The 144179-nt window shown below is 38.5% G+C and overlaps 1 protein-coding gene across 1 annotated transcript; it reads left to right on the top strand.

The window, feature by feature from the left end:
- The first annotated feature begins 46743 nt into the window (after nucleotides 1–46743).
- Nucleotides 46744–129283, top strand: MYBPC1 (myosin binding protein C1). The gene is made up of 31 exons (XM_046011783.1): nucleotides 46744–46845; nucleotides 47297–47405; nucleotides 49143–49385; nucleotides 55190–55231; nucleotides 63136–63174; nucleotides 63691–63726; nucleotides 65336–65446; nucleotides 67175–67323; nucleotides 67657–67774; nucleotides 69242–69293; nucleotides 71345–71401; nucleotides 76793–76959; nucleotides 79046–79178; nucleotides 80906–81030; nucleotides 81946–82051; nucleotides 83286–83452; nucleotides 85113–85275; nucleotides 86212–86318; nucleotides 86648–86781; nucleotides 102464–102623; nucleotides 103973–104077; nucleotides 104867–105055; nucleotides 106113–106247; nucleotides 110432–110599; nucleotides 114433–114521; nucleotides 116304–116499; nucleotides 118653–118792; nucleotides 121359–121518; nucleotides 122485–122621; nucleotides 124255–124441; nucleotides 129004–129283. The coding sequence occupies exons 1-31, from the start codon at nucleotides 46744–46746 to the stop codon at nucleotides 129102–129104; spliced, it is 3927 nt and encodes a 1308-aa protein (XP_045867739.1). The 3' UTR covers nucleotides 129105–129283.
- The last annotated feature ends 14896 nt before the right edge of the window (nucleotides 129284–144179 follow it).

Genomic DNA, 144179 nt, shown 5'->3' with positions numbered 1-144179 from the left:
GAGAGAGGTCACAAGTAGGCAGAGAGGCAGGCAGAGAGAGAGGGAGAAACAGGCTCCCCACTGAGCAGAGAGCCCGACGCGGGGCTTGATCCCAGGACCCTGAGATCATGACCGGAGCCGAAGGCAGAGGCTCAAACCACTGAGCCACCCAGGCACCCCATTTCTTTGTCATTATTATCAATACTATTATACGACAGCTGGGTGGCTGGTAGGAGACATTTCTGGTCTAGCGTTCTCTTGAGATTGTATCAGAAAGAGAGAGTGAATTAGTCTTTGAGAGTTCCTGATCTGTCTGGACTGAATGAATGTGCTACAGTGTCTTTTTTGTACCCACCAGAGACTCATGTGGACCTTAAACACAGCTCTTGAGACTTTTCCAAGGTACACAGAGTTACCGAGCAGACTGAAGATTCCTTGAGATTCAAACTACCAGGCATTTAAACCTATCAATCCAAAAGTTATGGGGCACCTGGGTGGCTCAGTGGGTTAAAGCCTCTGCCTTCAGCTCAGGTCATGATCTCAGGGTCCAGGGATCACATCGGGCTCTCTGCTCAGCAGGGAGCCTGCTTCCCCCGCCTCTCTCTCTGCCTGCCTGTCTGCCTACTTGTGATCTCTTTCTGTCAAATAAATAAATAAAATCTAAAAAAAAAAAAATCCAAAAGATAATACCCTCCACCCTTAAAAGGAGCCCAAAGTAGAAGGATTTATCCATCCCTGCATCATAATACCAAGAAGACAAACCGAAGCAAAGGTGACACGACCGTGATAGGGTGAGTGCCATGGCTGATGCAGCAAAGCACAATTTCACAAAAAAAGCCCTGATCAAGTTTTTATTTAGAGAATGTTAGGCCTTGCTATTCCTGGAGCTAATCCATTTGCTCAGCAACCCTTGTCCCTTGCCCCTCACCCAGGGTGTGATTTATGCATGACTGAAAGCACACCAGCTAATTCTCTTTGAGCCTGAACTTCTCCCCAGCTTGCATTTGAAGATGGTTTATGGGCGCAGAGCTCATTTCTGGAATGCTGGAAGAGCTAAATATTTGCCCAGTGGGCACTGCACCAAAGGCAGCCGCAGCTTTTTAGCTTTGATGGTTGCTTCAAGGTAGGATTTTACAAATCTGTTTCGGGGCACGCTTAACCATAGAGACAGAACTCTTGGTTTGGGGAAGGCAAACCCATACACAAATTCCCTTACCCAAACTGAATCAATTCTCCTAGACTGCCCCAGCTTTCTGATTCCAAGTGTGATCTTTTCACATTACTCCTGTTAATTAACTGCGACTAGAGAGGTGTCAAAGAGCTTCAGATAAAATCTGAATTAACTGTGAAGTGAGGGATTCTCTTCACTGAGTTTGAGAAGGTCCATTCCCTTCAGCAGCAGGTGGTGTCTTTTCATATGTATATAAAAGCATTCTCTGGAAATGTCAATCCTACAGATCTGGGGGCAGGACGTAAGGTAGATTTAACCAATCGGGAGATATTTTTCATGCCATCTCAAAGTAACTCACAGATGCCTGACAGCTGCAGCTGTCCTGGCCCCTTGCGATGGCATTGCTCTATGACTCAGAGGGATGTTTATGCCAGAGAATGCTGCCACTGCAACACTACCCCAGAGATGCCCCAGGAGAAAATAATTTGAAAATAAGTGAGAGAGGAAGGTCCTTGGGCAGATTTAGTCAAACCCAGCTCCATATGTAAGTGCAAATAGTAGTATATGGGAAGGTGGAAAATGCATAGGTTTTGGGGTCAGACAGACCCGCCCATAATTCTGAGCTCTAGAATTTTATATTCAGCCAGTTATTAATGCATTCACCCTCTCATTCAACTAATATTTATTGAGGATCTACTATGCGCCAGACACTGTGTTCAGTCTGAGATAAAAGGTGAGCAGGACTAGCTACATACTTTGTGAGGCCAGTGAAAAAGGAAAATGCAGGTCCCTTGTTCAAAAAGCATTAAGAATTTCAAGTGGTGACCACAGAGCATTAAACCAAGCATGGGGCCCTTCTGAGCATAGGGACTGTGTGACTACATTACATGAAGCCAGTTCTTATGATAAGCCTTAAGAAATGAGCATTTGTACTCATGGAGCTAAATTCTGGAAAGACTCCATTAATCACACCAATTAACTGAAAATCAAGGGCATCTGAAGGACAGGAGCATGCTGCCATGCCTGGAAGGGAGCATGTCTCAGTCTGCTCAGGCTGCCACCACGAAATACCACAGACTAGGCAGCTTTAACAACAGAGATCTATTATAGTTCTGGAGACCGGAAGTCCATGATCAGAGTGCCAGCATGGTCAGGTTCTGGTGAAAGCTCTCTTCCTGGCTTGCACATGGCCACATTTTCTGTGTCCTCACATGGCAGAGAGAGAGAGAGAGAGCGCTCTGGTCTCTTCCTCTTCTTAAAAAGACTAATCCCGCCATGGGGTCCCAACTCTCATGACCTCATCCAAACTTAATTATGTCCCTAAACCCTGACTCCAAATACCATCACATTGGAGGTTAAAATTTCAATATATGAATTTTAGAGGGACACAAACATTCCGTCCACATGGGGGTTTGATTAGTCAAGGAGACCAGGAAAGCCCTTCACCAAGGAACTGATGCTTAAAATGAGATTTGCGTGATAAATAGGCACTAACCAGCAAAAATGAGAGCTGACCTGTGAAGGACACCCATCATTCCAGAGCCAGTGATGAGCTTGCAAAGGAGAAAAAGAAGCAAATGTCAACACAGGAGGAAACGAGGAGAGGCATGAGTCATGGGAGCTAAGGGAAGGAAGTGTTTCAGGAAGCACAGAAATCCTACGTGGGTGACCCTGGCAAGTGGTCTCATGTATCAACACAGGGATATGCTCCCAAAGGTTTAGTGGGATTATTGGCACACATCATTTTTTATTCCTTCCTGGTAATTGTGTCTCTCCAAAAGCAGGTTCATCTTTTCCCAAATAGGTAGTCCAGTTATCAGTCTTGGTGCATATTTCAGATAGGGAATTGAGGCAAAGAAAATCCCAGTTTAAGAGATTCCAGGAGTGAAATAATGATCTAGGGACAGACATGTGAATACACATGGTATGAAGCCACCAGGCTCCACCTCCAACTCCAACCCCATCTTCCCCACTCTTCATCTCATTCATTAGACTCTACCTTCCCTGTGCTTTCAATCCCAGAATGTAGCACCATATTCCCCACTCCTAAACCTTTGCAACGCTGTTGCTCTGCCTCCATTTCCATCCTCAGACATGGCTCAGCACCACCACTCATTCTTCTGATCGTAGTTTGCTAGTGTTTCCTTAGAAAGCTTCCCTTCCCCAAACTTCTCTCTGTTTTCCCCTTGTATGCTACCACAAATAGGATATGGAAATAAATAACAAATATAAAATAGAATTCTCCGTATAGCCCCTGTTCTTTGCTTGGTGCCATGTATCCTACTTATGCTTCTACTTGCTAATGACGTTGTCTTATTTCACCATTGACCCCTGGCAGGCAGGTATCTGTTTACCATAGTAGATCAATTACTTATCATATTGAAGTTATTAAGTGAATGAACATAAGAATGTGTTCATCACAAGCTAAGGGAGCCCAAAGTGATGCTCTTGCTCAAGCCTGACTTTGAGAGGAAAACGTTCTTGAAGATTACTTAAGCTTCATTTATAATCACTTCCACAGGCTCCTCCAATTCTGCCACTCTCCCATCACCATAGCAACTCACATATTAAAAGAGAAATTTTCTGAAGTGTGTACTCTGACTCTTCACTTATGTACTCTGTGTGTGTGTGTGTGTGTGTGTGTGTGTGTAGGGGAGTCTTTCTATCCATTGAACAGGACGTGGAGTCAAGATGAACACTGTGCTCTGAGATCTCCTGTGACTGAGAATTTACTTATCAGTCAGGTTGTGTTTCTAACTGGGAGATGGCACCAGGGTAGGGCTGGGGTGAAGGGTGTAAACACTTGGGATTGATTATGGAAACATGTCTCAAGTTAGACATGTTCATGCCAAATTCCTAGCAAAGAATGGGAAAAAGAGCAGATTCCAAGTTTTCTGCCTCTTTTGTGTTCACTCCAACACCATCTGAATATTAGACCTTCTTAAGAACAATGTTGGGCTCGGCAGCATTTGTTTCCTGCAACTTACACTTGCTGATGCTATTCAACAAGTTCAGAAGCAAAAAAAAAAAAAAAAAAAAAAAAAAAAAAAAAAAATTAAAAAAAATAAGACTAAGTTCACATAGAGAAGAACCTTGGCCACATTCCTCAACAGAGTGTAGCCAGCAGTTCAAAAAAGGCCTGGCTTGAAGTAGTTATTCCTGGAGGAAGCATTAATAAAGAGGCAGAGAAGAGAGACATGAAAGAGAAGGCCAATAATAGTGTGTCACTGACTACCTGACATGATCACATTGGGGAAATCTGGGAGACCATCTCAGAGGCATCTCAAAATTATTTGCCCTCCCCAGAGGGGAAGAAGCTAAGGTATTTATCCTCCAATTCCCAACCATTTAGCCTACTTCCAGGGGACCAAGAACAGGCCCTTAAGGGAAGATGACTCCTACAGGCATGACTGGAATGTTTAGTGCCCAGGGGTCATGGAAAGGGCACCCACAGGATCTGTTATGGAGAAAGAGAAAAGTGGAGTGAAAAGCAAAATGAAGAGAACACAAAAACAACTGTCTGTGTGCACACAGAGTAATATCTATAAAAAATTTTTAACTAGTAAATAGAAACACCTCAAATTCAACCGATCTGTATAACTCCTCTCTCTACCTTAAATAAGCTCTTTTACATTTATCAATTTATAAAGATTTATAAAGACTGTTGTTTCTCATTCATGGATTTTCAATTAGAGCAACACATTATAAAGAACTTATAAATAAAAATGGATTCATAGAAGAGAAACTTCCCGCAAGGGCTAATAAACATGATAAATACATGAAAAGATACTCTACCTCACTGATAATCATCAAAATGGATATTAAAACAATGAGATACCATTGGGGGGAGTACTTGAGGAAATATTAAAAATATTAGTAATAGCCAGTGTTGACAAGGATATGGGGGAATAGACATTGCCATGCATTGCTATTCAAAATTTAAAGTACTAAAAAAAATTTTGAGTTACTACAACTTTCGGGGAAAGAAATGTAACAGTATATACTAAAATTAAAAACATTCATAAAATTTGGTTCTTTCTGGAGTCTCTCCTAGATAAATAAAAGCACCAGAATATAGGAATATTTATACAAGGATGTTTAGTGTGACATTATTTGAGCAAAAATATTAATTCCATTAATATAAAAAGGAAAATTTGTAGTATATCCATACTAGTAAAAATAATACTGTATGTATTTATTTTAAGTACTATTCATGATACAGTGAGAAAATAAGTTATACTATAATGTATATAGCTCAATCCATTCAAGTTAAAAAAGGTAAGAGGAAAAGCCCTCCGTATGTGTAAATATATTTGCGTATTTACATATGGAATGATATATTTCAACTGTTACTATTAATTACCTTGAGATTTGAGGAAGAATGATTTTGTGGTAGAGGAAATTGTATTGTTGGCTTGTGGCAAAAAGCAGACATTTCTTTTGAGATTTGAAAAGAAAATCAAATAAATGGTGAGGGAAAAAACCCTCATGGTTGGCAGGACTGTTGAGCAGCAGATACTGTTGACAGGTAATTGGGGGCTGTAAGAATCAGTAACATCATTGTTGAAAGGAGCTGAGCCACGTAAATAAATTTCCTAGAATAAATGGCACTCACTTTGGGAATATACCCTGAAGAGATAGCTACCTCTCCCCTCTTTATGACCCCTTTTATTTAAAAAAAAAAAATTGTATAAATTTTTCTTCAACAATGCAATAGAAAACTCACATGACTGAAAACCAGGGCGTAATTAAGCAAACCGTAATGTACTGTACATTGCAATACAATCATTAAGGCCAGAACTAGATATATACTCTGCCTGTGATTGAGTCCTGGGTCTATCGCTTGCTGGCTGTGTGACTTTAAGAATGTGAGTTAATGAGGCACTTGCGTGGCTCAGTTGGTTAAGCCACTGCCTTCGGCTCAGGTCTTGATCCTGGAGTCCCAGGATCGAGTCCCGCATCAGGCTCCCAACTCTGTGGGGAGTCTGCTTTCCCCTCTGACCTTCTGCCCTCTCCTACTCTCTCTCTCAAATAAATAAGTAAAATCTTTTAAAAATATATCAGTTAATTTCTTTGGGCTTTAGTTTCTTCATTTTGAGATGGACATAACAAGAGTATTTAACAAATAGATTTGCTTTGATGATTAGCTAAGATACACATACCCTTATGGTTACTACTACAACTTCATAATTTATGAAATAAATGAGAAAATGAACAGACAAATGGAGAACTCTGTATGGGATACAGCTAAGTGAAAATGTAGAACAGGACATGTGTGCTTTATACTAGTTATATAAAAATGATTTACACGATGATAAAAAGAAAAAAGAAAATTTATAATGCTAGTAGTTGGTATTTTAACATGGAATTATTTGCCTCTTTAATTTTATTGACCTTTTACTTTAAGGTTAATTACATAATAACAAAAAATATATATATATAATATTGAAAGCTGATCTAAGAAACAAAATTTCTTAGATGTTTGTCCTTTGACAATAAAAACAATGTTTTCTGGTGTGCTTGGTACAAATGTTTATTACGTCTCTCCCCATGCCCCTTCATACACACACACACACACACACACACACAATCTCCACAATATCCTCATTGTTTCAGGCTTCTCATCAAGCTGTGGCTGGCAGTTGCAGTCTCACCAAAACAGAGTTTTCTAGGACTTCTTACCAAAAGGACCAAGGTACACGTTGGTGGAAGCACTGAAGCAGGTCCGCTCAGACTAGAGAACAAGAAATGCACAGCTATATGTCTATACAAGAAAACAATATAAACCTGGTTATTTAAAAAAAAAAAAAAAGTGGAGGGGTAGCATCTGGGGGACTCAGTCATTGAGAGTCTGCCCTTGGCTCAGGTCTTGATCCTGGAGTCCTGGGATCGAGCCCCGTGCCAGGCTCCGTGCTAAGCCGAGGACCCTACTTATCTCTCTCCCACTGCCTGCCACTCCCCCTGCTTCCGCTCTCTCTCTGTGTCAAATAAATAAAATGTTTAAATAAATAAATAAACATTTAAAAAAAGAAAGAAAGAGGAAGCCCAAGTTCCTTAGCAGACCAGAGAAGGCCCCTCGGAATCTGGTTCACCCACCTTGTTGTCTCTGCCCCTGGCACCATGCAGGCTCCACCAGACACTTTGCACCAGCCCCACCAGCCTTTCTGCCAGCCCCTGAACACAGCATGACATGTATGCTTCCATGCCCTTGCTTTGGCTGCTTTCTCTATCAGGAATGTCCTTTCTACCCTCCAGGATTCCTCTGCAAATTTTTCCCTGATTATTTTCTTCTTTCTCATAGAAGATGGAACTACTGTTCTCTGTTCCCAGCACTGGACACATTTCTCCACCAGACCACCTACCATCCTGTGCTATAATTATTTGGGTCTACGTTGTGATGCCCCCAATGAGATTATCATTCCTACTCACTTTTTGTTCCTCTTTTACCCTGCACAGTCAGTCACTAGTAAACAACAGGACTCCAAATCTGTTGGTTGGGAAAATCCATGCAGAATGAAAACCCAGAAAGAAAATTGGATATTCAGTGACATCTAAGGACGACTTGATTCAAGAGCTCGCTGTTATGCAACCAACTCTAACACAGAATTAGGCATAAACCAAGGTCATGTTCAGATGTCACCAAGGGGTTCTAGTTAGAAGAAGCACAGAAACAACCATGATAATAATTTCACTTAATTTTGTCGCTGCCTTCCATGAGTTCAAGCACAGTAATAAATACCACTTGCCAGCAATTTCCTTTCTTTTCTCTTAATGAGAAGAAAAAAAAAAAGATTTATTTCTTTATTTCAGAGAGAAAGAGAGCATGAGGGAATGGGCAGTTGGAGAGGGAGAGTCTGCTTAAGACTCCATGCTGAGCATGGAGCCCAGCGTGGTGTTTGATCCCACCACCATGAGATCACGACCTGAGCCAAAACTAAGAGTCAGATGCTTTACTGACGACACCACCCAGATGCCCCGTTTTCTTCTCTCTTTTCCTCTTTTCCTTCCTATCCATTTCATTTACACAACTTTTGACCAAGCATGTAGCCCCATGCTACCATGTTGTGTACAAGCATTAATAAGATGTCATTCCGGCACCATTTAGATTTAGAATCTTGGTGTTATCATTTAACCATAGGATGAACTTTTGGGATAGCAACCTCTATGATTCAGTTTCCTCATCTTTGAATTGACCTAGCTTTTCTTTCACCAAGCAAGAATGCTTCTTTTTTTCGGACTGTGGGGAAAGAGAGAATTCTCTTTGGTGAGTCAGTGAGGAAAGGAAAGTTGTAAATACTCTGACATCACTTTTTTTTTTTTCTTGGTCCCATCACAAGGGACCTTTCACATGCTTTTCCACTGCTAACTTGGTTCTCCTCTTCCATTTGACTCTGTCACATTCCTTCCTGCAGGTTGCCAAAGGAGTAACAACAGCAGGTGGGTTGCCAGGACAGAAAGGAGAAAGGGGTGACTAACCACCTGACTGTAACTTAAAATATCTTTTTTACCCTACTAATATGGCTATTGGATGTTATTAGTATGGTAGAATTTGCGCAACTAGTGAATGAATACTATCCGGAGGGATAAGATAATCTGGTATCTTTGGAGAAGATGTTATTGCTTCAATCTTTAAGTATTATGTGTGAAAGTGAATTATTGAAGAATTGTATTAGCAACAAACACCTCACTGAATTGTGCTCAAAATATATGAACAAGCTGACACTGTGTGGGGAGATAAAATGAAAGACTGAGGGTATTAGTGAGTTTATATTTTCTCCAAGCTTCAAACTACGGGCTTGGAACCTGATAATGCAGAGTCAGATCTCATCTCCACCACTTACTAGCTGTGTAACTTGGGCAAATGGAGTTCCTTCATCTGAAGAATAAAGTTGATAATACTACCTGCCACAAAGGATTGTTGTAGTGATCAATAGTAAGGAGTAATATTACATTAGCCCTCTTGAGATGGGGAGTTGAAAATGGTTTTCTTCTTACAGTACACGTTTGATGAAATAGAACTTGAGCATTATAATTGAATCTGAATGGGTTGAGGATAGAAAGCAAAGGGACTAGGAGAAATTTTCATTTGAATGACTTATAATTAGCTTGGATAATAGAATCACAATATATTACAAGGAAAGAGAGCACTGGCAGATGTTTTGCCAGGTCCTCACTGAAGCTATTAGCACTTCGTATATCAGAAGTTAAACCTAACCCCATGAGCAAGGCAGTTTGAGCCTATATTTATAACTGCCCTGGAAGTCTGTTGCTTAGATGAAAGGTCCTCTTTCATTTGGGATCCAAGTCAAGTTCAGGCCAATGAAGGAAGGGGGAAAAAACTCTAGGTAGCTGGTACTGACCTATAACAGGGCTTGGAATCAACATTTTAACTTGTTACAGAGCTTTTTTCCAGAGCGGATACTGAGTAATATTGAACTTGAAGGGAAGTTAATTTATCCAACTAACCACAGCGTGGTTTGCTTTTTTATCATAAAGTGTTTTTCTCACTCCAGAAAGCAATATTGCACTGTATGTTAATTAACTAAATTTTTTTCTTAAAAAATATTTTTCTCTGTATTGGTATTTAAAAACTTATTCTCCTGTAGGAAAATCTCGAAGGCTTGAATATTCCTGAATTGCTTACCGGCAAAGGAAAATGACTTTGGTCATGTGTTCTTGGTAGAGCTGTTTTTCCTTTTCTAAATTCAACTCCCACCAGTAGCCAAGGCAGTGCTCTGAGGACAAAGTTGGCTATAACCAGGTGTAACCAGAGTTAGTGACATTTCCTTACTGTACCTGTCACCAGCTGTATCAGATGCCCACTCTTTCATCAGTCCTATCAAATGCCCCCTAAGCAGACGATTATAAATGCCATGAGAAAACGGGCCTAACATGCATTTGGGAACGTCACTGGGTTTTAGGAGAAAAGCAGGCCGAAAGAATGGAAAAGACCCCCATCCATTAGCATTTTGGTTGGAGTTTCACAGTTGCTTTAGATTTGGGGCACTTGAAACACTTCACTCCCATCTGCGGGAGGATAAGGGAAGGAGAGGTTCTTTGTTCAGGGTTCAAGTACTCTTGTGACCATCCCAAAATAACTCCCAGTGTAATACAGTGGGGCCTCACATAGCAAAACCCTCCAGCCTCCAGCTCCCTATCATTGTCACCCCAATCGTTCTCTCCTTCTTCCTTAGGTGAGCCAGGCACTTGAATGAAATTTTCCGTCAACACTCAGGGTTGCATAAACCCCTGGTTTTGTTTTCCAAGTCTACTGGGAGCCTCCCTGTTGGTTAAAGAGAAAGTACATAAGCCGGACTTATCAAGTACTTCTTTAAGTAAGTTTTCCTAGTGGCTTACACTGTTCTTCACTCAGATTCGAACCAGAGTAAGTCACTCTTCCCAGCTGGTTTCATTTCACCAAAGGATCTTATTTTCTTAATTGGTCAGATTTTGCAAGAATTGGGATATTTGCAACCAGCCCTTTATTTACAAGGCCCTGTGTGCCACTCTTTAACATGCATTTCTTCCTTCAGCCAAGTTATTATGCTGAGTTGAGCATTAAAGAAATCTGATCGTTTCCTTGGTCTCTATTTTGGAAGATGCTAGAGTTTTTTCCTTAGTGACGGCATGAAAACAATATTTAAACTAGGTTAACAAAGAAAAGGGGCTGAAATGGGAAGGTAAAACTGTGAATGTTTTGTTTGAAATTACCTCAGGATGCAGCATAGGAAATGAAAAGGAGCGTCTTTAAAACTGGGCAGTTTCTAGAGTTATTGTAAAGTGCCGCAGAAAAGCACACATAAACCGTGTGTATAAAGAATAGTGTGGAACTGATACCAAAAGGAAGGAAACAGACCAACAACATTGAATACTTGGGTAGTGGAATTTCAGGGGACTAATTTTTTTCTTTTGTATATCATGTGGGATTTTTCCCCTCTCTATTTCTATAGCTTTTCTATATCTGCATGATTTTACACAATCTTTGCTATTTCATTCAAGTGTTTTTTTGTACAATAAATTTCTAGAAAAGGAAGTGCATATGTAAATCAAAATTTTTTAAAAGGGCACGAACCATTTTTATTTTAGAAATAAAATTTATTTATTTTTTTTTATTTTTTTTTATATTTTTTATATATATTTTTTTATTTATTTTTTTTAAAGATTTTATTTATTTATTTGACAGACAGAGATCACAAGTAGGCAGAGAGGCAGACAGAGAGAGAGAGGAGGAAGCAGGCTATCGGCAGAGCAGAGAGCCGGATGCGGGGCTCGATCCCAGAACCCTGGGATCACGACCCGAGCCGAAGGCAGAGGCTTTAACCCACTGAGCCACCCAGGCGCCCTAGAAATAAAATTAAATAATAAAATATTACATAGCTTAATCTTGCAAACTTCTTACTTTCCTTTAAAAATAATTTGTGTTGGGTTTTTATAATCCTAGTTACAAATGGGACATGGTATAAGAATTGTCACTATTTTATTGAATAATCCTCCATATTATTATTATTTACAAAACAGGTTCACATTAGATATATATTTACATATATTTATATTTCTGTTCTGCTTGCTAATTTTCCCTTGATATATGTCAAACATAGCACTCCATGACAAATGTTTAATTCTACTTCTTTCTTTTTGGTGGCTGCAAGTTCCTTTGCATGTGCCCTCTCATTGTGCCACAGACAAATATAATATATTTAATCAGATTCCTATTACTGGGCCCTTGGCTCATTTTCTTAGTAATGGCAAACAATGCCACAGTAAATACCCTTTTACATAATCTTTACTGTCTTGTGCAGAGTTTTGTGAGTAAATTTTTAGAAATGGAAATGTAAGTTTCCAAAGCAGGCGGGGGAATGTGCTTGACAGCCTTTCCAGCTTATCATGACAACAGGATGATGATTTGTATATCCTGTAACCAGCTCCCCGCACACTGCATTGTCTGGAAAGACGCTTAAGATTTGTTGGAAAAATGGGGAGTGTTCAGTTTCTTCACCAGTAGATGGCACCTAATCTTCCTTTATATTGACTAAAATCCCCCCTAACTTCCACGCATTCCCGAGGTGTCACTGAGCCCGCACTAACAAAGCGATGATCACATCACGTACAAATGCTCCTGTCTCATTCCACTTAGCCCATGTTTGTATTGTTCTGGTTCCAGGACGCTGAGACTTTAAGCCCGAGGCTCTAACTTGAGCAGGAAGAGTTTATTTTGGGATAAAGAATCTTCCCCCATAGGAGGGCCTCTCAACCAGTGTCTCTTAGTTCTCTGTCTTTAGAAACTGGGAAATTCTGGAGGGGAGAACTTTCTTTAAATGCGCAGAGCTGTCCTTTTCTCTCAGAAAATTTCAGACTCCTGTGTTGGTCACTCAGTTTACAGAGGGGAACACAGAGCTGCAAGGACATTGAGAGGTCTCGAAGAACAATTTCAGTCCATTATGCTTGGGAAAAGGACTCTATAAATCTCCTTAAGTATATAGAGTTGGTGGGATAAATATATATACAGAGTATGCATTTCATCAAACCTATAAATATACATACGTGTTTAAAATGGCCAAAGGGGAAGGAAGGAACAGCAAAGTCTAATTGTTAAAAAATGTGATGACACATCATTTTGCTTTGAGCAGGCAGCAGTGTCTTTTAAAATAAATGTATCAGAAAAGCTCAGCGTAAGAGTTTAATATCTTACTTTCTTTTCAAAAAAAAGCTATTTTGATCAGAGTGACTGTAAAGTTTTTCCTACCAAAAAAAAAAAAAAAAAACCCAAAAAAACCACATTAATATGACCTTAAATGTACCTTGAAGAGAAATATAAGAGAGAACTGGAAATGCATGATTTATTTTTTCTGTAAATATGGGAATGTCCCAACAAAGTTCTTTTCTCTCTTAAGGAACAATTCAAGCACATGGGATTTTCTCAGAATAGATAAGAAAGAAAGGCGTTTAGGTTTGGCAGGAAAGGGAAGATAATTTATGACATATTTGAACAATTGCGCCATGTAGCACTGTGAAAATTCCACTTTGGTCCCTCTGGGGCCGATTTTATACTCTGACACACGGGCTTTGCTCATCATCAGCATAACCTGCAAAAGTAAAGTCTTCAAAAAATATCCAGATCTTCTTTCTCTCTTTCCCCCATTTCTCTTTCAAATCAATTAGAAAATGTAAAGTTAGGGTCTTTTCTAACAGACTATTTCATAAACAATCGGGAGATGTGGACCAGTAATAAACCAAAAACACCTTTGTTTCGTTCTGAATTAGCTGAACATATCATCGACCCTAGGGGGTGAATTTTCACACAGCTTTAAACGTTATATAATGCAGAATTATTAGATCATTGCTATTTGACAACGAAGCTGAAAGGTCAGTGAGCAGCCATGAAAGAAAAAATAGGCCTTTTGAAATTATAAAGTTAGTTTATAATTTCAGTGGCCTTTCAGGAATACCCCCACTGTAAAGGGAGCTACACCTGCAGGAATCCTTCCTTTGGACCAATCAACCACACCACTTGGTCCTTAAAAGTCTGACTGTTGAGACCCGTAGTGAACAGACTTGGCCGTGCATTTTAATCACCTGGAAGAACGTGAGTTAAAAAAATTCCTATGCTGGTGCTCTCTCCTACCCACTCCAATTAAATCTGAATGTAGATCCGAAAAAGGCAGTGAAAGGCCTGATATAGGTATTTTTTCAAAGTTCCCCAGGAAATTCTGATGGATAGCAGGGTTGCAAACCCCCTAAATCTGAAAGAAATTTTCTATTTCAAATTCCCTGAGCAACTTGCAAGCATCTGCTTAGAACTTGACATTTTTTCCCTTCCTTCCTCAGAAGAGGGCAATTGGACTTAATAACCAAGACAGTTAAGGGAGAGAAGAGAATCTGACTTGTGTAAAGATACCCATGGAAATTATTTAAGGAAAGTGAACTTGTCTTACTGACGGTGCCTCGCAGCTACTATTTATGACGTTGTGCTTACCAAGGTCCTTTGCATCCTTCAGAACGTTTCCTAAGAAAAGATGAAGCCAGTTGGCTTCCTCTGATGTCTTGCCCTCTCCCCTATTTAGTAAGCCCTCAAAATGTGAGCCTCTGACACTTTCGAGTGGAGGACATTTTTGGTCAAATGGCATTCTCCTACTTTAGGAAATAGGGACATGTCTTAACAATTTCTTCCCAGCTTTTCGTGACTGACTGAACGTGAGAAGCAGAGACCACAGCAGTTAAAGGGTGGGTGTTGGAGACAGACCACATAAGTTGAAATTCTAATGCTTCTACTTCCTAAATATTTATATATTTGGACAAATGACTCAAATTCTCTCAAACTTGTTTTTTTCATCTGTGAAATGGTGATGATAATTTCAGGGATAGTGGAAGAATTAAATGAAATGTGAATGCAGAATCCTTAATACAGGATTAAATGGAATCATCTATGCAAAATGCTCAACATAATGCTTGAGTTAGAGACTCAGTCTAAGTAGTCAAGGAATAATAGATATTATTACCTTTTGAAAAAATATTTTATTTATTTATTTGAGAGAGAGAGAGAGAAAGTGCAAAAAGCAACCCTCAATTTGTTTCCTGAGATTAAGAGTCTCTTATGGTTTGTCTCCCTCCCCAGTCCCATCTTGCTTCATTTTTTTCCCTCCCTGCTCCCACTATACCCCACCCTGCCTCTCAATTTCCCCATAGCAGAGAGATCATATGATAATTGTCTTTCTCTGATTTACATATTTCGCTTAGCATAATACCCTCTAGTTTCATCCATATCATTGCAAATAGCAAGATTTCATTTTTGATGACTGCATAGTATTCCTGTGTATGTGTGTGTGTGTGTGTGTGTGTGTGTGTGTGTGTGTGTGTGGTGCACGTGCGCATGCGTATACCACATCTTCTTTATCCATTCATCTGTTGATGGACATCTAGATTCTTCCCATAGTTTGGCTATTGTGGACATTGCTGCCATAAAACTGAGGTGCCGGTGCCCCTTTGGGTCATTATGTATCTTTAGGGTAAATACCCAGTAGTGCGATTGCTGGGTCATAGGGTAGTTCTATTTTCAACTTTTTGAGGAAGCTCCATGCTGTTTTTCAGAGTGGTTGCACCAGCATGCATTCCCACCAACAGTGTAGAAGTGTTCCCCTTTCTCCCAATCCTCGCCAGCATCTGTCATTCCCTGATTTGTTAGTTTTAGCCATTCTGACTGGTGTGAGGTGGTATCTCATTGTGATTTTGATTTGTATTTCCCTGATGCCAAGTGATGTGGAGCACTTTTTCAAATGTCTGTTGGCCATTTGGATGTCTTCTTTGCAGAAACGTCTGTTCATGTCTTCTGCCCATTTCCTGATTAGATTATCTGTTCTTTAGGTGTTGAGTTTGATAAGTTCTTTATAGATTTTGGATACTAGCCCTTTATCTGATATGTCATTTGCAAATATCTTTTCCCATTTGTCAGTTGTCTCTTGGTTTTGTGGACCATTTCCTTTGCTGGGCAAAAGCTTTCGATCTGGGTGAAATCCCAATAGTTCATTTTTGCCCTTGCTTCCCTTGCCTTTGGTGATGTTTCTAGGAAGAAGTTGCTGCAGCTGAGGTTGAAGAGGTTGCTGCCTGTGTTCTCCTCAAGGATTTTGATGGATTCCTGTCTCACATTGAGGTCTTTCATCCATTTGGAGTCTATTTTTGTGTGTGGTGTAAGGAAATGGTCCACTTTCATTCTTCTGCATGTGGCTGTCCAATTTTCCCAACACCATTTGTTGAAGAGACTGTCTTTTTTCCACTGGATGTTCTTTCCTGCTTTGTTGAAGATTAGTTGACCATAGAGGTGATGGTCCATTTCTGGGCTGTCTATTCTGTTCTGTCGATCTGTGTGTCTGGTTTTGTGCCTGTACCATACTGTCTTGATGATGACAGCTTTATAAGAGAGCTTAAAGTCTGGAATCGTGATGCCGCCAAATTTGGTCTTCTTTTTCAACATTCCTCTAGCCTTTCATGTCTTTTCTGGTTCCATATAAATTTTAGGATTATTTATTCCACTTCTTCGAAAAAAACTGTTGGGATTTTGATAGGGATTGCATTAAATGTGTAGATTGCTTTAGGGAGCATAGACATTTTCACAATATTTGCTCTTCCAATTCATGAGCCTGGAATGTTTTTCCATTTCTTTGTGTCTTCCTCAGTTTATTTCATAAGTGCTTTATAGTTTTCTGAGCACAGGTTCTTTGCCTCTTTGGTTAGGTTTATTCCTAGGTATCTTATGGTTTTGGGTGCATTTGTAAATGGGATCGAGTCCTTAATTTCTCTTTCTTCTGTCTTGCTGTTGGTGTACAGAAATACAACAGATTTCTGTGCACTGATTTTATATCCTCACACTTTACTGAATTCCTGTATGAGTTTTAGCAGTTTTGGAGTGGAGTGTTTTGGGTTTTCCACATAAAGTATCGTATCATCTACAAAGATTGAGAGTTTGACTTCTTCTTTGCCATTTCGGATGCTTTTTTTTTTTTTTTTCTTTTTGTTGCCTGATTGCTGAGGCTAGGACTTCTACTACTATGTTGAATAGCAGTGGTAATAGTGGACAGCCTTGCCATGTTCCTGACCTTAGAGGAAAAGCTCTCAGTTTTTCCCATATTGAGAATGATATTTGCTGTGGGTTTTTCATAGATGGCTGTGGTGATATTGAGGTATGTACCTTCTATCCCTACACTTTGAAGAGTTTTAATCAAGAAAGGATGTTGTACTTTGTCAAATGCTTTTTCAGCATCTATTGAGAGTATCATATGTTTCTTGTTCTTTATTTTATTAATGTATTGTATCACATTGATTGATTTGCAGATGTTGAACCAACCTTGCAGCCCAGGAGTAAATCCCACTAGGTCGTGGTGAATAATCCTCTTAATGTATTGTTGGATTCTGTTGGCTAGTATTTTGGTGAGAATTTTTACATCCATGTCCATTAAGGATATTGTTCTGTAATTCACCTTGTTGACTGGGTCTTTGTCTGGTTTTTGGAATCAAGGTAATGCTGGCCTCATAAAATGAGTTTGGAAGTTTTCCTTCCATTTTTTGAAACAGTTTCAGGAGAACAGGTATTAATTCTTCTTTAAATGTTTGGTAGAATTCCCCTGGGAAACCATCTGGCCCTGAGCTCTTGTTTGTTGGGAGAGTTTTGATGACTGCTTCAATCTCCTTCCTAGTTTTGGGTCTGTTCAGTTTTTCTTTTTCTTCCTGGTTCAGTTTTGGTAGTTTATACACCTCTAGGAATGCATCCATTTCTTCAGATTGTCAAATTTGCTGGCGTATAGTAGCTCATACTATGTTCTTATAATTGTTTCTATTTCTTTGGTGTTGGTTGATCTCTCCTCTTTCATTCATGATTTTATTAATTTTGGTCCTTTCTCTTCTCTTTTTGATAAGTCTGGCCAGGGGTTTATCGATCTTATTAATTATTTCAAAGAACAAGCTTCTAGCTTCATTGATCTGTTCTACTGTTCTTTTGGTTTCTATTTCATTGATTTCTGCTCTGGTCTTTATTATTTCTCCCCTCCTTCTGGGTTCGGGGTTTCTTTGCTGTTCTCCAGTTCCTTTAGGTATAGGGTTAGGTTGTGTTTTTGAGACCTTTCTTGTTTCTTTAGAAAGGCTTGTATGGCTATATACTTTCTCTCAGTACTGCCTTTGCTGTATCCCAATGTGTTTTCATTTTCATTTGTTTCCATGAATTTTTAAAAATTCTTCTTTAATTTCCTGTTTGACCAATTCATTCTTTAGTAGGATGCTCTTTAGCTTCCATGTGTTTGAGTACTTTCCAACTTCCCTCGTGTGGTTGAGTTCTAGTTTCAAAGCATTGTGGTCTGAAAATATGCAGGAAATGATCCCAATTTTTGGTACTGGTTGAGATCTGATTTGTGACCCAGGATGGGATCTATTCTGGAGAATGTTCCATGTGTACTAGAGAAGAATGTGTATTCTGTTGTGTGAGAGGGTATATTTTGAATATATCTGTGATGTGCACCTGGTCCAGTATATCATTTAAAGCCTTTATTTCCTTGTTGATCTTTTACTTAGATGATCTGTCCATTTCAGTGAGCGTGGTGTTAAAGTCCCCTAGTATTATTGTATTATTGTCAATGTGTTTATTTGATTTTGTTATTAATTGGTTTATATAATTGGCTGTTCCCATGTTAGGGGCATAGATAAATTTTTAAATTAAGGTTAAATACAATGAAGGGATAGAATATGACTATAACAATGAAAATTTTAAAAGATTTTTAAAATGGTATTGATAAAATAAAATAGTTAAAAAACATTAAAATAAGAAAAGAAAAATGTTTAAAAATAGAATAAGAAAAATAAAATTAAAAAAATTTAACTTTGAAAGACTAAAGAATCATGGGAAAAAAGCCATGAGTTCTATGTGCTGTATTCTCATAGCACTGAAATTTTGCACTTCTCATCGATCGGTGAACTTGGTTTTTGCAGAGTGTTCTTGTTGATTTTCTGGGGGAGGGGCCTGTTGCAGTGATTCTCAAATGTCTTTGCCTGAGGTGGAATTGTACCACCCTTGCCTGGGGCCAGGCTAAGTAATCTGCTCAGGTTTGCTCTGGGTAGCTTTTGTTCCATTAATGCTTTCTGTACAGTGTTGGAGGATAGGAATGAAAATATTGACCTCCCAATCTCTGGCCCTGTAGGAGCCAAGAGCTTGGGTCCCCACTCCTCAGTGCACCCTCAGGGAAAAGCAGTCAATCCCTCCCTTCTCCCTGGTCTCCAGCCACCCTCTAAGCTCACCCCGCCTGTGATCGAGCATTTCTATCTCTGGTTCATGGCACCATTTGAGTCCCCAAACCCAGCAGAGCTTTGCAGCGTGCTCCTACATCACTCCTCCTGGAAGAGGAAGGAGGAGGTCTCCCCAGATCTGCCACCTGTGGAGTCCCTGCTTGAAAAGCAGTAGCCCGACTGTGCCTTGGATCACAGTTTTAGGTAATCCCAAGATGAAGGCCCACTCCTCATCTCCATCTCCATCTCTGCAGCCAGCTTCTCCCCTCTAATACCTGAGAGCTCTGCCACACTCAGACACCGCTGGTCTTTTTGTACCCCATGGGTCCTGAGACCACACTGTCCCAGTGAGGCATCCATCCCCTCGCTTGGCCTCTGGAGCAATGTCCCTCAGTGGAGCAAACTTCTAAAAGTTCCGATTTTGTGCTCCGCTGCTCTACTGCCTGCTGGGAGCCGGCCCCTCCCCACTGTGCTCTATCTTCCCATGTATTGCCTCAGATTCACTTCTCCGCACATCCTATCTTCCAGAAAGTGGTCACTTTTCTGTTCCTAGAATTGCTACTCTTCTACTCTTCAATCTCCTATTGAGTTTGTAGGTGTTCAGAATGGTTTGATAACTATCTAGCTGAACTCCTGGGACCCAGTGATGTTTAGATCTCCTACTTGTCCACCATCTTGCTTCTCCTTGTGGTCTTTTCTGAATAACAAGCAGCGCTGCCTTAACCTACCATCTTTTCATGTTGAGTAAAGAAGTTTTACTAAATTATTATTTTCCAAGTGTTTTACACTAGGAGAAAATGGAGAAAGGTGATTTCATTTCCTCCAGACAGAGTCTTTCCAGTCACAATTAGCCTGAGAGAGGTAGTCAGCTTTTTTCTCTGGTTTTTGTATTATTACAAAAAATTTCAAACAGAAGAATAAGATCATGAACGTTTATTCTATAGGTATAATGATCCATCACCCACTTTCAACAACTATCAACTCATAGCCAATTTTTTGATTTATGTTCTATCAAGTCCCTTGCTTCCTGTATTATTTTGGAGCAAATCCTATATTCCCAAAGTTTATCTTTTTCATAGCTAAAATACTTATTTTATTGTTTCCATTTAGAAAATGTTATTGAAATTTAATATGCTTATGGAAAAGGGCATAGACCATAATAATATAGCTCAATTAATTTTACAGACACAATGCATTGGTGTAACGAGCATCTAGATTGAGAAACAGAACATTATAACTTCTAACAGCATAGGTTAGCATTGCCTGTTTTGTTCTTCATAGATGGAAGTGTATAGTAGTTCTCTCTGTGTCTTTTGCTTCTGTACAGCTTTTGGTTAGCATTAGGTTTGTGACATTCATCCATATCATTTATTCTCATTGCTAGCTAATATGTCATGACTTATCCATTATAGTGGTGGTGAACAATTGGACCATTTCCAGTATTCTTTATATTATGACAAATGTTATTTATCTTGTCAGGTGCATAAAAAATGCACTTCTCGGGGCACCTGGGTGGCTCAGTGGATTAAGCTGCTGCCTTCGGCTCAGGTCATGATCTCAGGGTCCTGGGATCGAGCCCCGCATAGGGCTCTCTGCTTGGCAGGGAGCCTGCTTCCTCCTCTCTTTCTCTGCCTGCCTCTCTGCCTACTTGTGATCTCTCTCTCTGTCAAATAAATAAATAAAATCTTTTAAAAAAATGCACTTCTCTTGGGTATGTAACTAGGAGTGGAATTGCAAGGTCAGATTTAGCTTTTTATAAATATTGCCAAGTATTTTTCCAAGTTGGTTGTTTTAGTATCAGTTTTTAAGTATTTGTTTTATGGTGTTAGCCTGGGAGATTCAGAACCCATCCACATGGTCCTGAGGAGCTGAAGGGCCTGTGTGAGAAAGTTATTAATCCCTAGAAGGGAAAATCTAAGAGGTTTTAGATACCATATCTGTACCTTCTCCCTCTTTAGTAACTTTCTTTGGAGAAAATGTTTAATTCCCTAATTGAGATTATAGAACAGACCAAACTTCAAGGGAGCTTGCTAACTAAGGTCCTGTGTAGGTGGCCCAGGATCACATACATGCAAACCACAGGATTTTAAAAACGTTATTGGAGGTTTAGACCATTTATGTAATGTAAGTCTGGGATATAACTCTGTAGATCTTCTACTTGGGAATATGTCCCAAGAGACAAATCATACACAAATAGAGACACATGGATGTAACAGGAAACTTGGTCTAGATGTGCAATACCCTTTGTCTATAAAAGGGTAAATGGGGGCACCTGGGTGGCTCAGTGGGTTAAGCCTCTGCCTTCGGCTCAGGTCATGATTTCAGGGTCCTGGGATCAAGCCCCACATCGGGCTCTCTGCTCAACAGGAAGCCTGCTCCCCTCCCTCTCTCTGTCTGCCTCTCTGCCTACTTGTAATCTCTGTCTGTCAAATAAAGAAATGACATCTTTAAAAAAATGAAATAAAAGGGTAAATGACCATGGTGTTATGGTGGAAATAGACTTAGTAGAGCTTGAAGGATAGTGGGGACAATGTGAAATCTAGTACTCTAGCTTGGATGACTGGATTGGTGGTAGAGCTATTAACCTTGGCAAGGAATATGGGAGAAGCAATAGCCATGCTTTGTAATGCAATTTTGACTGTAAGAAGTCCTTCATGCAGGTGGGGATAGATCCTTCTTCAACCAATGAAAGAAATCGTCTCTGGGTTCTTGAGTAGTTTTATGGTGTCACCAACAATCACACTAAATCAACAGTAGCATCAGAAACGGTGAGCTCTAGTCCAGTAGGTGGTATTGAAGAAGTGTCAACCCATCCCTCCACCGTGAGTCTGATAATGCGGTGAACTGCTGTGAGGTGAATTATTAGTGTCTGTCTCCCCAGCAAACTATAGGCTCTTTGAGGGCAGGCACTGGGTCTTTTCATTGTTGAAAACCCAGGCTAACGCTGTGTTAGACCCAAAGGAGATGCTCAATAAATAGACATAGAATTGAATTGGATTGAAGTCCATTATAAGGATTAGTCACAGGAGTCTTGGATATCTTAGGAAACCATAATTGAATCAAATGATAGATAAGAGATGCTTCTTGCCCATGTAAGGTTTAAGGTATGCTAGAGGCTTTTGTATGCAGAAAAGATTATTCTTTTCTAATTTTTTTTTCTAATTCTAGTTTTCTAAAACTAATTTGGAATAAACAATTTATTGTCATTGCACATTATAAATCTAGGGGTTTTTTTTAAGCTTTTAAATTGAACCTACAAATATATTTTTACCTGTGGTAAAGTTTAGCCATCATTTTTAAAGAGATAACATTAGATTGTTCTATTTGTAAATCTAGTGAGCTAAATCATCTTTCTAAAACAGGACATCACTCTAATAGGCTGTTTTATAAATTTATGTATTTGGTTTTCTTTTAAAAGATTTTACTTTTATTAATTAAATAACACCTTAAATATTTAAATAACTTGAGTGTGAATCTAAAATAAAATTTTCTGAGATACGCTGATATTGCCCAAAATCTCAATGAGGTTTCAATTTAAAACAATTACACAGTTTACACTGGAATTATGAGGCTGTCTCCTAAATAGTACAGTACAAATGCCAAAGAGCAATACAAAAATATTCATACCATGATTTTGCTTCTCTGAAACTTTTCTACTCTTAGTTTTAAATATTTCCAGAGTTTAAAGAAACACATTGTCAGTTAATGAAGATGATTACTATGTTAGCTAACTAAGCTTGCCCTTTTCATGATGAAAAAACTATTCTAGAGATTTTTGTCCAGACAGGGGACCTAGAACTCCAGAGGTATTCTGCACTCCATTATCAACCTGGAGGTCCTTCTTGTAGTCAGTATAGTTTGGGCTTTGAAAATTGACGGGAGGCTGTCCTCTATCTTGCAGTACCCAGTTCTCCATTGTCAAGAGTCTGCAGCTCCCCACTAACTCTGAACCGTGCTAATCAGATGGCTGTATTTTGTGTTTCTTCAGCTCTTAAGATGTGTCTCACTTATTCCTGAAGACTTTTAGTCTTGATATAATTTGAAGATACATAATTGTTTTTCTTCTTAACATTAAAGACTTAGAAGTTGAGGCTCCTGGGTGGCTTAGTTAGTTAAGCATCCAACTCTTGATTTCCACTCAGGCCCTGATCTCAGGAATGTGAGATGAAGCCCACACCAGGCTCTGAGCTGGGAGTGGAACCTGCTTGGGATTCTCTCTCTCTGTCTCTCTGTCCCTTTTTTCCCTGCCCTTATCCCAGGTGCTCTCTCTCTTAAAAAAAAAAAAAAAAAAAAAAAAAGATTTAGAACTTGACAAAGTCCTAAGATAGGAAAGTGTTTCTCCATTTTACTTTAGGAAATTAAAGACAATATACCCTTCAAGAATATTAAGATCGTGCTATGACTTTGATTTGTGGTCCTAACTCATGAAATCATTCTATTGATATGTTCCCTCAAAATGAAGAAACAAAGATCCTTTCTTATGGATCTTTCCACTTCATTATCAATAGATAAACATTCTGAAAGTCCATAGCAGAATTTGCTAATGGATCACTCCTTTTTCTTCACTTAGCCCAAATGGTATTCAATGTCCTTAAAGTCCTGTTGCAGGTAACATTACAGAGGTCTATGAAGTAAGCCTACAGAGGGAATCTCTTTGTCACCCTCGTTGTCATGCTAAAGGAACATTAAACAACTGAGGGTTGGAAGAAATATGTTTTCAAAGGAAAGATGTTCACCTAAATTTGAGGAGGTGTAGTTTAATTGTTAAGACTATGGATTTCTGGGGTGCCTGGGTGGCTCAGTAGGTTGAAGCCTCTGCCTTTGGCTCAGGTCATGATCCCAGGGTCCTGGGATTAAGCCCTGCATCAGGCTCTCTGCGCAGCGGGGAGCCTGCTTCCCCCTCTCTCTCTGCCTGCCTCTCTGCCTACTTATGATCTCTCTCTTTCTGTCAAATAAATAAATAAATTCTTAAAAAAAAAAAAAAAAAGACTATGGATTTCTGGGGGCCCCTGGGTGGCTGAGTCAGTTAAGTGTCCGACTCTTGATTTCAGCTCAGGTCATGATCTCAGGGTCCTGGGATCAAGTCCCACATTAGTTCCCTGCTCACTGGGGAGTCTCTCATGCCCTGCCTGCCCTCACTCTCTCTGTTTTACAAAACAAAAAACAAACAACAACAACAAAACCCCATGGATTCTGAGAAACAACTGCTTTCAAATACTTGCTTCACTTCTTATGAGCTTTGGAAAATTTTTAATCTCCTTGTACCTCAATTTCTTCATCTTAAAATGATGATAACAGTGTTACCCATCTCACAGAGTTTTTAAAGAATTTAATGAGATAATACATGTAAAATGCTTAGCAAGATGTCCAGGACACTATAAATGTTTACTAATAAATAGTGACGGTGATTGCCCTGAATTTTCTGGGAGACAACTGAGGGAGGAAACACACCTTCACCCAGGGAGGCAAACTGAGGGCACTGTGGGGCAGCAGCAGCAGTCAGGGCAGCTGAGAACGACCAGAGTCTTTTCAAACAAAGGACAGGGCAGAAAATAAATCCGAGCCCCAGAATCCCATCTCGGAGGCCCCAGGGCTGCAAATAGCAGCTGCAGCTGCAGCCCCAGGACTGGCCATTACATGTCCACAGTGTGAAAGGACTCCCAGCGACAAACCCGTCTTTTCCACCATACTCACACACACAGCATCAGCAATCCCTCATAGGGAGTAAAGTCTGAGTATTAAGGGGCCATTTTTAGTAGAACATAGCCACCTAACTGATAATAGGGACTCGGTGAGAAAGAGGGCTTGGCAAATTTTCTCAAGCGATGAGATGCTCTTGTATCGACCACAGGTGATTCCGAATCATTTCACTGTCAGGAATAACCCATCCCACCTGTAAAACACTTAGCAGGTCCAGCCACGGTGCCACGCACTTCACATGTGTTAGCTCATTTAAGCCTCCCACATCTCTACAGGGCCGATGTTCTTATTGTGCCCATCTAGATCTTGAAAGGGGGCCAGCAAAGGATGGAGGAAACTGAGGCTCAGAGGGCAAATACTTTGTTCGGTATTAGAAGATTCTAAGTACAGGGCCAAGATCTAGACCCAATTCTATCTGGTTCCAGCATCTCATCTGTTTAATACTTCTCTGTGTGACCTTGAAATGGCAGTGATATCTCAGTCACAAATTAGTCCATGTGTATATTTCTTGTTACCTCAAATAGTCCCTTTTGTGATGAGGCAGGGTGCTGCACTTGTTTGTTTTGTATCTCCAAGTTTTCAGCAAATAGTATAAGGTGAGTAGATACTTACTGACAGATTTGGAACAATGTTACGAAGGGATAGGGGAATGGGAGGAATTGGTCAGATCTCAATGGCATACTTCAAAGTTACTCAAAAAAAAAAAAACTTGCCTCTTGGACCAGATGCATTTATTTTTTTTCAGCTGCAAATTACTAAGTGTCTACTGTAAGGCTATAAATATGATTAAGAGAAAATCCTGCCTCAAGAATACTATAGTCTAGACAAAGTATTACAAGTTCAAATGCCCACCTGGACCAGGCATGTAACACAAATGATTGAAGTGGCCCAAGAAACAACTAGGGTGGTCCTGTAAGTTCCACCATATTGTTTCTGTCTGGACCAGATATTTCCAAGGGACGTCATACATTCATATTTTATGTGATATTTATATTTTTTGTATGAAGTATGTGGGCCAAGCAAAATTCACCTGCAAACTGGATTTAGCTTATAGGCTACCAGTCAGAGATCTCTGGCTTAAGCAATAAGACACATAAATAAGGACAATATGAGGTAAACAAGACTGTAATTACCCTGCAAGAATTTTGCATGAAGTATTCAGAGAAGTCAAATATAATTTGCAATTAGAACATTAGAGAAGACTCTGGAAGAAGTCACCTTCGAGTTTATCCTTCCAAAATGGGTCAGCTTTGGAGCCACTGTGATGGGTAGAAATGCTGCTTCAGCTGCTGGAAACAGTAGGAATGAAGATCTGCAGATGGGAAGCGATGGGTCAAGGTCAGGGAACTCGAGTTCCATTACACTCTACTTTGTTTTTTGTTTTGCTTTGTTTTTAGTTTCTTACTGAAAAAAAAAACACGTATTTTACACACCATCTACAGTCACCAAAGTTAGGAAAAATTTTGTGTGTTTTCAGTAAGCACTGCAAGCACAGAGAAGGAGATACAGAGGCTGGAAATTGTTGGGGTCCATAAATCAATAGAGATTTTTGAGGCAGAGGAACTCTCACTGCTTGTAGTCTACTGCATGGTGTGTGGTAGGACATGAAGCTTAAAAGAACATCTGAGTCTTGGAAGGGGTCCAGCAAAGGCACCAGGACTAATTTGGGAGATGAAGGGTATGTCTTATGAGAGGAGGCTTAGAGAGCTTAACATGCTTCTGCTTTAAAATAAGGCGGGTGAGCAGAGTTCTATTGATAGCCTGCAAGGCTTCCAGCATGAACTTGTACTTGGTGTGAGATGAAATTCAAAGTCACACTAAGGAATGTCAAGAAGGCAGGTTTCTTTCTTTCTCGTTTCAAGAATGAGGAATCCAGGAGCATTTTGCGCAAGAAAGTTTTTAAAAATGGAATAGATTCCCCTTGAGTATGGGGGGGGGGCGTCTTCCATTTATCACCATCTGTTCATTAGTGGGCTAAATTTAAAGACTGGTTATCCATAATATCAATTTATAATACCGTGAGTAAAACATCACTGTCCTGGTAGTTGTAAGGGCACATAGAACAAACTTCATACACACACACATGGAAAGAAAGAGAAATAAAATTCACTTTAGTCATTGCTTTGCAAAACTCTACTAAAATTTTGCAAATTCGCCAAGCCTTCACCATTTTTGCCTCTTCTTCCTTGTTTCACATACAATGAGGCAGTTTATGATTGGGAAAATTGATGGACATGAGGATATCAGTAAGAATTCTGTGGGGTCAGGTTTCACATTTTAAATTACTAGATAACCTGCTTTCTGTTGTATTTTGATTCGTCTTATTTTGGATCCTGGACCTGTGCTTTTCATAACTTAGTTAAAACTCAAAACCCTCCATAATATATGTATGGGAAGAAAATATAACAAATATAATAAATAGGGCACCTGGGTGGCTCCATGGGTTAAGCCTGTGCCTTTGGCTCAGGTCATGATCTCAGGGTCCTGGGATCGAGCCCCACATCGGGCTTTCTGCTCAGCAGGGAGTCTGCTTCCTCCTCTCTCTGCCTGCCTCTCTGCCTACTTGTGATCTCTCTCTCTCTGTCAAATAAATAAATAAAATCTTCTTAAAAATTTTTAAAAACGCAGAAAACCCCAATATAACAAATAAATATAACAAATATAAAATATGTATGGGAAGAAAATGGAAGGAAATATAACAATTATAACATCTCTAATGGATTAAATTTTTAATATCCAATTCACGTGGTAGGTTCAGAAGTAGAACGTGGGAATGAGATCAGAGATGGGTTCTGGGAGTCATTCACACAGTAATAGCTGAGAATGCGAGAGGGGATTAACTCACCAAGGGAGAGAATGTACATAGGGAGCAGAGGGCCCGCAGCAGAATCTTGGGGAAAGCTCCCCACCCCCAAAACCCCAAGGGCCCAGGCAAAGAGAGAGAGGAAAATCAGGGGAGAGGCAGAGTCTGTTTCCTGCCACTTAGATATACAGACCCCTTCTTCCTGACCACTGTCCTCTTCCGAAATGGGTTACTTAAACAAAACCTTGAAGCTATTTTGTTCACATACCTTTTGCTATGAACTGAACTGTGTGCCTCCAAAATTCATATGCTAAGTCCTAAGCCTAAATTGATGGTATTTGGAGATTGGGCCTTTGGAAGGTAACTAGGCTTAGATGAGGTCTTGAGGATGAGATCATCATGATGGGATTAGTGCCCTTATAAGAAGAGACACCAGAGGGGCACATGGGTGGCTCAGTCAGTTAAGTGTCTGACCCTTGATTTTGGTTCAGGTCATGATCTCAGGATTGTGAGACGGAGCCCCATGTCTGCTCTGCACTCAGTGGGGAGTCTGAGGATTCTCTCTCCTTCTCTGCCCCTCCCCACTCTAAAATAAATAAATCTTTTTTTTACCTTTGTTTTTTAAGATTTTATTTATTTGTCAGAGAGAGAGAGAGCACAAGCAGGGGGAACAGCAGATAGAAGGAGAAGCAGGCTCCCTGGTGAGCAAGAAGCCTGATATGGGATTCAATCCCAGGACCCTGAGATCATGACCTGAGCCAAAGGCAGATCCTTAACCAACTGAGCCACCCAGGTGTCCCTAAAATAAATAAATCTTAATTAAAAAAAAAAAAGAAAGTGGCATCAGAGAGTTTGACCTCTGTGTCTCCCTGCCACATGAAGACACAATGAGAATGCACCGGTCTGAAGACGGGGAAGAAGGCCAGAACCTGACCATGCTGGTACTCTGATCTATTACAGCCTCCAGACTTGTGAGAAATAAATGTCTGCTGTTTAAGATATCCAATCTATGGTATTTTGTTATGGAAGCCTGAGGAGACTATCGCACCTTCAAAGAAAATTTTGGACAATCTTTACAGATTTTCAAAGTGCTTCTTTTTTTTCAGTAGGTCCATACCCAGTGTGGAATCCAACACTGGACTTGAACCCTGAGGTCAAGACCTGAGCTGAGATCAAGAGTCAAACACTTAGAGGCACCTGGGTGGTTCAGTCCAGTAAGTGTCTGACTCTTGATTTTGGCTCAGGTCATGATCTCAGGGTTGTGAGATCAAGCCCTTTGTTGGACCCCACACTGGGTGTGGAACCTGCTTAAGATTCTTTTTCTTTCCCTCTCCCTCTGTACATATGTACACACTCTCTCTTAAAAAAAAAAAAAAAAAAAAAAAGGTGCTTAACTAACTAAGCCATCCAGGCACCTCTTTCCAATTGCTATTTAAAATTTTCTGTCATAGGCTTAAAGTTGCAAAGAATGACATTTCCAACCTTCTATAAAAGTTGGCATCAAAAATAAAAATAAAACTGTAACCTCACTGTTTTAAATATCTCCATGTCAAAGTGATACTACTAGCTATCATAATATATTCTAAACATATAAATAAGTTCTTTAATCCCTGGAAAGTTAACATTATTTCCCTTCTCCCTGAGTAAATGTTTTAATTCTATAGGATTCTACTCCATTTAACATAATTTCTTGACTTAGGTTTTGTGGTTTGTTTTTTTTTAAGATTATTTATTTTGAGAGGGAGGAGGAGAGAGAGAGTATGAGCAGGAAGGGCAGAAGGAGAGGGAGAGAGAATCTCACGTAGACTCTGCACTGAGCGCTGAGCACGCAGCTTGATGTGAGACTTGGTGGGGGGCGTCGATCTCATGACCCTGAGAGCCAAAATCAGGAGTCTCATGCTTAACTGATGGCCCCATCCAGGCTCTCTGCCTTAAGTTTAAAAAAAACTTTTATCTTATATTTCTCTGCCTCAAAAGTTATATAATTAGAAATTTTTAGAAACCTTTTTTTTTCTGTGACCGCAGAGCTTTTGAGTGTTAGCAGTGTATTAAGAATTGTTATTTTTATAAATATTGTTTATACACAATTGATGAAAGCAACATAAAGGATACTACTAGATAAGTAATTATTAAGCACAAAATAATATTTTATTGGAAATAAAATACTTTTCTCCCAATTAATATATTTATTCATACTTGGATATTATCTATTATCAGAAAGGGATAGAGGTTGGCATCAATATCAGAGAGAATATTCCAGCCATAAAAGGTCACATACTGTATGATCATTTATATAAAATAATCACAGGATAGGTAAATCCACAGAGACAGAAAACATATTGTTGGTTGCCGGGGCTGGGCAGGAGGGTGAATGAGGAGAAATGGCTTAACGGATTTAAAGAGAAAGCACACCAACCAGTGAAAAATATACACTGCATCTATGAATAGATTCAAGTTTATGTGGGAACTCAACATAAAATCGAGGTAATATTTCAGGTCAGTGGTAAAGGTGCTGGCATGAGTCCCTGTTAAGTTGGGGGATGGGAACAAAACCAAGTTTATAGCCCCTAATTCACACAATAAAAAATTTTAATATTTGGGGCGCCTGGGTGGCTCAGTGGGTTAAGCCGCTGCCTTCGGCTCAGGTCATGATATCAGGGTTCTGGGATCAAGTCCCGCATCGGGCTCTCTGCTCAGCAGGGGGCCTTCTTCCCTCTCTCTCTCTCTGCCTGCCTCTCTGCCTACTTGTGACCTCTTTCTGTCAAGTAAATAAATAAAATCTAAAAAAAAAAAAAAAAAAATTTTAATATTTAAAAGGACTTGAAGAAAATTTATAAGAGTCTTTGAATAATCCTGGTTGGAGAGACTTTTTTTTTAAAGTAGGATTTCTTTGGGCGCCTGGGTGGCTCAGTGGGTTAGGCCGCTGCCTTCGGCTCAGGTCATGATCTCAGGGTCCTGGGATCGAGCCCTGCATCGGGCTCTCTGCTCCGCAGGGAGCCTGCTTCCTCCTCTCTCTCTGCCTGCCTCTCTATCTACTTGTGATCTCTCTCTGTCAAATAAATAAATAAAATCTTTAAAAAAAATAAATAAAGTAAGATTTCTTTTTAAGTAAGATTTTTTTTAAAGTAAGATTTAAGTAAGATTTCCTGGATTAAGTAAGATTTCCTGGATTCAGGAAATCCAGAAACCATAAAGGAAAAGATGATAGATTTGAATAAACACAAATTTTAAAAATTTGTTCTATCATAAGACATCATAAAATCAAAAGACAAAAAAAGGGGAAGTTATTTGAAACATATATTACAGAGTTAATATTGTTAATAAAAACTAAAGTATTTGAAAAAAGCAATTCACAGAAAAAGAAACAGTCACCAATAAACATGAAATATTGCCTAACCTTTAGGAAAAATGGAAACGTAGATAGATAATGAATAATAATTTCTTACACATTGAGTTGACAAGTTTTTGGTTTTTTAAATGATAACATCCAGGATATGAGAAAAATAGGCAATCTTATATATTGCTGATTGACCTGTTGTATAGGCAACATTTTTTGGGGAAAATATTCTAGTAAAAATCTATTAAGATTCAAACTATGCATCTGAACCAGCAAGCTCACTATTAAGAATCTATGCTACTAATTAGAAAGTATCAATATATAAGGTTATAGTCTATAATGTTTGCTACAGTATTAATTGTGGTGGTGAAACACTGAAAACAATCTAAATGTCTACCAAAAGGGAAGTTAATTGAAAAAAGGCACATTACAGCACACCCATACCATGAATGATTATTCAGCAATTGAAAAGATTGAGTTAGGAGCACCTGGGTGACTCCGTAGGTTAAGCCTCTGCCTTTGGCTCAGGTCATGATCTTAGGGTTCTGGAATCGAGGCCCGCTTCGAGCTTTCTGCTGAGCAGGGAGTCTGCTTCCCCCCTCCCCGCCGCCCCCCCCGCCTGCCTCTCTGCCTACTTGTGATCTCTGTCAAATAAATAAATAAAATCTTAAAAAAAAAAGATTGAGTTAGGTATATGTACATATACACATGTGTATACGTGTGTGTATATGTACACACGTGTATATGTGTGTATGCATGCACACACACATAGACACACATATGTATATATGTATGCATTCACACACACATATATTAGCATGAAGTGACAGGTTAAGTGAAAAAAGCAAGTTGAAGAGTAATGTAAATTAAAAAATAGATGAATAACTCCCCATATATGAATATATAAGTTTGTACTTTTATACACAAGGAAATTTAGACCTTAATTCACATCATGGAGTGAGAACAAGGTTAGGAAAATGATGAGGCTTATATTTATACTTCTCTGTATTCTTTGGTTGGGGCAGGGAACATTATTGCTTTTGTTTTGGAAGCTGTGGCAGAGAATGATACTTGCAGGTCCAACACCCATTCTCTTTACTCTCTTTAGCAATAAAAGTCCATTGCCACTGAGAACAAAAAACCACACTTCCCAAATTCTTTTGTAGCCAAATGCAGCCATATAATCAAGTTCTAGCCAACAGAACGTAGTAGATGTTTTGTATAGAACTTCAAAAAAGTTCTCTTAAAATGGAGAAAATGAGTTCTTTTTTCTTTTTTGCTGCTGCCTGGAATGTGGATGTAATGGCCAGAGCACTAGCAGCCAAACTCGGCCAGGAAGTTACCTGGAGAATGGTGGAGCAGGAAGAAGCAGCTTGGATTTCTGATGACACTGCGGAACCACTCTAATGACTCTAATCTAGTTACTTTTGGATTTGCTTTATGTGAGCAAGAAATATCTTGGTTTAACCGTTGTTGTTTTAGACCCATATTCACCCAAATATAACCCTAAAAAATAAAAAAGGAAAAACCCAAAAAAGCATTTAATAAAATGCTTTTTCTTTAGTAAAAGAAAAAAAGAGCCTTGTTGACCATTTTCCCCACTTCCTGAGAGTGTTGTTGGATTGAAGTCTGTAACCTACTAGATGGATATATAAGATCTGAAACAAGGATTATGTGTTCCTAAAACAATACAGTCCTAGAAAAATTACATATATCTACTTACTATTCTAATTTAAATCTTACTTGAACCATCTTGTACACTTCACAACCATTTGTGCTAGAATTCGTCTGTACTCCAATTCCTCCAGTAAGTTCTTGTCTTTTTATAATCAAGTCCTGTATCACTAAAATTTTTACAGGTCATAAAATATTTTCTCCATGGGTTGCAATATATCCTGACATTTGTTCACTTCAGTAAAATGATTAGTGCATTAAAGACCCAATGGAGTTTCTGCAGAAGCCAATGATGGCATGGCACCTCTTTTGTGGCATGTGTGAAATCTGTCCATCACTATAGACATTCTTCTGCAACATGACACCTTGTCCTTATGTCCATTTCATATGTGGTGTCCAGCGTGCTGGGAATGTTGGGGGGAAAAGATTCTTTTTAGGGACCACTCATAAAGAATCATGATGTTAAACCTAGAAGGGGCCTCAGACGTCATTTTTTTCAACCCCTCATTTTACACAGAAGAAAGCTGAGGCCTAGAAAGGCCACCCCTTTCTTAGACTAACTCAGCTGGTTAATGGTAGGTTGAAAAATAGAACCCAAGGGTCTGACTTCAGATTCTAGCCTCATTAATTGGTTTCATCTATGAATAGATATTCTCATGGTAGACTCAGGAAAAAAAGTTACTGTTTCTTTCAAGGCACTTCTAACTTTATATTACAGAATCTGCTGATTTCTGGCTGACATTTAGGTGTTTCACATCTAAGAGCACAAGAATATCTTAAAAAGCAGAACAATGTGGCCGGTCTCATTATGTGGTTGAAAAAGTCTTTCTTTGTAGAAGATGTTCACTGACCTTCTTAACTGGCTTTCCTCCCCCTCCCCACCACATAGCTGAAGCATGATGCCATTAAGTTCTAAGTTGAGTTTCCATCCCTATATGAAAAGTTAGCTTGGCACAGAGTTTGGTAGAGCTAAGTCTGACCAGCTGCGCTCTTAGACACAAGGGAAATTAAACGAGACAGTGTGGCTGGTTCAGTACAAATCAAAGTCCCTTGAAAAATCTCAAAAACACATACCAATAAAGATACCTGAACAGTCGTCTTGTCACATAAACTAATTTTAGTCCTGGTCTTTGAAGTGCCATGTATGAGACAAAGAAAGCAAGGTGTGTTTTAATTTGATAGGTGAATGATAGTTCATATTTCTTCATCAGTTCCATGACAGTTTTGGAAGAAAGTGGCCAAATCTGACAGTCTGCCAATATATGAGTTTACATTTGTGTGTCTGCTTGCCATCCTGAAACAAGACAATGGCTACTGATCTGACTATCTTTCCTCACAGCCCAAATATTTTTAAGTGTACAATTCCTTGGCTTTTAATATATCCACACAGTTGTACAACCATTACCACTACCGGATTCTAGAACATATTTTCATCATCCCTCAAAGAAATTCCATGTCTATTAGCAGTGACTCCCAATTCCAGCTCCCTTTGGCCCCTGACAACCACAAACTGACTTTCTGACTCTATGGATTTGCCTAACATGGACATCTCATATGGGTGGAATTGTACACTGTGGGGTTTTTTTTAAATTTATTTATTTTTTTCAGCGTAACACTATTCATTGTTTTTGCACAACACCCAGTGCTCCATGCAATACGTGCCCTCCCTATTACCCACCACCTGGTTCACCCAACCTCCCACCCCTGACCCTTCAAATCCCTCAGGTTGTTTTTCAGAGTCCATAGTCTCTTATGGTTCGCCTCCCCTTCCAATTTTTTTTTTCATAAACATATAATGTATTTTTATCCCCAGGGGTACAGGTCTGTGAATCGCCAGGTTTACACACTTCACAGCACTCACGATAGCACATACCCTCCCCAATGTCCATAACCCCCTCCCCCTCTCCCAACCCCACCTCCCCCCAGCAACCCCCAGTTTGTTTTGTGAGATTAAGAGTCATTTATGGTTTGTCTCCCTCCCAATCCCATCTTGTTTGGAATTGTACACTGTGGGTTTTTGCACCTGGCTTCTCTCACTTAGCATATCACTCTCAAGCTTCACGCATGTTGTAACTTCTGTTGTTACTTCATTCTTTCACACGCCCTATAATTTTTTTAAAGGACATTTCTTTTTTTTTAATTATTTTTATTAACACATAATGTATTATTTGCCCCGGGGTACAGGTCTGTGAATCACCAGGCTTATATATTTCACAACATTCCCCATAGCACATACCCTCCCCAATGTCCATAACCCAGCCACCCTATCCCTACCCTCTACTCCCCAGCAACCCTCAGTTTGTTTTGTGAGATTAAGAATCTCTTCTGGTTTGTCTCCCTCCTGAACCCATCTTGTTTCATTTTTTTAAAGGACATTTCTTGAAAAAAGTAAATGCTATGTATTCCTCAACAGAAACACTTGCTATTCTTCAGAAAGAAAATGAGGCAGGATCATCAGTATAGAAATTTGGCTTGATGGGGAGCCTGGGTGGCTCGGTTGGTTAAGTGTCTAAGTATCTGACTTCAGCTCAGGTCATGATCTCAGGATCTGGGATTGAGCCCTAAATCGGACTCTCTGTTCACTGGCGATTCTGCTTCTCCTTCAGCCTCTCTCCCTGGTTGTGAGCTCTCTCTCTCTCTAATAAATAAATAAAATCTTAAAAAAAAGAAATTTGGCTTGACAAATTAATGTTAACATGTTAATAAAAATGGGAAAGAAAATTAAAACCAGGGTGCCTGGATGGCTCAGTTTGTTAAGCGTCTGCCTTCAGCTCATGTCATGATCCCAGGGTCCTGGGATCTAGCCCTGCATCAGGCTCCCTGCTCAGCGCAGAGTCTGCATCTCCCTCACCTTCTGTTCCTCCTCCCCACTTGTGCTCTCTCCTTCTCTCTCTCTCTCCGTCATTCTGCTCCCCCCTCTCAAATAAATAAATTAAAAATCTTTTTAAAAAGAAGATTAAAACCAATGACTAAAAACAGATCAATATAAAAGCTAATGGGAGCATAAAATTGTTCTTCAAACACAGAGATTTTTTTTTCCTTATAATCTTAGTGAAAATTAAGGTGTGTGCTGAATGAGCATATTATGATTTTTTAACTTAATTTTTTTATCATCTGACAAACATTTTGTGCTCCTGAGTTGACACACGCCTCTGTCAGACAGAAAGAGAAAAGTTAGAAGGAACACGAAGCTGCAGCTGAATTTAGAAAGTCAGAGGTGTTCTCATAGCCACATGAGATGGACAGGAGATTCCTTCCAGTAGGCGAGAGAGCAGAGTGCAGACAACAGATGTGAGAAAGGTCCTCCTAGCTGTCAAGTTCCAGCATCCTTGTGTTGAAGAAAGGGAGGTGCCAACATGATTGCTGTGCAGACAGCGTATAAAAGCCCTGGACTTTTCCCCAGCTGCTTGTCACGCTGACCTGCACCCTTCCTGACTGCTTGTGGGGTTTCTGTCAACCGGTGTCGGAGGGGAACAAACTCTTTGGAGAATAACATTTTCTTGTGGTCATGCCAGAACCCACTAAGAAAGAGGGTAAGACTCATCCATAAATCTCTTTGTTGCACTTTTTAATAAAGTATGTTTATTTCTTCAACAGACTACAAGATAATAGAATCACTGTGCTTTAAGGAAAAGATTCTTTACAATAAACAGACCAGAGGCAAATTATAGGAAAAGTATAACAGATTGAAAAATATCTGATACAGATGGTTTATGAAGATATAGGGACTAAAATGATCAAATTTTAATGTTATCATTAAGTTGGAAGGGGTCATCAAAGTGTCATGTGAAGAAGTTAATTGCTCATGATGAATAGACTGCATTTTTAAGCATATTCTTCTAGATTCAGTAACAAAGTTTTCACCATGTGTTTGAAACTCGTGGGTGGTGGGAGGGACTTGTAGCACTTTCTTAGTTAATAAATTTGATTGAGATTTCAAAAAAGAATTTATGACAGTCTCTCCAGATTTGCTATAGTTTTTCATGGAAAGACATTTAAAATATACAGATATACAGATGCAGGTATTTTTTTGTTTTTATCGGTGTTTTGTGAAACTTCATTACTTACTATATTGCTAAATTCTTGCATGCAAAAAGAAAATCAGACAATTTGATAAAAGAATATTACTACTAGGTTGTGTTCTTTAATGAGTTTTGTTGTAGACCTATTCATAATATGTAAGCTTTTAAAAATAATTACACTGAAAATATGATAATATTCTTCATTAGAAGAGATGCTTCCTCCAATAAGTAGTTTCTCCTTTCTATGAAAAAATAAGTGTTTGAAAACTACTTAGCAAACTAATTAGCAACAAATAAATTGGAATTAGAAATTACTAAAATAACTAATAAAAACCCCAAACTAGCTGCACAAGTACATTGAGTTTAATTTTTAATGGAAATATCTTTTAAAAATATTATTTCATTCATGTTAGTCTTCATTAGGCTTACTGAATCTTTATTTTTTACTTCTGCAAATAAAACAAAAAAAAAAAGATGAGCAGGAAGCATAAAAATAGTATTTAATATTTTCTATTTTAATTCTTAGAACTGCTTTTAACCACTGTTTTGAAGAACCTTGGAAAAGATGTTAGACATTGAACCTGAAGTTGAAACACTACCCAAATTATCAAAAGTCTTTGAAATATATTATCTTTATGTAATTAAGTAACCAGTGTTGACAGGCTGTGGTGATCAGTTTACAGGTTGGCTTTACTTAGTGGTGGAGGGCATTGATGGATGAAGTCTTCCACCCAAAATAACCACACCAAATGCATGCATTAATATGGGAACTTAATCCCGACTATCAGGCAGTGAGTCCAACCCCTGCTAAAGTGTCTTATTTGTAATGCAAATGATTTACATGTGTATTAAGTGTCCTTTTTATTTGATCTGTTACTTGACTAGCCTCTTCAAGGTTTATTTGGGTGAATTGCATTCTAAGTTTCCTGACTAAAGACAGAAAATTGTTTTAATTATCCTGCATTTAGTGGATGAATTTGCATGTATTATTTTAACACTCCATTGAAAATGACAAGCTGAAAAACTAATAAATAAGATGACAGACTGTAGAGCCTGTAAAGCTAATTAAATTATTCTGACTGCTAGAGGTGATGAAGTTTTACTCTTGGTCTGACAACTGAATCTGACCCACTCTGCTTTTAGAGACAATGAAATTTTAGAGCTACAAAGAGGAAGATCTATCTTTAACTTCAGCACACTGCCCCAAAATGTTTCTTCTTTCCTTTTGAATAAATCAATACAGATACCATAGTCGCTACGATCATCTTTTGCCATGAAAGCACTGTTGATATGCTATGTCGGAGTCCCCCGACCCAAGACAGTAATTATATACTCATAGATTTTTTGGTTAGTTTAAATTTGGATGGTGGGGATAAAAAGAGTTTTACTGATATATTTAAAATCGTTTGAGGAAGCACAGGGATTTATTTGTTTGTTTCCTTGTCAGCAGAACTGATTCTTAAAGGAACTGCACCTTACACAGTGTTCCTAATGAAATCACTGCCTTTTAATAGTGTTTCCATTAAGGAGTAAGGAGTATGGCCATTCAGGAACTCTTCTGGTCCTTGCACCTTCTCCTAACAGATTTCATTTTCACTGGAGGTGGTTTTGTTCCATGAAAGCATCCCTCTGGATGATAGCCTCAAGAATAAAACATGTCACCAAACCAGTTCTTCAGAGTCATTTTGAACTATCAGCAGAAATACCCCCAAGGGACAGGTTCCTCCAGTCCCTATAGATCTCCTTACATCTCTTCTCCAGCTGGAAGAACCATGCTCAGGAAGGACATCACAACTTGCTATGAATCTTAATAGGGTACATGGGCCTAGGATCCAGGAAGACCTGGCAATTCCTCAAAAGAGGCTGAGCTTTCAGCACCTGTAAAAAATATCTCTCTTAATCACCTCCTAACCTACAGTGGCTGAATTCTGGGAGCTTCATGTTGGTTCTCGGGAGAACTAAAATCTTCTAAGGAGGTGGAGGAAGGACAGGTGTAACTTTGTCCCTCCAGGAGGAAGTCTAGTGGAAGTAATTAGTCAACAGTCCTGATTTAGGCTCTTGAAAATATTGTGGATGGCTTAGTAACCCCTTTTGGAGAAAGAAATCCTTGCTTTTAAGGAGTAACCGTTTCCTATTGCCCTCCTCTCCACCTTCTTCAATTGTAGAGTTACTCATCAGAGAATTATAGTATTTGTATTGGTCATTTGGAAATAAAAGACCTATCTTGCACAGGGGAATCATGCAGACCCTGAGGCCTAGCAAAATTAGATTATTCTAAACGAATAGTAATAGGAGGTGGGCAGAATTTTCGGATTTGTGGAAATCTCCCAGAATGCCTTACTGATACATGTATTTATGTATCAGTCTTTAACTGAGGACTTACTATATGCTCGTCTCTGGGATTCTGTTCTAAAAGCCCTCATGGTTAATTGCCTCTGGGTTCTACTATGTAAAGAAATCACCTTTCACTAGAAATTTCTTTTTTCCTGTCAAAAAGTGATTTCTATCAACGTGAAACTAGAAAATTTCTAATTAGAAATTAGAAAATTCTTCTGTGGTAGAATCCCTAATAGTTTAAAATACTGTAAATGGCATTTCACTCCACAAAAATGATTTCCTCACAATTCTGTCTCCACAGTATTGTGATCATTAAAATCTGGTTCTTTAATATACTTAGTTGTTAACTGTCACAATCTATAGGGCTTAGAAAAATTAGCTGCTAAAATACCAAGTTGAGGCCTTAACAAGAATTTCACTTTTTGTTATGTGATATATCAAACCCTGTTATATTTCATGTGCTTAACTTGTAGGGAAAAAGCGTAAGTTCTCTTTGGTACTTGGGTGAGATTCATAAAACCTTGGGAGAGACACTGTAGCCTTCTCGTCTTCCGTGTAAAACCTCTTCCTGAAAATTCAAACATATGACAAAACATAGGTTCATTTATGACCGTAACTTTAAGGGACCATTCCGGTAACTCCAGGGATCAAAGGTATGGCATTGTTGCTATGGACTCTTTTGTCATATCAACATACAAGATCTATCTGTCAAAACCATCTTGGCCTTTTTCAGTAGAATAGACAGAACATGGTAATAGAGAAAAACTTTCAGTCCATAGGAGACTTTCCTTTGCTTTATCCTTCCTTCTTGGTCCCTAGAGATTTCATCACATTTTTAACTTCTGTCCCAAACCTATCTGAATGTAGAGCAGGATTCATGACCTCTTGCTTATTCCTCAGCATCGCCCAAGGCTTAGTCATCGTCAGAAAATGTGCCCTGGTGATGGCAAACCTCCCTCTCAGATTTACTCCTTGACCTTCAAGTTCTACCTGCATGAGACTGGAAGGCCTATTTCAAACACCAAAATAAATTTTGGGGGGGAAATGTCATCTCACATATAGAATTCCAACTTTCATTCAAATTGAAGGAGAAGGAGCGCCTGGGTGGCTCTGGTCATGATCCCGGGGTCCTGGGGTGGAATCCCGCATTAGGCTCCCTGCTTTGCAGCAAGTCTACTTCCCCTTTTCCTACTCCCCCTGCTTGTGTTTCCCCCCCCCCCTGTCAAATAAATAAATAAAATCTTTTAAAAAAAATCGAGGGAGAGTTAATTTGTAGGAAGTAAGGGAAAGAATGGGAGAAGAGGGAAGAGCTATTTGATCAAGGGCAACGATTTGCCTCCAAATTTGAAATGGGTTGTGTAGGCCAAATTGTAGATTTGGATGAGGAATAAAGAGGTTGTATGAATGAATGCCATGCTCTTTTACCCCTGAAAAAATTTTGCCACGCCAAACAGGAGATGGGCAGGGGAGATCTGAGCTCTCTGCTGTAAGAAGGAATACTCTGGGGCAAATGCACACCAGAGAGGCTTAATACTTGGCAAAATCATTCTTTTTCAGTAGCCTGCTTTTATGACTGCCCGGGCTGCACCTGTTAGGAAGATAAATAAAGGACTGGCCAATTCTTTCCTCTCAAGCGTCCTAAATATATCGCTTTAAAAAAACTTTGGAAAAACAAATTGTATCCCTGCTTCTCATCCAGTAAATCTGAAGAAGTCTTCCCCAGGCCTTTCAAACCCCAGCAAAGTCAGCGGTAAGAGAGTTCCTGAAATGAACAAAGGTCCCGTGTGTCCAAGGGACCTAAGAGAAAGGAAAAAGGAAAGCACCCACAAGCCTCCGTCCCCGCAATGACTCCCTTTATTTTGGACACAAGACATGTCCTTGAAACATTTCATTTTAGGTCCCTTATGGACACACAGTTCACACTTTCCTTATTTATAGTAACTTCAAAGGATCGCCAAATCTGACAGGAACGCTAAAGAAACCATCCAGGCTGAAGTCACTTTTAAGAAATGCATGGGCGCAATGACTAAATAAAAAAATGGCCTTTTTAGAAACTTGCACAAATATGAAAACAATGGTTTTGTAACACTTTCGTAAGCAAATAGATCCCTTTTTTAAGTGTTAGAGAGTTGTGGGATGAAACTGCCATGAAAGAAAATAAGTGTGGTTTTTTTACTGCCCTAGAAAGCATTTTTTGTTATTTTTGCTGAAATTTCTTATAATTATTTTCTCTAAAACTTACTTATAGGTTCTTTATGCACACACAGAGAAGAATTTTTATTATTGTTAATAATGACTATTTTTATCTGTGCTCCTCCTTAACTAGTCTTTGAAACCTATATTAAGAGACACAAAATATTCTTGGCAGCCTATGACTTCTGGTAATTCTAGACCTCATCTCTAGACATACTTGGATGTGTTAGGTAATAAAGAACAGGATTAAAGAAAGCTCAAGCAATCAAAAATTAGCAGAAAATTTTTATTTTATGTGTGTACCTAAGGGACTACGGCCATGTCTTCTTCCTTTGTTTTTATTCTATGTCAGTTCTTGACAGGAACAGATGTGTTTCTGGAGTCCTTGTTGGTACAGCCTATTATACCCGAGAAAAACCCAAAAAATATGTAGAAAGGCAGTTACTGACTTACAGTGTTCCTGGTTAGGGTAACCACGAAGTAGCTATTATTTACTCAAGAGCAGCTTCCTCAAATTTGAAAGTATAGTGATAAAAGAATATGAAGCTGTGAAAAAGAAGACTTTATCTCTTAACTTCCTCTAAGTATGCAAATTATCTCATAACCAGAGAGAACAGGGCTTCAGTCCCCACAGTTTTTTATAAAGACGAGCCCAAACTATAAGAGTAACAGTATTGTTTGCTCTCCTCTGTGTGGCTAGGCCCAGTTTTAACTTACAAAAAGTTCATTTGTTTTGGACGGCCTCACCAGTAGACAACAAGCCGAATTTCAGGATGTTCCCATTCAGGGACAGATTATTTATGGGTTTTCCACTCCTGTGTTATGGGCAGTGCATTATTTATGCATTTCCAGAGTATAATTTTAGATTCCATCAGACTGGGGCGTGAAGTAGTCAATTTGGCAAACCAGGATCATTTAATCACACGCTTACTTCTCTCTCTAAAATGAGTTAATAAAAAGCTAACTGTAATCTGCCTTTCAAGTCTGAAATCCACTTTGATAAGTCTTTTGCCCCTTTACACTCCCTTAGGAATCTTTTTATGGGCCAATTTGGCACATCAATATAACACCTAAAGTTATGTTTAATAATATGTCAGATGTTAGATCTTATAATTTTGTTTTATTCATTTTTTTGGCTTGGTACTGTAGATATTTATAAGAACCTAGGCTAGAAAACATTTTTTTTTCCTCCAAAATCATCTAATTCTCCCTCTAAATAGTACCAAATCTCTTTTTAAACTCCTCAGGAATTCTTTGTTTGTATCAGCTATTAGCTTTTGCATTTAATAAAATTTTATATATCTTGCCACGGATGTTCTATTTATAACTAAAAATTCACCTATTTGTATAATTCTTGATTTTAATTTCTCGTTTTTTTAAAGTTAGATGTCTTTAGAGTTGTCCTGCATATACTATGCATTTGGGCTTTTTCCTTATGCCTATTAACTAATATTCATTAAGCATAGAGAAATAAACAAAGTGTACTATTCATAGAACATTCTAGATTCTTCTAATTCCAGCTGGACCAGGTATTGAGTTAGTTTCACTACATATGCCTCAGCTTCCTCCTCTGTGAAATGTGAATAATAATAAAACCTAACCCATTAGGTCTTTACACGAAGGAAATAAGATAAATAAGGTAAAAAGCTCAGAACAGGACCTAGCTCATAAGAGCTTAACTCTTTTCCTTCTAAAACAGCAAGCTCAGAATGTAGCATAAGGTGTCACATGCCTTCTTCTTCACATACATTTTGAGGGCATTCCAGCTACCCATAACAACCACTGTAAGGTACCTAACAACGCCTGCTCCTCTACTTAATATTTATTTAATAAATATGGTCAATATTTAGAATAATTCCTAAATAGCTGCTGTTATTATCCTAGCCATGATCGCCACCAACATGAGTATTTCCTTTTTTTACTTGTAAATCATCTTAGCTTCCCCCCACAGAAACCCAGATCAAATAAGAGGTCTATGCTCCAGAGCCTCTGCTGTGTTCCCACTGAGACATGCCATGTCCAGTTGGGGGTCTCCAGCTGTTAAACAGGTGAAGATGACCAGTTATTTCTTCACTGTTCCATTGTGGGAGCGTGGCTTTTCCCACTTAGATGAAAGAGTCACCCTGCACAGTTGACCGTGTAACTATATCCACCCCCAAAGTTTGAAAGGCTTGGGTTTGTGGAACATTAAGATTTCTCTCCCCACCAGGGGTGCTTTTAGCAGGTGGGCTCTTCCTCAGGTCTGAATATTCTAGTCTATCCATGTAAGGAACTCTCCATGACCACATATGGATGTAATTGATTGAGTGCCACTGTGTTTACTGCTGTGGAATTTTATTTTTATGACCCCACCTGGCAGCAGGCCTGTCCTTCCTCTATTTTTAAAAAGTCACCCAATGCCTTGGGGCAAGGCCTTTAGGGGATTTATCTGATAACCATAGAACCACTTAAGAATGGTGTGATTGTGGTGATGCTCTGCCCAGGAACACTCTCAGGAGAAGCATAATCAGGGACTAAAAGAGGAAATTGTTAACAATTTGAATCACTTTTGCAATAATTTCCTTGTGACCTGTGCTAAATTTTTAAACTTTTTCTATTTGCGTAAAGATTTTCCCATACCACCACCCCCATCTATGCCACTCCAACCCCAGTTTGATTCTTACTTCAAAACATGATAAGAATAACATAAAAGAGACAATTCATCAGATCTCAGCAAATGACCTCATTTTCATCCAGCCCCATGTTAACAATGAGAGGCATAGTGTTGCTATGCAATACTAACTATATTTTAATCCTCTTCCTGTGTGGAATGACATCTGCAAGCTGAAAAGAACAATTTGACTAGAAGGGGGAAAAAATCCTGTGAGTTCAGGGAAATTCCATCAAACTGAATAATGAGTCATTGAAAATTTGCATACTTGATGCACAGATTCATCTCTTCAGAGTCTTAGAATATGATTTGACAATATTTAGCCACAGTGAATGAATATGGATTTAATTGACTGAAGCTTTCTGAAACAGCTGATTTCCTTGGATATCTAAGAGTTTATTTTGCTCTTGAACCTTATTATTTTAACCATTTTGGCTAGAAACATACCGAAAATGAAACATATTACTCCTTGCTTTTAAAAACAAAGGACAGCTGCGTATAAGTTTGTCTTAAATTATAAATGTCAGTTAGTGTACATGATATCCTGAGAGCCCAAATTATTTGCTTTTGTATTAAATGGGCTCATATTACTTGTATTTTGAGTTTGTGTACAGTTTTTCATAGCTCTCCTGTTTTATCCCTTGCTACAAGTCCACTGTCTTCTTTTATTACTCTTGTCAGTCAGTATGTGATGCTGCCCTCTCTTTTCTTTGTTGTTTGTTGTGGACCCAAGGCCAGGTCTTTAATCCCCCAGAGTGGGGCTGCACTGTGGAGTGTCCCTGGGGCACCTGTGGCAACATGTTTAAGGAGGCACTCACTCTCAGGGTCCTGCAAATGCTGGATTGGCACTTGTGAGCAAGTGCCTCCTTAAATCTGGCCCCTGGCCTGCCTCACCCTAGTCCCACTTCCCAGGCTTGCTGAGGACCTGGGTGGGCTCTCTTGTGAGTAAAGCATTTGGCGCTCTCAATGCACAGGGCTTGAGGAGCTTGAGACAAATCCACTTTGCATTTTGGAGACCCTTCTAAACTGGCTGGTCGGCAGCTGTTATCTGGACAAGTGAGGTTGCTAGATACTTGAATTCTGAGTAGGGAGATGATAAGGTACTAGACAATATTGCCCTTTGTCTCTATTACTGTACACAAAGGAAAATAAGTTATATTTCAGCCCACTAAATCAACTTATGGCTTTTGACTGCTTCATTCATTTTATTAATCAAAAGCTACAGATTTTTCCTTAATGACACACGACATAAGTTTTTTTTTTAATTCTTTTTTTTAAAGATTTCATTTATTTATTTGACAGAGAGATCACAGGTAGGCAGAGAGAGAGATGGGAAAGCAGGCCCCCTGCCAAGCAGAGAGCCTGATGTGGGGCTCGATCCCAGGACCTGGGATCATGACCTGAGCACAAGGCAGAGGTTTTAATCTACTGAGCCACCCAGGCGCCCTATTTTTTTTTTTAAGTACATAGACACAAAATAATTAAAATTTTAAGATTTACCACAAATTCCAACTGTTTCTTAAACTTTTTGGTCTCAGATACATTGGCACTTAATAATTATTGAGATACTAAAATGTGTTTGTTTATACACATTATATCTGTCAATATTTACTATATTAGAAATTAAAACTCATAAAATTTTAAAACATAAAAATACACAGTACACATTTTATTATCTTTCAGACAATTGATGTCATCACACATTATATATCCTCTGCATATTTGTTGAGAGAGTATGAGTGAAAAAGGCAAATAATGTCTTAGCATTATTATGAAAATAGTTTTGACTTTATAGACTCCCCAAAAAAGTCTCAGGAGCGCTTGAGGAGCCTAGACAATACTTTAGGAGTCACTATTATAAATCAGTAAAGAATTGCCTCTAAAAAAGTATCTAAACCTTTAAATACCAAGGTGTAAGATATCCACACCCACAGCCTATAATGAATAGAATAGGGGACAAATTAAGCATATAACTATGAAAATGTTACATTAAACATTCATTTATGTCCAAAATCTAGATTCTGATGCATAAAGAATATGACCCATTGTCATTGTGTTTGCTGATATTTTTGATGACACTTATAATTCATATATCCAAAACTTCTCCCAGTATTATTAACACCTTCATGCAAATAATATTTCATATTAAAGCAGTCTCCATTGTGCTGGACATATGAGGTCTAGGCTGCAACATGCACACAGTCCCAAACCCACTATCAACGGGGGATATGCCAGACGTGTTTAGCCTATTTAACCTAAGAAGAAAGATAACTTGCTATACTACCAAAAATGACAAAAACAGGAGTTGGCCAGATAGAGCCTCATTCACCACAATATTTACAATATATAAAGCATTCACATAGCTTATTTCAAACCAAGAGTGAGACTTTAAGAATAAATAATGTTTAAGAATAACGTAACAGGGGCACCTGAGTGGCTCAGTCGGTTAAGCATTTGCCTTCAGCTCAGGTCATGATCCCAGGGTCCTGGGATCGAGCCCCGCCTTGGGCTTTCTGCTCGGAGGGAAGCCTGCTTCTCCCTCTCCCTCTCCCCCTGCTTGTGCTCTCTCTTTCTCTGTCAAATAAATAAATAAAATCTTAAAGAAAAAAAAAAGAATAACATGTCTTCATCTACATACCAAATTACCAAAACATGGTTTTAGCACATTTAATTTATCCCAAAAAAGTGACAAAAAGAACGCCACAAAAAAGACATACAATCCTACCACTCAGTCATTACAACTGTTATTATTATGTTCCCCCTGTCTTTTCCATGCCTATACAACATATTCATATGTTGTAATTACGCTCTCCATGCTAGCAAAAGGCTAAACTGACGGTTAATAAGATATTTTAAGTAGGTCAGACAATGTATTATATGAGCCCGTGAGCCCATGGGAAGGAGAGAACTGGGATGTTTCTACCATTTTGGTGCGGAGACACCTAGATAGAGGCAGGTTAATTAATGCCTCCTAAGACTGAAGATTTTTTTCCTCCTTCAATTTACTGACCATGAAACCCTTGATCCTGGAAAATAGGAACGGACCTCATTGGAGAAAACCTGACCATTTATGGAGTGACTAGGTTCTGGTCTTCCAGCAGAGCACCAAGGCCACGTATGGGCTGTCTGTTTCCTAGCTGCCGCCAGCGCCCGTCAGTTAGAACGCCCTGGCACTCTCCGTGCAGGCATGCCATTGGTGGCATACCTGTGCTTTTTACAGTAGGTGGTCATAGGAAAAATCCACCATAAATAGATCAAGCCCTTTGAACACGTTTCAGTGTTGCAGAGGGAGGGAAAGACTATATCTGTGAACTAAAAAGGATCAAAGAACAGCCGTCCTTGCCTAAGGAAGAAGGAGGTAGCTTTCGTTGCTGGTTCAGAATCTAGTTAGTTTTCATGTTGTTCATAAAAATATTTTCTTGGGCTTATTATTTTCTGGGTTTCCAAGTTTCTTCCTTTTATTAAAAAGAAGTTTAAAACAGCAGCTTCTGTATCCTTTAGTCCATCCCGTCTGTGTGCTTCCTAATCAAGGCAAGAGGAAGAGGGAGACAAAAATCCGATTTCATTCACCCGGCAGAAAAGTCCTACAAAAGCTACCTTTGGTTTTTGAACAAGCAGAAGCATAGCAGGGCCTCCCTTCAATAAATAACCTTTTGCTCTAAATCTGAAGGTGTGGAGAGCTTCCCAAGGACAGGTGACTCCTGAGAGTGTGGACAGGGCTAAGCTAGTTGACGGTGGAGCTGGCATGGCTGAGTCAGGGTTATTTGCTGAGATTTTTAGTATTTGGGTTATTTGCAGCCCAGATTTTGGAAGGTGGAATTCCTTAGAAAGGCAAGGGTTTTATCGGTACCAAGGGCCAAAACTCTAGCCCGATTGCACTCCTGTCATTGTTAAGAACGATGGGGTTGGGTGAATGCGTCCCAGCATTCAGCCAGCAGGAGGGTCGCCAATGAGAGACATAGTGTTCTCTGTGGGTAACGCAGATGAAGAAAGCTGCCCTTGGAGTGCCAGCAAATGGTTCTTGATTTCTTGGCAATGAGAAGAAGGGGTTTTTGTGCGGGTAGGAACAGTCTGCCAGTCAACTATATTTATAGAGCACCTGCTGTGCAGAATTTGAAAAGGAGGAGGAGACAGGCCTTGTCCTCAAGAAGCTTGTGATCAGAGAGGAAAACTCCCCATGTACTGTAAACCCTTCACCATTTACAATCACGTTTGAAATGGGACAGGATTAGGTGATATTTAGGGCATAGGCTGAGTTTACTTACCCAAAGTGTGGGGTGTGGACTAGCAGCATCAGAATCACCTGGGAGCCTGTTAGAAATGCAGAAACTTCAACCCTGCCACAGACCCCCAGAATCAGAATCTGCACTTGACCAAATCCCTAGGTGATTCATATGTGCACAGCAATTTCAGAAGCAGTAGAGGTACTATAGATGTTGAGTCCTGAATGTTTTGAGAGTGCAAAGTCACCTGCTTTTGTGACTGACTTGAAAAGAGTAGTTAATTTACCTGTGAGCTTCTTCTTTTTTTTTTAATTAAAAAATGTTTAAAGTAATCTCTACACCCAACATGGGGTTTGATCTCACAACCCCAAGATCAAGAGTTGCATGCTCCACTGACTGAGCCAGCCAGGAGCCCCAACCTGTGAGTTTCTTAAACACAGGCATCTCATCTTATCAGTGCCCACTCTTGGGAGATTTATAATAGATTTATGCTCAATGAATTCCGGCCGCCTAGGTCCTTCTTCCTACAGTCCCCATTCAGTGGGTACTGTGGAAATCGTTGTGAATGAGTCATTGTTATAGAGGCAGCTAGTGAATCTGGGGAACATACAAATGGTTCTTAGAGGTGTGGGTGAAGCTGGGCTTGGCACAACCTGTCAGCGACAAAAGATGCCTTGGAGTAAGAGAGATATATGAGCAGTTCCTTGAGGCCAAAGGAGATGCTTTGGGTTCTGAGACATACCTGGAAACGTGCATTTTCAATCTAATTCCTTTAATTCGTGGCCTTTACCATTCCAGTCTCCCCATTTCCAGGTCTAAGACAGCTGGAATTCTTCGTTTCAAATGTCTTGCAAACTATTGAGAATTCACCTTTTTATCCTTTTTGTTCTACTAGGATTTACTGATTGGTGGGTCCATTTATCTACATTGTACAGACTCTGCAGTATATGTAAATTTCATCAAAAATCAATTATTATTACCATTTTATGGTTAGGAAAGTGAGGGGTCTACCTCCTCTGCTTCCTCAGCCCCCAACCCAATTCCAAACATGTTCTAACATGATACAGCCACAGATCTAGAAATAAGGCAAATCCCTAGCAAATGGCTTGTGTAGAAAGACAGGAGAGCTGTTCTCACAGATGTGTCAGAGTAAAGTTATGACAATAACAATGATAACAATAAAAAGAGATTGAAGTGTGTATGGTGTCTACCATATTCCTTGCTTCCGCAGGAATCCATCCACTTCTCCCAACAACTCTTAAGATAGGTTACGCTATTGTTTCCACTACATAGATAAGGAACTTCAGGCACATTCCACTCCTACAGCTCGTACAACACCCATAGGAGGTTATGTGGCCATGACAATAGATCAACCAACTCACCGGGAAAAATGGAGTGATATTTCTGGAAAGTCCATCAGTCCACCTCTGCCTCCGCCGAATATGAAAGCTGCGAAGGGAAGTGCAGCCCCACGTGACAAAGTTCAGGCTCTGAGTCAGGCAGACCCAGACGGAGCCTGGCTCCACCCTCCAATGGGTTGTGGGACCTCAAAGGGCCTCACTTCCCATCTGCAAAATGGGGATAATTAAAGCACTGATTTCAGAGAGCTAACCCACATTAACATACACTGTGTCCTTCCTGCAGTGGGTGCCTATAAGTAGTTGTTGCCTATTTATTTCTCCACTGGCTATAAAGTAACAGGGTTTCTATGATTTCAAGAAGGAAAAGTTCTGGTTCTGCCTTCATGCAGGCATACATTTTCCTACTTCCACTTCCTGCAAACATTCTAAAAATATCGGCATTAACATCCTATAATATTTCTGTAGTTCTGGTGATAATCCAATCGGCAGTTAATGATCGAAGTTCTGTGGATTTGTTGGAACTTGAACTAAGCCCTTTAAATTCTCATTTTGTTTTGATTTGGGGGCTTTTACATACAAACACAATGGAAACGGACAATTCACATTCAGAATACATTTACAGTGTCAGTATCCAGAGTAATTCTCTTTTATTTATTTTTATTAGATTTCACCCTTGGCCTTACTTCCAAAACAGGATTTTAAGTAAGCACAGCTTCCCTTACAAAAATGGGCTTTTGTTTACAGAGATGCTGAGAAAACATGGCCAGTGTGATAGTCCCTACACGATCACCAATGAAGCCCTTTGAATTCTTTTTTATCAGTTCACTGTGTATTTAATGTGTTTCCAACATGAAAATGAGGTATTAGGGAGACAAGAAAGGAAATGAAAGCTCCCTGTCCTTGTTCAGCTAGGAGGGAAAAGAAATAAATACACTGAAATAAATGGAAAATAATTTTATTTTTAATTTTTTAAAAGATTTTATTTATTTATTTGACAGAAAGAGATCACAAGTAGGCAGAGAGGCAGGCAGAGAAAGAGGAGGGGAAGCAGGCTCCCTGCTGAGCAGAGAGTCCAATGCGGGGCTCGATCCCAGGACCCTGGGATCATGCCCCAAGCCGAAGGCAGAGGCTTAACCCACTGAGACACCCAGCCGCCCCTGGAAAATAATTTTAAAGTAATTAGTGAATAAAGAGTATATTATCATGGGGTTCAGAATGTCAAGAGAATAAGGGAGGGGAACAAAAGGGAAAATCAGTTCTGGGAATCCTCAGAGAAATACAAAAAGATAGACCAAGACTGACAAAATAATGATAGTAGTTATTGTTGTAAATTATAGAGCTCTATCTACATACAGGAACTGTGCTTATAATTTAGTTAGATTAGTACCTTGTTGTTATTTCACAAATGAGTTCATGGAGGCTGACAGAGATTAAGGAATTGCCCCAGATTACACAACTAATAAGATGTAGAGTCAGGATTCGAACAGAGATCTACCTGACACAATCACATTCAGAGAATAAACAAAGTCTATGGGGGAGAAGATCATCACTCTCTTCAGGGGCAGAAAGGTCAGACATTGAAAAGAGAAACCAGAACAGAGGGGCCACCAGGGTGCGCTAAGGGAAGGGAAGGAGGAAGTGCCCACTGGCAATGGCTTTGAATGTGAACTTAAAAAGAGTGTAGACCTAACCAAATAGGTAACAGAGACCCTCTCTGGTAGAATAACAGGGTGAAACACAGTTGTGGCATTAAGGAATCCCTGCAATTATGGGGAAAAGAGAATGGAAGGCAGAGAAACTCATCTGCAAGGAGAGCCAGGCAGAGGTTCTCGGGCATTAGGCAACAATGACCCTGTCCAAAAGATAGTATGCCAAAGAAGTGGCTTCTTGCTCTCTGTATTCTGATATCTGTGTGCTGCAAAGACTCACCCAAAGCCAAGGGGTCAACATTCAATTCCCATTTCTGCACTCAGATCTCTGAAAATAAAATGCTTTGGCCAAGGGCTTTGTCTTCTGGTTGATCTGGCACTACAGATCCTTTCCATGACGTGGTAAAGAAACTAAAGCGTTTCCCTCGATGCTATCCAGGGGACACTTGTTTCACTGTATCCTCAAACTACATTGCATCCTGCCACATTACTTTCTGCCCGAAAGCTATACGTTTTCTCTCCTTTGGTTTTATTTCTTCCTCTTTAGTAAATAGTACTGTATTTATGGGCATCTGAATGAAAATATTTTTTTTTTAATTTGGAGTTTGTACCCAGCACACACACAAAAAATTAGTGATGGAAGGAGATATCACGGCATCCTGACAGCCCAGTGTTGTTCCTTTCTTGATTTCTGTTGGGGTGCAGTCCATTCTTTCTTCTATGTTCATTCCAGCCTGCCTGGACTACACATAGTGATGACCTTTGGGCTAAACTGTTTGCTGTGGGCTGTTTTCCTCTAGAAAGAGCCAGTCGTGGGAAAAATAACTAGAAAATCCTAGACCTGGACAAGAACAGAGCTCCTGGGATCCCACATGTGCTTATAATATGAATATTTTTCTTTGACAAGCAGAAAATAAGTTTAAAGGAGATTACCTCCATTAACTGCCTCTTCCTGTCCTGGAGTAGGAGAAGCTGATTCACACACATGTCCCAAATTCCCAGTTCACGGAATCCATGGGGATTCAACAGGGGAAATTCCATGCCCTTTGGTCATGGGATATGCCTTTAGCTACTTGGACATAGAATATTTTTTAACAGAAGTTTCTTCACAGAATTCACTGCCAGCCTTCTCTATAATTCTGAATATCCAAAGCCAGGTATAAAAACCTCAGAACCAAAGCTCTCAAAAATTTGGATATGTGTAGATAGAAATCTACTCCAGGGGGTGTCTGAGTGACTCGGTTGGTTAAGCTTCCGAATTTTTATTTCCACTCGGGTCTTGATGTCAGGGTCCTACGGTCAGGTCCTGCATTGGGCTCCACGCTGGGTGTGGAGCCTGCTTGAGATTCTCTCTTTCCTTCACCCTCTGCCCCTCCATTTGTCTTCACATGCACTCTCTCTCTCAAATAAATAAATAGGAAATAAATAAAAGTTTTTTTTTTAAAAAAAGGGAAGAAATCTATACCAGATAGGTGCATTCCCAGAAATGACCCAGAGAGGAGTTGATTCTGTTTCCAATGAGTCTTGCTTTGCCTTGTGATAACTCTGCAGAGCCAGAGGACTTTGGTCTCATCACCATTCAGGAAGTATGTCTCATGGGGGCAAGATGATGTCAGAGATGCTGCAGTGTCCTTGCTGCCTGCGGAACACGGGCTCTCATTTACCGAGCACTGTCCTCACCTTAGGCTCTGCAGGGTGTGAGTACTTTGGACCATGAGGGACAGGCATGCCACGCAGTGTGTCTCGTCTTACCCTCTTTGCAACCTGTGCATATGGGATAGGTGTCGTATTCACTTTTCCAGAAAAGGAAAACAGGCTCAGTTTAAATGCCATTAAATGTTCTGCCTGCTGGCCAGGACACCCTGGATCCCCATTTTACCTGTGCTCTGCCCATCAGTACACCATGGAAATCTACAGAGTACCGTTTAGATCCTCACCTCATACCACACACTAAAAGGCAGTATGTCTTGGCCACAGGTTGAAGTTTTCCTGCTCCATCCCTCTTGTCAGTACAGGTGAGTTGGCTGCTTAGGGTTGAGTGCAGCATAGGGCTGTGGAAAATAGCTTTTTCCTGTGAGAAGTGAGACTAACACTTCCATTATTCTTTTCATTTCCAGAAAATGAAGTGTCTGCCCCAGCCCCAGCCCCAGCCCCACCCCCAGGTGAGTAAAAACACCGCCTCACGTGTTTGGGCCGCAAATACAGAACGTCTATCCCAGCATGATCTGGCCTCCCCTGAAGCTGTGAGTTTTAACCTAACTCCTGTGGAGAAACTGGATGACCACACTTGTCATAAGTTTATAATATTAACATGTAATATAACTATTAAATAATAATAGTCATAATAATAATAATGCATTGTGTTTATAGATCCCCTCTCACGGTACCTGATTTGAATGGCATGTCATATATTTACGAAACCTTTCTAGCAACGCCAAAGTTGTTGTTATGCCCATGTTTTAGCTTTGTGGAGCCTGAGCCTCCAAGGGAATGAAGGATTTGCAGCATTTCTTCACATGGAGCTAAAGGCAAACAAAGCCCACATCTTTCTTGTGAGTTTAGGGAACGCATTTACCTCAGTCCTGGAAGACAAGCAGCCCACTGCCCACTTGAGTTATATCACCATCAAGCACCTGGAGAAACAGTTTCCAGGACAGTTTGGTGGCCTCTGAGGCTCCACTTCTTCCGTTCTTAGTACCCTGTTGTCCACCAGGTGGCAACAAAAAAACAAGGAGTAAAGAATTGTAGGGAGCGACAGTGGGCATTACTACTTCACAGAGCAGGTGAAGCCCGCTTTTGCGTTCACATAGACCTAAGGAAGAGAAAAAGACTGGAACTCTAAGTGGAAAACATGTCCCTGGATTCTGTTTGCTTACAACCGAGTAGAAGATAAAATACAGCCTGAAGAACTCCTCAGTATAACACAACCACCATACTGAAATGCAAGCAATACCGGGAGAACCTCCCAAGGCCATCTGTGATTTAAGGCAGGTTTCTTAAATTGACAATATGGTGTGAAGGAAGCGGGTGAGAGGGCCCTGGAGACCACAGTCTAGGTGAAAGAGAAGCTGATTAGGCCTTAGTTGCTGGTGATCTTTTTGCATGGACATTTATAAGGGGATTATGAAGCTCTTCCATCCTGGAGATCATTTTCAAGAGGGAACTTTGAGAAACCTGACTGTTCATAGGAGCCCCTTTGTCCAGCTAAGAACACTGGATTCACACTCTCAGAGCCCTTAAACAGCATAGAAGAATATTGGTATGTATCAAAATGAATGAATGAGGCTCAGTGCCATGTGGGTTCAAACAGCGACAAGCTCCGTTTAGTCTTCTTTTAGCCAGTATAGTGTGACATTCTTCTTAGGATGTTCTTTGGTATGTTTTCTCCTTGCACATACCAATTTATTTTTGACAATACGGAGTACACTGAGGACCTACAGGCCATTACGGACATAACCTTTTCCTTTTATTCTTCAGATCAGTTGCTGTCACTGAGCCACTCTAAAGTTTCCCTTGTTATAGCATACACATATTTCATATTCATTGTATAATACTGACCTCCTGTTGCTAAAACAGGTCTCCCAAACTCTGCTAAAATAGTTATTAGTTAACTGAGATTCAGACCTCTGCTCATCAATCCAAGAAAGAGAGAGAGAGAATTCATGCTTAAAATAATGATTTTCTTATATATATCACAAGTCAGACACCATTTGCAGGTATCTAAATATGATTCCGGACAGAGGGAAGTAAGCTAGATAGTCTGTCTCAGCTGATGAAATAGGATGTTACTGCTCTTGGGTTGCATTAATTGTCACTCAACTCAATCTAGAAGATTAGTACATGCACCAAAATATTTTCCTTGAAACTACTGGACAATTACAGATTTTATACCCTGACTCATTACTATTATATTAACCGGAAGTCTAAACAATTGGAATCATTACACGGGTCAAGCTTCCTTAAAAAGTCAGTCCCTTTTGGGGTCTAAAATGAAGTGACCCACATTTTATACTCACTTTCACACCAGCATGTTTAACATAGTCCCAGCATAACTAAGTATATTTTAACAAAATCTGTATTGCATGTTTCTGTGTATACTTTTTTCAAAAGTGATCAGATTTATTCATTGATTTTATTAAAAGTTTAATGTGATTCTACATTATCATTCCCAAGTTCATAACTCGTGTATAGCATAATAAATGAATATGTAGCATCATTTATCTTCCATTCTCATTAACTTCTCCTCTCCCACCCTCCACCCATTGTTCATCACATAATAAAATGGTTTCTTTACGACACTTTTAAAAATGTGCTTGTACTTTCCACACAGAACCAAATAAAGAGAAGGAGGCTGGAACTACACCAGCAAAAGGTGAGTTAGAGGGAGGGAAAACAAGGCTGAATTCAACAAAATTAGAAGCAGAAAGAGGTCAGTAATGATTGTCATGATCATCTGATAGAATTTCTCTGCATTTCCTTTCATCAGTGTGGTTTTGAGTTCTTCATTTGCATCTTCTCTGCATGACCAGTCAGCATAATGAATGGATCCGTTTTCATGATACATATTTCTAAAAGGAAAACAACAATGATAAAAATCACAAGTGTTTGTTGAGATGCCAGCAAAGTAATTGGTAGTTTGCAAGTTATGTGCATGTGAAGAAAAAGAGGCATCTGATCTTTAGGGGATTACGCCAATTTGGAAAGTTATCTGGATTACACATAATTTTAAAAAAAACTGTTTTTGTATTACTGTGTGAACTGTTCCAGATTTCACTAGTAATTTTGAAGGCTAGCATCTCATTTTGTAGCACTATGTATTTGCATGGACTTATATAATGGCTTATATATGTTGACACGTACAACTTTAAGCAAACATTATGTTGCTCCTTATTGAGCTGGAAACTCATTTATCATTACAATATTATTCTATTTTTACTTTATATGGACATAATCCGATCTGAGAAAATGAATAATCTTTATCATGTACTGCTGTGGATCCATGAAATATTCATTCTTTTGTCTCCCCATGGAGGAAGTCATTGTCATTACTGACCAACTCTTCTAAGCTAAGGAGCATTACTCTTCCACAAAAGAAAGTTTTCACAGAGGTAGATTTGACAATTCTGCCTATATGTTTGTATCATCATTTTTAAACATTCATCTTTTATTTGTGAATTGAATCACATAGTTTAAATTTTGGAATAACCAATTATTTCCTGATTGCAATAAGATGTTTCTCTTTGTCTTGGATGCTACTCAAAATTATGCTAAGTATTTCTTTGTTCTTACCAAGTCATATTTCATTACCTAATTCCTATGGTATTATTGTCTCCTATACATTAATAAAATACTTTTTTCTTTTTTTTCAGTACACTGGACCTCTTTACTTCAGCTACCTTGAACTTACACTCTAATAAATGAACACACAATGTTGGTGCACTCATTTTGTCCTTGACCTTCAGTGGCTCCCATGGATAGTAACATGAATACTTCTCCTGGCCATGTGGGCTACAGTCTGAAGGTTATTTGCTTATGGAATGCAGACAGTGCAGACTCCTAGAACTCCTTCCATGAGATGGGTTCAAGGATGTTTGGGCATCTTGGCTGAAGCTGTTGTAACATTATTCTCTACAAGACCAATGGCATACACCTCTGTTTCCAAATTTGGAAAGGTAGTTGGACTAGGCTGTAAGGCTCAACCAACAAAGTAGATGATATAATCCCAGAGGGCAAGCTATCAGTGTTTAAACAAAGCCTGTGACTGACCCTTAATGTGAAAAGTCATTATATTATATTCATATGTTTACATGAGGATCTGGTTAAAATCAACCAGTCAATGTACAATAAAAGCTCATTACTATATGCAGAACACAGCATGAGGAAAGAGCAAAGGCAGATTACTAAGGAATCCTGAAGTTAACCTCACTTTTTCTGACATTTGCAGAAGTTAAGCAAGGCCATGACCACATGTAGTCACGCGCCCAACCACATAAACTGCCATGTTTATATTTGCTCTACAAGATTAGGAAGCAAATCTGTTTATGATACAAAGTGACATCCCTAAATAAAGAAAGTAGGTGGTTGGAAGTTATTTCTTAATACACAATCCTCTTCAACTATTACTCACTTTCATCAAGGATGGGGAAATTTCAAAGAAAATGCTTAAGTAAAAGGTAGATACAATCATGGCTATATGTATTTCCCTGGCTGAGAAAGAAGGCTTGCATGAGCATAGCAAGACTGACAGGGGCAACGAGACATGTTCTTCTGCATTGACCAGAGTGTCCCTTCCTACCCTTCATCCTCCCCCAGCCCTCAGCCCATCCCATTGTTCTTTAACCAGTCAATTTAGGTTCCACTCCTCTGTGCAGCTTCCACCTGACTGTCTAAGCTCACTTTCATCTGCCCTTCCTCCTCCTGATTTCTCTTGGACCTATCGCCTCTGTTGCTAAATCACTCTTTTCTCCACTTAATCACGTATTAGTGGTTCACTCCTTTTCCTAACAGGTTGGAAGTTTTCTGACAGTCAGGCACCACGTCTTAACACCTCTTTGGTCCCCTTAGCTCATTTCTTCCAGTGTTTGGCAGAGAGCGGCATGTGGCAATCTCCTAGTAAATACTTGTAGAATGAACAACTGAGTTTCCAGGAGGGCTTAGGTGTTGATGATATGGACAGTGGTCATCTCCAGAGATCTGTATTCCCCTTTGCCATGTTTGCTGGACAGGAGTATGAATATCCCATGCATACTTTTAGTCAATGAGATTGGAGGAGACACTGGTGTTGTACATTCTGAGTGTTCTTCCTCAGAACAGATGGATGATTTTTACTATAAGGCCAACTCACTTAAAACTATTGAAAATGGTCACTTCTGGATATTAGTACATTTTCAGTACTTTAATACGTCCTCTGTTGAGTTAATTGAAGTATATTCAGTTAATAGCTCTAAAACTATTAATGGTAAGAACATTATTCACAACAATGTAGCCTTAATATTTTTCTCAGATGGCCTGAATTTTTCTACAACAATCTGGAAATGTTCTGAAATGTTTTTTGTTTTTTTCATAGCTGCAGAATGTTGTTTGGTTCCTAAATCAATCTTATAAGTAGTGTTTGTGGTTAGATTTGACAAATTTTTACTAAGGGTCTCTGTCTGGGAAATAGCTGATTTCCCCAGAAGGGGTTTTAATATGTATTTGTTAATTTGCTTGCTTGCCTCTGGAGTTGTCTATCCAGCTATCCTGTTCCCTAGTACTGCCAACTTTCTCCTGGAATCGAAACAAAAGAGATGACAATATAGAAATGTGTAATCAAACAACAATACCAGAAATTAGATTCACAAATCCCATTTAGGGTAATCATACTGGGAAGCAATGTCCTCATAAAAACAATGCTACCATGGCTTAGAATTCATCCAGAATAATACAGGTGGCAAATCAATGAAGTACTTTCTATATGCTCAGGGGGACCAAAGATCAGTCTTTTATCCCAATATCCTTTTATTCAGCAAGTTTTCACTAAGTGTTGGTTCTGTACCAGGTACGGGTCTGGTTGCTGGGTCCTGCAGTTCTGAAGCCAATTTTAGGGAGCTTTGGAGAGGAGAGTGACCATCAGCAGAGGACAGTTTTAGAAGCAGGCAATTGTCATGGAGAGCCATGTGTAAAGAATAATGTGGGTGATCAAGTAGGATCATACTTCTTTTGATCAGCCAACCGTTGTACATATGAACACAGGGTAATGAGATTGGGTCTCTTTTCTACCTTAACAATTGGCCCTAAGGGAGGTTCAAAACAGGTCTTGAAAGTGGCTCCAGATGTGTCAGAGCATAGAATCAGATACTACCTTGAAGAGCAGTATTCATTTCAATGCATAACTTCTTTAAAAACAATTTTTTTGTTTTTGCATCTTAATAGTTTATAGTCTGTTCATATTTCAGTAAGCCCAACTGGGATATTTACTGCCTCTTTTTATTTTTCTTCCAGAAAAATATTTGGTTTTGTAATCACTGCAAGTGAATAAAGATGTATTTTCTTTTTCCAGGCACTAACATTAATATTACCACATAAACTATCGTGAATGAACCTTGTGCATATTAAAAATTTCATGTAACTTGAGATGAAGAATCTTTCATTTGGCGTGAATGTGGTTGGCAGATGAGGAAGTGAATCAGACCAAGTTCCAGCAAGTTTTCTCCTAACTGATATGAAAATTCTTAAAAGAATGATTAAACTTTTTTTTCTTCATTTAGATCCCTTTTCTGCAATAACATTATTCTGGTGCTTTTTACTCATGTGCTACATTTTTTTGTGTGTAATTTTACCTTTAGGTGTCAGACAACCAACCATCTAATGGACTTTCTCTATGCTTTCTAATTACATTAATTTTTTGTAATGATCTTTGTTAGAAGCTAATACAACCACAATTTTCAATTCTGGGACACAACTATTATAAGTTGCAACATAGATTTAATAGATTTGGAGGAGGAAAAAACTCATCAAATATATGTATTCTGATTTTAGAAGCATCAAGGTGTGAAGACATGTGCCTTTTCATTATGAAACTATGATAAATTTATCCAATGCCTCCAAACGTGATGAATTCATGTTAGCTGTTGAGGCTATTGCCTTCCACACATGGTTGTTGTTGCTGGTGTTGTTATTTTTGTCATGGGAGATGTTTTCCACAACTGATTTTTCCACTTGAGGATTCTGAACTTAGTCACAATCAAATAAGGTATTATATCAGCATTTAAGTGAGGTTTGTTGAGAGTCACATATATTTTAATTTTATGTGCTTTTTGGTCTTTTCAAAAATCTCATCAATTGTCCCAAGTTTGCATGACTTAAAAATTAATTTAGAAAGGCAACTTAAATCAACCACAGGTAGAAGTTATTTTATGGCAAAGTAAGTATGTAGAATCATAAGAATCTATATATTCTACTCTCTCTTCAGTTCTCCCCTGCATTCCAGATTTCATGTGTGCCCCCCTAAAATCCCAGGCTTGTAATATGAGACCGAGTTTCTTCTCTGCTTTCCAGGCCTTCTTCTCTGGGAACTTTAGTTATTTCAAGAATCATTTTTATGGTTTTACAAATGCTATTTTCCCATGACTTAAAGACAAGTGAAATTTTGCTTTGGTAAATTTCCTTCCAAGAACTAGAGGAGAGAGTCTGCTGCTGTGGTCTGTGGTCTTTAGATATGCTATATCCTAAGGATCCAAGAACAGATGTCTTTCATCAGCATGGTAGTCACTTGTCAACAGAAAAAAAGAAAATATAACTTACATATTGTATTTTTTGTTTTGCTTTGTTTGAAAATATTCCTTGTATAATGCCATGCCTTTCATATATGTGTTGTTGAATTAGGCAAAACCCAGAAGAGTTGGATATTCAGTTTCTCTTCTAGAAGTAGAACCTGTTTTCTCACAGTAAATGGGAACAATTAGACCTTTCATTCTCATCCAATTCAACCAAATTCAAGCAGGCAACTTCTCAAGAATTTAAGGTCAGGATCCAACATCTTAACTACATTTCCGATCTAATGGGATGCCAGGACCAAGGTTACTTTTGAGAGGGAATTGAAAACTTTGCCCCTGGTCCATTATATTTTCTAGCACTTCAGTAAATTTGAACATGTATGTATGATGAATCGTCAATTGAGAAGTAACTGGTGTTTGGAAGTAATGTTGGATCATCCAGAATATCATTTCATGATACCTTAAAGCACTGCTTTAATATAGTAATAGTCTAAAATAATTGGACATGTCCCCCCAAAAGGTTTTAGGTTTGCTTTGAGTTTTTATTTAAATTCTAGTTAGTTAACATATAGGGTAATAATGGTTTCAAGAGTAGGATCTAGTGATTCATCACTTCCATCTAACACCCAGTGCCCATCACAATAAGTGCTCTCCTTAAAGCCCATCACCAACCTAGCTCATTCCTTGCCCACTCTCCTCCATCATTTAGCAGACTTTGAAACTACTCACCTATCGAATATTTACTTAACAAGTGAATTCTCCTTTCATTTTAGTTTTATGAAGGTATGCTAATGCTCTTTTCTCAATCATTTTGCATTCCAAACAGTTAATTCAATTCACCATGCACAGTGCACAAGGCAGACACATAACCATAAAAATGCCTAAAATGAAGCGATCATTTGACTCCAAATGGTTCTAGCTTCTACTTTACATATAATAAAGATGCTCCTTTCTAGGATTTGAGGTTTAAAACTTTATTTTCAAGAATTTTGACAGGACATTAAAATCAAGATTCTTTTTTTTCTAAAGATTTTATTTATTTATTTGACAGAGAGAGACAGAGAGCACAAGCAGGCAGAGTGGCAGAGCAGAGGGAGAGAGAGAAGCAGGCTTCGTGCCGAGCAAGGAGCCCGATGTAGCACTTGATCCCAGGACTCTGGGATCATGACCTGAGCCAAAGGCAACCGCTTAACCGATTGAGCCACACAGGCGCCCCTAAAATCAAGTTTCTTTACAAATTTAAGTAAATAAGAGTCTCTGAATAGGTTGCAAGAATAAAATTCTAAATACTGAATTAAATGCATGGCAAATAATATAGAAAAATCTCAAGATATTTTATTTTTAGTTATGCAGAATTGTGATTATTTAACAGTGTTTTGGAATAGCTCAGACATACCTATATCTCCCCAAATGCATGATTTTGTGGAATATTAACAGATGTTTCAGGAGAAAAGTATTGAAAAATGAATGAAGTTTGGGAAAGGCTAATTGCTGGATCTTTTTTTGGTCTCTATCCCTAAATGTCAGTGCCCATTAGCACACAGAAGTCTGTGATACCCTTCAGGAAGTGCACATTCATACAATACAGTAAAATACATGCACTTAACTTCATTTAGTTTAGCATTTTTCAAGCTTCTTTGAGCCCAGAAAGTTTCCTCTGGAGAATCCTAAATCCCACAGTGTCCAGCGAATCTCCTCCATTTCAAAGATAATGACATTAATTTCTTACGTGTTATATTCATTATTTTGTTAAAAAGTAATAGTACATATTACTGGTTGGCAGTTTTAGAAAAGAATTTCGGGCTAGTAAATATTCTTTGTCATAACTATTCTAATAGATTATATAAAAATGTGCTATTTTACCTCTTGTTGGGCATTTTTTTTTTATATTTTATTTATTTATTTGACAGAGAGAGATCACAAGTAGATAGAGAGGCAGGCAGAGAGAGAGAGAGAGAGGGAAGCAGGCTCCCCGCAGAGCAGAGAGCCCGATGCGGGACTCGATCCCAGGACCCTGAGATCATGACCTGAGCCAAAGGCAGCGGCTTAACCCACTGAGCCACCCACGTGCCCCTTGTTGGGCATTTTTTAAGGCACTTTAAAATTAACAGCTGTGTGCATGTTTCCCGTATCCTATTTTATATAATCATATAGGTTTGTGCTTTGAAATTCACAACTATTCTAGTGTTTTAAGTACAAAGATTATTATTATTTACACTAACATTAATGTTTATGCTTTGGGAAAGGAAAGGCAGAGATTCAGATAACACCAAATTCCTATTTAAACATCTAAAATTGTAAAGACACTTTGAAATTCAGACATTTTAGAAAAGGAGAATATTCAGTGCCTCTCTACATAAATAATATAAGGCATATTTTGAATTTTACAAACATGCTTTCATAAGGATTAAAAAAGTATACAGCATAACAGCGTTAATATAATCATGGGGAAATGCCCTCAAATTTCCTAAAATAAATATTGGTAAATTTAGCAAGCGTGACAAATTTATTTATCTTAGTTAATGTAGTCAATGTTGCCTCTTGTCTCCTAAATATAAAAGGGGAATTAATCACAAGGTTTTCAGGGGCAGAAGAGACTAAGTTCTCATTCATTTATGCTTTTTTATGTCTATGTCCAAATGACTATGGCATATGAATTATGTGACATTGACTTTAGTTACAAAATAAGAACTTGAAAACACCTCTATTGTTGACTTTGTCAAGGTTTGGTTTTTAACATTAATATTTTTCCTAACGTGCAATCACATGAAATATTTGCACAGAGTTTCATTTCTCAATCTACACTTTCACAGGATTTCTCTATTCTCTTATCCATTTACTTACTTATTTTTCTCTTTGATCTGAAATATTGAGTTTAATCTTTTAGGTACTGAGTCTTCTGAAGCTTTCTCATCAGTTTAAAGCATTTTGTGTTTTCTTCTTTTTCAGCTTTCTCTTTTTGCAGGATACTCAGGACAAAATCCTTTTCTTCTTGACTTTTTATTCCTATTTCTTGTTTCAGATGAAGAGGAAGCCTCCCCACCTAGCGCCCTGCCTCCAGGTTAGGACAATTCCAACACCTTACCCCACTTTATAATTATTGTTAATTGACAGTAAAGAAAAAGAAAAGGCAGAGAACCTTGGTGAGGCAGTGTGCAGAACAGGGGCACCAAGTTCTGCCCCTATCAGCCCAGGAGGGAAAATTTTGGTTTTAATAATGATCTTTTATTTTTTTTTAAACGAAAGGAGAATTTCTTTGTGAAATAAATAAGATTAGAAAATCTTGGATATAAATTTTAGGGACAAAATGTTTGTTCTATTTCCAGCTGTATGCCCTTATCCCCTGTTCTTTAGATATTTGAGTTATTTTATTTTATTATTGTTTCTTAAATAAGACACACACTTTTTATAGATGCTTTCATAGTTGAAGGTCTACTGATTTTCAATCCAAGCTGACTCTAGTTCTTTCTCCCCATCATGAGGAGACACGGGGTTTGGGGGAATCCAAGAAGGTTAAAGTCAGCTCTCCATTTTCACTTCTTGCCCTTGTATCATCCAAATCACGCTTTCCTTTCAGGTATGGGTAGTCGGGCCCTGGAAAGAAAAGATTCAGGTGAGCACTCGCCTGGAGTAAGGCGTCCGGACGCCATCCTAATATAGTCACTAATGACCTCATCTCTTGAAGCTGTTTTGATTCTAATCTTTGGTTTTATTCAGTTTGTAGCTTTTTTTTTTTTTTTTGCAATCTTTCATTATGTACCCTCTTATAAGAAAACTAATTTATTGAGAAATAATTAATTTTTGCATGACACACACACAAATACAGTAACTTAACCACATATACCACAGATTTGTGGTCATTATAGCTGATATTTTTAACATTTAGCAAATGCACAGAGATGAAGAAACTGAAAATCTCCATTTGGGGGATCTGCTAAAGTTAGAGAATAATTCACATTTCCATAGAACTTTATTACACTTTATAAAAGCCTCCAAATGCATCTTGTCAGCAATCACTACAATTCATTCAACAAATCCATGTTGAGGACCTACTAAATCCTACTGTGGGCCTCATGGGTCAGGCACTTTTGCAGGTACTTGTAGGTATAAAAAGGCAAAAAACAATACAAGTTCCTGCCCTCCTATTACAAATATGAGTGGCCACAATTCATTATTACTATGAATTTCACAGACATACACATACCCCACCCCACTCCCCGCATAATCATGTGACTACATTGCATAACTTCATTGTGAAAGTTCACATCACGTCATGATGATCTCCATGAATAGCATGATCGATACATGAAAACTAAAATAACTAAATGTTTTTCCTTCTTTTCAAGAAACATTAACAGAGTGGGCACCCATGCATTTTTTTTCCCCCAGTTACTAAGTGGCTGAAACTGAACTTCTCTACATTTAGCTCGTGGAGACAGAAGGAATGTCTTCCGTTCTCCCCCCTGCCCTCCGCACTGGAGTGGACTGCTGATTCATACCAGCTAAGCACCTGGAGGGCAACCTAGAAAATGAAAACAAACTTCACTTTCAGCTTCTCTATCTTCACGGAAAGCCTCAAAGAATTGATTTTCTTTTTCCTTTTCTGTTTCTTTTGTATCTAGTATTCTTGAAATTTGTGCCCGCAGGTCATGATCCCTTTCTTAATTGTCCAACTATGGCCTGATCTATACAACTCTAATGGAATTATCTAATCCTATAGCAGCAAGGAATCTAGGAATACCAGGCCAGGTTTGGCTGCTTGATCCTTCCCAGTTGGCTAGCAAACTGACTTATCCCTTTAGTTTTTTCCAGTTCTGTGGTTGTATGGATGTGGCACACTGTAGTCATTCACCTAATATGATGTGGTACTGTTTCAATATACTTCCCACCTTGTTTATCTGTTAGGAGACTGACAGAATGGAGAAACAAACCATGGCTGCCAACAAACACAGAGTAACAATGTACCTGAAAAGTTTTCCTATTTCTAGGAATACAAAATGTTCTCTACCCTGTCATGAAAGAGGCATTCCTGTAAGAATGAGAATCTGTCACTCTCTCCTGATGGTTGCAGGGGAGAGGGATGGAGGGAATGATTCTATATTTATCCAGGTTTATTAGACAAAGAAAAGCTTCAGCGTTGACAAGAACAACAAACCCAGGTAAGTCCTGCCTGAGAAGAATTTGGTCCTGAAATGATCCTTTTCTTCCTTTCTGCTCATTAGAATGGTCTCTAGGTGAGTCACCTGCTGGGGAGGAACAAGACAAGCAGAATGCCAATTCCCAGCTGTCCACTCTGTTCGTGGAAAAGCCTCAGACAGGATCAGTGAAAGTTGGTGAGTGCCAAGCATTAAGTCTTGCTTTTCTCTTTAAATGGAAGTGAAATTCACATTGCATGCACTTTACCTTTAAAGTGAACAAACGACCAGTGGTTATCAGTGTTGTACAACTGCCACCTCTAGTTCCCAAATAGTTTCATCACCCTGAAGAGAAACCATGTACCCCACTAATCCATAACTCCCTATTCTCCCACCCCTCCCTTTTTCCTCCCCCCCAACCACTAATCTGCTTTTTGTCTATGGATTCCCTTCTTCTGTATATTTAGTATAAATGGAACCACACAATATACGACATTTTGCATCCGGCTCCTTTCCCTTAGCATAATGTTTTCAAGGTTCCTTAAAGCTGTAGCATGAATTGGTACCTCATTCCTTTTAATGGATGAATACTATTCTTTTGTATTTATATACTAAATCCTGCTTTTTATAACCTGAAAAGAAGAGTGACAGCTATCATTTTAAGAACCTTTAGCACATAGTAGTTGAGTGCCTGGACCCTGGAGCCAGATTGGGTTCAAATCAATCAGCTAATCTGTAAAATAGGGGTACTACTTGTGAAGTACAATGAACAGCACCCAGCATATCTTAAAGCTCTGAGCCAGTGTTTGCTATCATTATGACATGCTCCTTCCATAAGATGATTACAAATCTGCATACACATTTTATGATAGGGTGTAGTATCTCAGAGGAAACTAGTGGGACAGGGGCTCAACTTTGGAGAAGTTCATTCAAAAAATATTGATTACACCACCTGTTTTAGGCACTGTGCTGAGCAGTGAGTATAACATGTGAACATTCAGAACTCACAGTCTTAATGGGAAGAACATACAACAAGAAATTAGACAAACAGGTAATCACAAAAGCCAAGTACCATGAAGGAAATAAACAGGGTGGTAAGTTAGAGAGGACTTGGGGGTCCAGGAATTTTGGTGAAATAAATTTTTTAAAAATTATGTATTTATTTATCTGACAGAGAGAGAGAGCGCATAAGCAGAGGGAGCAACAGAGGGAGGAGAGGCAGGTTCCCCACTGAGCAGGGAGCCTGATATGGGGCTTGATCTCCAGACCCTGGGATCATGACCTGAGCCAAAGGCAGATGCTTACCCAACTGAGCCACCCAGGTACCCTGCAAAATGAATTTTTATAAGGAATATATTGTGATCACAACAAATGAGCACAAAACTGACTATATTCTAAAATTACTTCTTTCAGATCTATAATACAGAAGCATACTGCAGGTAGATGGAAATATTTGTCCTCTTATGTTTCTGGAAGAAGCCAAAGTGCTGGGCTAGAGTTTTGATGACCTTAGGGTCCAGTCAGTCAATACAAATAGATAGGGAGGTTGATTTCAAAAAGATTAGTTTCATTTAGTCATAGTTAGTCATGTAAGTCCAGACTTCCCATCATCTTACCTAATAAGAAGGATAGAAAAAAAGCCATACATTTATGAGGCTTTCTATTTTTATTTCATGTATATATGATAAAGCCAAACAGAAACTATTGCCACTGATTAACCCATTTCTCCTTTTCTTCCTCCTAAACCTCAAAAGCAGAACAAGTTGGAGTATCCTAAGGACTCCTAGAGCATGCATAAAAAGCTCAGGGCACAACTCCAGGGGCACCAGTGACATTATCGTCTATACAGTGCAATCCTCTATAACTCCTTCCCAAAACAAATAGCAATTTTTAAGCCACACTCTGAATCACTTGTGCTTTTTCTAGGTGAAAATATCACCTTTATAGCTAAAGTCAAGGCTGAAGATCTTCTTAGAAAACCCACCATCAAATGGTTCAAAGGGAAATGGATGGACCTGGCCAGCAAAGCTGGGAAGCACCTCCAGCTGAAGGAAACCTTCGAAAGGCAAACTCGGGTATGGCTCTTAACTCCCCGCACAGGGGCTTGGCTAGGTCGTTCCTTCCTTGTGGAGAGGTCATTTTCAAGTTCAGCTTTGAGAGATTTCAGTTCCAGAAGATTTCTCTAGAGTTATCATTCCTGGTGTCTGCACTCAAGCATGGTTGCCCTGTTGTGCCCTGGGGCTGGGAATCACACTGACCCATCCTGTGTTGAGAATTCTGGGCTGGAATGCCCAGATACAGACACAGCTTTAAGCCAATGCTGAGGAATTTCATAAATCATCAAAATGTGATAGCTTCTTTCTGCTGACCGGGTGGGTCTGAAATGTGCCTGATGCATTTCACTGCAGATATACACATTCGAGATGCAGATCATCAAGGCCAAAGAGAACTATGCAGGAAACTACAGGTGTGAGGTCAGCTATAAGGATAAGTTTGACAGCTGCACATTCGATCTTGAAGTACACGGTAAGAGAGTCTTCTTGTCCGGATAGATGTGGGTTTTTTTCATGGTGTGTGAGGGGATAGAAGAGAAGAAAGTCATTTAATACTATGAGATTTTGAAAATAAAGTTTTCTTTCAAACTGTGTGTGTTTCTGATTGTGGTAGCCTCAGGAAGCCTGCTGAGTTAAGTTGTTATGAAGCAATTTTAAAGTGGAATTTCAGGGATTTCACTGCTAAGTATCTCTTCTTCGTGCTACCTGTACTCCTTCAATCTCCCAGATAAGGGCTGGAGCCATTTTTTCTTCTACTGAACATGCCTGTTTCATTGGGTCCACTTATTCCCACCTAAGTTTGGGGAAAATTTTATATGGTACAAGGATGTCAGGATATCTGGGTGGAAGGGAGGATTTCTCTTATAAGGACTAATGTCAGATGGGGAAGTTATCCATCCATACATGCTGTATACTGTCCAAAGTGAGTTTAACAGGACTAAATGTAAAGGTGTACATGTAGATTGCGGGGAATAAAACCACTCCTATAAGTACACAAAGAGAAAGTTGACTTTGCAGCAAAGATCATAAACTTAAGGCGAATCCAAAATGTGATAAAGCTACAAGAAACAAAGTTGGTGTAATTTAATACTGGGCTATTGTAAGTGGTATTGGACCTAGGTTTAGGAAATAACACTACTCTCTGCAACATGTTAGTTGTTCCACGTTTGGAGTAATGTCTTTGGCCATGGTCACCACACATCAGCCTGGATCTCTTATAGAGTACGGTACCCAGGAGGATAAAGAACTCAGAAACAACACCCTAGTCAGCTGAATGTAGTGTGAGGGAGGCCAGGCGTAGACAACTCATAAATAGGGGAAGTGCTATCACACAAAAGTGTTTCAGACAAATTAGAATCTAAAGGTAGGAGTTAGGAGGAGGTGAATTTTTTGTCTTTACTTTAGCATGAGCTTTCTCATTAAAGCTCTGTAAATAGCCTGGGAAAGGTGTGAGAGCCCCACCTCAAGAAATGTCAAATAAAGGCTGGGTGATCATGGAGGTGCTGTAGAGTTTTCTGTATTGAGTGGGAATCTGGTACTGAGTGATGCCTTTTCAACCTGGCATCTATGAGAATCACCTGAAGGACTTTTGAAGAATATTGATTTCCTGGTGCCCATCCCTGATCTGGTGAATCAAAATCTCCAACGAGGAGATCAAGAAGCTGATTTTTTTTTTTAAGTTCTTCAGGTGATTCTAGTGGGAAGGCAGGTGGAATGACAACTGGATATGGTAATTCCTGCAGTCCCCACATTGATTCTGTGTGAAGGAGGATGAGGTATAAGACCTCAGTGTCTCAGCCATGCAGGAGGAGAGCCATCCCCACTCCCCCTTCACCTGGTGTTCCTTCCATCTGAAGAATCCCCACAGCCTGGAAAGGAACTGAGCACAAAATTGCCTACTTAATGGGTATTTATTTTATTGTTTTCTTTCCTTTCAAAGAATCTACCGGGACTACTCCAAACATTGACATCAGATCTGCTTTCAAGAGAAGGTAACTTCAAAAGGGGAATTTAGGTAGCTTCTGTATAATAAGCAAGTGGAGGGTTTTCAAAGCACACATTCCCTTCCTCCACACTCTGTATTCCAGAGAAAGCACCTCTTCACTCTAGTCAAACACACTGTGTACCCAAAGGTCAGTGTTCTAGAAAAGCCATAGGTTTAATGTATAAACTGATCATTTTTTAGAATATTCTTGTCATAGTGAAGCTCCTATTTTTCCAGGTTTCACAGTTGCCTTATAAAAACCTCTCTTATGTCTTCACATGTGGCTTCTTCCTTAATTCCTTATTTTTGACCAGATGGCCAAGAAAGATATATAATAATAAAGCATCAGTTAAGAAATGTCAGAAAACTTTCATTGATATTGCTTTTCATCTAAAAATTACTTATGGAGCTATTTAATCATGTGTCCAGAAAAACACAATTAAGTAGCTATTTACTGAAGTTAGATCTATTTAAATGTTGGATTGCCAAATGAAAGACCACGGAGTCTGACAGAACAAAGAACACTGTAGAAAGATGAAATACAGATACCTATTTGCTTTATTTTGCTGTTGCCAAGGTTGAAAAATTAGAGGTGGGTGGGGACAAGGAGGAAAAATGAAAAAAAAGTTCTAGGCTATAAGAAATGTAACTAGCCCCTTCCTGACATTATTTTACTCTCTGCACTTAATTTTTCCATAAGTTCATCAATGAGAGCAGATATGTTGTTCTTCTGAAGACTGAATCTACTTAGTTTTGTTGAATAAGGAAAGTCATCCCAAACTATTATAAAGCAATGATTTAGTGTGTTAATAAAAGGTGTATTTCTCTCCTAAATTATGAATAAATGAAAATTTTAATTGCTTAAAAATAATTTAATATTACCTGATCAATCAATTGGTATTTTTTAAGTAATAAACTTAATTCCTATTACTTTCCTTCCACTTTCCTTCACCCCATGTTCAACAAAGGCAAAGGGTCCAAAAGTATGCTCATCCAATGTATGAGCATATTCTAAGAGAAGGAGATGTAGTCTACTAAGTTTTGTGCTTTAAAAGAATAGAAATGGGTTTATTTCAAAAGATCTTCTCTAAATACCTGCTATTAAAGAAATTTCGAAAACACATTATTTGACTTTAATTCTTATAACTTACGTGTTATACACACTGTTTTTAAACCCGCAGACTCTTTTCTTAGAAACCATAACTAACATTTGTAAAGAGCAGGAAACAAAATCTTCATTAAAAAATTAAACATGTAAGTAAATACGTAGTGCCGTTTAAATGCCAGCTCCATAGCTTCTATTTAGAGTTTACATGAAATCATGAAGGTCAATGCATGCCTAATTTAAGATGCATTTCTCAGTAGGAAAGCACTCCTAGTAAAGGGTTCATCAATAATTCAAAAGCAAATTTTTGAAAAATACATTTCAAAAGGTATAGATATTAACAAGAGAGTGAAAAGCTTATAATGATATCCCTTTAAAACAGAAAGGAATGCATCTCGTGAAAAGCTCTGCACTAGCTCCATTTTTATGTTATGCTGGTATCACATTATCTGATTCAACTAGTGATGGACACAAAGAAGTTACCTTTGAATATAAGCTTTGTACTTATATATTTGACACTGGTATACTTCGTCCTCCAAGCCAATCTCTGACCTGAATAACAGAGATCAGCAAAAGTCCTTTGCTTTTTACATAGGTATGTTTCTAGAAACCCCAACTTGGAAAAACAAAGTACTTTGTGTTGCTTGGCTTAAGTGCATTTGTGTTACTCTGCTTTAACACAAATCCAAGCAGTTTCATATAAGCAATCTTCAAAAATATGTCTTCTGAAATCGTAGAGTAACACAAGCTTCTCATGTTTACTTTTCCACAAGTACAGACTCCAAAACTTAAAATGTCACTTGTGTGAAAAGAAAGAGTTTGTGTTGATTTAGTCCCATGATTTGTGTGCCGGTACGAAATGGCATATACATTATATGTAGAGTGTTTGGGGGAAACAGTGTGTATATGTCTTCGTATTAAACCCAGATTTGCTTTTCTTTTGTTAATGACAGTGGAGACGGTCAAGAGGATGCAGGGGAACTTGACTTTAGTGGTCTCCTGAAACGTAGGTGAGAACCGAGCGATGGAGTGAGGCGCTGTGGCCTGGAAATCTTTTAGACACCCACTCAGAGAAGTCAAGTTTAAAGTGGATGTTTTTCAAAGAATTTCTCATTTCCTAAAATGTGTTTCGCTTATGGAATATAACACAGAGTCAGCTAAGAAAGAGATAGAAATCAGTGCATACTAATCTGCTAAAGATTTCAGCTGATGCTTTTTAACCTTCTTTTTAAATCTTTCTTAGTTGGGGATGAGGAGATCTGAAAACTGAAGCAGAAGACCTAAATACCTAGAAGTCTCTGATTTCTCTGATGATTTCTATCATTTCCATCATGATTCCTTGTAATGATCAAATAAATAAAAACTCTATTCTCCTGCCTTTGATATTTTACCAAAAAATCAATTTCACAATTTTGGTAAAAGTATCTGCAGGTGTATATATGTGTGTGTGCGCACATATTTTATATATATATATATATTTTTTATATATATATAGTAATATATGTAATATATTTTATATATATATCTCAGATCTACTTGAAAATAGTATTTATGATTAACTGTATTCCATCAAATATAAGACACAATTCATTTGAATATATACCTGTATTTCATAAATTACTAAGCAATGAAAAAATTGCCCCAAAGAGTTTATTATGACACACTATTGATTATAAGATACATCCTTACTTAAGATGTTTAAAATGTCAAAAGATATGCATTTTAGAAGTAAAATGGAAATAAATATTTAGTATTATCACTCACACTCCCTTAACATTGTTCTCTTACAATAAAATTTATAGATTTAATTGTGGATATTCAGTACATAACCATCTCACAGGATTTCTGCCCATATATGCATATATATAATCATATATATGTGTTATATGTAAAGCTATACATATCCAGATATTTACTATAGTGCAACAAAAAGAACTTGATTTTTGCTGGGATTTTATTTAAATATGAAATTTGTGCATAAATAATAAAACTATGATTCTAAATTAATAATATATAATATTGATATTCATTTTAATTTAGCTTTTCAGGTTCACTTTTTATTACTTTTAGTGCTTTCTATGGTTACTAAAGAAACCTAAGTATATATACTTCACAACAAATCACAAATAGTAATAAACTGGACTTTATTTAGTTTAGTTGGATGGCTTTATCCATCTCAGTTTGGATGGCTTAATCATTCTTAGTTTAGTTGGATGGCTTTATCCAAGTCCCTATGAATGAAAAATTCGGTTGAAAACAGAAATATTAACAGGTGCAATTTATTAATTACCAATGGATATTAGCCAATCAAGAGACCTTGGCAGTATAAAATACATCTTTCCCTCTTTAGATACTTCAAATAATCATTAGTCTAAATAATATTTATTAATTCCCCAAATTTGTTTAAAGCAATAGTATAGGAAGTGGACCTCTGTGAACCTTGAATCTTGAACCTTACCCTTCCTCATTCTACAGGTGAGAAACCAAAGACCAGAAATGTCAGGTGACTTACCTTCAGTCACACAGCGCTTTAGAAACAGGGCAGGGACCTAAATCCAAGTTTCCCTCTAAGTCAGCTCATTTCCTGTGACTCCACATAAGAAATACCACTCTGAATATGCCTTGGAAGTTGGGTGATTCTGTTTATAATACAAATTGAGACTTTTAGAAGAGAACATTTTTTTTCCTCCTGCTATCATTTACTCAGTCAGGAAAACGCTAAATGCTTTCTTTGTGCCTTGTGTGTGCCAGTGCCTTCCAGTGTCTGGCACACAGAAAAGGCTGGATACACATTTGTGGGAAGAAAAAGGTAGCGATGAAAACATGGATGTGGGTCTTAACTCTCCTAGTTACTAACTGCATGACTTTGGTCAAATTACATGTCCTCTCTGAGACTATTTCCACATCTATAAATGTGGAGAACAAAATCTAGTTAAATCAGTTATGTGACTTATGTGTAATTATGTGACTAGTTGATCAATTATGTAAGAGGCTGGCTCATAGCATGTGTCAAATATTCACTCCCACCAAAATGTGACCTTTTCCCTTGAAGAGCCTATATTCACAAAAAGACATAATACACACAGGCACAAGCATGCGCACACACACATGAATCAATCAAGATGTGACACAATCGATTATTAAACCCCACGCTCTGATAAGAAGGAAAAACAAAAGAAAAAAGACCAAACTACTGCAGTAGTTTGCAGAGTAAAAGAAATCTAATGCATGATCAAAATGAATAAAGAAAAAAAAATGAGCAAAAAAAAAAAAAGGGCAGCCAACAGGTCTCCAGTTCTCATTTTCTTTACATCCCCTAATTATGATTTTGACTCATAATTAAATTGTTGTTAGCAAAAGACTATACTCATTTAATATGATATACTAATCTACCAATATAACTTTAGAAATCATTGTGTTTCCCTACTGATTTGTGATTGCATGTGTTTTCATTGTGGTAATGACACCATTTCTACTCCTCCAAGAGTGTGTGGCAAAATCCCTACCAGAATAAGTATCTTTACAACCAACATCTCTCTACAACAAAAGATCTCCCTGACCTGAACAAAGCCAGAGTATTTCAAATAGACATGAACTAAATCAGATTAAATCTATTAGGCAGTATCTCATTATGGGATTATATATATGTGTATATATACACATACACATATATGTGTGTATATATATGTCAAATACATATATATTTGAAATTTTTATTCTATATAAAATTTCTATAATTGCTTTGTACTTTACTAGGACCATTAAGTTAGAGAAATTTTGATGTAGATGTAAGTACTGCAAATGTTATATAGGTCTATCCCAATGCTTGAAAAGGCATCAGTGGTGCCTATAGAATTTGAGTTTTTCTTCATACTGTAATTTAACATAAGCATGTAGATAGGGCCATGTGCAGCCACCATGGTAAGTAAAGATATGTTCTGGATGAGTTAAGGTAACCTCATTTTCTAGTAAATAATGAATACTTCTTGCAATTTGGAATTAAGTAATGGATAGAAAAAGAGGGAATAGGCAAGAAGTCACTGGTATGTGTATACCAAGTTTGATAAGATTAAGAACATGGTAGAGTGAGGTATATTTTGGTGTTTTCATGAAAAAAAAATTGTGAGGATGATCAGTTTTATGAATCTGTCAACAAAACTGACTTAAGAAATCACACTGAAAATGATGATCTTTATATTGGCTTCTCATAAAAATATTCATCTCATGGACCTAGGTATGCCTCAGTGTTTGACCTGTGCTGCTTGCTATCTATTTTAATCTAGTTTGGTATCTTTGAATCCTTTCACCAGTGTTAGGAGGATGGCTGAAATGTATACTCAATTCTTGGTTGAAATACAAATTTAACACAATGTAATATGGCATAGTTTTATAGTTTGGGGACTATATTTAGGCTGGACTACAACAAAAATAGAGCATTAATAAAGTGGTTGAAGAAACATCTACAGAGACAATATATAGATACATACAGACACATTTTAATTGGAATTCTCCAAAACTTCCTACAAAATATTTAAAGGATGTATTTAAAATTTAGACTACTTTCAGGCAATAGACCTATTAGATTTGGCAAGTTATTACCAATATTCCAACTTCAGGACAATTTTCTTAAGCTTTTCAATTTACCTGTGTTAACAGAGGGTGTAATTATGATTTCATTGACATATGAAGATAATACTTGTTTCTTGAGTTTTTAAAAATTATTTATTTATTTTTAAGTGGGCTCCACACCCAGTGTGGGGCTCAAACTCATGACTCTGAGATTAAGAGTCCCATGCTCTACTGAGTCATGTCCATGTCTACCTGAGACATCCAGGTGCCCCGTGTCCGTAGTTTTTTAAGAGTTACATTTTCCTAATGGTGTTGCCTAGTCCTTCTCATAAAGGTTACTGATGGATCAATGCCCTCTCACTTCCTTCCATTTTTCCAGATTTGCCTCAGCATCATCCTCCACTGGGCAAAAAGACTAACATGACAATGTAAATTAGATATTCAAAAGTCATCCTTGCCTAACTCTACCTTAAATTCTCTGTTAATATTTACATTCTCCTCCCCTTCCCTATGATTACAATCTCGTATTTCCTTAAAAAAAAATGCAGAAACAGGTGTAAGTGTGACAATGCAAACATATGTAACCCATCATTTGCTAACATGATAGCATGAATCTGTTTTCACACTGGTGTTTTAAGATCTGTTGACCAGTTTTCCTGGAAAACCATATCCAAACCAGCATTATTCACAATAAGTACTCACTATAGTATTTCCAAATTAACCTGGTAGAAATAGTCAACTAAATCTAAAAAAAAAAAAAAAAAAAAAAAAAAAAATCAGGGCTATTTAGCCAGCAAAGGAAATCAATTTAAATTACATTTACATTTTGCATTTACACTAGGGTCCTTTCCCTAAAGAGTGTTTATTCTTGAGTATTTCTTTCATTTAGTTGGTTTTAAAATAAGGGCAGACAAGTGTATTTTAAATCTTATATTTTCTTACTCATATATGTTCTTTATATTCTCTGTATATTCTTTAGTCAGTGATAAAAATTTGGGTCATAATTTTGATAATTACACTAACAAGTTACCTTTCCTTTGTTCATTGGAACCTAGCCATTTGCTTTACAGTTTAACATTTATATTTTTATAATTCATACTCACCCTGCTTTCAAAAAAGTTCAAGACAGTACTTTAAGATGAAATATGAGAGAATATTTTACTTCATTTTCCTTTCCCCTGCCAAGTTAGAAAAAAATTTTGTTAAAAAGTCAACATAGCCACAAAAATCATATTTAAAACAAAACAAAAACTCCTGGCAGTTTCAAATTTTTTTTGCATAAAAAACAGCAAAATATGGTTAGTGTGCACATTTACTAATATGATAGGAAAACTGCGATTTGCAAATTCCTAGGATTTTAAATATTTATACTGTTTTCATATATAGCTAGAATGTGTACAATAATGAAGGTAGAAAGAGATCATTTTTCTTTCATAAACCAATGTTTAAATCTTCTCATTCTCGATCCACTTTTCGAAATTATTTCAGTACCCATATCCTAGGTGACAACCGATCTTAAATTCCTCAAAATCTCACCTTCTCCTTACACTTCCAAGTGAAAATAAATAAAAACATATTCAGAATATTTTCTTTCTCTCTTCCTAGTATTCTGTTTTTAACCAGGTAAACGAGGGTGCTAATATAAGTGCATACATCTAATCTTTAACTGCCTGTAAGCTTCCTTGAGACTGCGGGTTCTACGCGCTCAGGCTTTAAAAAAAATAACAGGGCTTTTAACCCTGAACCGAGACACGGGTACCATACTCCGACCTTCATTGCCCTTAAGGGCCGGTGGGCGGCTACTAAACTAGGGAATGGTTTTCCCCGGTTAGGGAGGTGAAGCAGCAGGAGGAAGAACCCGAGGTAGACGTGTGGGAGCTGCTGAAGAACGCGAACCCTAGCGAGTATGAAAAGATTGCCTTCCAGTACGGGATCACCGACCTGAGAGGCATGCTTAAGCGGCTCAAGCGCATGCGCAGAGTGGAGAAGAAGAGCGCAGGTGAGCCCTCTAGGGGTGTGGCTGCGGGGACCGCCTCCTCTAGGCAGCAGACCTTCCGGTTTCTGGTTGGGTTTGGGGTGGGAACGGGTCGGGTGGCATTTGCAGTCGTTACCCTTCTCTTCGTTACCTGTGACTTCAGGCGAGGTAGTTCCCCGCTCTGCACATCAGTAGCCAGGACGGTAGCCGACAGCTAGAGAAAGTTCAAGGTAATGGAGATTTAGTTTACAAGTACCACAGCAACACGTAATGGAACATCAAAAATTCGCTGTCCGCGGGAATTTCTTAGTGGCCCCTTTCTCCAGCCTCCACATCTCCCTCCCTCTCAAATTCTTGATTCTTACTTAGGCAGAGTTGGTTCTATGTTCCTGTGTTTTACCGTCGTATTTACTCGTTTACTGGGGAGTGGGGAATTCACTTCTCACACCAAATGCAGTAATCAGATTATTTTGTAAAACAGCTATGCTCCTCTGCATAAAGATCTGAAGTGACTGCATTTTGTTGTGGTTTTAAATATCTCTTTAAAAACTTTCAAATGTCGCAATTTAAATTAAAAAAAGAAATACATTTTAAATTGATCATAAGCTCTTCAAAATTTCCTGTACTTGGTCATTGTCAGATATCCATTTTGTGACACAAAAAGATAACATATCAGTCATTATTGTTTATTGTTTGTTAAGGTCCAAATAGAATTTACTTATTTAGGCGCCCAACCTAGGTGTCCAAATAGAATTTATCTATTTAATTTATTTAATTTATCCACCTCTTTTAAAAAATCTGCCCTTTGTTTCTAAACCTCCCTGTAAACTGGTTGAACAATTAGACCCAAAGAAATACAGAAGTGTTTTGTTTTTGCTTGTTTACATAACTCAGCCATTCCCACCATTTCAAAGCTTCAAAACTTTTTGAAGTTTTATTCTTGAGAGGTGTCTGAGATGGTATAGTCACAAACATGTGAATGTCAAGCTGACATCTCTTTTCCTCACACTGACCCATCTAATTCTTATCACTTAGCTCTCAATTGATGTCTTGAGGTAAATGATAGATAACTTTTAAAAAGCTAGTGTTTATTATGTTAAGGTATGAGGAGGTGAGCTGATTTAAGCAATAGTATAACAAAGTTGGAATGATGGAAATGCAAGCATAAAAATTTCATGAGGGATTCCACACTTGTGTGTATCTTCCAAACTGTCTAAATGAGAATTATATTAAAATCAGGGAAAAATGATTAAGTCAAGCAAAGAAGTTAACAACTGCTTAGGACCTTTCACAGATTTTTTTTTTAAACTACCATGTTCTTTGTCATTTAGAATGTTCTGATCCCAAATTCCTAACCATTTTTATATAACCATTTTAAATGTGTCATTATTTGGGCAAGTTTCTACAGTACGAAAACTTTGATAAGCCTACTATTTCAATTAGTCGAAGGCATTCAATTTAATCTTATGAGTCATTGAGTTTATCTCATAAACTCTGTGATTAAAAAAACTGTCATATACAGGAGTACAAATATAATGCCAATGATCCTGATAGTAATCATGCTAGAAGAACAGTCATGCTCTTCAAGTTCAGTTTCATTTGGATGCTTTATAATTTCCTGAAGAATTAGGACAATCACTTTTAAAGGTTCTTCAATAATTATTTTTTTCCTTTTCTTTTTTCCATTTTTTAAATTTAAATTCTATTAGTCAACATATAGCACATCATTCGTTTTAGATGTAGAGTTCAGTAATTCATCAGTTGCATGTAACACCCAGGGCTCATCACATCATGTGCCCTCCTTAATGCCCATCACCCAGTTACACCATCCCCCCACCCACCTCCCCTCCAGCAGCCCTCAGTTTCTTTGCTCTTCAATAATTCTTATGTTTCTTTCAAAAACATGTGGACTCTCTTCAAATTTTTAAGCCATATTATCATATATAAATCAACACAGGATTCTAAAAGAGGATAATTTGAAAGATTCCTAATTTTTTTCTACTTCAAGTCTCAATTTTTCATTTAGTTTTAGGTTCTTAGACACACATCGACTAAGTTCACAGCATATATATGCGCATACTGACATAGTTTTGCTTTTTCTCTCTACCAGCTTTTGCAAAAATTCTTGATCCTGCATATCAAATTGATAAAGGAGGCAGAGTAAGGTTTGTTGTGGAACTGGCAGACCCAAAGTTGGAGGTAAAATGGTATAAAAATGGTCAAGAAATTCGACCCAGTACAAAGTAAGTAGGCTTTGAAAATAATCAGTGATAGCTATATAAATCTAACAGTAGTTTGACTCAATTTTGTGGGAATAAAAATATTTTAGTTATACCTTTTTAATGCAAAATCATATGGAGGGAGAGTAAAAACTTTTCATATATTTTGGAACCATTAAAATTATCATGCTATATAAATACAACCTTGCTTTTTGTTTTAATTCTATGCAAACTATTTTTGAGTGATTCCAATTCCAGATGTGCCAATATATGTTATATGGGATTATTGTCAAATACAATGTCAAGAGCATTGTCAAACGTCTCCCAATTTTTATTTTTTTATTTTTTTTAAGATTTTATTTATTTATTTGACAGACAGAGATCACAAGTAGGCAGAGAGAGAGAGGAGGAAGCAGGCTCCTGCTGAGCAGAGAGCCCAATGCGGGGCTCGATCCCAGGACCCTGGGATCATGACCCGAGCCAAAGGCAGAGGCTCAACCCACTGAGCCACCCAGGCGCCCCTCTCCCAATTTTTAATATAAAATTTTGAAATACATATTTGATATAACAACTGGAAATAACACCTTACAATTAGAGAACTTATGGTTTTCCAGAAGAGCATCTAAAGCCTGTGTTTTATTTTTTGGCCCTCTCTCAAATGAAGGAAACGGACTAATCCCTAATGTCTGATGGTATTGCTAGTCTATTATGAAACTACTTTACAGAGATCCTTCTCAGCCTGAGAGATTTTCAACTCCAGTATATTTTTTTAAGTTAACAGGAGTCACATGTACATTTACAAAAGACTTTAATCCTGAAAATGTGTCACTTCTGGAATACATTTAGGTGGTTTCCAGTTTCTTAACAGGGCCATGCCTACAGAGTGACTTTGTGATGATAATGTTTAGTCTGATAAAAATCTCTTGAAAGTGGCTTGAATTTACCAAAACCACAATTTAAATCAGTTATCTTTATCTAGAAAATGTTGTGTAATGCTTTATTCTTAAAGTGTTCAATTTGAGAATTTTCCAAATGAGAACTTTTTTGTTAGTTTGCTATAATGCCCTAATATACTTACCCATAATCTAGTCACGGACAATTAAATTTTGTGATATTCCTAGCTTTTAGTTTTTTGTTTCCAAATGCTCAAGTTCTTTTTCAGTCGGTGCTTACTATGATATGATAACAGTAGTTCTTAAGCTCATTTTAAAAGACCATCATATTATGTAAAATTACCGCCTATGTTAGTGATTAAGTTCATAGTGTTGCTTAAACCGTATAATCACTTATTCACGTAACAAAATCTGTTGTGACACTGCACTAGGCAATAAATCAATGAGTACGATTGAAGCCCTGTCTACCTATAAAGTAAAAGAGCTGGTCCTTTAAAAAATTTACAGGGTTCTAAATCTCCCTGACAACCCCAGCCAACCCCATTTTCCAGCAATGGGTTAAAAAAATTAAATAACAAATATATGAGTACTAATTTATAGATGAAATGAAAACCTTCTATAAAAATACAAAAATTGTATATTATATGTAAATATGCATATGTATTACATTATGCATTAGAAAGATAACAATTGGCTTCATGTTTTCTATTAACTACGTAGGATGTGCTACATAAATTACAGATCAAAATTATATCCCTGACTTTCAAACATTACTGAATTTTAAGCCAGATTTGCTGGTAATAAAGCAAAGAATAAAATCAAGTTCACAAACTGTTCTCTCCCTCCTATTTAACACAGATACATCTTTGAACATAAAGGATGTGAAAGAATCATGTTTATCAATAACTGTGCACTGACTGATGATGCAGAGTACTATGTGACAGCTGGTGATGAGAAATGTTCCACCGAGCTCTTTGTGAGAGGTAAAATGAAATCTCTTACTGTAGTTTTGAACAGCTGTGGCACTCTTCCTCTGAGGGGTAGTAATCAAAATGAGCATGACAAGGTGAGCTCTTGAGCTCCAGAGCAGAGGTAATAGTACCTCTAGAAATGGGTTAGCCTGGGTGTTAGATTGACTCTGCCTGGAAGCTTCTCTACACCGGCAGTTATTAATTAATAATAATTAATTATTATTATCCTAAGTCATCCCAATTAATCGTCAAGTTTGTTGAAGACTAGAAAATCTGAGGGGAGAAAAAAACTGGTGAGTCAAAATGCCTCATCTTTTGACTCAAGCAAGTGGTATATAATTATTCTGGATATAGTATCTAAAACCCAACAAACTCTACTGGATAGTCCTCATTTCACACATTCAGCTGATCACAAATAGATTTCTGTTGAAACCAGCTTCATTAATAAAAGGGTATCAATGTTTGACACTGAGGGTGCTGAAGATGATCATTGACTTAAACATTGTGAAAGAGCCTGAGGGTATCCATGAACCCTCTCAATACAGACAGCTCTGCAATCTCTATCATCCATCTAGAACCAGAATCAAAGAATCATATTGTTATAGATTCTCTTTCATCAGAAATTCCTACAACATGGCTAGTCATTTGCCAAAAGAAGGATATTTGATACATGTTTTGCCTGTTTTCCAGAACAATAATTGTTTTTGATTTGAGGAAATTAAGAAAACCTACTCAGGGTTACCAGCTATTTTGCCAAAAAAAAAAGCTGTAAAAAAAAAAACAAAAAACCCACCGACTATCTACCATCATCTAACCCTATGGTAGATGATACTTTCTTACTGTTGGTCTTTAATCTGTGAACAAATCTGTGGTCATGAGCAGGTTTTGAACATTTAATGATTCTGATTCCCCCTTTTTTCACACTAGAGCCTCCAATTATGGTAACCAAACAGCTGGAAGATACGAATGCTTACTGTGGGGAAAGAGTGGAATTAGAATGTGAGGTGTCTGAAGATGATGCCAATGTGAAATGGTAAATGGCTTTCCTGAGGTCTGTCCATTTTTAGTAGATTAAAAAAATGTGCCTTCATGGATTGGAGAACAGGAAATGACTTTTACACATATGAAAAGAATTGCAATCTCATTTGTGTTCGTAGAAGTGGTAACTAAAACTGTGGAGAGACTTGGGGATTTTTTCACCTATGAAGCTGGAAAGCAATCCACAAATCTAGATTGGTAATGTAGGGAAGTAGGCACTTACTAAGAAATGGGTGATTTACAGTGGCCGGGTCTGTTACACTCTAAATCCGGTGGATGTTCCTAGAAAAACTTTTATACCGTGCTTACTCTCACTATGGCATGCTGGCAACTTACATGAAAAAATATACTTACATATATATTTTTCATTTAATTCACAGTTACTTATTGTTACAGTACCACAGGAAAATATTTTAGACTAAGAATCACCGATTACTTTAAAGAATAAAAGCATTTCTTTTGTCTGGATAGGGAATGTTTTCTCAAGTTCTATATGAGTAACCTCAAAATTAAAGCTAAGAGTTTCAGAATCCTAAAATGGAATCGTTTATTAAGAAGTATAGTAAATTACACCCCATGTATATGTGGTAATTGACACAGAGTAGAATGTTTATTCTAATCTAGAATCATAGCTAACTTTAAAACATATTAAATGATGCTGTTCTTACTGGTGTGCGTCAAGAGGTAAAATCCACTCTTGGCATCTTCACTGGATTGATCTTGAATGGGAAGAAGGGACTTACGTTCTTCTAATGTAATTTTTCAGACAGTACTTGTTACATTATTAATCCATTTGGTATAATGATCCATACATTCTTTTTTTTTTTAATATTTTATTTATTTGACAGAGAGAAATCACAACTAGGCGGAGAGCCAGGCAGAGAGAGAGGAGGAAGCAGCTCCCTGCAGAGCAGAGAGCCCAATGTGGGGCTCAATCCCAGGACCCTGGGATCATGACCTGAGCCAAAGGCAGAGGCTTTAACCCACTGAGCCACCCAGGCGCCCCTGATCCATACATTCTTTAATTCAACAAATAGTTCTTAGATCCCAGGATATAGCAAAAAACAAAACAAAACAAAACAAAACAAAAAACAAAAACCACAAAAAACAAAAAACAAAACCAAGACCAAAAATGTCCATCTCCTAAAAAAGTTTTATAAAGCCTTTATAAAGCTTTCAGCTTTATAAAACTCTTTTTAAAATTTATTTTATAATCTATTTTAACTCAGGTTTAAGAATGGTGAGGAGATTATCCCTGGTCCAAAATCAAGATACCACATTAGAGTTGAAGGCAAAAAACATATTTTGATCATAGATGGAGCAACGAAGGCTGACAGTGGAGAATATTCTGTAATGACAACGGGAGGACAATCGACTGCTAAGCTCAGTGTCGACTGTAAGTAAGATGTCCTTGGGTGTCTTCCAAGTCGGCTAACTATTGGTGTTGCATTTGTTAATTCAATTTTAATTGCAACTATTTGATTTCTACTTCTGGCAATATGTAAAATTGGATTCCATCCTGAGTGTCTATGTCACATTAGTCAGGGTCTCTGAGATAGAAACCAACTACTCAATTTAATAGTAAAAATAGGGGGATGGGATAGGGTGGCTGGGTGATGGACACTGGGGAGGGTATGTGCTATGGTGAGTGCTGTGAAGTGTGTAAGACTGATGGATGATTCATAGACCTGTACCTCTAAAACAAATAATACCTTATATGTTAATTTAAAAAAGGGGGGGGAAACAGTAAAACACAGTTTTGGGGAGTATAAAAATCACCTTCCAGAGAAGTTATCCAAATAGTTAAGAAATGCTTTAATCCCAAGGCCACATAAATAGATGGTAAATACTTAGATGTCATATAAAATCCTGATGTTTGCAAAACCCATGGGTGATTTTGCTATCTATTCATCAAATAAACATTCAACATTCTGCAATTACATTTGGAGTGTGAAGACGGTTGCTCAAACTAAGAAGGCTCAAATGAGAACATTGTAAGAAATTATTTGCTACCAGGATCCAGAGGCATACAAAAATTTATGTACTTCCCCAAATGCCCCCAAATAGTAGTCAGTCCTCAACAGCAGAGTCTGTCTCTTCCAATTAACCATGAGAATTAAAATAACAAATCTCCCAGGAAGTTTGGTAATACATGAAGAGCAGAAATCTTGCTTCCTGACTTCTTTCATAGTCCAGTTGTGATCCACAGGATCCCTGGATTATTCAGAGGTTATCTCAGTTACACTCCTTATGCTTCACAGAACTGCGGCCATTTTAGTTTACTATGAAAAAAGTTTTTCGACCATAGGCAGATCCTTACCTGAAATTTGTTTCATTTAAAGCAATTACAAAACAAAAACAAAAACAAAACACACCACACACACACACACCACACACACACAAAATAAGTAAGTAAAGCAATCACAGTCAGTTCTGCTATACTGCAACATAGGCATTTCTAAAATCATTGAGCTATATGAAGTCATGCAATAAAACCACAGGACTAATGGGGAAGGTGAGGTTATGGGCACAACACTCAAAAATTTTGTCAGCTGTACATAAAAAAAAAGAAGAAGAAGAAGAACCCACTAAAAAAACCAGTATCACAGTTTTACACATGTCAAATAGTTAATAAATATGGCACTTTATATTAAACGAGACCTGGAATTTGCTTGGGTAAGTGGTGTGGGGAGTGTTGCTGCTAGTGAGCCACTGTGAAGTGATGGAAAGACGTTATTTGAAATTGGATGGACAGTGGTAATTTCAGATGTGCATGAGTGTGGCTCATACGACATGGGTGAATTCAGAGAGCTGATAAATGTTTGATGTGTGTGTGAGTGCATTTTTGCATTCTTACCTGGCTCAGTCAACTGGGTGCCATTTTCTCTTTTTCATGAATCAAATCATGCATCATCAAACACAAAATTTTTGTTATTTTCCTGTTGCCCCCTAACATATCAATTGTACTGGAACACATTTTCATTTTCAAAACAAGAAACCATCTTGGCCTCTCCGGAGTTTGAGTTTGGCACCTATAATTATCTATTTTTCTGTAGTGAAACCTCTGAAGATTTTGACACCTCTGACTGATCAAACTGTACACCTTGGAAAAGAAATCTGCTTGAAGTGTGAAGTCTCTGAAAACATAACAGGAAAATGGACTAAAAATGGCCTACCTGTTCAGGAAAGTGACCGTCTAAAGGTTGTTCACAAGGGAAGGTAAGCAAGTCAGGTGACCCATAAGGGAGGGCTGGTCCCCATACATACTCTCTTCACTTCCTAAATTATATATTTGATGAGGATTGGAGAGTTGTCCTAAAGAGAGGATCTGTGTCTGGTTCTTTGCTTCCAAATAGCAAGAACATGTGATTTCTCTGTTGTACGTCCTGTCCTACCAATGAAACTTTATCTGCACCTCGTGGCTTTGTGCTTTGTCTATTCAAAAGCCATTAACTGATTCTTTCCATTTAAACATGAGGTTAAAGGACTGATATAGTCATAGTGAAGCAATGAATCAAAATGGATTAACAGTCCCTAACTAGTAAGTGTCATGTGACCTCCCACAATTTGGGGGGTGGACATAATACCCCGGAATCTAGCTAATATCTTAAAAGGCAAAAGTTCTTAACCCTGGATCTATGGATCCTAGGAGATCATGAATCCTCTAAAGCAAGGTCTGTGTATACAAAAATACACACTTTTCTCTAGAGAGAGGATCCATGATGTCCATCAGATATTCACTGAACCCCTCCCCCCAAGAGAGTTAAGAACTACTGCTTTAGATTTGGGATAAAAAGCCAAGGTCAAGATTATTCTTGGTAAGTTCTTAAATCTTAAAGTGTGGCACTAGTGAGATGTTATATTTCAGTCTTTTTTAAAAGCTATATGATGAGAAAAGAATAAGGGACTTTTGCATACATGATAAGCAGGTTGTATTTGTACAGATAATTTCATATACTCCAAAATGAATGTTCAGTGTAGGTCAATAACAGGATAATTAAGCCTTCACATTCATATTCTCTCTCGATTTCCTCATCTTTCTCTCCAGCTAGCACTAAACAATTTAATCAGATAAAGGCCAGGTATCTCTTCAGTTGGGCAGTAAACCATCTAAATCTTTGTAAATTCTTAGAAATGTTTTTCTTGTTTCCTTAGAATCCACAAGCTAGTGATAGCCAATGCTCTCACTGAGGATGAAGGTGAATATGTATTTACACCAGATGCCTACTCTATTACTTTGCCTGCCAAAGTTCATGTTATTGGTGAGTAGATGAATCGTTGCAGAGTTTTAGATTCATGTTTTGTTGTTGTTGTTTGCTTACCTTGGAAATATAACACACACAAAACTGTGATATTTAAAGAAAAAATGCATGAATCGGTATGTCATTAATCGTAATAGTTGATTCTTACGAAGCCTTATAGTGAAGTTGTTTTGCAAGGTCCCTGGCACCTACTACTTTGACTCCTCTTATATTCTTTTTAGCCAGATAAAATATTGGTTACTACCAGTATTTACCACTAGGAAAGTACTAGCCCAGATATTCACACAGAAATGATTGTCTGGTAACAAAGGCTATGTTTAATATTCTAGATCCTCCTAAGATCATCCTGGATGGTCTTGATGCTGACAATACAGTTACAGTAATTGCAGGAAGCAAGCTTCGACTTGAGATTCCTATCACTGGAGAGCCACCTCCCAAAGCCATTTGGAGCCGAGCAGATAAGGTTTGTTTTGCTTACACACACACACACACACACACACACACACACACACACACAAACTGATGATCACACTTCCCATTTTCAATTAGTCAGATGAAAGAAGAAAGCAAATATATACATAAGGGTTCAGTAGAGATATAATTCCTTTGATTAAGGAAGATGACTAATTTTCATGTAAATATAATCATCATTCATTTACTTTTCGTATTTCTAACTATTTACTATGTGACCAGGCAGGTTTGTGTCTGTGTGTGTGTTTGTTGTTGTTTGTTTGTTTTTCACCAGGCAACTTTTTATGTATAGTGAACAAGATCCCATTTTTCATTCTTTTTTAAAATTCCTTTTTAAATTTAAATTCAATTAACATAATATATTCTTAGTTTCAGAGGTAGAGGTCAGTGATTCATCAGTCTTATATAACACCCAGTGCTCATTACTGTGCCCCCTAATGTCCATCACCCCGTTACCCCATCCACCTCCCCTCCAGCAACCCTCAGTTTATTTCCTATGGTTAGGAGTCTCTTACGGTTTGTCTCCCTCTCTGATTTTGTCTTGTTTTATCTTTCCCTCTCTTCCCCTCTGATCCTCTGTTGTGTTTCTTAAATTCCACATATTAGTGAGATCATATGATAATTGTCTTTCTCTGATTGACTTATTTCACTTGGCATAATACCCTCTGGTTTCAGCCCTGTCATTGCAAATGGCAAGAGTTCATTTTTGATGGCTGAGTAGTATTCCATTGTGTATTACACCACATCTTCCTTATCCATTCATCTGTCCATGGACAACTGGGCTCTTTCCATAGTTTGGCTGTTGTGGACATTGCTGCTATAAACATTGGGGTGCAGGTACCTCTTTGGATCACTACATTTGTATCTTTGGGGTAAATGCCCTGTAATGCAATTGCTGGGTCATACGGTAGCTCTATTTTCAACTTTTTGAGGAACTTCCATACTGTTTTCCAGAGTGGCTGCAACAGCTTGCATTCCCACCAACAGTGTGAGAGGGTTCCCCTTTCTCTGCATCCTTGCCAACATCTGTTGTTTCTTGGCTTGTTAATTTTAGCCACTGACTGGTGTGAGTAGTATCTCATTGTCCTTCTGATTTGTATTTCCCTGATGCCAGGTGATGTGGAGCATTTTTTCATGTATCTGTTGGCCATTCATATGTCTTCTTTGGAGAAATGCCTGTTCATGTCTTCTGCCCATTTCTTAATTGTATTATTTGTTCTTTGGATATTAAGTCTGATAAGTTCTTTCTAGATTTTGGATACTAGCCCTTTATTTGACATGTCATTTGCAAATATCTTCTCCCATTCTGTCCTCATCTTTTGGTTTTGTTGACTGTTTCCTTTGCTGTGCAAAAAGCTTTTTATCTTGATGAAATCCCAATAGTTCATTTTTGTCTTTGTTTGCCTTGCCTTTGGAGACACGTCTAGAAAGAAGTTGCTGCGGCCAAGGTCACAGAGGTTGCTGCCTGTGTTCTCTAGGATTTTGATGGATTCCTATCTCACATTTAGGTCTTTCATTCATTTTGAGTCTATTTTTGTATATGGTGTCGGAAATGGTCCAATTTCATCCTTTTGCTTGTGGCCCATTTTTCATTCTAGTGGGTATCACAGAATGGAGTGGAAGAGAAATAGGCAATAAATTATTAAATAAGTAAATGAGCAAAATCACTTTGGATAGTAATAAGTGCTATGAAGATTTTTTTTATTTTTTTTAATATTTTATTTATTTATTTGACAGAGAGAGATCACAAGTAGGCAGAGAGGCAGGCAGAGAGAGCGGGGGGGGGGTAGGCTCCGTGCTGAGCAGAGAGCTCGATGCAGGGCTCGATCCCAGAACCCTGAGATCATGACTTGAGCCGAAGGCAGAGGTTTAACCCACTGAGCCACCCAGGTGCCCCTATGAAGATTTTTTTTTTAAAGACAGAGTAATATGATTAGCAAGTGATTGTGAGGTAAATGACAATAGTCTTTCTGAAGAACAAGGAAGTGCTCGCTTCGGCAGCACATATACTGAAGAACAAGGAAACCATTATGTGACGATCAAAGGAAAAAGATTTCTGGGTAAAGTCAGTGCAAGTGCAAGGGACAAGAGGAGAGGAGAAAATGAGCTTGATGTGTTGAAGGAGTTGGAAAAAAGCTAGAAGTTGAAGGAGGTGAAAAAAAACCAGGAGTTGAAGGAGTTGAAAAAAAGCCACTCCGCATCAGAGTGAATGACAAGGAGAATAATAAATAAGGTTGGAGTGGTAGAGTAGTACTAGTTCAAATGTCACTCTTTGGCTCCGTATAAAATGTATTATAGGCAGTAAAACTATCCCATATGGTATTATAATGATGGACATCTGTCATTATAGATTTGGCAAAACCCGCAGAATGTAAAACACAAGAGTGAACCCCAATGTAAATTTAGACTTTGAATGATAATGATGTGTAAATGTAGGTTCATCAGCTATAACAAATACACCACTCTGATGTGGGATGTCAGTTGTGGAGGAGGTTGTGCATGTGTGGGGAAGGGTATCTGTGAGAAGTCTCTGTACTTTACACTCAGTTTTGCAGTGAGTCTAAATTTGCTTCAAAAAGTAATTTATTGTGGCACCTGGCTGGCTCAGTTGGTTAAGCAACCGACTCTTGATTTCCGCTCAGGTCATGATCTCAGGGTCATGAGCTTGAGCCGTGTGTTAGGCTCCAATCAGGACATGGATCCTGCTTAAGATTCTCTCTCCCCCTCTGCCCCTCAACCCCACTCTCTCTTTCTTTAAAAACAAAACAAAACAAAACAAAAAAAGCCCAGAAGAACAGGAAGAAGAAGAAGGGGTGCCTGGGTGGCTCATTTGGTTCAGCATCCACTTTCAGCTCAGGTCATGATCTAGGAGTCCTGGGATCAAGCCCCATGCGGGGCTCTCTGATCATTGGCGAGTCTGCTTCTCCCTCTCCCTCTGCCCCTCCACCCTGCTTGCACTCTCTCTATCTCAAATAAATAAAGTTTTTTAAAACAATAAAAAAATTTTAAAAATAATAATTTATTAATCAAAAAAATGAGTTTCTATTTTTCTAGTGGAAAAAAAAAAAAAGAACATCATTGAGCTTTGGGACAACCTCAAGCAGGGAAATATATGTGTATTTGGAGTCCCCGAAGAGGACAGAAGAATATGTAAAGAAATAAGGATCAAAATTTTTCCAATTTGATAAAAACTAAAATTTAGGTACAGTAATCTCATTAAAACCTAAGTACAAGGAACATGAATAAAACCACATCAAGACCCATTATAGTCAAATTGCTCAAAATCTGTGATTAAGAAAAAAAGACTTAAGTAACCAGAGAAAAAAGTCACATTAAATGTATAGAAACAAAGACAACAGTGACAGCAGATCTCTCTAGAAGCAAGGCAAGTAAGAAAACAGTGGAGCAACATCTTTAAGGAAAAACTATCAACCTATATTTCTATGAATGCTAAAAAATTCCTTTTTTAAAAAAAGATTTTTATTTATTTATATTACAGAAAGAAACACAGTGAAGGGGATAAGGAGAAGCAGGCTTCGTGCCTAGCAGGGAGCCTGATGTGGTACTCAACCCCAGGATCCTGGGATCATGACCTGAGCCAAAGGCAGATGCTTAATGACTAAGCCACCTAGGCACCCCTGAATTCTAAAAAATTCTACAAACTCTAAAAAAAACCCTATCAGTCTAGAGTTCTATACTGAGTAAAAAAATAATTTTCAGAAATGAAGGCAAAATAAAATTGTTTTCAAATATATAAAAGCTGAAAGAAATCATCACTGGTAGACCTGCACTACAAGGAATGCTAAAAGAAGTCCTTAAGGGGTGCTTGGGTGGCTCAGTGGGTTAAAGCCTCTGCCTTCGGCTCAGGTAATGATCCCAGGGTCTTGGGATCGTGCCCCTCATTGGGCTCTCTGCTCAGCGGGGAGCCTGCTTCCTCCTCTCTCTCTGCCTGCATCTCTGCCTACTTGTGATCTCTGTCTATCAAATAAATAAATAAAATCTTAAGAAAAAGTGCTTAAGTCAGAAGGAAAATGATGACAGATGGAAACAATTTCACAGAGGAACAAAGAACATCAGAAATGATAACTACATGGATAACATAAGAGGTTTTTTCTTATTATTTAAATCGCTTAAAAAGATTATTGACTCATTAAAAATAATAACCATACACTGTAGTATTTGTAACATAAATGCAAGTAAAAATTATGAGAATAGAAACATAAGGTCAAGAGGGGAGAAATGGAAGGTAGAATTAGGAGGGTCAAAAGGGAGGTATGCTATTTTAATATTACCAGAAGGTAGACTGAAAAACATGTATACTGTAAGCCCTAAAGGAACCACTAAAATAATAAAAAGTTATAGTTAATAATCCAACAAAGAACATAATATGAAAATCACAAAAAGTATTTAATTAATCTAAAAAAGGCAGAAAAAGAGGTATAAAGTACAGATGAAACAAGTAGAAAACAAATAAGGTAATAGAATTGCAAAGAAAAATAAATAAATTAGAGATTTCAATATTCTTCTCTCAGTAGAAGTAGACAGACCATCAGTAAGGCTACTCTGGGTTTGAAAAATAGTGGGAACCATATTGATCTAATTAGCATTTATAGAACACTCCACTGACACATGCAGAATGGGCATTATTTTAAAATTACATATGGTGGGTGCCTGGGTGGCTCAGTCCATTAAGCATCTGCCTTTGGCTGGGGTCCTGATCCTGGAGTCCTGGGATCAAGTGTCACGTTGGGCATTCCCTGCTCAGCAGGGAGTCTGCTTCTCCCTCTGCCTGCTGCTCTCCCTGCTTGTGCTCTTTCTCTCTCTCTCTCTCTGTCAAATAAATAAACAAAATCTTTTAAAAATATAAATAAATAGATAAAATTACATATGGAAAATTTCCAAGATAAATCATAAGCAAGTCTCAATAAATGTAAAAGTATTTAAGTCATGCAAAGTATGTTTCTTTTTTCATATTTGAAATTTTTTTTATAAACATATAATGTATTTTTATCCCAAGGAGTACAGGTCTGTGAATCGGCAGGTTTACACACTTCACAGCACTCCCATAGCACATACCCTCCCCAATGTCCATAACCCCACTCCCATCTCCCAACCTCCCTCCCCCAAGCACCCCTCAGTTTGGTTTTTGAGATTAAGAGTCAGTTATGGTTTATCTCCCTCCCAATCCCATCTTGTTTCATTTATTCTTCTCCTATCTCCCTCCCAATCCCATCTTGTTTCATTTATTCTTCTCCTATCCCCTTAACCCCCCCATGTTGCATCTCCACTCCCTCATATCAGGGAGATCATGTGATAGTTGTCTTTCTCTGATTGACTTATTTCGCTAATCATGATACCCTCTAGTTCCATCTACGTCATCACAAATGGCAAGATTTCATTTCTTTTGATGGCTGCATAGTATTCCACTGTGTATATATACCACTTCTTCTTTATCCATTCATCTGTTGAGGGACATCTAGGCTCTTTCCATAGTTTGGCTATTGTAGACATTGCTGCTATAAACATTCGGGTGCACGTGCCACTTCAGATCACTACGTTTGTATCTTTAAGGTAAATACCCAGTAGTGCAATTGCTGGGTCATAGGGTAGTTCTATTTTCAACTTTTTGAGGAACCTCCATGCTGTTTTCCAGAGTGGTTGCACCAGCTTGCATTCCCACCAACAGTGTAGGAGGGTTCCCCTTTGTCCACATTCTCACCAGCATCTGTCATTTCCTGACTTATTAATTTTAGCCATTCTGACTGGTGTGAGGTGATATCTCATTTGTTGTTTTGATTTGTATTTCCCTGATGCCGAGTGATGTGGAGCATTTTATCATGTGTCTGTTGGCCATCTGGATGTCTTCTTTGCAGAAATGTCTGTTCATGTCCTCTGCCCATTTCTTGATTGGATTGTTTGTTCTTTGGGTGTTGAGTTTGATAAGTTCTTTATAGGTTTTGGACACTAGCCCATTATCTCATATGTCGTTTGCAAATATCTTCTCCCATTCTGTCAGTTGTCTTTTGGTTTTGTTAACTGTTTCCTTTGCTGTGCAAAAGCTTTTGATCTTGATGAAATCCCAATAGTTCATTTTTGCCCTTGCTTCCCTTGCCTTTGGCAATGTTCCTAGGAAGATGTTCCTGCGGCTGAGGTGGAAGAGGTTGCTGCCTGTGTTCTCCTCAAGGATTTTGATGGATTCCTTTCTCACATTGAGGCCCTTCATCCATTTTGAGTCTATTTTCATGTGTGGTGTAAGGAAATGGTTCAATTTCATTTATCTGCATGTGGCTGTCCAATTTTCCCAGCACCATTTATTGAAGAGGCTGTCTTTTTTCCATTGGACATTCTTACCTGCTTTGTCGAAGATTAGTTGACCATAGAGTTGAGGGTCTATTTCTGGGCTCTCTATTCTGTTCCATTGATTTTTGTGTCTGTTTTTGTGCCAGTACCATGCTGTCTTGATGATGACAGCTTTGTAATAGAGCTTGAAGTCCGGAATTGTGATGCCACCAACTTTGGCTTTCTTTTTCAATATTCCTTTGGCTATTCAAGGTCTTTTCTGGTTCTGTATAAACTTTAGGATTATTTGTTCCATTTCCTTGAAAAAAATGGATGGTATTTTGATAGGGATTGCATTAAATGTGTAGATTGCTTTAGGTAGCATAGACATTTTCACAATATTTGTTCTTCCAATCCAGGGGCATGGAACATTTTTCCATTTCTTTGTGTCTTCCTCATTTTCTTTCATGAGTACTTTATAGTTTTCTGGGTATAGATTCTTAGCCTCTTTGGTTAGGTTTATTCCTAGGTATCTTATAGTTTGGGGTGCAATTGTAAATGGGATTGACTCCTGAATTTCTCTTTCTTCTGTCTTGTTGTTGGTGTAGAGAAATGCAACTGATTTCTGTGCATTGATTTTATATCCTGACACTTTACTGAATTCCTGGACAAGTTCTAGCAGTTTTGGAGTAGAGTCTTTTGGGTTTTCCACATATAGTATCATATCATCTATGAAGAGTGATAGTTTGACTTCTTCTTTGCCAATTTGGATGCCTTTAATTTCTTTTTGTTGTCTGATTGCTGAGGCTAGGACTTCTAGTACTATGTTGAATAGCAGTGGTGATAATGGACATCCCTGCCGTGTTCCTGACCTCAACAGAAAAGTTTTCAGTTTTTCTCCACTGAGAATGATATTTGCGGTGGGTTTTTCATAGATGGCTTTGATAATATTGAGGTATGTGCCCTCTATCCCTACGCTTTGAAGAGTTTTGATCAGGAAGGGATTCTGTACTTTGTCAAATGCTTTTTCAGCATCTATTGAGAGTATCATGTGGTTCTTGTTCTTTTATTAATGTGTTGTATCACATTGATTGATTTGCAGATGTTGAACCGACCTTGCAGTCCTGGAATAAATCCCACTTGGTCGTGGTGAATAATCCTTTTAATGTACTGTTGAATCCTATTGGCTAGTATTTTGGTGAGAATTTTTGCATCTGTGTTCATCAAGGATATTGGTCTGTAATTCTCTTTTTTGATGGGATCCTTGTCTGGTTTTGGGATCAAGGTGATGCTGGTCTCATACAATGAGTTTGGAAGTTTTCTTTCCATTTCTATTTTTTGGAACAGTTTCAGAAGAATAGTAATTAGTTCTTCTTTAAATGTTTGGTAGAATTCCCCTGGGAAGCCATCTGACCCTGGGCTTTTGTTTGGAGATTTTTGATGACTGTTTCAATCTCCTTACTGGTTATGGGTCTGTTCAGGTTTTCTATTTCTTCCTGGTTCAGTTTTGGTAGTTTATATGTCTCCAGGAATGCATCCATTTCTTCCAGATTGTCAAATTTGTTGGCATAGAGTTGCTCATAGTATGTTCTTATAATTGTCTGTATTTTTTTTTAAAGATTTTATTTATTTATTTGACAGACAGAGATCACAAGTAGAGAGGCAGGCAGAGAGAGAGAGGGAAGCAGACTCGTTGCTTAGCAGAGAGCCCGATGCGGGACTCGATCCCAGGACCCTGAGATCATGACCTGAGCCAAAAGCAGCGGCTTAACCCACTGAGCCACCCGGTGCCCCAAATTGTCTGTATTTTTTTGGTGTTAGTTGTGATCTCTCCTCTTTCATTCATGATTTTATTTATGGGTCCTTTCTCTTTTCTTTTTGATAAGTCTGGCCAGGAGTTTATCAATCCTATTAATTCTTTCAAAGAACCACCTCCTAGTTTCATTGATTTGTTCTATTGTTTTTTTGGTTTCTATTTCATTGATTTCTGCTCTGATCTTTATGATTTCTCTTCTCCTGCTGGGTTTAGGGTTTCTTTCTTATTCTTTCTCCAGCTTCTTTAGGTGTAGGGTTAGGTTGTGTACTTGAGACCTTTCTTGTTTCTTGAGAAAGGCTTGTACCGCTATATATTTTCCTCTCAGAGCTGCCTTTGCTGTGTCCCACAGATTTTGAACCATTGTGTTTTCATTATCATTTGTTTCCATGAATTTTTTCAATTCTTCTTTAATTTCCTGGTTGACCCATTCATTCTTTAGAAGGATGCTGTTTAGCCTCCATGGATTTGGGTTCTTTCCAAATTTCCTCTTGTGATTGAGTTCTAGCTTCAGAGCATTGTGGTCTGAAAATATGCAGGGAATGATCCTAATCTTTTGATACCGGTTGAGACCTGATTTGTGACCCAGGATGTGATCTATTCTGGATAATGTTCCATGTACACTAGAGAAGAATGTGTATTCTGTTGCTTTGGGGTGCAATGTTCTGAATATATCTGTGATGTCCATCTGGTCCAGTGTGTCATTTAAGGCCTTTATTTCCTTGTTGATCTTTTGCTTGGATGATCTGTCCATTTCAGTGCAGGGAGTGTTAAAGTCCCCTGCTATTATTGTATTATTGTTGGTGTGTTTCTTTGATTTTGTTATTAATTGGTTTATATAGTTGGCTGCTCCCACGTTAGGGACATAGACATTTAAAATTGTTAGATCTTCTTGTTGGACAGACCCTTTGAGTATGATATAGTGTCCTTCCCCATCACTTATTATAGTCTTTGGCTTAAAATCTAATTGATCTGATATAAGGATTGCCACCCCAGCTTTCTTCTGATGTCCATTAGCATGGTAAATTGTTTTCCACCCCCTCACTTTAAATCTGGAGGTGTCTTCGGGTCTAAAATGAGTTTCTTGTAGGCAACACATAGATGGGTCTTGTTTTTTTTAATCCATTTTGATACCCTGTGTCTTTTGATTGGGGCATTTAGCCCATTAACATTCATGGTAACTATTGAGAGAGATGAATTTAGTGCCATTGCATTGTCTGTAAGGTGACTGTTACTGTATATTGTCTGTATTCCTTTCTTTTAAAGATTTTATTTTATTTTATTTAAATTTATTTGACAGAGAGAGATCACAAGTAGGCAGAGAGGCAGGCAGAGAGAGAGGAGGAAGCAGGCTCCCCGCGGAGCAGAGAGCCCGACGCGGGGCTCGATCCCAGGACCCTGAGATCATGACCCGAGTCGAAGGCAGCAGCCTAATCCACTGAGCCACCCAGGCGCCCCTGTATTCCTTTCTGATCTACTACTACTACTCTCTTTGCTTAGAGGACCCCTTTCAATATTTCCTGTAGAGCTGGTTTGGTGTTTTCAAATTCTTTCAGTTTTTGTTTGTCCTGGAAGCTTTTTATCTCTCCTTCTATTTTCAATGATAGCCTAGCTGGATATAGTATCTTGGCTGCATGTTTTTCTCGTTTAGTGCTCTGAATATATCATGCCAGCTCTTTCTGGCCTGCCAGGTCTCTGTGGATAAGTCTGCTGCCAATCTAATATTTTTACCATTGTATGTTACAGACTTCTTTTCCCAGGCTGCTTTCAGGATTTTCTCTTCATCACTAAGACTTGTAAGTTTTACTATTAGGTGATGGGGTATGGACCTATTCTTGTTGATTTTGAGGGGGGTTCTCTGCACCTCCTGTATTTTGATGCTTGTTCCCTTTGCCATATTAGGGAAATTCTCTCCAATTATTCTCTCCAATAGACCTTCTGCTCCCCTCTCTCTTTCTTCTTCTTCTGGAATCCCAATTATTCTGATGTTGTTTCTTCTTATGGTGTCACTTATCTCTCGAATTCTCCCCTTGTGGTCCAGTAGCTATTTGTCCCTCTTTAGCTCAGCTTCTTTATTCTCTGTCATTTGGTCTTCTATATCACTACTTCTTTCTTCTGCCTCATTTATCCTAGCAGTGAGAGCCTCCATTTTTTATTGTACCTCATTAATAGCTTTTTTTAATTTCTACTTGGTTAGATTTTAGTTCTTTAATTTCTCCAGAAAGGGCTTTTATATCTCCAGAGAGGGTTTCTCTAATATCTTCCATGCCTTTTTTGTGCCCGGCTAGAATCTTGAGAATCATCATTCTGAACTCTAGATCTGACATATTACCAATGTCTGTACTGATTAGATCCCTAGCCTTCAGTACTGCCTCTTGTTCTTTTTTTTGTGGTGAATTTTTCTGCCTTGTCATTTTGTCAGATAAGAGTATATGAAGGAGCAAGTAAAATACTAAAAGGGTGGCAAAGACCCCAGGAAAATGTGCTTTTACCAAATCAGAAGAGACCCCAAATTGTGGGGGGGAGAAAGGGGATAAAAAGAGGTTCAGAAAAAAAAAATTTTTAAAAAGAAAAGAAAGAAAAAATATAACAAAGAAGAAAATATAAATATATACTAGATAAACTAGTTTAAAAACGTTAAAAAATAAAAGGGTAAAAGTTTTTAAAAATTAGCAGAAGAAGAAAAAAAAATTGAAAAAAAATTAAAATAACCGCAAGACTAAAGAATCATGGGGAGAAAGCCATGAGTTACACGCTTTGCTTTCTCCTCCTCTGGAATTCCGCTGCTCTCCTTGGTATTGAACCTGCTCTCCTTGGTAGGTGAACCTGGTCCTGGCTGGATTTCTTGTTGATCTTCTCGGGCAAGGGCCTGTTGTAGTGATTCTCAAGTGTCTTTGCCTAAGGCGGAATTGCACTGCTCTTACCGGGGGCCGGGCTAAGTAATCTGCTCGGGTTTGCTTTGGGGAGCTTTTGTTCCCTGAATGCTTTCCTTAGAGTTCTGGAGGACGGGAATAAAAATGGTGGCCTCCCAGTCTCTGGCCCAGAGGAGCCGAGAGCTCGGGGCCCCACTTCTCAGTGCGCCCTCAGAGAATAGTGCCCAATCACTCCCATCTCCCTGGCCTCTGGCCGTGCTTGGAGCTCACCCAGCCCGCGACCGGTTCAAGGTTATCCTGAGCTGAGAGCTCAGTCCTCGGCTCTGTCTTGTAGCCGGCTTCCCTGTTCTAATACCTGCAAGCTCTGCAACACTCAGACACCCCCGATCCTTCTGTGACCCTGTGGGTCCTGGGACCACGCTGACCCTGCAGGGCTTTACCCCAGTTTAGCCTCTGGAGCGATGTCCCTCAGCAGAACAGACTTTTTAAAGTCCTGATTTTGTGCTCCGTTGCTCTGCCGCTTGCCAGGAGCCGGCCCCTCCCCCCACAGTCTATCTTCTCTTCGCTTTGGATTCACTTCTCCGCCAGTCTTACCTTTCAGAAAGTGGTTGATTTTCTGTTTCTAGAATTGCTGTTCTTCTTCTCTTCGACCTCCCGTTGGATTTGTAGGTGTTTGCAATGTTTAGATAAGCTATCTGGCTGATCTCCTGCTACCTGACGTAGTCTCAGCCTGCTACTTCTCTGCCATCTGGACTCCTCCCTCCGCAAAGTATGTTCTTTGATCACAGTGGGGTTAATTAGAACCCCATTAATTAGAAATCAGTAGCAATAACATGTGGAAAATTTTCAAATAATTGGAAACTAACATTTTTTGGAATAAATCATGGATCAGAAAAAAGAACCACAAGGGAAATTAGAAAATGTTTATGAGCATACCACTAATCATGATTTTCAGAATGCTACTCAATCAGTATTAAATAGCCCCATATCAATTAAAGAAATGAAGTTTGTAGATAAAACCTTTCAGAAAGAAAATTCCAGGCCTAGATGGATTTATTGGAGAATTCTATCAAAGATTTAAGAAAAAACAATACCAATTCTACATAAACTCTTCCAGAAAATTGAAAAGAGAATAGGAGTATTTCCCAACTCATTTTTGAAGCCCAGTTATTCCCTTACAGCAAAACCAGGAAAAGGCATTAGAAGAGACTATAAACCAATATCACTCATGAGCATAGATGAAAAATTCTAAATAGAATTTAGCAAATCAAATCCAACAATATATAAAAGGAATAATATGTTATGACTAACTGGGTTTTATCCCAGGAATGCAAAGATTGGTTTCACATTTGAAAATCAATTAATATAGGGAAGCTTGGGTGGCTCGGTTTGTTAAGCATCTGCTTTCAGCTCAGGTCATGATCCAGGGTCCTGGGATCAAGTTCCGCATTGGGCTCCTTGCTCACCAGGGAACCTCCTTCTCCCTCTGCCTGCCATTCCCCCTGCTTGTACTCATGCTCTCCCTCTGACAAATAAATAAAATCTTTTTTAAAAAAAGAAAATCAATCAATATAATTCACTGTATTAACAAACCAGCAAAAAAAATGTAAGCATGGTCATATCATAGATAAAGAAAAACATTTGACAAAACCCAAAATCCATTCCTAATAAATACCTCTCAGCAAACTAGGAAGTAAAAGGAACTTCCTCAACATGATAAAAAAAAATCTGTGAAAATCCTACAATGATCATTTTACTTAATAGTGAAAGATTGAATGTTTCCTCCCCTCAGATCAGCAGCAAAAGAGAGATGTCTGTCCTCACAACGTTTTCTATTTAAGATTTTATTTGAGAGAGAAAACACATGCAAGAGAACACAGTGGGATAGGGAGACATTGAGGGGGGGGGGCTCAATCCCAGGACACTGAGATCATGACCCAAACTGAAGGCAGCTGCTTAATCAACTGAGCTACCCAGGTGCCCCATCTCACAACTTCCATTCAACATTGTCATAGAAGTTCTAGACAGGGCAATCAGGCAAGAAAAAGAAATAACAGATCCTCATATTGGAAAGGAAGAAAATAAAACTGTGCTTATTGTTATTATAGATGACATAATCATAGATGTAGAAAATTCAATGTAACCTACAAAAAATCTGTCACAAATGGTCATAGTAGCTTTATTTATAATTTTTAAAAAGATTTCATTTATTTATTTGACATAGAGAGAGAGAGAAGTGAGCATAAGCAGGGGGAGCAGCAGAGGGAGAGGGGAAAAGGAAGAAGAGGGGAAAGGAAGAAGGCTCGATCCCGGGACCAGGATCGTGACCTGAGCTGAAGGCAGATACTTAACCAACTATGCCAACCAGGGGCCCCAGTAGCCTTATTTATAATATCCAGAAACTGCAAACAACACAAATGTCCATCAGTAGATGAATGGATAAACAAATTACATGATATCCACACAATGGAATACTACTAGCAATAAAAAAGAATGAATTATTGATGTATACAACAACTTAGATGAATAATTATGCTGAATGAAAGAAGCTGAATAGCAACAAAAATATTTCTAAAAACTAACAATACCAAATCCTTATAAGGATATGTAACAACTAAAGACTCATACGTCACTGGTGGAAAAGCAAACTAGTACACCCACCTTGGAAAAGAGTTTGGTAGTTTTTATAAAGGTAAACATGCACTTGCCATACAACTCCACAACAAAATTCCTAGGTATTCACCTAGAGAAATGAAGACATGTGTCTGTACAAAAACTTGGACATGAATGTTTATAACAGCTTTATTTATAATTGTCAAAAGTTGGAAACAACTGAAAAGTCCAGTTGTACAAACATACAGTTTGTACATGCATACACCAACTGCACATGGAATATACACTCGGATACTACTCAACAGTGAAAAGGAAGGTACTAATAAAACATGTAGTAACATGGATGAATCTAAAGAGCATCATGCTAAGTGAAAAATGACAGATCCAAAAGGCTGCATATGGTTTCTGTACTTTAGATGACATTCCAGAAAAAGGAAAACTGGAAAGACAAATAACAGATTGGTGGTTGCCAGGGACCAGTGTGGAGTGAGTGAGCTGAGTGAGGTGAGTGAGCTGTGAAGGACCATGGGGATACCATTGGGGGCCATAGAAATGGTCTGTATCTTGATTGTAGTGGTGGTTGCACAATCACAAAAATTTATAAAAATTCATAGAACTCTATATCTAAAAAGTGTGTGAATTGTACTCTTTGTAAATGATAGCACAATAGACAAGCAAACAAAAATGTAGAAAACTAAAGAAGATAATATAACACCAGCCTAAATAAGTATTTTTCTTTTCACATTAAAAAGAAAGCAGAACATCTTCTATAATCTTAAAATGAGAATTTAGCTAATGTGAGGAAACTTTCTTTTTTTTTTAATTTTTTTTATTAACATATAATGTATTATTAGCCCCAGGGGTACAGGTCTGTGAATTGTCAGGCTTACACACTTCACAGCACTCACCATAGCACATACCCTCCCCAATGTCCATCACCCAGCCACCCTATCCCAACCCCCCACCCCCTCAGCAACCCTCAGTTTCTTTTGTGAGATTAAGAGTCTCTTATGTTTTGTCTCCCTCCTGATCCCATCTTATTTCATTTTTTCCTTCCCTACCCACAAGCCTCCACTTTTCCTCTCAAATTCCTCATATCAGGGAGAGCATGTGATCATTGTCTTTCTCAGATTGACTTATTTTGCTCAGCATAATACCCTCTAGTTCCAGCCACATCATTGCAAATGACAAGATTGCATTTCTTTTGATGGCTGCATAGTATTCCATTGTATATATATGCCATATCTTCTTTCAATTATAAAACAGAAGAATTATGAAAACTATAAGCTATTTCAGGTATTTTTATTGCTGTCACAGTCTTTTGTTATTGAAGACGTGTGAGTCCTAATCCAAACCCAAAAAAGTAAAGAGTTAATTTAATTGTTATTAGGAAATTACTCAGTTTCTAAATTACCTTGACCTTCTCTATGTTTTCTCTTTGTATACTGGCTGTTCATTGTTATGTAGGAAGATGACCTAGGAATCAGAAAATTGGAATGCTGTTTTAAATTTCTGGTTTAAGAAAGAAGGAAAATAGTGACGGAGAAGAAAAAGGGGAGAAGAAGGAGGAGGAGGAGGAAAAAAAAGAAAGAAAATATAATGGAAGGCCCAACCTACCCTGTCTTTACTTAAGGAATTAGATGTTCATTCTTTCATGTCCTGTTAGAAGGGAAAAATCAATACTCAACAACTTGTATGAAAAATAGTCATTGTGGTCTTCTTCAACCCTTTTCAGTATTTCTAAATTTTCAAGACCTATAAGGAAATAAGCAAATCATGATTAGTTCCTGATATGAATTTAAATGCTCTAATTTCATGTCCAAAGAGACTCCTCTCCTAAAATAACAGTTCTACAGTCATATTTTTGTCCTCCAAATTTTTCTTTGGCGAGTTCATGGTTAGTGGGCTTTTGAGACAAATCCCACAGGTTCCTGCTGTGTAATATGGAATGTTAATACCTTTGTCCTTACAACTGGTGGAGGATCACACTAAGAACATGTATTTTAGGCATTAGCACCACATCCAGCTTAAGTTCTAAGGCCTTCTGGAGTAGTCCTTGTCATATAGGTCATGCCATATTTTGTTTCTCTCCTTAGGCTATTACGGAGGGCAGTGGCCGGATAAGAGCAGAATCTTACCCTGACAGTAGCACTCTGGTCATTGATGTTGCTGAAAGAGATGACTCTGGTGTTTACCACATAAATCTGAAAAATGAAGCTGGAGAAGCACATGCAAGCATCAAAATTAAAGTTGTGGGTAAGTGCTCTGGGCCAAAAACTTCTAGAATCAAGTTGACATGTCCATATGCAGAATAGACTTTGGCAACTCTTGGTTCTCTTAGCTCTTCTGGGTAGCCAACAAAGGAAAACACAGTATAGCTATATTTTATAAATCACTGTTTTTCTATCTTTGCCACTTCTTTTCTTTTCTTGCCTTCTCTTTTCTTTCCTTTCCTTTTTAAAAAATTTCCTTCCCAGGGCACCTGGCTGGGTCAGATTGTTATGCTTCTGCCTTTGGCTCAGGTCATAATCCAAAGTCCTGGGATCAAGCCCCACGTCAGGCTCCCCACATCAGGCTCCCAGCAGAAGGAGTCTGCTTCTCTCTCTCCCTGTCTCTGCCCCTGCTGTGTGCTCTTTATTGCTCTCTGTCTCTCTCTCAAATGAAAATAAATAAATAAATAAATAAATAAATAAATAAATATCTTTGAAATTTCCTTCCCTTCTCTCCCTTCCCTTCTCTTTCTCTTCTTTTTTCTTGCCTAGAGGTCCAATAGTATAAATGCATAACTAAGGTTAATCATTTGGGGCTGCTGGTCATTAGCTCTTCACAGTCATATTCCCTTTCGGTGCCCTCTAAACTCACTGAAACACGATTGCTAAACAATTTCCAACATCACAATCATTGTAGAAGAGTAAGAGCTGTATCAGTCCTTAGATGACCTCCTAAGTACAAGTTTGAAACCAGGTGAAATGAGTCCAGTGGATTATTGATGGTCCAAGTTTTCATGGTCTCTCTATCTCACTTTATTTCTCCCTTAAGAAATATATTTCAAATGGACCAGAAACTAAGGTCACTTTATCAGGCACTGAACTATGATAACAGGACATGGTAACTTGCCATTTTTGACTTGGATTTCTCCCAGTCAACATCTTTATTCTTCCAACTGATTTATAACAATAGTCCTTGATTCAGTTCTGCTGAAAGTTCACCTTGTATTTTAAAAAAACAAAACACAAAACAAAATCACATCTGATATTTATGCAGTAACTTCTTAGTTACCATTTTCAAGGTAAAGAACAAGTGTCTTGAGTTCCATATGGGGCTTATTCTCTAATGTTGTAACGTGAAAGAACTTGAATACATTATTATTTTTATCTTTATTGGGCCCACCATCCGTTATCCCATATGGAGTGTGACTTTTTGCCTAAATTAGTTACTATGTACATTTCAATAAGAATGGAAAATTATTCAGAAAAAAAATGCTTCAGTGATTATCACCAAAAATCCTTTTCTAAGTGACATTTTTCTTTGTGCTCTCATATATGCTTACTTTATTTTATGTTTTTATTCTAGTCTATTTATTCCATTTTTTTTGCTTACTACAGATATCCCTGATCCTCCAGTGGCACCAAGTGTGACAGAGGTGGGAGATGATTGGTGCATCATGAACTGGGAGCCTCCTGCCTATGATGGAGGGTCCCCGATCTTAGGTAACTACATGGTAGTCTGTCCGTGGAACTGCCAGTGGAGTTGGAATCCTTTTTATGCTGATTAGTATAGAGCGCCTTTTAAAAACTGCATTTAGAAGAAAACCTATCATACTGTGACTTTAAATATCCATTCAAATTGAAATACATGTTGGAATTCTCTGTTAAGTACTTGCAATTTAAATAACTCTGATAACTCTAATATTATCTGACTGCCTATTCTTTTTTTGTTTGACATTTACATTTAATATCCAATTTTGCAACATCTATAAGTCTAACTTTAAATTGTCCTAGTCAGTAAATGTCTACTTCCATAGAACTGTGTCTATGAAGAAATTTCTTTTAGAGAAAAATACTTAGAAGAACTTGCTTCCCCTATGGAACAAGAATTTTTTCTACTTGAAGCTCTTAAAACTAGTCATTTCCCTCTTCTTATCTACTCTTGGGACTGGATCCAAATCTATTACTCAACTATAGGAATGGTATAAGTTTCTACAGTTTACATACCTGTGATAAATTTTTCTTTCTTCTCTTCGTATACAATTTTATTGTATTATTTTTAATATTTTAATATTATATTCTTTTTATCCATGTCCTATAACATTAATGTTTATATTCCCTATAATCTCTCTCAAACAACTGATGGGATAAGGTGGCTTAAAAATATATGCACACCTGACTACTTCACTTAAGTGCTGAGAATATGAGAAATTTTAAGAATTCTAACACCTGACAAAGTTTAATTTTGGAGACCATGGAAAAACCTCAATTTCCACTTTGTGTCACTTGCAGGATACTTTATTGAGAGGAAGAAGAAACAAAGCTCCAGATGGATGAGGCTAAATTTTGATCTCTGCAAAGAAACAACTTTTGAGCCCAAGAAGATGATTGAAGGTGTGGCCTATGAGGTCCGCATCTTTGCAGTCAATGCCATTGGCATCTCCAAGCCCAGTATGCCCTCCAAGCCTTTTGTTCCTTTGGGTGAGTCAAGAGAGATGCGCCTCTGTCATGCAGATCACTGCCCTGGCTTGTGACTGCTTCCTTCCAACCTCTAAATGGAGCACACCTGGAAGCTTCTTAGAGTGTGGGTGAGCAGAAGGTTGGAGGCAGTTAGGGAAAATTTTCTAAGAAACTGAAAAATAGCTTTGGTAGGGTTGAATGTCTTCATAATGTAGACCCTGGAATTTATTACCAGAATTCCAGTGAGAGCCGTAGGTGGCTCTGGAGGCTGCTTTCCTCTTCAGGCACTTATCTGAGCCCAATGACACAGGACCACTCCCCTTGTGTCCCGAAGGTATAACCCAGCACCTAGGTGTAAGCACTATAACTAAAAGAGAGACCAGTTCAACAAAACACACTTGAAAACTAGTCTCTTTGCTTTACATCACACCTTAAATGTTATCTATTGAGCCAACAAAGTCAGTTCTTTATTTTTTATTTTTTAAGATTTTATTCATGTATTTGACAGAGAGAGAGAGATGACAAGTAGGCAGAGCAGCGGGCAGAGAGAGGGGGGAAGCAGGCCCCCTGCTGAGCAGAGAGCTTGATGCGGGGCTCCATCCCAGGACCCTGAGACCATGACCCGAGCTGAAAGCAGAGGCTTAACCCCCTGAGCCACCCAAATAAACCAAGAGAAGATGTCCACGCTCTTTTATGGTAGTGAAGTCCTTCTTTCAATGGAAAGGAGATTTAGTGCAAGAGTTTGAACTTTAAAGTTAGGTTCTGGGAAATTTACTCTGGGTTATTAGATCTCATTTGACTTTTTTCAACTTCCTTGGGTCTCCCAGCCTCCCTCGCCAATCCAAACTAGAGGGAAAGTGTGGCAGCATTTCTAAAAATTTCTATGCCTGGCAAATCTTTGCCTTCTACACAGTATAGGCTTGAGGAGTCTTCACTGAATTTTATTAAGACATGGATGGGCCTTCTGTGTACATACTTATCTGTATCCTAGTTCATTTTGTACAGCTTATGCTGTAACACCATAGTTAATGTCTTCTGTTTCTCTCTCTCTCTCTTTTTTTTTTTTTTATCTCTGAAGCTGTAACCAGCCCTCCTACCCTTCTGACCGTTGACTCTGTAACTGACAACACTGTCACGATGAAGTGGCGGCCCCCAGACCAGATTGGTGCGGCGGGTTTAGATGGCTATGTGCTAGAGTATTGCTTTGAAGGAAGTAAGTACAACTGGTAGTTAAAATGAATACCATCATCAATAGGTGAGATACACTCCTCCCCTTTCTTTTGTTGCTCATTCTTGGGAAATCTCCTTCCGCAGAAAAATGACAAGAGGTAAAGGTCATCCTTCTAACGTGGATAAAAACTTAGCCCTTCTTTGGTACTCGATGCTAACAAATGGAGATCTCAAAAGTATCCTAGCTAGTCTACCAGATCAGACAACGTGATAGGTCTAAGACGTAGGAGTAAGGGAGTCTGACAAAACTTCAGGGATTTCCACTTCTTGAATTTGAGGGTTAAAATTGTACCAACAAAATAAAAGTCTAGTTAGGATAAAGCAAGTTAGAATTCTAAACCCTATACTAAGCAGAGGTCAGCTATCAAAAGTGCTGCCTATTTCTGGGTAATAAAGAGAGATTATATTGGGCTAGTTGGTGATCATCCCCTACCTTCCTAAAGAAAAAAAAAAAAAAAGAAGAAGAAGAAGAATTAAGGATATCTTTCAGTGCTTAGAGGAAGCAGCATTAAACCCCAGAGAGTATATTCAATAGATTTGACATGTGACAGAATTTGTCTCTGTATGGGAAATTTAATCACTTAAATTTAAGAGGAGAAGAGAAACAGCACCCCCCCCCCAAAATGTTGATAGAAAGAAATGACACAAGAAAATATGGGCCAGAGTGTACCTAAAACCAAAAATGATGTGAAGTTCACTGAAAGCATCTTGTATTTTTTTGATTTCCTGCTTGGCATGATTTGAAAATTGGCGAATAAAACTGCCCCAGTTTGAACTCGGGTTCCACTCTAGATGACAGGAGGTAGGTAAACAGTCCACCCGGGAAGCATGTTCTTGTCTCCACAAATGATAGGCCAAGACAACCTCTGAGGAAACTCTTTGGATCCCAAACTTTAACATGGATCTTACATGAAGGAGAGAAACTGCAGAGTACATTTGAGAAATCAGGAATGTGAACATAAAGCACCTTTCCAGGAGGAAAACCTCTATGGAAAAGAAACTTCGTATGAAGAAACAACTGCTGAAAAGGAAATCCCAGGCCCCTGGATTGGGACATCCCTTGAAATGAACACCATTGGTTTCGGTTGTGGTTGCGAAGGAACAAGAAGGGGGTTGGGGAAGGGGCAAGGCATCCGGGGAACAGTTCCATTTTCATGTGCTTGGCTCACAGAACACTCTGCTTGATTTCTCCAGGGCTTAGAAAGCCACTAACCAAAACTAGTGGGGACATTATGAGAAAGTTCCCAGGTATCCCCGTGTGGGAGTGGGATAGTTTCACTAATGCAACAGGTATATTCTTGAATGCTTCAAAATAAGTTTTATTCCCATTCCATCCCTCCTCCCCCCATTTCAAAAAAATCCTGAGTAATCCACTCTGTTATTTATATCACCCCAGCAGCAAAATCTCCCAATCTTACATGTGATGTGGCTGCTGAGCACGAACATTTGTGTACGTATGAAACAGAGCAAATTCTTTACTCTTTTCTTTCTGATAGGTTTAAAAAGTAAGAAGATACAGCAAAATGATAGATGGCTGTCATTTTGATGTTACCCACCTTAGATAAAATACAACGAAGTGTATTTTACATAATTTTGTGTGTGGTCTGTGTAGATATATATGTATATGCATTTATACATATATATATGTACACAGTCATTATTATGTATCTATTTTGCCACATAACATTTTGGAATTAGCTTTCTATGGAAGTTCTTTCGTAACGTGTATATCTTTCTTCTTGCAGTCTTTTCTTTCTTTATGTGGCTGCCCTATTCTTCATTCTTTTTAATGGCTGTTGTCCTCCAGACTAATTTTCTGTAGTGTTTAATGCTTCTAGATATGTCAGGTTTTATTCTGTAAGAAAATTCGTTCTTTTATAAGATCGTGTGTTGGTTTTGAGTCTGCCTTTCTCTTGTTTTGGGGGTTTTGGTTTTTTGGTTTTTTAATGCCTGCAGCACATTACTCTTCTTTGTTGTCTTCCTTCACACTCGCTCTTTCTTTTCTTTCTTAAAAATTCTCCTCGTGTATCAAGTAACTTTCGTATTCCTTCCCCATCCCTCCGACACCATTTTCTTTCTCTCGTTTTCCTTAATAAAAGTGGTTCAGATGTGAAGGGATGGGCTATTTTTTGTTCCCCTCTGATCTTGTTTCATCCTGTTTTCTCTTGAAATTTCTCCTTTACTAGGTCTTTCCTCTTTCGAGCACATTTTCTGTCTCCTATTTTCACTTTCTCATCAACTGTCTCTTCACTATGAAAATACCAGCACAATAGCTCCCAATCTGACCATTGGCTTAAAAACGTATCTCTTTTTTGATGTCCTATTGAAATTTTAAAATTTTTATCAATCCATATGCCCTTGCAGCCACCAGGATCTTCTGTCTCCCTGTTCCTTCTCCCTGATACTCCTAGAAGGGATGAAATCAGAGAGAGGAGAAAGTTCCGTGGGCTTCCAATCCCCTCCTCCTCTCCTGAGAAACTAGAAAGGCATCATCCCAAACCAGTGGGGTGTACTCACGACCAGTCCAGGAGCCAGCGACATTCCCTCCACCCCATGTGAAACTCAGGGACCCAGGCAGACGCAATTTGTATTCTTGACTGCAGAACTCGTTGCCATGGCAACGGGGCGGGGCTGCCTCCAGAGCTGCAGGGCTGGCTTTATCCTGAGTGCCCTCACTCCCAGCCTGTGATGATTGAACCCCATGGTGGGAGCGCTATGTTCCCTGGGTACCTGGGAGGACCCTCCCAGGCTGAGGGGGCAGGAACAGGTCAAAGGATAGACTGTTCCACTGTGTGCTGCTCCTCTGTGGAGTCCAAGACCTGCTCCTCTTTTCTTTTCAGGGTCTTGCTTTGTTCCTCTCTACCTCTTGTTCCCACAGCTGGAAGTGCCCAGCCTCTTTTCCCCTCCTCTTCTCTGTGGCAGATGCCTCAGGACAAAAACCGCAGTCTGAGCAGAGCAGGCTGTGGCTCTCCTAAGGAACTCCCCCCTCCCTAATGTGTTTGGTCTCTTCGTCACTGCTCTGAAGACAAATTATCTTTGCATACTTTGCATACTTTACTAACAGAGAATGCTCACTACTGATACGATATTCTTCTGGTGTGAAAGTGGGTGTCTTTAATTAATTTTAATGACGGATTCTCAAAGGTACATCAGCAAAACAGTCTGATGAAAATGGGGAGGCTGCATATGATCTACCAGGTAAAGTATTCTACGAAAGCTTTCAAACTTTTTTACTTACGATAAAAGTTTCTGGGAATGTTCCATGACCAAGCATGAAGTACACCTACCACCCACACACAGAAAAGCCCCTAGAGATCGAGGGAGTGGGTGGGCAGTGAATTAATAATGTGGAATACAAGCCGTCTCCCCCTCCCCCCCCCAACAGAGGGCATAATGCGTACAAACTTTTAGAAGTTGAAATATTTGCAAACCCCTCTCTTGATGTTATAGACAAAGCTTACCAAAACCTTTTAAAAATATCAACATTTTTGATCAAGGTAAAAAGAATGCCAATTCCTTAAGAGGTCTTGGCTCCTACCCAAGCTGTGTTTCCTTTCTACCATGGATATTGGCTTCTTGTCTTCATAAATGGGAGCATGATCAGACTCCCTGGGCCCATTTAGTGCCTCATAATAAAAAAACCAGCTAAGATGAAACAGAGAGATTATGTGACTATAAAGGTCTGTGTATCTCATTCATAAGAATAGCATTTTCCTGTTCCAAAGTTTAATATGCATAGGTGGCTAAATGTCATGATTATGTCAATCCTTATAAAACCGAATTGGAATAAAACTGCTACAAAATTCTTAGGGACCGTTACTGTGATTCAGGATACTCCAGTATCACTTTAATTTCTTGAATCACAGTAACTGTCCCCAAGAATTCAGGATACTCTAGTATCATGGTATCTTGAATAAGAGGTTTTTCAGAAACAGCAGAATCTGATTATCCTTCTTCCTGTCATTTACATTAGCCATTCGAGACCATTTTTCATTTAAATATGAAGAATGCTCACCCATGTAGTATGACTCCAGACCAAAATCATATTTCCTCCAACTGATTTAATTATGAGTCAAATGCTAGTTTGGAGCCGACTGTACCCATTAGGGTGATTTCTTTCCCTAAACACCATTTCTCCTTGTTTTCTTTCTCTTTTGTGGGTTTTAGCTGAAGATTGGATAGTTGCAAACACAGATTTGATTGACAAGACCAAGTTCACCATCACAGGTCTGCCTACGGATGCCAGGATCTTTGTGCGTGTGAAGGCTGTGAACGCCGCAGGCGCCAGCGAGCCCAAGTACTACTCCCAGCCCATTCTGGTGAAGGAAATCATAGGTAGGTGGCAAGACTTTTAGAATTTTGTCTCCATTTCCAACATCATTTGGTTTTATGTTCTAACCCCTTTTTTTCTCAAGTCTTCCTATTTTGCTATCACTCCTTTGATGTATAGTCAATGCCCTCCTGGAAGTTAGGAATGAACAAAACATCTCCTTTCCACCAGTGTGGAGGTCAGGGTTTGCAACTTGGTACAAAGACCAGTTAGTTAACCTCACCAGGTCCCGTGAGGCAACTCTGGCCGAGCTGCCGATTTCCACTAAAGAGAGGGAGCATGAATGCAGCAGGGCAAACAGACAGCAGCAACATGGCTCCGACGGGTCTGCAAGGCCAGAACTCTCTTCATAGTGAAATGAACACATTAGTCGCCCTTTTCAGTGTTTGACATCTGCACTGGTGGTGCCCAAGTGATGGGTCAGCACAGACCCAGTCAGGGCCACCAAACCCTGCTAGTTATTTCTGTCTTCCTCACCACCTTGAACTCGTAAAGTAAAAAAGCCAGCTTTGCCTCCACATATTCTTTGTTTTTTAAGATTTTATTTCTTTATTGGAGACACGGAGAGAGCGAGAGAGATAGCATGAGCATTGGGAGGGGTAGAAGGAGAGAGAGAACAAGGTGGGGCTTGATTCCAGGACCCCAGGATCATGACATGAGCCGAAGGCAGATGCTTAACTGACTGAGCTACCCAGGTGGCCCACCTTGGCATGTGCTTGATGAAACATAAAAATTATTAATTTATTAAGCATTGATCCTCAAGGACACATTTTTTCCTACATTTATATAGCAATGGCATGCAAAAGATGTATAGAGACCTTACACTGCATATTGCAGTGCAATGGTTGTCTCTAGAATAGCCCTTGTGTGACTGAGAGGTGGAGCTAGTGACCTTTCTCAGAAAATTCTATTTTCACTTGAAAAAAAAAAATGACTGTCTATTTGGCAGGCATTTTGTAGAAAATGAAAGCAATGAGCGTATCACTTCAAATAAAACAACTTACAGTATTTGTTGTCAGTGTTTCAGTGAAAAAAAATACAAGCTTTTAGGGAAAAATTAGAATTTTGGAAAACTTATATCCACCCCCATAGACTTAACTGCTCTCAACACTTATAACTGTTCTCATTAAATAGGCAGTGATATTAATGGATGTAATTTTTTGACATTGAATAGTGGAATGTGTCAGCATCTGGACGATCTACATAATTTGGTGAAGCAATATTTCCCAAATGACAAATACATGTTTAAAATATGCATCAGTACAATGTATATTAAAAATGGAAGCTAGTCCAGTGGATTTTAATGTAACAGAGTGTGAAAAGTTAATTGAAATAATTTGAGATTCCACATTGTCCCTCACCTTTAAGAAATTACAATTTATCGGGGCGCCTGGGTGGCTCAGTGGGTTAGGTCCTCTGCCTTCAGCTAAGGTCATGATCTCAGGGTCCTGGGATCGAGCTCCACATCGGGTTCTCTGCTCAGCGGGGAGCCTGCTACTCCCTCTCTCTCTGCCTGCCTCTCTGCCTGCTTGTGATCTCTCTCACTGTCAAATAAATAAATCTTAAAAAAAAAAAAGAAATTGCAATTTATCATTTTTAGTTTAGAGTCAAAAAGGAATATCCAAAATTGTCTAAAAAGTTCATTAGAATATTTCTCCAGTCTGTGTGAAGCCAGATATTCTTCACTAAATGACTTCAACTTAGGGAATATATTGAAGGCAAATTGAAGGCAGGAACAAGTTGGAAATTCCAGATCTCCTCTGTTAAGTCAGACACTAAGCAGGCTTGCTTAAATAGAAAATAATGCCATTAAAATGTTATTTGTGTTTTTATTTTTAAATGAAGAACTAAATATTTCAAACATCCTGTTTTAAATTCTAATAGGGCAAGTACTGATATATACAGCACACATAAACAAAAGCTGAGAAGTTACTTTTTTGAGAGCGATCCTTGATAATGTTTAAGAGTGTGGTAGAATACTCTGACAACATGTTTGAGAGTTGCTGCTTCAGGGGAAAGAACACTGGACGGGGGCCTGGGTATCTGGGTTCTAGACCATGTTCTGCCACAGACTCGTATTGTGGCTGCCTGAAACCTTTTAGAAGTGAGTTACGGGATAGATGTTTGGGTGGATGGTTGGGTGAATGGATGGATGGGTGGGTGAAAGAAAACTTGAAGCCTGCACATTTTCTTAATAGATTCTGGAGACAGCCTTTGTAAATTGAATCCTGTTTCCATCATGTGTTAGCCGTATGACCTCAGGCAAGAGACTTAGTCTTCCTGAGCCTTAATTTCTTCATCTGCAAATCGGGGATAACAATAGCACCTGACCCATCAAGAGGCTCTGAGGATTAAATACATGGATCCATGTTGCTGCTTAACAGAATGCTTGTCACATAATAAGCTCTCCATATGTGTTAGCTTTTATTATGATGATTGTTTAGTTTGCTGCAGAATCTGGCTGAGTTTCTTTTTCCTCATTTGTAAAGTTAGGGAGCTAGGGGATCTCTAAGTTCTCTTCCAGCCCCAACATTCAGTAGTCATCATCATTGTCACCATCATCATCATCATCTCCTAAAGTTTATTGAGCATTTATTATTCTCAACTATTAGCTAAATGCTTTACATGGATAACCTTATTTAATCCTCACAAGAGTCATACAAATTAGATGCATTCATCATGCTGATTTTATGGAAGAAAAGTTTGAAACCAGAACTCCTATGTATTAGATTTAAGACTCAAACCCAGATCTCGGACTCCGAAGTCCACACTTCTGAGCCTGGGCTCTTAAGGCTAACTCCAGCTTCTAATCCTGGCTGTGTCACCAAGGGCAAGTTACCTAACCACTTATACTCCTGTTTCCTTTTTTTTTTTTTTTTAATTTTATTTATTTGAGAGAGAGAGTGAGAGAGAGCACGAGAGGGGTGAAGGCCAGAGGGAGAAGCAGACTCACCGTGGAGCTGGGGGGCTAATGCTGGACTCAATCCCGGGACTCCAGGATCATGACCTGAGCTGAAGGCAGTCACTTAATCAACTGAGCCACCCAGGGGCCCTCGTGTTTCTTTATCATGAAGTAAAACAGTACCTATCCTACAAGGTGTCCTTGAGTTTGAAATTAGTCCCCTCATGAAAAGTATTTTGTCCATTGTCTGTCACATATAAGCCTTCAAATGATGAGAACTGCTTCATCCTTGTGAGTCTACAGGCTTTTGATTCCCTGCTTCTGATGGGTTTGCAACAACATGTCCTAGTACTTTATGGTGGTTAATTAATGAACATCAGTACATAGTGGGCTAGAGCCACTGATTGTCTATCTTACAGCCACACAGGGAGAGAGTTAGTATCCACTTGCAACAGAATTACCCAAATAACAAGTGCTATGTGCTAAAACTCTTTTGTTTGTTTTTTTCTGGTGAGAAAAAAATGAGCAGTCTTACCAGCTAATGTGGTGCCCATAGATCTTTTGTGGAATGTTCACTGGAGAATATGCTTGCTGTTAGAAACTATGAAAAATATATCAAAGGTCCTAAGAGAAAACTTGCTGTTTTTCTATAACATTGCTTTAGACTTCTAATGACTATAAAAATAGGAAGTTACCATAAAGTGAAGGAGGTCAACAATAAATTCTGTTGAGTCAAACTGTGCAAACATCTCTGCTTGAAAAAAATGTTAAGAACCAAAGTTACTGTACATTATCTGGTAATGGCACATCTGAGATTTTCCTGTAGAGACATCAGCACAAGGATATCCCAGTGAGTATCATGCCGGTATGCTTCTGTAAGGCTATTTCCCGTGTACTCTGCTGATCACAAAATTATACTATTCTACTTTCACTCAGAGCCTCCAAAGATTCGCATCCCACGGCACCTGAAGCAGACTTATATCCGCAGAGTTGGTGAAGCTGTCAATCTGGTTATACCTTTCCAGGTAATAATTCAGGGTCATTTATTCTTTTTTCAGTGTTGGGGTGTTTAAGAAGTAGAAACAGGTACTCTAGCACTTAAATTCATCATGATTCAGGATTTCTTCAGAGGAACGTAGATAAATAATGCAAGAGATATGGGGAGTGAGTAAACGATCCTGTGCTTGTTGAGAAAACTATTAAACTGATAGATACTCCTTCTGCATGAGATGAATGATGCCTAGGTTGGACTGGTCTGAAGCTCAGGGACTATGGTTGGGCAGAGAGGAAATACCAAGGAGCTGCCCAAATAAGAAAAGCTTAAAGATTCTGGCCCTGCACATCTGTAATAAAACTAGTCTTCATTTTAAGTGAAGCTCTTGGTGTAACATTCAGGAAAACAACATGTACTTACTTCCCATAATCAAGCCAAAGGAAGAAGAATAACTGAATGTTGAAATCTTGAGGCCACTAGCTGAAAGATGCAAACATTGTTAAATCATTGTTCCAGCAAAAGAATCCATTGTTTACAAGATTAACCAGACCTCACCTACAATAATATAATTTTGGTCTGGTACACACACACACACACACACACACACATACTGCCCCACCACCCCATTACCTATTGGATTCTTTTCATGCCTCTAGCCAGCACTGTTCAATAGAATTTTCTACAATGATGGAAATGTTTTATAGCATCAATGTCCAATATGGTAGCCACCAACCAAATATGACCATTGAGCTCTTGAAATGTGGTACTTGAAACTAGTGAAACTGGGAAGGTTGATTTTTCATTTTCCTTAATTTTAATTAGTTTTAGTTTAAATAGCCATGTGTAGCTTGTGGCTCTTATCTCAGAAAGCATGACTCTTGAATTAGAATTAAGGTTTCTGCATACATTTGAATACACACAGAGTTCATTCAAACCCAGGATCCCATGACAAGTAAGCTAAAGGACAGCTATTTTGGGGCCTCCCTTATTGCACTTGGAGCCTACATCTTAGAAGAGGCAGTTACCTTCTACATGCAGTGTGTGAAATCAGAAGGAAAGTCAAGGAAGACACAAGTGTAAGGAGCTGGCTTGGCAAGGTTCCTCCCACTTCTCTGTCCCCATACTCTCAACTAAAACCAGGAGCTGGCACTAGGCAGGCACTGAGGATGGAATGGGACAGCCAAATCTGCCCTCCAGTCTTCCCACCTTGTCTACTGCTGGCACTAATCCCAGTTACCACATTTTGGGGGTGTATCCAGCTACCCTCTTGTCAATCTTTGTAACCATCCTGTGAGATAGGCGTTATCATTGCTCTCATCTTACAGATTGGGAAATTGAGGCACAGAAAGTTTAAGTAACTTGCCCAAGGTCACACAACTATCAAGAGGTAGAATCAGCCTCCAAATACAGATTCCAAGGCCCCAGAGCCCATATTGTTAATCATTATGCTGTGTTGTGCTGGCTTTGGAACTAGAGAGACCTCTAAGACCTGGTTGCAGCACTTACTTAAGCTGCAACGCCTTGGGCAAGTCATTTAAGTCCTTTACCCAAAAAGTGAGGATAATGATACTTATTATCTTGCTGTGAAGATTAAAGGAAATATTAAACATCATGTACCTAGTGTAGTACCTTGCACAAAGAATGCAGACAACAGGCAATGTGGGTATCACTGTTTCTGCCACAGTTGCTGACCACCAGACTGTCTCCAACTTTGCCTAGAATGGGGTAAGCAACTGTCATTTTTTGTAACGCTGAAAAAAAAGTCTTTAGACCATCCGATTTCCCTCCCCCTCTACTTTTTCTGTCTTTTTAGGGAAAACCAAGACCAGAATTAACTTGGAAGAAGGATGGTGTAGAAATTGATAAGAATCAAATAAATATTCGCAACTCTGAGACTGATACAATCATATTTATCAGAAAAGCAGAGAGGAGCCACTCTGGGAAATATGATCTGCAAGTCAAAGTGGAAAAATACGTGGAAACTGCATCAATCGATATACAGGTCGTTGGTAGGTTTGAAAGAAAGAACTAGAACGTTCTGTCGAAGCAGTGTTTGGTCTAATTGTCCTTATCGTTAAGGCAAGAGTAAGAATTTTTGTTAAATTCATTTTCTAGAGTTAGAAAATATAGACAAATTAGTAACGTTAGTATTTCAAAATAATTTTTTACTGACTAGAAAGACTAATCATTGGAGACTTAGGGCATACCTGTTAAAGAAAATTAATGCATATACTTTTTAGTACAAACCATGTGTACTACTTTATAATCCACTTCTCTCTTATTCTGTTTCTCAACTCCTTGGTGACAAAATATTTCCTGTTTTGAATTCTTGCATTTTTTTTATGAATCTACATAGTAGATTCTAGACACAATTTACATGTTTCCTACTACACTTAAAATTTGCTAATAGTAAAGTTTTCATGGAGAATGAAAAGTTTTTATTAAGTGTAAGGAAGATATACCTAAATAGTTAAACACTAAATTGGTTGATCCTGTAAGGCTAGATACTCACTCACTTGTCCAAATAATAAATATGTGTAGTTATAGAAGGAGCATGTCTAACAGATGGACCCTTCTCACTTGCTATAATTTTTGCCATGTCAAGAAATACATTTAAGAGCAGCGCTACAGAAGACTTGTTTCCAGTCATTTTTATTATCATATTTCAGCAAATTTGATGAAGCTAGGAGTTTTCTCACCAAAGGAGCAACTTCCTGTGGCAGATTGGATAAAAGTTCATGCCCTTTACATTAAGTACTCTCGTTACTGGCTAAACTTTCTTGATTTTTGTTAACTTGAGAAGAGTGTTGAGGCTACCCTGTGCCCTTGGATCTGGCCAGGCTCCATTGTAATGTGAGCCTGCGTGGAAGGGTCTGGAAGAGCAATGCCCTCTGAAACATACAAAAGAAATTTTCTTTTCTACTTTGCCATGTAGTTATTTTATCTGGTAGTTATAAGTGCTTGGGCCATTGCTTGCACACTCAAAGTGCTCAATAAATAATGATTATCATTCTAGTTATTTTACTGCTTCCAAATTTATGTTGGCAGAGAGATAAAACAAGTTTTCCTCATGCCCATTAAAGGTATCTTTTAGGTATGACAGTGGAACCCACTCACAGGCTGTGGCCTCTGAGCCTCTCACCAAAAACCAGAGATGCTTGGCCCAGGTGGGCTGTTACGATTTGGAGTCCCAAGTCAGCTCACATTTCCCATTAAGCAGGGTAACCTTGTGCTTCATTGCCAGTAGCCTGTCCTTGGAGGGATGACTAATGAGGTTTGAAGTTTCATTTAAATTTTCTTTTCAAAATCCGTTTCTTTCCATGAAGATGAAAGTCAAGAGTTTTCAGAGAAGCTTAGCTGGAGTGCATTCCATTACTCTGATGTTTAAGAATGACGGAGGGGCACCTGGGTGGCTCAGTGGGTTAAAGCCTCTGCCTTCAGCTCAGGTCATGATCTCAGGGTCCTGGGATTGAGCCCCACATTGGGCTCTCTGCTCAGCGGGAAGCCAGCTTCCTCCACTCTCTCTCTCTGCCTGCCTCTCTGCCTGCTTGTGATCTCTGTCTGTCAAATGAATAAATAAAATCTTAAAAAAAAAAAAAAGAATGATGAAGGAAATGTGGATAGAAATGCCGGGAAGGATGGATATTTCAAATATCCTCCTGTAATGAGATACCGTGGTCCCCTTTATCGATGGAGACATGTTCCCAGACATCTAAAACCACGGGTAGTACCAAACCCTATATATGCTATACTTTGTCTTATACACCCATACCCATGATAAAGTTCAATTTATAAGTTAGGCACAGTAAGAGATTAACAACAAGGACTAGCAATAAAACAGACCAAGTATAACCATATACTGTAATAAAAGTTAATGTGGTCTCTCTCACAAAATATCTCATTGTACCATACTTACCCTTTTTCTGATGATGATATGAGATGATAAAATGCCTACATGATGACATGAAGTGAGGTAAATGACGCAGGCATTGTGACAGAGTGTTAGGCTACCATTGACCTTCTGATGCTATGTCAGAAGGAGGAGCATCTGCTTCTGGACCTCAGTTGTCAGCAGAAAGCAAAAGTGCTGTTAAGGAGGGACCCACTGCAGAAGTTGAGAGGGAAAGTGATCTTACAGTGATGCCGTGAATTCATCTTATAGACCGTCCAGGTCCACCTCAAATGGTGAAGATTGAGGATGTCTGGGGAGAGAACGTTGCTCTATCATGGACACCACCAAAGGATGATGGAAACGCAGCCATCACAGGGTACACAATCCAGAAGGCTGACAAGAAGAGCATGGTAAGGTCTGGCTTTCTCTGGTTCAGCAGTAGCAGAATCACATTTTATCAGACGTAAAGGTTGGGCATGAGGTCCTCTGTGGTGAGGAATGTGTGGGGGGCATGGGTAAACAATGTGGCCTCATGGAAAGGATAAAGCCTTAGGAGTCACAGAGAGTTGGATTTGAATCCCAGTATTGCCACTTAAGAGCACGTGTGCATGGACAGTCACTTAACTTCCTTGATCTCCATTTTCCTCATCTATAAAATAGGGACATGAATACTTAACTTTGCTTGGTTATTCTGGAGCTAAAACAATATAAAGCAGCTGGCACAATGCTCAATAGAACTTAATTCATTTGTTCCATTTTTACTCACTCTGGATTCTAGCTCAAATTTAATCGGTGCAACACTTTCTCCTTATAAAATAAATGTTGCATAACTTGGACAGAAAGACATCAGTTAGAAAAGAGGGATTCTAAAGGAAACAGCGTGTGTAAACGTCCTGAAGAGGGAAGGAGCTTTGTGTGTTCCAGAAGCAACCCAGTCAGAGTATGAGTTAGTATTACCTATATTTTATCACTGAGGAAGCTGAGGCTCAGAAAGGATAAATGACTTGCTCGAGATCACCAGATTTTAAATGTTAAAGTCTAGGTGTTCCTGCATCAGAATCCAACCACTACACCATACTACTGCCCTACCTGTAAGTGAATGAATGAATAAATGACTGTTTGGACACACAATGGCATAGAGCCATTTTCATTCTCCCAAGAAGAGTAAAATATACTTACTGATATTGATAGGAAGTCGTTCGGCATCTATACCAATAGATCTCAGTAAGAACTTCAGTGATGAAGTCACATCAGATTGTAATTTTATGACCTAAGTTATGACAGGGAGAAGGTTTTGTTTGGCCCTTGTTTGGACCTTGCCTCTTGTTTGGACCTTGGCCCAGAACTGGCAGTGAATCCAGGGGTACCATGGTTCTTATATAGGGTCCTTCAAGCACCGCCCTCCCCCCACTTTTCCACCCCCATCATACTTGCTCAATGTTTGTCTTCTTAGATATTCAGTCAACTCCAGATGAACCAGGACTTTCCCAATGCTTCATGTAACTGAGTTGTACCTGGCAACGGGCTGATCCCTAACCCCTGCACTCCTGTGTGTCTGTTGCATTTCACCAGGGACAGACCTATAGGCCAAACAATGCTCCCTCTGCCCAGTGTAAGTCCCAGGAGATCACCACACCATTGTCTCATTGTGGCGACAGGTGCTATTGTCATTCATCACTTCATAAACATTGTTTTCATTGTGTGTGCAAACACATTAATTTATTCATTTATTTACTATGTGTTGAGCACTGTTCTAGCTGCTGGATTGGGAAAAAAAAGAAAAGGTCACTCACAATCTAGGCAAGAAGAAAGACATCACAATACCAAATGATAGAATAATACACCAAATGTTGGAATAAATGTTGGAGTAAAGTGCTTTGGGAATAAAGGAGGGCATAACTAAATTTTCTGGTGTCGTAAAAAGATCCAAAAATACAGAAATAATGATGGCCCCTAAAAATTCTGAGAAAAATCCTTTTCCTTTATGAACTTTTTGTCATAAAATATATTTTCTAGTTTGTGATACTAAACATAGATGGTGCAATGTGGTTCTTTACTGGTTGCAAGATAAACTTTGAGATCATTATGTTTATCAGGATGATGAGAAAATAATTGAAAAGAAAGTTACTTGTTTGGGTTCTCATTCATTTATTCAAGTATCCAATAAACAATTATTTTTTGCACAGTACCTATTATGTGCCAGGTATTCTAATAGGCCATGGAGATACAGGAGTGAGAAGAAAAGTCTATCTTTACCTTCATGGTGTGTCCATTTCAGTGAAGGAGGTAGAGAGTAAAGAAGTAAAATAGTAAATACATAATGTAATTTAAAGTAGCAATTTCTATTAAAAAAAAAAAAGCCTAGCCAGGTTAAAGTGATAGGTGGTGAGAGGGTAAACAATTAAGAAGGAGGTAATATCTGAGCAAAGACCTGGAAGGCAAATTTATTGGGTGATATTAATTTTTCTCTAGTGATTTAATGTCATCTAGTCCTCAGAATAGGTAAGTTTAAATTAAAATTCTATAATTAGGGGCACCTGGGTGGCTCAGTTGGTTAAGCGACTACCTTCGGCTCACGTCATGGTCCTGAAATCCTGAGTCCCATGGAGCCTGCTTCTCCCTCTGCCCTTCCCGCTCTTATGCTCCCTCTCTCTCAAATAAAAAAAAAACAACTTACAAAATTATATAATTAGACTTCGTTATGCAAGAGATAGGTGACAGACACTACATACTTATGAAGGAAATATAAAGGTAGCAGTGGACATCTATGATATAAGCATCTAATGTGTATACATGGTCAAGTACAAGTCTGTTGTAAAGTGTAAACAAATTAAATGTACGTCATTGTTACTCTCAATATAAAAATCAGTGCTATTTTTCTTTTAGTTAATGAAACATCCCTGTTATTTATTTTAATCAACAGTGGGAATAGTTGTGTATTTTTAGATGATTTTTCTCAAACTTTTTTCCCCATAGGAATGGTTCACTGTCATTGAGCATTATCACCGAACCAATGCCACCATTACTGAACTGGTCATAGGAAATGAATATTATTTCCGGGTCTTTGCTGAAAATATGTGTGGCCTCAGTGAGGACGCAACAATGACTAAAGAGAGCGCTGTGATTGCCAAGGATGGTGAGTTAGCAGTGGACTGGTTTAAAGGGGGTTCTGGACTCAATTTCAGTATGTGGGAGTGAGAAGGGTTCCCCCCCCTTTTTTTTTCTTTTTAAGAGAGGCTTCACTACATAGGCATGGTTGATTAAATCACTGGTCTTTGTGATTAAACGCAAGCTCCAGCCCTCTCCTGCCCCTGGAATTCTGGGGATGGGGCTGAGAGTTTGAACCCACTAATCACAGGGCTGGGTTTCTCTGGCAACCAGTCCCCATCCCTGGGTCCAAAGGTCACCTGATTAATGTGAAAAAGACCCCTTTACAACTCCACTCACTTAGGAAATTCTAAGGATTTTAGGAGCTCTGTGCCAGAAATGTGGCCAGAAAACCAAATATCTACTTCTTATTATAAATCACCATATCACAACTAGATATCTGGAAACCACAGTTTTCCATGACTAGATGGAAAGGCCTGGAAGAAGAGATGTGACGAATGGGAATTCAGAAACTGATAAACACACATTTTTAAATTGCGATAAAAATATTCAAGCAAAATGTTCATTTTATCAGTAAAATTTTTAAATTTTTAATATTGCATTTTTTTTCAAAATGCAAGCTTAATTCATTCCAATTTCTGGGCTGTGGGCCTAGAAATGGCTCAAGTCATAGACATAGGAATTTGATTTCAAATTAGCCACTCGCCTTAAAGCCCTTGCTCGTTGCATTCACATTAAAGCACACTGTTGATCAAAATACTCAGACACCAAATTCTTCTCAATATTTCTTTCAGTCTCAGAGGACCACACTGGCTTTCTGTCCCAGGTGGGATTGACTGTCTCTTTGTACCCTTCAAAACGAATGTAGTATGATATTCACCCATGTTTTTACATGTTTTTTTTTAAGCTCAGGGGAATTTTAATCATGAGTAAAGTGTGCCAAGAATAAGATATTCTCAGGCCAATTTGTATATTTCTCATGCTTGTTTCTAAGGGAAAATCTACAAAAATCCAGTGTATGAAGATTTCGATTTCACAGAGGCACCCATGTTTACTCAGCCTTTGGTTAACACCTATGCTGTGGCTGGTTACAATGCTACCCTGAACTGCAGTGTGAGAGGAAATCCTAAGGTATCTTTTTTTTTTTTTTTATCACATTAGTGAAACTTAAGAATTAGTCCTAAATTCCCTTTTTTTATATTAGACACAGTATTATTGTGGGTAATAATATAAACTGACTTTTCAAGTGTTATTGTGTCTTTCTCTGGAATAGGAAGAAGGTACAGCATTATGGTGTTGGTGGCTAATTAGGTCCACCATTTAAATATAGTAATAAAACCTGTTTATATTTCTTTGCTAACTAAAGGATACCTACTAAGAAAAAACACAAACACTTATTCTTAAAAGAACTGAGAGCTAAGGAGACGAAAGTAGTATCATTTTACCTGAAAAATTAGGTGGTAATGTTAATTCATCAAATTCTCTGAAACAGATTAAAGCAAATAATGATGATATTATAATGCAAGGCAGAATTTCAAATGTGCTGGGATAAGGAAACAGAGTGCCCAGAAAGAAGAAATCACATCTGATTGAAGAGATTCAGAAAGGTTTTAAGGTTTCTTATCGGTATTTGAAAAAAAAAAAAAATGAAGTAATGAATGCTGCTCAAGAGATACCTATTCCTAGGTGGCACTGTGGGAAAAGTGCCCTAGAATTTGTAAAATTGCAAAGTGGCATTTTTCCTGCATTATACCATGAGCAGGAACAGAGAAGTCAAGGAAGAAGGTAGACTGAAGTGAGAGGAAGATCCTGAATTCATGTTTAGTTGGAAGTAACATGGATATATCCAAATGGGAATGACCAGGAGGGAGAGGAGCAGTTCACCAGAGCTTAGGAGAAAGGCCAGGACTGTGACTCTTGATTTGGAAGCCTCCTACCTCTTGGAGCTGAAGCTCTAGAAAGGAATATCACTGAGGAAAGACAGTAGTGAGTGAAAAGGCAAAGTCCAAGGTGTAAGCCTCAGTGAATGATCCCATTTGAAAGGAAGAAGGTGATAGTATGAAGGAGACAGAGAAGGAAGTCTCTAGGGTCTGAACAAGGCAAAAACATATAAAAGGTGGAAGAGAGAACATGGAGAGTGCACATTTACCAAAGGGAGGAGAAGACAATATGGGAAGGGAGAGGAGGGTCAAGGGTCTCAAATATAATTCAGAGGCCAAGGAGAATAGAGTCATCTTCCTGGGTGACTGACTGGTCCTTACTGATCTTGCATTATCTGAAGTGGACCCATTCCACTGGATGATGAGTAGAGGTGTTTGAGGAGAGATAAAATGGTGGGGAGGCATAAGCAGCACATAAAGAATCAGAAAAGAATGTCAGGAAAAGGAAGTGAAGAAAAGCAGATGGTTAGGATACCCTATGGGGATTCTCTGAAAAATGCCCAGCAGTATACGTTCTCCAGGACAAGCTGACTTCAGGGACCTGTGGCTCAAATTGGAATGCTTCTGAAAAAGCATTTGGGAAGAGAGCCCCAGAGCTGTCCTCTGAACAAGTCTGGCTTGCTTCTTCAGAACTGCTCATTTATCTTCTTGCCAAGCACTAAGTAGAATTTCATTTGAGAGAAACAATGCTCAAGCAGATGTGGACTTTCTTAGGTGTACTTTCTTTCTAAGCTACTCTTTAAAATCTGGTCCCCTGTTTTAATGGTCTCTTATTACAGTAGGTACTGATATGTTCTGACCTATTTACTTACTTCAATCTTCAGCCCAAAATAACCTGGATGAAAAACAAAGTTGTTATTGTGGATGACCCAAGGTACAGGATGTTCAGCAACCAAGGGGTCTGTACTCTGGAGATTCGCAAGCCCAGCCCCTATGATGGAGGCACTTACTGCTGCAAAGCGGTCAATGACCTTGGGACTGTGGAGATTGAATGCAAATTGGAGGTGAAAGGTATGACATCGAAGATCTCATGTATAGACTAAAATGAAAGAAAATGATTTGATTATTGCCCTTACTGCAAAATCCAAATTGTTTGCTAAAATGTCTAGGAGTGGCAGGGGAAGAGGAAAGAGAATTCTGGGAGAGAACACATTATTCCATACTGCATTCACTCTGATTTATTTGAGTAGACTTATTTTCATCTCTTGTAGTTCTTGTTAACTAAAGGAATATTAATTTAAGTGGAATGGTAGTATGTGTATGGTACAGTGGGAGTGAATAAAGTTAGTGAGATATGACTTTGGTGATATAATCTATATTAGAAAAAAAGTCTAGTGTAAAAACCCATCTAATGAAACTGCAATTAAGGAATTTGTACTATTTTTAATTAGTTTACTATTTTGTGAAACCTTTAATGTATATATAGTTTGCTAATTTAGTGTTTACTATTGCATATATAGACTATAGCATATCCATATTATAACCAGTTGCCTTTAAAATCTCATTAGAGAATTTCCATTTATAGGTATGCATTACATTTATACTAGTTTTTAGAAGTTTTGCGACTAATGTAAACCAAGAAAACATGTAAGGATTTATGTGTTAGAAAAGTCTCAGAATAACCTGTTATCTTAATCAGTTTTTGTAGTAATTGAGTTTAATTTTTATACTGAAGTTTTTTCTTGACAATCAAAACTTATTTTGGGATACCATGAGAACTCCTACAGATGTCAGAGTCACTGTTATGAGATAATGCGTGACATGATCCAAATGTCTTTTCTCTTTTTCTTGTTATATTTTATTACCTTTCTAGGATAACCAAAATCTTTATTTTTTCTACCTCTCTGTAATGAAATTATGATCCAAAAATCAGAAAGATAACTTTGTAAATATCTATTTAGAAAAAATAGTAAATAAGATACTAATGTAAGAAAGAGGTTTTAGTCCTAAGTCTAGTATAAGTAAAATAAAGATATTTTTTGAAAAAAAAATTTTTATAACTTAAAAAACTGTTTTCTTTTTGCTATGATTTCTGTCCATCCTCAAGTAATACAGTATGGTAGATTCATAACTGAACAAGAGGAATTTTTTTTATTTTTTCTCTCAAATATAAAACAATAATATTCTTAGAAAATGTCAAATGTGACTATTGAGATAGTGTTTACAAGTTTAAATATTATTTTAGCTGTTTACTAGCTCTAAATGCAGTTAACAGTTGCAGATATATCTGGTTTCTCAACTCCTAGCCTTATTATGTTCAAGGTATTGTTGGTACTTACATCTCAATATTCAATATAGAACAACAACAACAAAAGCCCAGTACCAGGTCTGCATGCTTTGAAAATAAACACATGTTGCTATTGATATAAAATGATTATTTCACAATGGTTCACCATTTGGAGTCCTCCATACTAGCAAATAATATTGTACATATGGATGATATATCCTTTATAGTAATTGTATAGTAAGTTGTATAGGGATTGCATTTAATAATACAAGTAATGTACCTTGTATATAAGTTCATAATAAAATATCAACTGTACTGTGTTGGTCAACACGTTGGTCCTAAGAGTAAAGCCAAGATTGTTGATCATCAGATTGTTATCTGATAATAGGTGATTTGAATCAAGTTAAGCTGAGAAAAAAAAAAGGTAAGAATGTCAACTGAGAATAAATAAATACTGGTACAAATATTCTAATTCTACAGTGATATATCAAGGAGTAAATACCCCTGGACAACCAGTCTTCCTGGAGGGGCAGCAACAGGTTTTAAAAGTTCATATCCCACTGGATATTTCTACTTTCTGTTCCATTCCTCTTACATGAAATCGCACTTTGCATGTAAAGCTTGACTTTCTCATTTGCTTTTCTTTGTATTTCTTAGCAGCTCATGGCATACGGTGTTTATGCCATGAACAGGAAGGCCAAATTATTCAAGGATATTAATTAATGTAGGCACTGTGTTTTGTTAGGAAACTAAGTACCATACCACACATCTCCATAAATAAAGCCAGAGAGCTACATTTGAAGATGACCTCATGGTAGATATCAGATTATTAAAACTTGGGACTCAGTGACAGTTCTTTAATTATTTTAGAGAAATATGATCTTCCTTTAAGATAGTTTCCATTATAGTTTCCTTGGATTCATGTTAAAATTCAGAAGACTAACGTTTTTAAATTGTTAGGTGGTAGAAAAGTGTTCTGGACATTTTTTTTGGAGAGAGGACACAATTAAGAATATTTGGAAATCTTTGGATCCAATATTTAGAAATTTTCATAGTTAAGATTTCCGATGAAAAACTTACCAGTAGAGTGTCTGTGATCCATCTATCCTTTGGGCACTTTGGATATTTTCATAGGATCAAAATTATTTCATATATTTATGAACTTGAAAGAAAATTCCAGGCCCTATGACTAAGTGTATTAAGCAGTAAATGAGTCCTATCCTATATGTATAATACACCCCCATTTGGAAGAAAGAGGTCAGTTTTTTGGGCCTGGGTAAGCAACCTGATGTAACTCTAATGATGTAAATCATTAGATGCCTGAATTTACAATTCCTAGAGATAATGTCAGCTTACAAAAGATGACAGAATTAGGGCTCTTTCTTTAAGATTTGGTAGATTAAACATAGAGTCACTTTCTAGTCAAAGTTTGTTTAAGCCTTGTGTTTATTTAGATCATATATAATCAGTTCAGAATACAATATTACAGATACGCTAGTCTAATATACCTACTTGATAATTTTGCCTTGTAGAATTTCAACATATATATATGTACACTAATGCTTTGTCTATTGTCTCTGTTTTTCTTTTGTTGAAAAACACAATATATATATGTTGTAGGTTTTTTTTTTTAAGCTAATGGTTTGGAAGCTCTCAGCATAAATATTCACTGTACAATCAGATTGGCTTTGTCACCTGTTCAGGCAAAGTGGTTGTGCATATTAATAAATGTTTTACATATTAATGATCCTTTTGAAGTGACTGGATCCCTGCCCTTCATTCCATGCGCTTCTATTTTCCTCCATCTTTCACATGACTAAGGATTAATGAAATCACCTCATCGTAATTGTGACTATAATTTCATCCAACAAGCACTCAACTTTGTTTTTAGAACTTTATTAATGCTTACAACTTCTCTCTCTCTCTCTTTCTCTCTCTTTCCCTTAGTCGTAGCACAGTAAGGATTTTTGAATGTATATTACCATCTAAGGTAAGCTTTCATATGGTTTTGGCATATGAAGCTTATGACTATCATAAGCCATACAAAGCCTGTGGAGTATGGCATGATTTTCATTATGTAATCCAATGAAAATAGACTTTTTAAAATCTCTAACTTTGTAGTTTTAATTTGTATTTAAGTCTCTTGAAATTAACAGCTAGTACTTATTCATCACAACAATCTCCTGTTGACATGGAGCAGGTTGCTGAATGCAGTAGAGCATGAATTAAAGCATTTAATGTAGATGAAAATGATACCCAAGCATTCTGAACGCTTTGCATCAGGAATGGACATGTACATAAGTGGCATCATTTCTACCGATATGTGATTTGAATTTTTTTTTTAAAAAAAGGAGAATGACTTTCCCAAATTTGCATTAAATAAGTTTTAAGAATGTTCAAATGGCATGCTGGTTTTGCCTGGACGTGAATTTATTAGTAAGTAGTAAAGCACTTCCTTAAAGGGCCAAAAATTTTTATGGTTTCATGGGTTCTCTTATGAGGGATATTTTTATTTTTTTTTTAAATGTAATTCAGAAACCTGGAAGGTAAGTTTGAAATATTAGTTGGTGTTTCACCTTCAGAAGGTATTGGATGGATTTTACTCTTTTTAAAAAAATCTTCCCAGTTTTTGCACTTTTGACAGGACATAAATAGCCAAAGTTAGAGGAGTGGTCCCTTTTTTCTTCTCCAATGTGCTTGAATAGGAATTCTTTGTACTTAACTAAAAAAAATATTAACAAGGGCACCTGGGTGGCTCAGTCAGTCAGGCATCTGACTCTTGATTTCTGCTCGGGTCATGATCTCAGGGTCATGAGATACAGCCCCACATCCAACTCCGTGCTCAGCGCAGAGTCTGCTTGAGATTCTCTCTTTCTCCCTCTGCCCCCTCCCTCTGCCCATGCTCTAAAATAAATAAATAAAATCTTTTAAAAAAAAAGAACATTAACAAACAGGAAACAGATCTTTCCACCGATTCATAACATGGCTTGCATTTATCTGCCATTCAGTCAGAAGGCTTAAATCATCTGTAGAAGAATCCTAAACCCTCTCCAAGAGCAATAGATACTTTCCAACCAGTCAGGATTTTCAACTAAGATTGAATAATAGCAGGGAACAAAAAACTGCTATGGGTCTGCTGGGAACTTGCTTTCCCTTCTAGTTGCCAAGTGCTTTAAATTTTAAATGTACTGAACCCATAAGATTTCCAAGTAGGGGCTGAATGAATCTTTGTAACTAACTGGAACATAATTAGTCACATTTCTAGGCAGTTAGTCAGGAAGTAGTATTTGAGTAATCTTTCATGTAGACGGTTTTGACTTTGCCTTTTCCTCTCTGTCCCCTCTAGGTGGTCTTTCCTTCTGCAGGCTCCTCTTGCAAGGTGTGCCTCCTAACATAATTGATTCATATTTGCGAGACTTGCAATCAAGCAATCCCGAGGAATACTAAGGGCCTGGGCCCTGTCTCCCTACACGCCACTGCTTTGAAATCTGGTTGCAATGAGAAAGCATTTTCTGTTTTTCTACCAGGCACTCAAGTGTGGTCGTTTTCTTTCCTCCTGATATTGAAGAAAAAAAATGTTTGCACGGATTGCTTAATTAAAAATTGCATACAAAATTTGATTTGAAGTCAGCTTTTTGGTCATTATTGCCTGTGCTTGGTCACTGTACTTTACCAAAAAAAGCAAGCTATACAATTAGCAAAAGCAGTCGTTTTCGTTTAAAATCGTAGGCTGTAAATGCTTTATTTTTTACAAAATAAAAACACATTGTATGGGGTGCCTGGGTGGCTCAGTTGGTTAAGTGACTGCCTTCGACTCAGGTCTTGATCCTGGAGTTCTGGGATGGAGCCCCACGTTGGGCTCCCTGCTCAGTGGGGATTCTCCTTTTCCCTCTGACCCTCCCCGCTTTCATGCTCCCTCTCTCTTATTCTCTCTCTCTCGCTCTCTTGCTCTCAAATAAATAAATAAATGAATAATATATTTTTTTAAAAACTCACACACATATATTGTACAATACAGCACAGTCAGATTCTGAAAACCCATCTTTCTCTTGAAAACCCACTCTTTTCTTAATCTAGGAGATTTTTCTAAACAAAACAGGGCTGTTTATTTCACACAATCCTGCTTAACACCAGTGGATCTGTACCCTCTTTCCCATTTGAATTCACTGCAAGACTTCATAAAGTCTCTCAGGTGAGTTTTCTCAAAGGAAGGGAAAATGTATTCAATAAATGGTACAATAAATTTGAAGTGCTTATGATGAAGTGACAGAGTACTCATTTATGTGTCTGGGGTTGTGTGCTCAGACAGGACTCAGGACAAAAGAGTGGAAGCTGGGGTGCTACCCAACTTGGGCCTGACCTTCATTGGTCTCTGGTGGGGCCTCCTGGCTGAGTGCATCAGGGCTCCTGCCAAAACAGCTAGTCATGGTGACAGAGAGCTACTGCAGACTACAGAGGAATTACAGATTTAGAGTTTGCTGATGGCATTCTTTCCAACTGATGGAGACCGTCAAAATATGGAAGTTGAGAAACATCTGTAGGAGCTCATCATCTTCCTGGTGCCTTCCTGTCACTCTTTATGACTTTCTAGAGAAAGTTCCATTCAGGGAATGGAGTGAAGTGTAAGTAGGTCACCTCACAGCTATTGTTTATTCCCTCACCTCCCCCCATTTCTTTCTTTTGGTCTTTTTTGCTAGGAGTTAAATACATTGTGACCTGCAGACAGGCCCATGGCATTCTGGGACAGCATTTTAAGATATCTGCTCTGCTTCCTTTCCAGATTAGGGCTGGGAAGTTGTGGTGGTCATGCTCCTGGGTTGATGTGGGTTTCATCAAGGGAAGGAATGGGTGATCTAGGTAGTCGTAGTACCTTAGGAACCAGCAAGGGAAAACTCGTGTTCTTATCCAAACTCTGGCCTCTTCTGTTCTGGTGGGTTGGTGATCTTGCCTTACTGGCTTTAAGAATATTGGCTACCATCCCATATGCTCAATAATTGTGAAATAGTAATGTGTGCAACCACAATGTAAATACCCATTTTAATCAGAAAATAATTACACATTATTTTATGTAAAAGAAGTCTGGTATATCTATAAAGTCAAGAAGATCATATCTCTGTGTGCACACCCAATAAATGACTGGCAAAATCAATCAGTATGGCTGCTGGGTCAGAACCCCAGAACCCCAGCAACTAAGTTGGTTGCTTAATTCAAAGCATGGACTGATTTTGCCAAGTAAGGGTCAAGTTTGTTAGGCTTTTTATAAACATTGCCTAAAAGTGACTGTAAAGTATCCCTACAAAATCCTGGTTCTCTAGTCATGACTTATGCTCCAAAAAATATTTTGTACTAGACAATGTTATTTTTCTACATATGATCTCTTATTAAGGGTGCTCTTGCACCACAAAGTTCCAAAAAGAAAGAAAAAGTCTATTTTGAAACTACAAAAAGCCAAAAATGTCAGAAACTGTCATTGCTATTAACTTTCCTACAACTTTGTCCTGATTTTGCTTGAATTCCACTTTTTTTAAGAAAAATTATATGTCAAAGGAATTTACCAAGAATTCTTTTTGGAAACTAAACATTTATAAAACGTCTTAAAGGATCATACTTATTTATTTACTTTAAAAGAAAGCTCAATGAATGCTTCACCTAAATTAATACAGAAATAGAAAAAAAACCCCACTCATTCCAAGAAACATTGGAATGAGGTAATATGTCCTTAGGTACTCATTTTTAATAATTCTGAAACATTCTATTCAGCTCAACAAATGAGTTATTGAATATCTGATGTGTGTATAGCACTATGGTGGATTCACCTAGAACCCAACTATGAATAAGTATCTTCATATCTTCAAGGAGTTTATAAAGCAGAAGACTAGTAAACAAAGGGAAACATAAACAGGGCAGACAGCAGGTATAAGAGAGCACTACAAGGATTTAGAAGTTGGATAATGTAGCTTGTGTTTTGTTACTGTCCATGTATGTATCACACTGGGATGAAGTACAAGACATACCATGTGACTTTATTTTCCTAAATCAAATTAAAATATGAGCTCTCCACTAGCCAGGGAGATTTAGAAGTTCTCTCTGTCCTGTTTGGAGGTCCTACCTCGGGCCCTGGGTCAGTTCTGTGCCTAGAAAATGGAGAGAAGGAAAGTGTCCCCATTTCAGTCCACACTGAGTGTGTACAGCCCACTACAGTCCACTCAAAGACAAGTGACTGTAACTTCCTGGACAAGTGTGGACCTGGGGTCTTTCAACCTCCAAAGTCATAGCTTGACTATTTACCTGCTACTTCTAAGGGTGTTCTTTGTGGGAACACTGGATAGTTCTACCACTTAGTACTAGCATTGATGCTGGGCAAGAGGGACTCTTCTACTTTCAAGTGCCTCAGGTCTGGCCTTCCTCGACCTGTATCTCCCTCCACAGGGCAGGAGAGCCATGAAGCCAAGGGGATGTGCCTACTTGGAACCCCTCCCACACCTCCTTCTTATAGACTGAACCCAAGCTCACTTGTATGGCTTTTCTTGTCATTTTCCCTGAGTTCAAACCGCTCAGCGAGAAAGTTATTACCAATTTATGCACCCTGATGTCCAAGATTTGGCTTAGAGAAACCCGTTTGCCAGGAGGCTGGGGTGTGAGAGCTGTGACTAGAGTTTATGCTTGAGGCTGGGGCATCTGTACATGTATGCCTGGGAACCCTCGTGGTGTGATGCAGGAAGGAGCTCAGATGTAAAAAGCAGGGAGCCCGGAGACTGGCAGTGGGTCACAATATTTTGGCAAGTATCTCTGAAGAATCTGAAAACTCTACAATTCAAACCTGGCCTTCCAAGTCATTATGGACTCAGCTCATGAAGACTGGAAGATACTACTAGTTTATTAACCATCTTTAGCTTGATTTATAACTTATATAAATATTTATGTATATGAGCTATTAAAGTTAGGGGTCAGTGTGCCCTCAACCATCTTTGATTCCTTCTCTGTATCCCATCTAACATCTCTCCCACCCCACCCCAAACTCTTCCCTCTCCTCACTCACCAAACTCCATGTCTGACCCTCCTTTTCCTTCCTCACTCAAGTTTCCTAGAAAAGAATTCTAGAAATACAAGTTTGGCCTCTTTTTCCTGGGAATAGGAAAAGGATCAGGAATAATAATGCCAGTCTTCTTACCAATTCTCGTATGATATTAATTGATTCTAGATTGAACTCTACATTTGTTTTATTTCCTATTTTAGCCAGGCCACTAATCACCATCCTTGTACCAAAGATTCAGGTGGTTGCTACATGTAGATATTTATAAAATCCTTTGTAATTAGCCTTTGATAACTTGGAATGGATGAGAGAAACCACCTAATGGAACAACCAGTTCTCCTGATTCTGAGGTCTGTCATCACCCTCTTAATGTCACCTGATGATCTCTCTCTGTCCCCAAATGCACTGGCCTGAGCAATCTATGACCTAGCTGGATATTTTTCTTCTATCTGGAGTAGATTACTAGGAACAAAATACCACAGAGGCGGCAAGACTGTTAGATACTCCCAGAGGGGTCATTCAGTGTGCCTCGGGGCACTGGCTAACTCAAGTCATAAAAGGAAAAAACATTGTATTTAAGTACACATCCACCATAACTTCTTTCACTCCCAAGCAATAGCTTTAGAAAGCATCTTTTAGTTCTTTGTGGATAGGCACTTACACAGCTATCCACAGGCAAGAAGTTCCCTCCTTTATTACTGTACTCTCCCCTTCATCCTAGTCATAGAACCCAAGAAAACATTTTAACATTATATACACTTATATATTTTATATACATTATATAACATTATATAAACATTATATACCAATTTTAAAATCTTGACTTAAAGTTTTTCAGTTAATGAATGAAATAAATAAATAAATAAATAAATAAATAAGAACTAGGGGTTACCAGCAACACCATGGCAAGGAAAAGAACCATTATTTGGATTTTGTAATGCATCCCTCTTAAATGATTGGGACAAGGGGTAATTGGAAAGCAGCCATGTTGCAAAATAAACCAAAGCTGATTTGAAGTCATGTGGTTATTGGGAAAATTCCAGGCACTAGAGAGCCAAGTAATGTATCCCCTGCAGGCTATGGGATGAAGTGTCATTGGACTGGTCATCTCAGTCCCACTCCTGAGTGTCCACTGGGGGTCATTGTCAATTCAGTTCTCATTTCTGCATTGGGAGGCACCACTGAGCTGGACGCAGGTGGGGTGGTAGTGCAGGTTACCAAGAAGAGGTAGAATATCTCTGCACAGGGTTATTTTTATGTACTTCTTAATAGTTCATAGTTAGGACTCAATAAACATTAGCTAGCAGTTGTAGGAGCTCATTGGTGAGATAAGTTCCATGATTGTCAAGTCCTCACAATGGCACGCATGGACTCTGACCCAAAAGTCTGCCATTAGTAATTCCAATCTCTGAGGAAGTTAAGCAGGAGTGATGGACAGACCAGAAGAAGATGGCAAAAAGGGGCTCAGTGGAGGCCAAGACCAAGAATTAACATCAAACAAGAGGGAAAAAAGGAAGACAGACTTGCACCATATTATTTGTACAGAGGGAAGGGAAGTCAAGAGCAGTGAGATAGAAATGAATCCAGAAATAACCTCATGAGGCAAAAACTAAAGAAAGAGGAAATGGCAGTGAGAAAATCAATAATAATAATAATAATAAAAAACCCAAACAAACAAGAGCACCTAGTTATGTCCTTTAGCGGCATTATCTCGGTCATGATTTCTTAACCTTGTCCCCCACTGCCCTATTCTTCTTTGCAGAAGAAAGGAAAACCTTGGACAGAACAAGAGAGTGTAGCCTGAAGCTACAACCACAACCCCTGGTATGCTTACACATTGAAGTTCATCCACATGTTGCATTCTTCTCTGTAATATAGGAGTTAAAGAAAACATTTTTTTCTTCCCAGATCTTCCAATAGATGTTGCTCTAGGCATACTGTCAGGGAGCTAAAGTTCTCTCAATTTGGGAAGGACTGTATAATCTTAGAAAAGCCTCATTAACAATCAACAGCTTCATCAGGGACCAACAAGTAGATTTCAATTCCACTGAAGAGAGTACTATGTAATGAGTTTTAAATAAATAAATACATATAATATAAAATTAGAAATACAGGATGTGAGGGCGATCGGGCTGCAACATCTGTCACCCCATTGATTGCCAGGGTTGACTTGGGTGATCTGGCTGGCTAGGCGGGTGTCCCCTTCCTCCCTAACCATTCCACGTGCGTCCCTCCTGAAGCTGTGTACTCTGTCGAAGAGGACAACCTTCCCCAATAGAGGAGAGGACCGTTCTTCGGTCAAGGGTATGCCAGTAGCTACACTCCCCTGCTAGAACCTCCAAACAAGCTCTCAAGGTCCATTTGTAGGCGAACATAGGGTAGTCAAGCTTCCAAGACTCTAGATACATCCAAATAAGGTGCTGCACATGGCAGTCTGCCTTTCTTAAAAAAAAAAAATCAGAAATATAAAATAAGATACTAAATCTTATGCACCTATCTATCTATCCATCTATCGATCGATCTCTTCTTTGCCCTGGAAAGAATAGCTCTTTTTTTTTTTTTAAGATTTTATTTATTTATTTGACACACACAGAGAGAAGAAGAAAGCACAAGCAGGAGGAGGGGCAGGCAGAGGGAGAAGCAGGCTCCCCACTGAGCAAGGAGCCCAATGTGGGGCTCCATTCCAGGACTCTAGGATCATGACCTGAGCTGAAGGCACATGCTTAACCAACTGAGCCACCCAGGTGCCCCAGGAAACAATAGCTCTAAGCAAGTCAGCCAAACTGGTCTTTCTTGACCTTCAACTGCCCTGAGTGTTTTCTCTGTTTGTTCTGTCCAGCCCCATTACACTTGGTGCTCAAGGGGCTTCTTCAGAGCAGCGCATCCACCCAAGCCTTCTAAGACGAGATGTTTCAGTCCCTCCTCATCCAACATGTGGGGTCTTGTGACCAGCAGCATGGGCATCATCTGGGAGTTTGTTAGGAAAGAAAACTCTCAACACCATTCACTCTCCACATCCCCTCACACAGAACCTGCATTGTAACAGGATCTCCAGCTGAGTCCTGCATCTGTCCATGTTGGAGAGGTACAGCTCCAACCTTCTTACTAGTTCCTTTCATGCATCTTTATTTGGCATCATTCCCTCTCACCTGCCTAAAGGAAAGGCATTCTGATAAAAGTGTCCCTCCTAAGGTATTCCTGAAAATAACCTAATTTAATACTGAAATGTGACCCAACCCCAGCATATAAAATCAATGCACAGAAATTGCATTTCTATATACTACCAAGACAGAAGAGAAATTAAAGAGTCGACCCCATTTAAAATCACACCCAAAACCATAAGATGCCTACGGATAAACCTAACCAAAGAGGCAAAGGATCTGCACTCAGAAAACTATAGAACACTCATGAAAGAAATTGAGGAAGACACAGAGAAACTGAAAAATTTTCCATGCTCATGGGTTGGGAGAATAAATGTTGTGAAAATGTCTATGTTACCTAAAGCAATCTATACATCCGATACAATCCCTAATAAAATACCATCGACATTTTTCACAGAGCTGGAACAAATAATCCTAAAATTTGTATGGAACCAGAAAAGACCCCAAATAGCCAGAGGAATGTTGAAAAAGAAAAGCAAAGCTGGTGGCATCACAATTCTGGACTTCAAGCTCTATTACGAAGCTATAGTCATCAAGACAGTGTGGTACTGGCACAAAAACAGACACATAGATCAATGGGACAGAATAGAGAACCTGGAAATGGGCCCTCAACTCAATGGGCCCTCAACCCAACTAATCTTTGACAAAGCAGGAAAGAATGTCCAGTGGAAAAAAGACAGTCTCTTCAATAACGTATTGAGAAAATTGGACAGCCACATGCAGAAAAATGAAACTGGACCATTTCCTTACACCACACACAAAAATAGACTCTAAATGGATGAAAGACCTAAATGTGAGATAGGAATCCATCAAAATCCTAGAGAACATAGGCAACAACCTCTGTGACCTTGGCCGCAGCAACTTCTTGCTAGACACATCTCCAAAGGCAAGGAAAACAAAGACAAAAATGAAATATTGGGACTTCATCAAGATAAAAAAGCTTCTGCATAGCAAAGGAAACAGTTGACAAAACTGAAAGACAATCGACAGAAAGGGAGAAGATATTTGCAAATGACATATCAGATAAAGATCTAGTATCCAAAATCTAGAAAGATCTTATCAGACTTAATATCCGAAGAACAAATAATCCAATTAAGAAATGGACAGAAGACATGAATAGACATTTCTCCAAAGAAGACATATGAATGGCCAACAGACACATGATGCTCCACATCACTTGGCATCAGGGAAATACAAATCAAAAGAACAATGAGATACCACCTCACACCAGTCAGTATGGCTAAAACTAACAAGCCAGGAAACAACAGATGTTGGCAAGGACGGAGAGAAAGGGGAACCTTCCTACATTGTTGGTGGAAATGCAAGCTGTTGCAGCCACGCTGGAAAACAGTATGGAAGTTCCTCAGAAAGTTGAAAATAGAGCTACCGTATGACCCAGCAATTGCACTACTGGGCATATACCCCAAAGATACAAAATGTAATGATCTGTTTATAGACAGCAATGTCCACAACAGCCAAACTGAAAAGAGCCCAGTTGTCCATGGACAGATGAATGGATAAGGAAGATGTGGTGTAATACACAATGGAATACTATGCAGCCATCAAAAAAAATGAAATCTTGCCATTTGCAATGACATGGATGAAACCAGAGGGCATTATGCCAAGTGAAATAAGGATCATAAGGGAAGAGAGGAAAAAAATAAAACAAGACGAAATCAGAGAGAGAGAGACAAACAAATAAGAGACTCTTAATCATAGGAAACAAACTGAGGGTTGCTGGAGGGGAGGAGAGTGTAGGGATGAGGTAACTGGGTGATAAATATTAGGAGCCCACGTGATGTAATGAGCACTGGGTATCATATAAGACTGATGAGTCACTGGGATGCCTGGGTGGCTCAGTCTGCTAACCATCTGCCTTTGGCTCAGGTCATGATCCCAGGGACATAAGATCAAGTCCCACATTGGGCTCCTTACCAGGTGAAGGACCTGCTTCTCCCTCTCCCTCTGAGTGTGCATGCCCTCTCTATTTCTCTCAAATAAATAAATAAAATCTTAAAAAAAAAAAAAAAACCTGATGAATCACTGACCTCCATCTCTGAAACCAGTAACACATTATATGTTAATTAAGTGAATTAAAATTTAAAAAATGGGAAAATGTTATAGAAGTTAAATAATAACAATTGTTAACATTTATTCAGTGCCTACCATGCTGAGTACTGTGCTAATTGCTTTCTAAGCATTATGTCATTTAATCCTCACATAATATCATGAGAAGGTATTGTTTATAAGAAAATTAAATCACAAATACAATTACATATAAATAAAATCTGACCGCTTAAAAAAAAAAAATGAAATGTGACCTAATCTGTTACTCCTAAAAGCCCTAACCCGAACAACAGAATAACTCTTGGGATTTCAGGCCCCCTAGACTGCTGAAGAAGGAATTTTTGAGGAAGGGTATTCCCTCTCACGCTCTTCAAATCATACTGTACAAAAAATTGTAAAGCAGAAGGATGAGAACTCAGAAAAGGATAATAAATAAAAAAGGTTAAAGGCTACAAAAAAGAGTGCTAAGAACTGTCTCTGAGGGAAATCAATTTCCTTAATCCTAAACTGCTTTCGCAATTTCAGATAAAAAGCACAATTACAACTTCTCAGAGACCGTATTGTGAAATTTTATTTCTTTTCTTGTCCAGGAAATCAAACATTTGTAAAAGAGGAGAGCAAATGTTTTTGGCAATCTATTAGTAAACACTGCATGTCTACTCATGCATTTTGTAAGGTATCATAGTTCTATAAATTTGTAGACTTTATAGTCTCAAAGTACAAAACTATAAAAACATAAATTAGATCAAAGGAAGTAAATGAAAAAAGATGAGTCTTCATACTGCAAAATCATTCTAATCTTTAGAAATATTCCAGCCTATGAGTCTAAACCTCTAAACACAGAGAGAGCTTGACTCCTTAAATGATAACATTCTGCTACACCAAAAATCTAGTGAGTAGATTCCTTGATTTCAACCCATGCATTTTTCCAAACCAATAAAAGTCAGTGGCTTTTTGAAGCAGTTATATCACAACAGATGCACCTAATCTGTGAGGCTACTGTTGTTATATTTCATGGGAAGTCAGCTGAGATGTTGAGGATGCTGAAGAAGGAGTTTTGCAATGTGAGTGAAAGTGACACACACAAAGAGAACCAGTGGTAAACCAAGGTATCCTTTCTCTTTGGGGAAAGAAATTCAATCCAGCTAAACATTTCTATGGGCCTTGGGGCACCTGGGTTGCTCAGTGGGTTGGGCATCTGCCTTCGGCCCAGGTCATGATCTCAGGGTCCTGGGATTGAGCCCCGAATCAGGTCCTCTGCTCGGCAGGGAGCCTGCTTCCCCTTCTCTCTCCACCTGCCTCTCTGCCTACTTATGGTCTCTCTCTCTCTCTCTCTCTGTCAAATAAATAAATAAAATCTTAAATAAGAGTAATAATAAAAAAAATTTATGGGCCTATTGTACTATGAATATATGAAGATGTTACCATTGGGGTAGGTTGGTTGAAGAGTACAAGAGATCTCTCTGTATTATTTTTGCAACTTTCTGGCCCTATAATTATTTCAAAATTAAAATTTTTTAGAAGTATGGATGGATGTCTACTGAGTGCCAAGCACTGAGGAATGCACTCAGTGCAGGGCTGTGGTCTTGGTACTCTAGAAGCTGGGTGAGAGGCAGATTGGTACATAAGTAAGTGACCAAAGACAGATTGGAATACAGGTACAAAGTCTCTGGTTGTGTGGAAGCAGGAGAGGTCAAACTGGAAGAATGTGAAAGGTCATCTCAGAGAAGGTGGAATTTAAGCCGAGCCTGGACAAATGAGCAATGCTTTAGAGGTAATGAGAGATGGAGGCTACTTCCCTAGCCCAGAGAGCAAATCAGGGCGTGAGAAAGTGCTGAGTGTGTTTGGGAACAGCTAATGGATGCTGGAGCATGGGATGCAGAGAGGGGATTGAGGGAAGAAGACACATTTGGGAGGTAAAACTGGAAAAATAGATTCAGCCTTCAAATACCAAGCAAGGGAGGTTGGACTTTACCAAAAGCATCTAAACAGGGGAATTCATCACCAGCTTTAGTATTTAAGTAAAACAATTTTTTACATAATATTTAGAATGGCACAAAATCTACAGAAACTGGACTGTTCGATATTGACAAAGATTCCTAAGTCCAATATTTATTTGATTTTTTTATTTTTTGTATATGTTTATTTATTTATTGGTTTCAAGAGTAGAATTTAGTGATTTATCCCTTACAGACAACACCCAGTTCTCAACACAAGGGTCTTTCTTAATGTCTATCACCCATTTAGCCCATCCCCCACCCACTTCCCCTCCAGTAACCCTCAGTTTGTTCTCTATAGTTAATGGTCTCTTATGGTTTGCTTCCCTCTCTCTTTTTTGTTTTCCCTTCCCTCTCTCTTTTTGTTCATTCATCTGTTTTGTTTCTTAGATTCCACATATATTTGAAATCATATGGTATTTGTCTTTCTCTGACAGTAAGTCCAATATTTAATATACATAATTTATTAGGTGGCATTTAGCAACGCTTAGGAGTATAGGGTCTAGAATCAGCTATGTGGTCTTGAGTCCCAACTTCATCACTTTTCTAGTTGTGCAGTCCTAGCAAGTTATTGAACCTCACTGGGCTCCAGTGAAAGAATCTGCAAAATGAGGAAATAATTATATCTACTTCACAGGATTTCTGTGAATATTAAATGAAATTACTCCTCATTCTTACAATAGTGCCTCATTGGAGCTCATCAATGTAAGCTACCATGTTAGTTCAAGAAAAGGAAAATTTGTGTACGTCAATCACTATGTAATAAACCATGATAATCGAAGGGAGCCATGATGAAAGAGATAAAATAATAGGAAATCGCTAATCTACTTTCCTTTGACACTAGATAGGTAGGCCTTAATATGTCTTGAATTCATTTGAAATTTCCAAAAATCTGCTAAAAAACAAAACAGAACAAAAACAAAAAACAACAAAAAAAAAACGGGGAAATCAGCTTAGGAGCATGAGTGTTAAAAATGGGCTTTTAGATGATGTGGATGGAACTAGAGGGTATTATGCTTAGCAAAATAAGTCAGTTGGAGAAAGACAACTATCATATGATCTCCCTGATATGAGGAAGTGGAGATGCAACGTGTGGGGTTTGGGGGGTAGGAAAAGAATAAATGAAACAAGATGGGATTGGGATAAGAGACTCTTAATGTCACAAAACAAAGTGAGGGTGGGGGGGGAGGGGTAGGGAGAGGGTGGTGGGGTTATGGACATTGGGGAGGGTATGTGCTATGGTGAGTACTGCGAAGTGTGTAAACCTGGCGATTCACAGACCTGTACCCCTGGGGCTAATAATACATTATATGTTTATAAAAAAAATTTAAATTATTTTAAAAACGTGCTTTTAATTTTTTAATTTTTTTATTACTTTTACTTTTTAATTATAAAATATTCCAGGGGTGCGAGGGTGGCTCAGTCAGTTAAGTATCTACCTTCAGCTCAGGTCATGATCCCAGAGTCCTGAGATAGAGCCCCCCAACAGGCTCCCTGCTCAGCAGAGGGCCTGCTTCTCCCTCTCCCATTGCTGCTGCCCCAGCCTGTGTGCTCTCTCTCTCTCACTCTCACTCTCATAAAGAAATAAATAAAATCTTAAAAATAAATAATAAAATATCCCTATTTGCAAAAGAAAATGATTATATATATATAGCATAAAGAATAAAATGAAAACCATGCTGTTACTACCTAGTTTAAATATTGTGGCAGAGATAGCAAGAAGGCCCTCCAATATCCATTTTCCCACTTTACAGTACTAATAGAAATCATTTAGCAGGGCAAATCGTTGCCCAGCTAAAAACTGCATTTCCAGCCTTTTTGCAGCTATGCACAGTCATGTGACCAGGTTCTGGCCAATAGGATGAGAGCAGAAGGTGTACACTTTAGACCTTGCCCCAGTGAGGAAATGAATGCAGCAGTGCCTTCTCTTTTTTCCCATTCCAACTGATTAGAACTTGTGGTTAGCCATTTTTGACCACAAGGGCAAGGGTCAACATCTTAATGATGGCAGACTAAGAAAATAGAAAAATCTGTGTCCCTGGCATTTTGGCATTGCCACGGCAGCCCAGAATTGCCTGACACCAGGTGAGACAAAAATACACTTACATCATATTTAGGCTGTGTGGTTTTGTATCCTAATATAATTATCAATACTTTGGAAGCAATTTGTGTGCACTTCTACAATCCCATTTCTGGAATTGTATGTGTCATTTATTTCCTTTTCTTCATGGCTTTGTCACACATGATCACATATGTACATACTCCTAAATGCAAAGTCATGCATGTTTTCAACCTTTGTATGAGTAAAATCATACTGTGTGCATTTTTTCTATAACCTTTTTTCCCTCTGTCAACATTATACTTATGCAATCCATCCATGTAATAAGTGTAGCTATGGTTTATCAATTTTCTACTGCTATATTAAACTTTCTGTGTAATATTAAATTATATGAAAATACCTCAGGGTATCCATTCAGCATTATTGGCCATTTAGGATATTTATAGTTGTTGATTATTGTACAAAGATGCTGTGAATATTCTTACACCTGTCTCCTAGGACACATGTGCAACAATTTCTCCAGGATATGCTCCTGGATCAGAATTGTGGTGTTAGAGTACGTGCATCTTCAACTTTACCAGATAATGCCAGATTGTTTTTCCAAATGGTTGTCCCATCTATTCCTCCTTGCTAACACTTGCACTCAGGTAGGCCACATGATTAAGTTCTGGCCAGTGGGATGTATGTAGAAGTGTCATTTGGGAATTCTAGAAAAGCACCTTACTTTGGGGCTCAGCTGAGTGGTATCCAACTTTTTTTTTCACCCTCTTTCTCTTTGCTGCTACTTGGAGTGCAAATAGAATGGCTGGAGCCCCAGCAGCCATTCAGAACCAACAGATCACCTACTTTATAGGTATAAGTCAGAGACAGGATATTGGAGCTGAAGACAAAAGAGCCTGACTTCCTAGTGATCATGAACCACCAAAATTCTAGACTTATGCAAGAAAAAAAAAAAATTATTCTGTTTAAGTCATCAGATTTGGGGAATTTTTGTTACAGGTATCTGAATGTAAGCCCAGTTGAGTGTTTTTGTTTCTCTCTGATTTTTAGGAATTCTTTATATAATCTGGGTACTAGTCAATGTGGATTTTATTTGAGGGAAATGCCTTTTCCTGGCTTGTGGCTTGTCTTTTCATTCCCCTTTGATGTTTTGATGTATACTAAAAATTAATTGTAATGTCGTTAAATTTATTGTGGAAAAGGATTTCTCCTTAGATTATTTATGGCATTGATAAATTAAAAAACCGATGTCCCCAAGTTTATTGTACATAAAACCAGCATAGTTAAAAGTGGATCTGTCATTCTGATTCCTTTCCTGCATTTTTCAGCACCATTTTTTTTTTCACGTTAAAGATTAGGAGATGTATATTCAATGGATGGTTAGGTCTGTAGGAACCTTCATGTTGCTCTAAGGAAGGGATTGCCAAACTCTTTCCTGTGACGGCCCAGATTGTAAATATTCCAGTGTTTGCAAGCCAATGTCTGTCACAACCACTGAACTCTGCTTTTGGAGTGATAAAATAGTGTAAACAATATGTGAGGCATAAGCATGGCTTTATCCAGGGCAGTGAAGTTTGAATTTCATATCATTTCACATCAAAAAAATTTTTTTCATTTTTTTTTAGCCATTTTTCAGTCACTTAGCTCGTAGGCTATACTAAAACAGGCGGTGGGCTGGGCAGTAGTTTGCTGACTCCTCTCAGGGTGTTGTAATGAATCCTGCGAGACAAACTGCATCTGCTGAGAGTCGTTGCTTAACACACTATCTCCAAAGCCGTTTCTGAGCTTGTTCTATGCCTTAGAAAGCTGTATAAAGATCAGGACCAGGAAGTGAAAAAAAGGCAAGTGGCAGTCTTATCTCAGGCTGTGAAATATGTTTATGACAAGATGTCCCCTGCCTAAATGGGTGCATTGTGAGGTAAGGGGCTGCTGAACTACCATTGTGTGGCAAGTGTGCTTAGTCCACTCTGCAGTGGGAGCACATTGCCTGGATCCATGTCCTCTATTCCCAGAGAAAGCTGCGTGTAAAACTATCCAGTTACTGGTATTGGATTCTCCGGGGGGGGGGGGGGGGGGGGAGTTGGGGGGAGCATTTGGGTTTCAGCCATTCAGTCCCCTTTTCACCAAATGTTTCAAAGTCCTGGTTTTTCTTTTCAACACCTTGGTCTCTGAACCCTGAACCTTGAACCCCCAGGGAGCGTTCTA

The sequence above is a fragment of the Meles meles genome, chromosome 7 (genome assembly GCF_922984935.1).
Source record: "Meles meles chromosome 7, mMelMel3.1 paternal haplotype, whole genome shotgun sequence".
Taxonomy (NCBI): domain Eukaryota; kingdom Metazoa; phylum Chordata; class Mammalia; order Carnivora; family Mustelidae; genus Meles; species Meles meles.
The sequence above is the reverse complement of the archived record's forward strand: the minus strand, read 5'-3'. Positions and strand labels throughout refer to the sequence as shown.

What these genes read in the sequence shown, in the direction of transcription:
- MYBPC1 (XM_046011783.1), top strand. Translation starts at nt 46,744, where the DNA reads ATGGGCTGTCTGTTTCCTAGCTGCCGCCAGCGCCCGTCAGTTAGAACG. An exon ending in CTGGCTCCACCCTCCAATGG is followed by an intron (nt 49,386 to 55,189) that starts GTTGTGGGACCT and finishes CTTTCCACACAG; the next exon opens with AACCAAATAAAGAGAAGGAG. An exon ending in AGTGGAGAAGAAGAGCGCAG is followed by an intron (nt 76,960 to 79,045) that starts GTGAGCCCTCTA and finishes TCTCTCTACCAG; the next exon opens with CTTTTGCAAAAATTCTTGAT.